Source organism: Trichosurus vulpecula, chromosome 4, assembly GCF_011100635.1.
Source record: "Trichosurus vulpecula isolate mTriVul1 chromosome 4, mTriVul1.pri, whole genome shotgun sequence".
NCBI lineage: Eukaryota > Metazoa > Chordata > Mammalia > Diprotodontia > Phalangeridae > Trichosurus > Trichosurus vulpecula.
In genome coordinates, this window is record NC_050576.1 from 402,769,485 (window position 1) to 402,895,329 (window position 125,845).

Below are 125,845 nucleotides of genomic sequence, written 5' to 3' on the forward strand. Positions count from 1 at the left end.
TATCTTCATGAATTCAAATCCAGCCTCAGACACTTCCTAGCCATGTGATTCTGGGCAAGCCACTTAACCCTATTTGTCTCCATTTCCTCATCCGTAAAAATGAACTGGAGAAGAAAATGGCAGACTACTCCAGTATCTTTGCCAAGAAAACCCCAAAACGGGGTCACAGAGAGTTGGGCACAACTGAAACAACCCAACAACAACATAACCCGTTCCCCCTACTTTTCCAGTCCTTTTATACTTTATTCATCCCCACGTACTTTATGATTCAGTAACATTAGAGTCCTTGCGGTTTTTCATCTAAGACTCTCCATCTCTCAACTCACGGTATTTTTACTGTCTACATCCGCATCATTTCCAACTCCTGCCGTCCTTCATGTCTTACCTCCTATAGGAAGCCTCTCTCTATCCTCTTCAATGCTAATGCCTGCCCTCTGTTGATTTATCTCCCATTTAACCTGAACATGTCTTGTTTGTATATAGTTGTTTACATGTCTTCTCTGCCCTTAGAATGTGAACTCCCTGAGAGGACAGACAGAGTTTGGCCTTCTTTGTATCTCCAGTCTTTAGGGCAGTGTCTAGCACATAGGAGGTGTTTGGTAAATATTCATCGAGTGATTGCCTTTGAAGGTCACCCGTGTGATAGGTAACAGAACTTCTGTCCAAACCAAGACCTCAAATTCTCCCTGCACTGCACTGTGAGTCCACCTAAAGATAAGCTTTTGAGTGCCAGATAAAGTGTAGTCTATAGCACTGATATGACACTTCCTTAGGCTCTTTCACTCACCACTGTCAAGTGCGTCACTCTGTGACACTGGTTAAAGTGGGAAGTGGTGAAGAAAATTCCACAGGTACAAAGACTTTTGCCTTCTATTTTTAGGTCCCTGTGTTGATTTTTAACCTCTCTTCTTATGTGAGACTGACTTCCTTGGAGAGAAGAAGAGAGAGAGACAAACAGAGAGACAGAGAAGGGAGAGAGAGAGAGAGAGAGAGATATAGAGAATGAGAGAGAAGGAGGGAGAGAGAGAGAGAGAGAAAGAGAGAGAGAGAGAGAGAGAGAGAGAGAGAGAGAGAGGAGCTCTTTCATCTCCAAAACAAGAGCAAAAGTAATTAATTGGTGTTACATGTGAATATTTTTAGAAACCAGAAAATGCATAGAAATTGAGTACAAAGTGAGCAGAACATTGAAGAATTTTTTTTTCTCCAATTAGGTAGATATTTTAGGTGACCATGGGTCATTTTTTTTCAGTTATTTGGGATTCCAAATTTAGTCTTTAAATTTGCATATGTAAAAATTATAATTTGTAACCTGCTGATGGGTCCAAAGCCCTGGGGTGCTGTGCCCTCTCCACCAAGAGAAATCTCTGCTCTGGACCAAAGCATGTACTATATGGGTTTAGTGCTGCAGAAACTTGGCCCCTAAGGAGAGATGTTAGGTCCCTTTTGTTACACTTATTACACACCACTGAAAAACTCCGAGGGGCTGTTTACTTAAAACTTAGGTTTGACTCATGTCTATTACCTCCTCAAAGTGTGGGAGGGGTGCGGGGTGGGGGGCAGGGGTGGGGAAGAGGGAGGAGAGTAAGCAGGTAGAAGCTTATTTGATTTATAATGTAAATCAGTTGTAGGACAGATATTTATTTTCTCCACCCTAAAGGAGAGGTAAACACAAAAGGTTCCCACAAGCATGCTATTCTAGGCCAAGTATAAATGAGGCTTGGTCCAACAACTCAGGTTTGAAGTTTTATTAGGCAATAAACACTTGTGAACCATAAAATACAATCAAAAATCAGTTTGCTAATTAGAAGATAAAAGAATATACTATAAGAAGATCCTATAAAAATACTATTCATCTCTTCCTGAAGAATCAGTATTGCAAACAACCTGGAAAACAGTCTCAGGAGGATAACAATAAGCAAAATAAAGCTTCTGATCCCCAAATTCCCAATGCTCCTCAGGCAGCAAGTAAGCAAAATGGCCTCACTGCCCCCTTAAAGTACCAACCCAGGCTATGCAAAATGAACATTGTTCTTATCGCAGTCCACTTTTCCAGGGTGAAATTTCTAAAATTTTCCAGGAGCTTTTCTACAATTAAATAATCTTAAATACAACCCTAGTACAAGCAGCACCGGAGGAGGAGCTTAATGAAAATATAAAAATATAAAGCAATAAAACAACAAGTTTTCATAAACAGTAGGGGAATGATGTCAAAGATGGTTTCTAAAAGTCATTGGGGATAAAACTATACTGATGGTCAGGAAGGAGCAGCACCAGCAGATCACCTTCACCAAATAGATCAGGGCTGTCCAAAATGCCGCAGCAGTGTAATTTATGGGGCCCGCCTACAAGCATAGAAATGTACATAATTGCTTTAGTAAATGAAACTGAGCTACTGGAGAGCTCTCACTAAAATGGTAAATCAAAATTTATTGTCTATTCTTTCAATAAAAAGCTAAGGTTGGACAGCCCTGATAATAGATAATGATACTTTTGACACTATAAGTAGTTCCCATCACATGTCTGTATCATTTTATTTAAAATAGTTAAGTGGTGATACCTCCCTTAAATACACCTTTTCCAATGTTGGTATAGGAATTCCCAGTTGAAGAAATTGTACCAAAGCATGTTGACACTTACAATCTTAAAGAATTACTGAGACCATTGAAAGGTTAAGTATAGGGTCACTCAGCCAATATGTATCAGAAGCAGGACTTGAAGTTGGGTCTTCCCAGCTTCAAAGCCAGTAATTGGTAGTTTTCAGAGGAGAAATTCAAGTTATCAGTAGCCTTACAAAAAAAAGTTCTAAATCACTAAAAATTAGAGAAATGCATATTAAAAAAACTCTGAGGCAGTTGCTTCTGGCCCCAGGCCCACCTGCTAGGAGGAATTAAATGGCTGATTAGAGCAGGAGTGCAAATCCTGCTTTGCCCTGCCTGGATCTGAGCTGCAATCCTGGTTGGCAGTTCTTGGGGGAGAAGGAGCGCTGGTGTGGCAGAGCTTGCTGTGTAGAAGTAGCTTTGTAAAAGCAGTGCAGCCCCTCAAGCTTGGGACAAAGTGCTCTCTACTCTACAAGCAGTCATACCCCAACAAAAAGCTCAAGGGTCAAGTAGTTGGCTGGGAACATGAACAGGCAGTGAAAATGGTCTCAGATTCAGACTCAGACTTTGGAATCTTTTTTTGGCAACAAAGAAGACCAAAACATACAGCCAGAAGAAGTCAACAAAGTCAAAGAGCCTACATCAAAAGCCTCCAAGAAAAATATGAATTGGTCTCAGGCCATGGAAGAGCTCAAAAAGGATTTGGAAAAGCAAGTTAGAGAAGTAGAGGAAAAATTGGGAAGAGAAAGGAGAGTGATGTGAGAAAACCATGAAAAGAAAATCAATGACTTGCTAAAGGAGACCCAAAAAATACTGAAGAAAATAACACTTTAAAAAATAGACTAACTCAAATGGCAAAAGAGTTCCAAAAAGCCAATGAGGAGAAGAATGCCTTGAAAGGCAGAATTAGTCAAATGGAAAAGGAGGTCCAAAGGACTACTGAAGAAAGTACAACCTTAAAAATTAGATTGGAACAAGTGGAAGCTAGTGACTTTATGAGAAATCAAGATATTATAAAACAGAACCAAAGGAATGAAACAGTGGAAGACAATGTGAAATATCTCATTGGAAAAACCATTGACCTGGGAAATAGATCCAGGAGAGATAATTTAAAATTTATTGGACTACCTGAAAGCCATGATCAAAAAAAAGAGCCTAGATATATCTTTTAAGAAATTATCAAGGAGAACTGCCCTGATATTCTAGAGCTACAGAGCAAAATAGAAATTGAAAGAATCCATTGATTGCCTCCTGAAAAAGATCCCCAAAGGAAAACTCCTAGGAATATTGTTGCCAAATTCCAGTGCTCCCACATGAAGGAGGAAATATTGCAAGCAGCCAGAAAGAAAAAATTTGAGTATTGTGGAAACACAATCAGGATAATACAAGATCTAGCAGCTTCTACATTAAGGGATCAAAGGGCTTGGAATATGATATTCCAGAGGTCAATGGAGCTAGGATTAAAACCAAGAATCACTTACCCAGCAAAACTGAATATCATGCTCCAAGGCAAAATATGGATTTTCAATAAAATAGAGGACTTTCAAGCTTTCTCAGTGAAAAGACCAGAGCTGAATACAAAATTTGACTTTCAAACACAAGAATCAAGAGAAGCATGAAAAGGTAATCAAGAAAGAGATCTTATAAGGGACTTACTAAAGTTGAACTGTTTTGTTTACATTCCTACATGGAAAGATGATGTGTGTAATTCATGAGACCTCAGTATTAGGGTAGCTGAAGGGAATATATATATATAGACAGAGGGCACCGGGTGAGTTCAATAAGAAGGGATGATATCTAAAAAAATAAAATCAAGTTAAGGGATGAGAGAGGAATATATCAACAGAGGGAGAAAGGGAGAGATAGAATGGGGTAAATTATCTCACATGAGTGGCAAGAAAAAGCAGTTCTGTTGGAACGGAAGAGGGGGCAGGTGAGGGGAAATGAGTGAATCTTGCTCTCATCGGATTCAGCTGGAGGAGGGAATAACATACACACTCAAATGGCTATCTTAACCCACAGGAAAGGAGGAAGGAGATACAAAAGGGGGGATGATAGAAGGGAGGGCAGATAGGGGGAGGATGTAATCAAAAGCAAACACTTTCAAAAAAGGACAGGGTCAAGGGATAAAATTGAATAAAGGGGGACTGGATAGGAGGGAGCAAAATATAGTTAGTCTTTCACAACATGAGTATTGCGGAAGGGTTTTGCATAATGATACACATGTGGCCTATGTTGAATTGCTTGCCTTCTTAGGGATGGTAGGTGGGAAGGAAAGAGGGGAGAGAATTTGGATCTCAAAGTTTTAAAAGCAGATGTTCAGAAAAAAGTTGTTTCTACATGCAACTGGGAAATAAGATATACAGGCAATGGGGCATAGAAATCTATCTTGCCCTATGAGGAAGTAAGGGAAAAGGGGATGGGGGGAGTGGGGTGATAGAAAGGAGGGCTGACTGGGGAATGGGGCAATCAGAATATATGCCATTTTGGAGTGAAGGGAAGGTAGAAATGGGGAGAAAATTTGTAATTCAAAATCTTGTGGAAATCAATGCTGAAAACAAAAAAAAATTAAATAAAAAAAGAAAAAGAAAAAAAATAAAGTTGGGGTGGCAAGTCATAAGCAAAACAAACTTTACCAGTGCATATCATCAAAGTCAGGATTTAAAAAAGAGAAAGAACATATAACAATTAGTGATTAGTCTCTGGCCTGGGTAAAGACAGACGAGGCAGAAAAGAGGATTGAAACATTTCAGTTCTATATTAGTAGTATTGATTCCATTGCATTTCTTCACTCTCTCCCCATATTCTTTTTATCCATAATTGTGGAATTGTGGCCCACAAAAAGGAAACATTTTGCAAGGATATGATGGGTGAAAAAAAAATTCACAATCACAACCATAACTGTGAATATGATTAATTAAACCATAAAAGAAAGAGGGATTGCAGAATGGATTGGAAAGCACAATACAATATGTTGTTAACAAGAAACACACTTGAAACATAAAGATTCACACTGATTTAAAATGAGGGACTGGAGCAGAATATATTATTCCTTAATTGAAACTCCCCCCCACCCCAAAAAAGCAGTAGCAACCATAATGTCTGGCAAAACATTGTCTAAAGAGATAGGCAGGAAGACTATATTATGCTTAATGATATTGTAGATAATGAATGACACTAATAACATTTATATAGCACTTTGCTTCACATATGTTATTTAAATTCATGCTCACAACAATCCTGTATGCTAGGTGCTAGTATTTTCCCCATTTATAAGTATCAAATAGGATAGCATCTAACTGCTTAAGGGAAAAGCTAACTGAAAGAAATAGAGAAATAGACAACAAAATTATAACAGATAGAGATCTCAGTATAATCTTTTCAGACTTAGGGAAATCTAGTAATAAGGTAAACCAGAAAGGAATTAAGGATCTAAATAGAATTTTAGAAGGAGTAGATATAATGGGTCTCTTCAAATAACAATAGGAAATGAAAGGAGTATACATATTTTCAGCTTTCTTTGGCACTTTTACAAAAAGTGGCCATATACTTGGGTTTTAAAAAAATTCCACATAAAAAAATTCAACAAAGCAAGACTATTAAACATATTCTTTACTGATCACAATGCAATATAATCAATAAAGGGAATTTGAAGACAAAATTCAAATTTAAATGGAGACTAAACAGCATGATCTTAAGAATGTGTGACTTGAGGAACAAATCATAGAAAACCAAATTATTTTATCAGAGAAAATAACAATGAGACAACATATCAAGACTTTTGTTACACAGCCAAATCAGTCATTTGAGGAAGAATTAAATCTCTAAAACCTTTCAGCAACAAAAGAAAGAAGGGATTGATGAATTGAGTATACAATTTTTTTTAAAAAAAGAACCTAGAAATTAAATAAGTCAAATGTGATAAGAATGTTTTCAATTCCATTGATCAACATCCAAAAAAGATATTAGATAGAACATATACTAAAATAGAGATTAAATTCCTACATTTTTTTTAGAATTTGACACAGGATTGTTCCCTGGTAACTAGGCTACCATAGGGAGAAAGAAACCACATGCAACTTTATTAGGGAAGTACAAAAGACTGAGTAGATCTCCCTAGTCAAAACCTGATAGCCTTACTTAAAATAATAACTAATATTGTTATTTGCTACTTAATGATTTCTTTAACTTTAAAATTAATGTTTTAGTCCCTGCTCCATTAGAAATCACAACGTATTGGGATATAGTTTATAGAAAACTTTTCTCACAGTCCTGTGATTGTAGGTCTTTCAAAGATTGTTACCCAAGAAAATATAAGCTCCTTAAGTTCAAGAAAACTTTTTGTTTTGTTTTATCTTTGAATTTCTAGCAACTAGAACTATGCCTAGCAATAGAATCTGCTTAGTAAATGCTTGAATGAATGAATCCCCATTTTGATGTGAAGAAACTGAGGTTCACAGAGGTGATTTGCCCATAGCTACACAAACAGCGAATACATGCATCTGGTGATCAAATCCTGGTCTTCTGATTCCAAATCCAGCATTCTTCCTACTGTAAAGCCCTCCCCTCTGGAAAATATTCGACTAAGCCATATTCATTGATTTTGATGAGTTTCTAGTATAGTACCACTTTATGGGATTTAGAACTATGTCTACATAATGATCTTTTGAAAGCTGAGTGAACTTATCCTTACGTGACAAGCAAATCATAATCCTGAGAACTCTGCCCCACTCAAACAAGAAGAATGATGCCATTCAAAGAAAGCAAGTCCTGGAATTAGGAGAAATCTGAGTTCAAATCCCAGCTCTATTACTCACTAGTTGTACGACTCTAGGCAAGTCACTTCATCTTACTGAATCTCGGTTTCATCATATGCAACATGGAGATAATAATTCCCTCTTAGAGCTACTACAGGGTAAACACTTAATGAAACCAAAAGGGTTTAATAAAGTTGGATTGTTTCTTCGCCTATCTGGTTTCATTGCAAAGACAATTCCTAGAAGGACAGGGACAACACACAGACACAACCACACAGAAACAGACACACACACACACACACATACACACACACACACACACACACACACACACATACACACACACACCTGTCCTGAATTTGCTAGACATGCCCATCCATGATGCTACCAAAACCTTTTCTTTTAGTCCTTTATTTGATCATCCTCAATCCCCACCCTTTGATGAACACATTCTTGTAATGCTTCTTTAAAGTCTCTAAGTCTGTGTTGCTATTTTCATCACTTGGCCATAAGAAACTCCTTGTGGTTGTAGAGTGAAACTTCAGAAATTCCAGCTGTATTGTCTGACTTCAAAAGTTAGCAGTCATCTCTCAGGAAGTAGGCTGGAATAGCACACCGTGTTGCTAAACCCCATGTACATTGAAACTGCCAGGCTTTGTACTGCCCCACTTTGCATGTTGTACCCTGTGGGAGTATCCTGGATCCTGGATCTCTCTTTTCATTCCTTTCTTTTGTGACTAACCTCCTTTTCACAGTACTGTATATCCCCCTCCCCCTTTCCTGTAAAAGCTTAGCCTGAGAGGTAGTCTCTTTTACTTTAGATTTTTTTAAAGACTTTTTCAGGTCCCTTTTTGAAGATAGTACAGTTAGATAACGCAGGAGCAACCTGAAACATTTCCAGTAGAAGAAACACACTAAACACAAGGGCAACCTTGACTGTGGAAACAGTATACCAGTGAAACCACAAGTCAGAGTTTCACTGGCTATTAATTACTCAGGAAAGATTCTTATAAATAAACAAAATAAATGAAGCACTGTGGTGTTTCCTTCCTTTTAACTGGTCCAAGACCATGCTGATGATGGACACCTGTCATTTTTCTGAGTTTGTAAAGCAATGCCAAACATTTTTGGTATCTCCATTAGTCTAAGCAAAAAATTAAGGCTAAAATGGGATTCAGTATATAGACAAAAGGACCAGACCCAAACATGATTTGATCCATCATAACAGATGTAGTTCACTGTGAGATTGGCTTGGTAAAAGCCATGACCATCACTCAGACGTTAGAAGTGTCCTTGCAGTCATCACTTGATTATCTTTTTTTGACTAGTCAATTTATTTATTTTTAGTTTTCAACATTCACTTCCGTAAGTTTCAAATTTTCTTCCCTTTTCTCCCCACTCCCTCCCTAAGACAGCCTGCAGTCTGATATAGGCTCTACATATACTTTCCTATTAAACATATTTTCACATTAGTTGTGTTGTGTAGAAGAATTATTTATTATCTTTTAATACGTGGTTGGCATCCCAGGTATTTAAGGGAGGTAGGAGAGAAGCACCAATCTAAATCAATCCAACAAACATTGTCAAGCATATTTATTCTGTGTAAGGCACTCTGCTAGGCAATAGGGATACAAAGACAGCAGTGGGTATAGTGTAGAGAGTCCTAGACTCAAAGGCAGAATAATCTGAATTTGAATTTTGTCTCAGACACTTACTAGCTCTATGATCTCAAGCGAGTCACTTAACTTCTGAACCTCCATTTCTTTATCTACAAAATTGGAAAAAGGAATATTTGTAACATTAACTCACATTGTTCTTGTGAGCACTAATTATATATACTACAAACACACATAATGTTTGTGCGTATATATATATATATATATATGCATATTTTGATGGGCAGCTTGGTGGCATAGTGGATATTCTGCCAGCCCTGGATTCAGGAAGACCTGAATTCAAATCTGGCCTCAAACATTTACTAGCTGTATGATCCTGGGTAAGTCACTTAAACTGCTTTACCTCTGTTTCTTCTTCAGTAAAATGAGCTGGAGAAGGAAATGGTAAACTATTCCAGTATCTTTGCCAAGAAAATCCCAAATGGGGTCACAAAGACTGAACAATAAAAAAAATATTATATACATATATATGCATGTGTGGATATGTATATATATGTTATATACACATATAGAAACTCATACATGTACATAGGTGACAAACCTATACACACATGTGTATACATATATGTGTATATATCTCAATCTTTATACCTATATCTATAGTCTATTTCTATCTGTCTTTATACATACATATATATTTTCTCATTAGGTCCTCACAAAATCCTGTGAGTTGTGCTACAATTAATATTCCCCTAATTTGTTCTTTACTATATGTCGGTCACAATACTAAGGAGTGTGGATATAAATGTAAGCAAAAAAAAAAAAAAGACAATTCCAGACTATAAAAAGCTTATATTCCAACAAGGGAGGACAATATACAAAAGGGAACTGAAGGGGGTAGGGGTGGGGAATAGAGATGAAAGGCATTGTGCTGAAGTCTAGAAAGTCAGAATCATAGCTGGGAGAGGAATGAAGGGTGACTGACTTAGGCCTCTCTCAACAATGCAGAGAGACTGACCCTGAGAGAAACTCACCAGTAGGAGAAAGGAACTGGAATAGCAAATGGAAGTTGTAGGGTGAAGAAGTCCTAAGCGCAGAGGGAGATTCCGGTGCCAGGTAAGACTACAATAGAATCGTATAAACAATATGTGTGGAAAAACACTCATGCATACATGATATGTGCATATGGATGTATGCATATATGTATATGTGTGTACATGTATGTAGATATACAAATATGTATGCGCAGAATCTAAATATATGCATGTGCATGTGATCTAAATATGTGCATATGATCATATTCATACATGGAGTGTATATATAGAGGTACATGTGATTATGTGAATACACATGCATACACACATATAAAGCACTTTGCAAACCTTTAAGACGAATATAAATGTCAGATTTTTTAAAAGGCAAAAATGCAACAATCCTTGCTCTCAAATAGCATACCTCTGAGAAATAGCCTGATGCAGAGCAAAAGGTCAAACAAAAGGGATATTTGTGTAGTGTGATTTGGATGTCTTTCTGCATGGTGAAAAGCAGGCTTCCTCTAGTCTCAGCTAATCCTAGTCCTTGAGGTACAGCAATAGTCCTCTCAACTAGAATGTTGATGGGCACATTGGCATGGGATGCAGAGAAGTATGATCTAACCCTGTGCTCCTCCCCACCCCCACCCTCACACACACCAACAAGTTTTAAGGAGGAGCTGGAGAACAAGTACAGGTGTACAGGTCTTAAGAGGAGTGGAAAAATACCTTTGGCTTTGTGTTTGTGACCTTGGACACAGAGCACAGCTTTTGAAAAAGAAGAAAGACTAAAAGCCAAAGTCAGCTTGCTTCTTTCATTTTTCTTCACTTCTGTCGGTCTGAGGTGAAGGCCCCTTTCAGCTGGGGTTGGACACACCCCAGAGGTGGGGGTGTGTGTGATGTAACCTTGATTTCAGAGAGCCTACAATCTGAACAGTAGGACTAGGTGGGGTGGGGGTGGGGAGCGTAACTATAATTTGCTTTCATCCTCCCTGTGTATGTGAATATATAGAAAATCGATTTTAGATTTCATATGAGAGAGGGAAAAAAATCTTCCCCCTTTCCCTAGAGTAAACAGACATTTTAGTAATGTGCTTGATCAGATAACCCTGGCTTTCAAAGTTATCTCTCTGTGTATGTGTGTGATTTATAGAGTGGGCAGGGAGGGTCGGAGGGATATTACCACTGCCCAGATTCCAGGATTTAGAAGATAAGTTCTATAGGGATATTTGAGAAGAAAATCAGAGCCACTACTCAGAGTCAGTATAGTCTTCATAGAAAAAACAATGGAAGGAATAAATTTACCTGAGGTGCCTGTCACTCACCTAGACTCCTCCCAGGCAGCAGTGGTGATTTATTAGTTTTATCCTTAGGGCAAGGGGGGAAAAGCCTCCCAGAAGCAGCTTTTCTCTGCTTTGCAGATTTTATCAAATTTTAGTGAATCAAATTATTCATATCATTTAGTTCAAGCTCCCAGCCAGAATAAAGCCTGGCCATTTGGACAGAGGTTCACACCTCCATACTCTCTTTTACTTCTGTATACTATAGGACACGCAGGCAGTGGCTCTCTTTTGAAGCCCTCCATTTGCAAACAAGGCAACATAGATCAAAAGAACTTGTGATTTTTTTTTTCTCTATAGTGAGCAGGCTTTAAAGTAGTAATTTAATCAGAAATTGTGAATAATATTAAAGAAGAGAAGAACTTCGGATTAACTCTCTGCCATCTTGGCAGAAGAGGAAATAGGAAGGGGGATTAAAGCATGTCACCATCTTTCTTAGATCTCTTGAGGAGAAACATTTGGGCAAGCTTCTCTTCAGGGTCCTGGAAGGTGGAAGCAGTGACTGATGGATCCAACCTGCCCTCAACACTCAGTCTCTCTTCTGTTGATTCAATTTCCTTACTCCCACTCATTTAACTCCATTTAAATCAGGTATCCAGCTTCTTTTTCTCTCTTCCCTAAACGGCAAATCAACCAGTTCTAACCCTTGTTTCTTGTTCTACAGGCTCAGAGATAGTTTTAGCTTCTCTTATGATGAGAATAAAGAACACTGTTCATCTGGACTATATTTCCCAAAAGCTCACAGTGGTAGTCTCTGAAAACTTCTCGATCTACTGAGGTCTGTCTTCAAAAGCCTGCTGCTATGAATAACAAGCAAGAACGTCCTAATACAAGTAGGACAATTTGAGAGACTTAGTGATATAAAAAACAGTAATTTATGATATGGCTCTGGAAAGGTATACTGCCCAAAGCAGAGTAGCTAATAATTCCTTAATATGCCTTAATAATTTCATTCTCCAAAAGGTAGAGAAACTATACAAAGAAATTTTATGTTATCAGTCAACCAATACATATTTATTAAGTGCCTATGTTCCAAACACTGTGCTAAACAGTAGAAATACAAAAAGAGGAGAAAGACAGTCCGCGTTCTCAAGGACTTTACAACCTAATGGAAGAGACAATAAGAAAATATGTAGAAACAAGCTATCTATAGGATAAATTTGGAAATAATAAGGAGAGAGCAGACCTAGAATTAAGGGAGGTTGGGAAAGGTTGAAGCTTTAAAAAAAAGCCAGGGAAGCCAGTAGGTAGAGATGAGGAGAGAGAGCATTCCAGGCATGGGGGACAACCAGAGAAAAGGCCTGGAGCCAAGAGATAGAGTGTCTTGTTTACTGAGCATCAACTAGACCAGTACAAAGAGTATATAGCAAGAGGCAGAGTATAAGAAGACAGCAAAGGTAGGAGGAGGCTATGTTTTGAAGGGCTTTGAATATGATCCCAAAGGTGATAGAGAGCCACTGGAATTTATTGAATAGGGAGATGACATGATCAGACTGGAGCTTCAGGAAAATCACTTTGGTGGCTGAACAGAGGGTGAATTATAGGGGAGAAAAATTGAGAGAGGCAGATTCACCAGCAGGCTGTAGCAGTATTCCAGGCATGAGGTGATGATGGTGCAGCAATTGGTGACAATTTCAAAGGAGAGAAGGAAAAATATTTGAGAAATATTGCAAAGGGGAAAGTAATAGGCCTGGGCAACAGATAGAATATGGGTGGTGAGAGATAGTGAAGAGTCTAGGATGACACTAGGTTTTGAGCCTGAGGGAATGGGAGGATGGTTGCTTTCTATAGTAATAGAGCAGGTTAGGGGAAAAGATAGTAAGTCCCATTTTGGACTTGTTGAATTTGAAATGTCTATTCGACGTCCAGCTTGAGATTTCCGAAAGGCAGCCAGAGGTAGAAGATTGAAGGTCAGTGGAGAGGTTGGGGCAGGATATGTAGATTTGAGAATCATGAAGAAAGAGATGATAATTAAGTGAGATGATCAAGTAAAGTAGTATAAAGGAGAAGAGAACAGGAAACAGAACAGAACACTGTGGGACACCTATGGTACGTAGGTATGACCTTGATGAGGATCTAGTAAAGGGCACTGGGAAGGAGCAGTTGGATAAGTAGGAGGAAAACCAGGAGAGTAGGGTCCTGAAACCTAGAGAGAAGAAAGTTTCAAGGAGGAGAGAGTGATCAACAGTGTCAACGGCTTCAGAGAGCTCAAGGAGAATGAAAACTGAGAAAAGGTCGTTGGATTTGGTTAAAAACAGAGTAAGAGAAGAGAAATAGAGGCACCTATTGTAGCTGACTTTTTCAAGGACTTCATCCACAAATAACATTCTGGGTCAGATTTTCATTGACAAGGAAAAATTGGTTGTTGGTGGAGATGGGGGCAGTTAGTATAAATAATGGAAACTATGCAGGGAAACTGACCAATCCATCTTGAATTTGTGGTGGAAAATGAGAGAAAAGCTCAAGTTGTTTTACAATGTACCCTAGATGCTTGGAGAGAAAATTTCAAAGGGTTCAAAGAGAAGACAAAATGGGTCTAATGGACTGAAGTTTTACGGAGAAAGCTGGCCCAAGAGGATAGGAAACTCTGAAGAATTAAATTCTGAAGATCTGAAGAGAAACAGTTTTGGTGAGGAGAGAAAATGGGTGTTATCTAAAAAGATGCATATGCATGTATAAGAAGCTATGCATATATTTGTATATATGTGTGATACATATACACATACATACAAACACACGTATGTATACACACATATAAATATATTAAAATAAACATACATTACATTAAATATATAATGCTAAATATTGTCTAATATTTGACATATAAAATGTAATATATGATGGATGATATTTCTGTATAGACACTTATATAAACATAGATATAGATATGTACAGGAAATGAAAGCAAGGTCAGACAATGGAATATGGATAGAAAGTGAAGCACAATACCATAGCAATAGTTTCAGGGGCACTAAAACTCAGGATGAGCTGAGGCTGGCCTTGGGATGCTAAAGATTCCAAAAATAGCTTTTAAACCTATATTGGGGGAACGAGGTGGATCAACAAAGGAATCCAACTGCTAGATGGTGAGAGTGGGACATTGATAATAGCTGATGGAAAGAATAGATGCTGAACTGCTGCATTCTTACTTCACTTTTTTTTTTCCCTGCCAACAATGATCTTTGAACAGGAAAGGACAAAACAAAACTAATTGTTTAATAGTTAATATCCGAGATGAGTAAGGAGAGACTGAGAGAGCACCTAGGTGCTATTGCTGAGTCCAAGTCACTTAACCCATGTAAATAACATCCTACAATGCTAAAAGTGCTAGCAGATGTGATCCCTGAATCACTGTTAGGGACCTTTGAAGGGAGACAGAGAATGAGATAGATTGGAAAAAGGCAGGTGTACCAAAAAGGAAATGAATGCAATCTGCTAAATATAAGCCATGAAGTTCGACTTCAATTCCTGGCAATATTCTAGAACATGTTATTAAAAGATAGTAAATATCTAGACAAGGAAGTGGTGAACATGAAGAGCCAGCATTACTTCATCAAGAACAAGTCACGCTAGACTAACTTCATTTTCTTTTTTGACAGGTTTAAAAGGCTGGTAAAACAGAGGAATGTTACAAATGTAATTTACTTAGATTTTAATGGTATTCGTTAAAGTATTTCATGTTATTTCTTTTGGAAAAGACGGGAAAAAATATAGGCTAAATACCAGTTCAATTGTGGTGATTTGGAACTGGTAGAATGACCAAATCCAATATGTAATTATTAATGTCTTCATGTAACCTTGGAAGGAGGCCTTCAGTCAAATGATCCAGGGATCTATGCTTGTCCCTATGCTATATGATTTTTTTTATTAATGATTTGGGTGAAGGCATAGAAAATCTGTTATCACCAAGCAGTGTGGAATAATGAATAGAGAACTGGAGTCAGAGTCAGGAAGACATAAGTTCCAGTCCTATCTCAGACAGTATGAGTTGTGTGACCTGGTAAAGTCATTTTATTTCTATGGGCCTCAGTTTCCTTCTGCAAAGTGCAAGGATTTGGCTCAGTGGCCTTTATGGCCCTTTCAAATGAGATATTTGTAAAGTGCTTAATACAGTGGCACATAGTAGTAGGTGCTTAATAAATGCTTATTCACTTTTCTTATTTCTTTTCCAGCTTTCAAACTATCATTCTTTGAAATTTGTCAATGATATGACATTCAATCAGGATCAATGTAAAATCTTATAAAGCAGCTGAATGAATCCGTGACACAATAAGATAATAGATTGAAAAATCTTTGGGGGTTTATTAGACTACAAACATTAATCTGTCATTCATTAATGTGGTGTGGCATCTAAAAGAAATAATCAAATCTTCCACTCTAATGAGGAGAGGCACAACTTCCGCATCAGGAGTGTTGCTTCCAGTTCTGAGTGGATGATAACAGTTTAGGAAGAGCATTGGTAAGTTGGGCAATGTCCAGACAAGGGTAACTAGAATGGTAAAGGGCTTTGAGTCCAATCCATATGAGCTCTAGCATGATGGAGAGAAAACTCAGGGAGAAGAGGATAATTGCCTTCAAGTATTTGAAGGGCTTTTATTTGCAAGTCGTAACCCCAAAAGGCCACATTAGGAATAAAGGGTGGTAGTTGAAAAGAGGAAAAAGTAGGTTCGATGTTAGATAAAATCTCTCTAACAACTGATGTTATCCAAAAATGGAATAAGCACCCCTGTGGAGTAGTAGATACTACCTCACTGGAATCTTCAAGCAAGGTCTGGGAGACCACTCGTTGGGTTTATTGTAGGGGTGAATGTTGTTAGGACATGGGTTTGAAATAGGTGGCATTTGGGGCTTTTTTCCTTTCTGAGTTTCCATGCCTCTTTCATTAATGAGATGATACCCCAGTAATTTGAGATGCTGGTCCCAGTGAACAAGTTTATTCACTTCCAAACAACCACATAATTTTCATTCAATTTATTTTCATAATACTTTAATTTAAAGTCAGGGTCACACCCCCTGCCTCTTCCTCATCTGTTCACTGAGGATTGGCTAATTAAAAAGAACAAAACCCACAGAGCAATTACCATTCAAAAGAAAATCCAATTCAAAAAACATACAGTACCTTCCTTGCTTACATGAGTCATCAGAGAAATAATTTTAGTAGTTCCAATGAATGGACTAGTTGTGCTCTCATCCACTTTCTATATCTCCCACATATTTTGTGAAAACAGAACTTCCAAATCTCCACTGCTCCCAAGGAAGATCATTTAGTCATTTTTAAAAAGAGATCCTATGCGGAAGTATGAATATATTGTGACAGGTTGGAGTCCCTCTGTTGCCTGCTACTAGGTCTTCCACATTAGAGAAAGGGACATGGATGTAAAAGCACTTAGTTAAGTTCTTCGCTCTTTGAGACTGATTTCAGAAAATGTGGAGTAAACATTGAGACTTCGTACTTTGACTTGCATTTTGTGCCACCTTGTACTAGAACTGGAGATCATAGTCCTCTTATTTTATAATTAACTTACGTTTACATGGTGTTTTAGAGTTTGCAAGGTATGTTCTTCCCAATACTTCTGCATGGTAGGCACTGCCAATATTATTAGCCCTATTACAGAATAAGGAAACCAAGGCTTTGAGAGTTTGTGATTTGCCAAGGATTACACAGCTAGTATTTGCAGCAATATTCTACCCCAAGTGTAGTCCTTTATCCACTTTATCACATCATCCCCCATTCCACCTGCCTAGCAGAGCTTTGATGGCTTTGCTAAGTGCCTGGCATCTTGAATGGAAGCCTGGACAATGGAAAATTTGATTTCTCCTCCATCACACTTGCTGAGGCACCCACAGAACTAGAGCTCATTAAGGTCTCAGTGTGAAAGATGAAAATTTATTAAGTCAATTACCAGGTACAGATGAAACAACAAAACACTTTATAATTGCAAGATTGGCTGGCATCGATACAAGCATCTTTGAGTTTCTCTTGGATTTTTACCCAATTAGCAATTAGCAGTGACTGATGGCCCCAGAAAAAGCTTTCTATTCGCAATGTTGTCTTTTCTCAGAGGAAATTAGAAATAAGATAATTGACAGAGTAGAGTTAGGAGGAAAAAAAAACCTCAACTCTTTTATTTGTATATGAAATACAATTGCAAAATCCTTGAAGAATGTGAATATATTTTATGGCCTTTTAAAAGGAAAGAAGTACATTACCCTTTCTAATATTGGGTAGGTACGAAGGCAACATTTGCCCATATTTAAAATCTTATAATTTCTCACAGGTTTTCTTCTCTAATGTTAAAGAATAATTTTAAGAGGAAAATTAGCGCTGCCTTGGCCTAGGAACCAGACCACCCACTCCAGTCTTTTCCCTCTAGGTTCTTTTCAGATGATCCCAAGTCAATCCAGATCCAGGTCATCTGCCTCTGACCTCTGTGTTTCTGAGCTTTCTGCAGTTCTCCAGAGGCCAGTCACCAGACCAGACCCAACTCCCACTGATACTTCTTGACCACACTTTCCCCTATTCCTGCCTGCCTGCTGTAAGGCTTCCCAGGATACAACATCAATCTACCATGACTTTGGACCTCAAGGAAGAGTTGACCTAATTACCTGCCTCCCTCACCAGACTGCTCCCCAACCATTCATGTTCTGCCTGAACTCATTCCTCAGTGGTTAGCATACTTCTACCCCCTCAAACTCTACCCATCCCAGTGATTCTGAACCCCTGGTTACTGACATACTCTGTTTCCCCTCCCAATTGCCTTCTTCTTTACTCCCATCTCCCTCAATATTAATCCCCAAAGTCTCACTCCAAATCTATCCAACTCTCCACTGGACTCTCTGGATACCTGCTCTATAGTTAAGCATGTAAATACATACATACATATATATATATGTATACATATATATGCACACACACATATATGTTTCATCTTAATTCTGTACTTTTCTCATTCCTTCCATCTTCTGGCTCTCAATGACTTCCTCCTGATGACACTGAATCCCTGGACACCCTTTCTAGTAATGGGTGAATTTTCATACCTCCCTGACTCACTGGTCATGGTGGGGAGTTGGTGTATTCCTTGATCACCATTTCAAATTCCAGATTCTTCCTCTACCAGTAACAGTCTCTCCTTTGAGGTTCAAGCTATTCAAATTTATCATCCAGTCTAGATTCTGGTGGTCTCTCCACCCTCAGGTCATTCTCTTACTTGATAATCTCAGTATAGGACCAAGAGCCTTTCTCTCCATTCCAACTCTTGTCTTCTTACCAGAGAAATTTAATATACATATTGATACTTTCAAGAACCTAACTTCCTAGTTCTCATTCTTCTCAATTCCCATTGCCTGCTCCTCTGCTCCACCTCAGCTACACAGTTGCTTATAGCTTTGATCTTGCCAACACTGACCAATGTTCTACTTCCATGTTAAATTCCTTGATCTAATCACAATTATTATTCCTTCTAACCTTCAGCCTTACAACTCCTAACCCTATTCTACATCCTCACTTTTTCTTCTAATGCCTCCACTTCTCAGTTCTTTCTCAGGCCATCACCTTTTTACTGTCTACACTTTCTGCTTGGACGTTCCCATTCCTTGGTAAACCAAATTGACTATACTATCCTCTATCCTCAAGTCCCTTGGTCCCTGGTCCTATGTTGCCAATCTTACCTTGCAAACCACAGTGTTGGGTTATTCCCTCCATATGTTGCTTTTGCTCCTACTCCCATGCTGCCAAATGGAGATGGAGAAATAACAAAATCATGCTGACTGGATCTACTACAAATTTATTCTACACAATCTCACCTGCCTCTCCCAGCAGAAAGGTGATATTTTTACACCCACCTAACTGATTTACTAAACCACATACCATAGTGACTGTTCCAAACACTTTCACTTCTCCTTGAGCCTGGCACACCTCTTTCCATTCTCTCAGCTGAGGATGTTGCCTCATACTTCATTGAGAAAATCTAGGCTGTTCACTGAGGGCTTCCTCTCCCCCCCTCCTCTTCATCTCACATCACTCAGATATCTTCCCCTACTATCTCCTCCATCACCCTTGTCTCACATGAAGAATTGAACCTTCATCTTGAAAGGTAAACACGTACATGTACCTTTGATCCCACAGATTATTCCTACTATCCTTATTCTCTTTCATCTTTAATTTCTCTCTGTCTGTTGGCTCCTTTCCTGCTGCCCACAAATATGCCAATGTCTCATCCTTTAAAAAAATAACACCTCATCTGATACTACCATCCTGGCTAGATACTATCATATATTCTTCCTTCTCTTCCTGGCTAAGTTCCTTGAGAAAATGACCTATACTCATTGCCTCCACTTCCTACAATCTGGCTTCAAGCATCATCATTCAACTGAAACTACTCTCTCCAACGTTATCAGTGACCTCTTAACTGCTAAGTATAATGAATTTTTCCCAATCCTCATCCTTCTTGACCTCTCTTGTAACCTGACACTATTGATTGTACCCTTCTTCTCCTAGATACTCTCTCCTCTCAGATTTTTATGACACTGCTTCTACCTGGTTCTTCTCAAAGTCTCATTTATTGGTTCTTCATCCATGTCACACCCATTAATCATGGCTGTACCCCACAGCTCTGCCCTGTGTTCTGTTTTTGTTCTATGCTCTCCTACTTTGTGATTTCATCAGCTCTCATAGGTTCAATTGTCTCTATGTAGATGATTCTCAGCTATCCAGCCCTAACCTCTCTCCCAACCTCCTTTTGGATATGTTGTGCTAGATGTTCTATAACTATTTCAAACTCAACATGTCCAAAATAGATACGATTTTCTCTCCCACCACCACCACCCCAAGGCTCTCCTTTTCTGAACTCCCTTATTACTGTTTAGGTACCACCATTGTGAGTCACCCAGATTCACAACCTTAGTCTCTTGAACTCACTTCACATATGCCAATCTGTTGTCAAGTCTTGTCATTTTTACCTTCACAACATTTCTTGTATACATCTCCTTCTCTCCACTCACTCTGCTTCTATGCTGGTCCAAACTCTCATTCCACTTCATGCCTGGACTATTGCAATATCCTTTTAGTTGCCCCCTGCCCAGATTCAAGTCTCTCTTCACTTCAATCCATCCTCCACTCAGTTGCCCAAGGTGATTTTTTTCTAAAGTGTAGATTATGTCATTTTACCCACCCCTGTTCAATAAACTCCAGTGGCTCCTTATTATCTTCAGAATCAAATACAAAATCCTCTGACTTTTAAAGCCCTTCATAATCTGGCCCCCTTCCTAAGACCTTTCTCGTCTTCTTAAACTTTGCTTACTTCCATGTACTCTATGGTGCAGGGATGTTGGGCTTCTTATTCTTTGTTATACATGACACTCTATTTCCTGACTCCATGTCTTTCATATCTATAATGCTCTCCTTCCTCATCTCTGCCTCCTGGCTCCTCTGGATTCTTTTAAGACTCATCTCATATCCCACTGTCTGCAGAAGACCTTCCTTCCCTCTACTGCTCAAGTCTTTCCTCTGACATTATCTCCCCCATTTGAATGTGAGCCCCTTGAAAGGGAACACTGTTTTTGTTGTTGTTTCTGTTGTTCTGTTCTGTTTTGTTTTTTTACCTTTCTTTGCATCATTAGAGATTAGCACAGAGTCTGGCATAAAGCCCATAACAAATGCTCATTGACTGACAGTAGGATTATCTAAAGCATTATATTTGAAAGCCCTCTGAATCCCTCTTGCCCCAATATGGAGATCGCCCCCTCTGGACCAGGTATAATTTTCTCCCAGTCTAGGTCCCATCAGAATGAAGATCAGCTGCATCTTGCCAAGTGGAAGGCCTAGGTCCTTTATGCAAAAATGCCTGTGTTGGAATTAGACCATGATTAAAGTTGTTAATTAGGTTAATTGGCTCATGCATAGGGAAAACCATATCCATTTCTGGTTAGCAATACTAAAGTCCCTGACATGAGATCAGAAATATTAACTCAGACCTGTCTGTTCAGTCACCCAAACCTTGCAGAGGGAAGGATTGGACAGCAAGGGATGTTTGTTTTCAGTGCTCCTAGCTCATTTTTCTGTACCCAACCCCTCCACTCATAGCCACTTAGCTCATAGAAATAGTCCTAAACGGGATGGAGATCATTTATCCCACCCTCATTATTTACATCAGAAGAAAATGAACATTCCTTAGAAGATCTATTTCTGGGGGCGGGGCTTTAGCCTTATTGATATTTTTACAGGATCTTGTATTTTTCCTCATTGCCTACTTCTAACTCAGGAACATACTTCGTCTAGCTTGGTAGCTCGGTTTAGTCCCTCACTTTCAAAGCACCCCCCCCACCTCCCATCTACAGGTGTTTCACTCCCATGCTTCTTATTATTATCATATGCTCATAAAATATGTAATATTATGCTGTATGCCTTAGTAAGTCAATTTAGAGTTTATATGTTGCCATGTTTTTTTGTTTGGCTTTGTTTTGCATTTTAAACTGTATTCTAATCATATTGGGAAAGAGTTTGTTCCGGTTAAAGAAAAGTCAAGTATGGGAAGGAGAGTGAACTTTCCTGTTCATATGAAATCATACCAGTACCTATGATGGGTAGAAACCTCTTCTGGGTGGGTATGAATTATATCAGTGAGGCCAATATTTTTTTAACCCTATCTGACATAGCCATTAGCCTTTCCCCTAGCCCTTTCCCAGAAGTCTAGTATGAATGAAGTTCCCTTCCTACTTTCTGAGAAAGAAAATCCTGAAGAAAGGGCAATAAAAAGGTCATAAATCTAATTCCTGAATTTATTCCTTGAAAGTGCCTAAGGTATGGCAACATGGCATAGTAGAAAGTTAGAGCAGGAGTTTGGAAGATCTGGGTTCAAGTCCTGGCTCTGATACATACTGGTTGTGTGACCCTGGGCAAGTTACTCTTACTATTCTAAGTAATTCTTTAAGACTCTAAATTGCAAGGTCACAACCTGCATTAACAGAAAGAGTTCCAGAATTCCCTATATCAATGAAACCACAGTCCACTCCATATTCCTATTCACTTTTTCCAGAAAAAAAAAATAGAAATGTGAAGTAATTCTGAAATGGAGTGAGAGAGAGAGAGAGAGAGAGAGAGAGAGAGGGAGAGGAAGGAAGGAAGGAAGGAAGAAAGGAAAGAAAGAGGCTAAAAATGTAAACAGGTTTGAAAAACTTTAGATAAATTCACATATGGTAAATCTGTAAGCTACTAAGTGAAATTATGGCTCTTGCTACCATTTTGAGTTTGACAGCAAAAAGTCAACCCACTCTCCCACAATAGGCCCCTTGGTGTCACTGGCAAAGACAAACTACAGGGTGGTATAACAGTACTTCTGCTCTTTTGTTTCCTTTCCCGAGGGAAGGAAGAAAAAAAAGAGCAAGTCCTTTATTATCTAGCCAAGAGGGAAACTATGCTGTTGACACTGCAGATTCACAATTGAGAGCTGGGCTCTTGATGCCTGTTGGAAAGCACATTATGTAAAACTGATACTGAGGAGAATTACAGGAGTGCCCATTACATACTCGACCAATCCCCAGACTGCACTGCCAACAAGGAAAGCATGCAATGGTGATTGCATTGTAGACTGAGACAATATTGGGTGATTAAACAAAGAGGCTTTTATCATTTTTTAATTTTGATTTGAATGGGTGCCATTTTTTTTTCCTTCTGTGAACTCTTCAAGTCAACTGCAGCAATCAGGATCTCTAAAGGGGCCCTCTCTATTTCTTGTGCTTCCTTCAATCAGCAGCTAATGCTAAAAACTGCTCTGTTAAGAGGTACCTTTATCCCTTTTTTCATCAGATTTCTTAGAGCTGCCAGGGCTGAGACAGCTTTTCTAGATGGCCAAATGCCACTACAGCAAATGTCTAAAAATGATAAAGGTCTCAGTTCTGGGTGTATCCCATACCTTGATGAGATATCATTTCCAGTTTCTTGAAACTACCTGAAAAAAGATACTGATATTTAAGAGTAAAAGGTCCCATATAATCAAGTGGCACAGTGGCTATAGCACTGAGCCAGAGGTCAGAAAGACTTGCATTCAAATCCAGCCTCAGATATTTAGCAGCTGTGTGAACCATGGCATGAACCTAACCCTTACCTGCCTCAGTTTCTTCAGTTGTAAAATGAGGAAGATAATAGCACCTGCCTTTCAGGGTTGTTGTGAGGATCACATGAGATACACATATGCAAAGTTCTTTGAGAGCTTAAAGCACTATATAAATACTACTATTATTATTATTAGATGATGAAATCGATTCCCCTCGAGTTAATCCCTGCTTGCTATTTTGTGCCAATTAATACATATACACATTTGAAGACTGGCTTTCTGTGTAGTTTTGAGAGAGTATGAGAAACTTATAAATAAGTGAGACAAGTCATGCTCTCATCAGTTTGTCCCACCAAGTTTCTATGTGATGCTGGACAGCTCATTTTGGATATCTTCTCTCTCTTAGGTTATTAGGCCTATTATCTGATAATGTTTTACTACTGTCCTGTTATGGTACTGTAAAGTTCATGTTTGTAAAAACGTTTTGAGAACTCTGGACTCAGTGTGCAACTCAACATAGAAAGAGATCATTATTATTTAGCATTTATAAAAATCAAGTAGAGTTTTATAGAGATTTTTTTAATAAAGCATTTCTTTTCAGAACCAGTATTCAAGACACGATTAATGGACTTCTTAATTTTTTTTTTAATGAAGCGCTGTACTGCTGTGACTGGAACATTGCCCTGAGTTGGATGCTTTCTATAAGGCTAAATAAGAAGTACTAGTGGGGCAAAAAAAAGATAAATCATATTTTGTTATCCACTGATTGAATGATGACTGACATATATGTCTAATATCAGATTATCAGCTCCTTGGGGACAGTGACTGCTTTGTAAGAGCACTGGACAAGAATTCAGGACATCTGGACTTTAGTTTTGGTTTTGCTACTAACTAGTCATTTGATCTTGGGTAAATAGCTTCACTTTTCCAGGCCTCAGTTTCCTCATCTGTAAAATATGGTCGTTGGACTAGATGATCTTCAGTCATGCCAATGCCTAGCTGAGTATACTACACAAAGGTAACACTCAGTCAATACTTTTGTTTGGATGATGATATTCAAACATTCAGCTGGAACGATGATGATGTGGAAACTTCTGTTTGTTTTGGTCACACCGTATATTACAAATTCACTTCACAGAGACTAATCCTATGGCCTATGTATTACCTGTTAGGAGTAGTGAGTAAATGTTAAAAAATAATTACAACTTTTATAACTTTGATTCTATGGATTTATCTACCCCGGAAATAGGAGACTGTATAATGAATGTCCAAGTGGGAAATACACCAGAGTACACAGTTAAAAGCTACACATTCATAGGGTACAGCACGCACCACTGATTTACCTGAATTATCTAGCATGGATTGGAGTCTCATGCTATACCACTTCATGGTAATTCTTAGTAGTTAATTGCCTTCAGAATAATTATCTTTCATCACTCATTAGGAGTTCTCCCACAACATTGTGTCAGCTAAGAATGTGGTTCAACTTGCTTAGTTAATAGTTAGAGTTCCAAAACATGACTCGGCTGACCTTTCCACAGATGGTTTTTCTTCTGCCTTCACAGATACCTATCTAATCTTTTCCTTAGCTTGGGAAAGCAAACCCAACCTAATTGTCCTCTTCAAAACTCTGAAAACTCCTCTTTCAAAGCGACAAGTAAAATGCAGAAGACTAACTTGCTGGAGAGAAAGGCAATGTCTTATGGAGAATAATATTATTTTCTTGGGAGCAGAGGACTATGGGATTGGTGGTATTCTTTCCCATTTCTGGGTTCTGCTGTCCATCTAGACCCCACCACTCTTGCGCCTTCCTCTTCTTCTTCTCCCGATTCATACTCCTCATCCACTGCATGAAACTGTGGCTTTGGTATTAAAGGTGGCCTCACTCTGCTCATTTGGTCTCCTCGGGCAGCACTTCTTTGACCACCCAAGTTTAAAGATCTCCCCCCTCTACGCAACCTCTCCATTGGAATCATCTCTGGCTGCTGTCGTCTTTCTTGAAGTGACCCTGTTCGAGCATGTGGTTTAAATGTAACATGAGGGAAGACTGAATCACTGCTGTCATCATCTAAAGGACAAAAACAAACAAACAAAATTTGAAAGGAGTAAGGAACAAAGGGCAAAGTATTCATCTCAGAAGGTCAACATGTCCTGATAGAATACTGAATGGAGAAGTACTCCATTCCTGGTTATAACATTTACGATAGGCAAGTTCCTTGTGCTTTTCATCTCCCACAACCTTCTCTTCTGTATAATTATCTTCTTTCCAGTTCTTAAAAAGTAAAATCTAACACATTTGCAATATTTTAAATAAATACCTCAAAATTTCCAGCCCTTTTTCTACCAGCCTACTTTCTCCTTTATTGGTACATTTCTCCTACAGAAATTCTTACTTCCCTGGATTAGTAGATGAAGGACTGTTTTCATTACCAGATTAATGTTTAGAAAGTACTTTGTTTCTAAAAACCAATGCAAACATCAGTGACATCATAGTGTTAGGAAATGATTTACAACTCACTAAAAAGCATGCTTGAAACCTGAAAAATTAAATGTGACTGTGAACAGAAAACTATTAATATTCTGATAACATTTGTTTTTGAAAGCTTTCAATTGTTTTTCAGTCATGTCCAACTCTTTGAGACCTCATTTGGGATTTTCTTGGTAAAGGTACTGAAGTGGTTTGCCGTTTCCCTTTCCAGTTCATTTTACAGATGAGGAAACTGAGACAAACAGTATTAAGTGACTTGTCCAGGGTCACACAGCTAGGAAGTATCTGAGGCAGGATTTGAATTCAGGAAGAGGAGTCTTCCTGACTCCAATCCTGACACTCTATCCACTATGCCACATAGCAATAAATAATTTTAAGCACAATTCTATGAATTTCACCACTCTTAGCTTATAAAGACAAGTGGTGCAGTGGATGGAACAATGGACCTTGATGCACAAAGACTTGAGTTTAAATCTAACCTCAGAGCCTTACTAGCTGTGTGACCCTAGGAAAGTCACTTACCCTCTTTCTCCTCACAGTTGATGATAACAGCTACCTGCCAGGATTTTATAGGATAAAATGAAATGATATATATAAAGTGCTTTATGAACCTTGTTGTTATTGTGCTGATGCAATAGTTAGCCTGTTTGCAAACAAAAATGGGAGATAATAACCAAGAAGTTATTCTTTTTGGAGGGGAGGGCAGGGTTGTGACTTGCCCAAGGTCACACAGCTAGTAAGTGTGTCAAGCATCTGAGGCTAGATTTGAATTCAGGTCCTCCTGACTGGTGCTCTACTCACTGTGCCACCTAGCTGCCCCATAACCAAGAAGTTATTGAGGAGTATAACATAAATCTTTCTATTGAAAAATACCATCCACATGTTTTCAGCATCCAGTTTTCAAGGTAATAAGTGGAAATAGATTACTTCATTATGAAATGAAGTGGGTGACATCACTCAGGTTTCATATTCTACTTACATTGTACTTTTCAAATACCTAGACATACATGTGATATAGCTTGTTTCTCTATTTGCCAATTCAGGTACATTTTGAAGGAAGTATCATTTAAATATCTTTTTAATAGTCATCTTTTTAATATCAATCTTCTATTAGTGTTGTAGGTTTCCAAGACATGGAACACAATACATTCCAATGAAATGAGAATGAGTGTCATGCAGAGAGCATATAGAGAAGTGTATGGTGGGTGAAAGCAAGCCACCACTTGTGAAACAACGGAAGAATTTAGCAAAAGAGCAGGTCTAAAAGATGTCATCAGGAATATGTGATAGAAAAAGATGAATGATTATTATGTGCCAAGGAAGATAGTTTGAGTGTTGATTCAAATGACAGAGGAAAGGAATAGAAGCTTTCCATTATGATGAGTGGACTCCCTGTGTTGAACTTATGGGAGGACATGGACCAGAGGTCAGCAAGGATAAGATATAGTCTGTATCATCAGAGGGAGTATCCAAGTCGGTGACGTTATGGGTCCACTTGAGCATCATTACAGATGGTAACATTCATATATTCTTAAGGTGCTACCTGAAGAAACAAATTCTAATCCAAAAATTCTGCTGAGGAGTTTGGATCATTTGAGCTATCTATATTTGAGTGATATTTTACCAGATAGAAACAAGTACATGCTTCCCAAAGAGGTAATACTAAACTATGTTGAAATGCTTTAAAAATCAGTTTCTTATGTTCTTTGAAATCTTAAAATTAAAAAAATAAACAAATTGAAAAGAAACCAAGTCACAAAAACATGAAGAGTACAAAGCAATTTTACCTTCAACTGTCTCTAAGAATTAAAAAAAAAATGCTTTTCTACGAACTTTAGATGGGGGGGGGGGAGGTTTTTGTTGTTTTTTTATTAGAAGAGTATCTATTGAAATTTGTAACTTTAAGAGACTAAAAAAATCAAAAGAGAAAAACAGTTGCTACAATATTGTGGTTGGAAACCCGTGAATTATTTTCATAAAAGTAAAACAACTTTAAAAAATTCCAGTAGTTTGAAATGGGCAAAATTCCAGAGACCCATCAGATGGGTCTTTTTCATTCTTTGGAGGAAGAAAAGCAAACAGACAAATTACCTGTAAAAACACCAGTCCTTGTTTCTCTGTTTCCTGAATGAGGGTTGCTATAAGGGAAGGAGAGGTAGCGTATATTTTTGATGCCACTCTACATGCAACAAGAGAAAATTAAACAATAGGTTAGTTGGTAGAGATGGAGCTTCAGAAGGTAAATGAAATTAGACAACACACACACACACACATACACACTCACACACATTATAATGACTCTAATCCACTGGCTTTTAGCCATTTTAAGTAATTCAATTTATATATTTATTGAGCACCTATTTCATTCAAGGGCACCATGGTAGGTGCTAAAGGAGATTCAAATATGAATGAAAGAAACAAGCATTTATTCTGTGTTAGGCACTGTGCTAAGCACTTAACAAATATTATCTCATTTGATCTTCATAACAATTCTAAGAGATAGATGCTATTGTTATCCTCATTTTACTATTGAGTGAACTGAGGCAAAGAGGTTAAGTGACTTGCCTAGAGCCGCACAGATAGTTTGTCGGATTTGAAGTCCGATCTTCCTGATTCCAGACTCAGAGCCTAGATTTAAAACAAAGAACCTGGGTTCAAACTCTGTGTGGTATTGAACAAGGGATTAACCTCTCAGGACTCTAATTTCCTGTCTTTAAAATGAGGAGGTTGACCTAGATAGCATCTGTGGATCCTTCCAGATATAAATTGGTGATTTCATGGGTGCTCAGAAGAGGGAGGGATCACATCTTGTTAGGGAATTAAAAAAGGTTTCATGAAAAGAATAAATTTTGTATGGGCCTTGAAAGATTGATTGAGATTTTGATATAATTCCAAATGAAGGGAGCAAAATGGCAAAAAAGCATGGAAGCAGAAAAAAGGGGGCATACTTGAAGAATATCAAATAATTGATTCTGGATGGATTTTCATATGTATGTAGGGCAATAGTGAGAGATAGAACAGAAAAAAGTATTTGGAGACATATCAGAGCCTTAAGTGCCAGAGTCGGGAGTCTCCTTTTAAACCAACAAGCAGTAGGTAGCCATTGAACACTTGGAATCATGGAAATGATTGATTAAAGTTGTGCTTTGTTTAAGAAAGGAAAAATGCTTGAATCTTTAATTGTACCCATCCCTAGTTTACCTGGCCACTCTAGCTTATGATGAATGTTCAAAGACGGTTTACTTAAATGCCAAGAGCCCTGGAACCAAACTCAAAGCTCTCTGAAGCCCTTCTAGATGTATGGTAGTAGAATAGGGTCTACACCAGATCATAATTCCACTCTATGGTACAGGAATAGGATCTATACCAGATTAGACCTTGACCTTCTCTGGGAGAGACACTAAGGAAATTGGCTTAGGTATAATTTTATATAAAGAATTCAGATTTACTATAAGAGAAGCAGCTCGTGTATAAAACTAATTCTAATCCATTCTAACTTGGGATGAGTCTAAGCCTCTGAGACTCATGCCCTCATGTTGTATCTACTGTGTAGAGGGAGCCAAAGGCAGCCTCCTACTTCCAAGGCATGATGGTTAAAGTAAAACCAGTTTTTGTCTAATTAGTTAGTACATGTACCTAATAGGGCCTAATCTTCTGCCTTATAGATGACTCTAGCCCAGTTTTATGCTAACAGCTTAAATCATTAGTAATTTTAATGGATATTAAATGTAGTAAATGAAAAAAACGTAGAATAATTCATATAGTCCTCAAGTAGAAAAACTTGCCTGTGCCTATGCTAAGGGGTCACTAGAACCAACCTAGCCCAGTAGGTTGGTTGGACTTTAATAAGGTCTCTTAGAAAACTGACTCAATCCTGGAATGCCTCCCAGAAGGATCCTGACTTGGAATGTGCTGGTTATTGGTACCTCAGTCCAAACATATGGTGGAAAGATCACATCACACTCAGAAATTTTTTGGCAAATGCAATATTAGGTCTGGGTCAACATACTCCTGAAGCCTAGAGGAAGGGAGAGGAGGCTATCATGACCTGCAGCACCCTATTTTTTATTTTTAGAAGTTCCAGACAAAAGAAATTAAAATCGATGATTTATGTGAAGGTAAAAATTAATTTCAAGGGACCTAAGTTTTATAATTTACAGAAACAGGTATATAATAATAAGTGCTCAATAAATATTGGTGAATAAATGAATGAATATATGAATGAATTTTTCTGCTCCAAGTAAGTAAATGTCAACTTGTACCGGCTTTCCCCAAGGAAGGCTGTTGCCTTTCCTTAGACTCTCCCTGAAGGTATGTTGGCGACGAATTAGAATTTCCTTTGCTTGTTTCTCACTTGTTTCTGTTCTCAGGTTATACTTATTGTAGGACAGGGTCTGAAATGAGAATGGAATTATAGACACATGCTGCTCATTTTGCAAGCGTTTTCAGTATAGCTTTCAACTATAAGTAAAATCATGAATTTGACTAAGTTCATATTTCTTGGCTCTCCTTTTCCTCTTTTCAATAAACTCACCCAGATGTCTGGTGCATATGTTGCCTCTTGGCTACCTAAGATCTTGTCTAAATATGCTTTCTTTAAATAGAGACCCATATACTTGAGATCTTTTCTTCCCCCTTCAAACCTAATCTACCGTATGTCTCAGTTCTTCAGAGATTTTCTGGTGACCATGCAACTAAACTAATAAACAGCTTGGTATTGATATGATCTTAGGTGACAGTGGCTTAACGCACTATCATTCCTAGCATAACTTCATTGCGTTGCATTTTAACAGATGCTATCAAAGCCTCAAACTAAAAGAAAACTTGTTGTTTAGTCATTTTCAATTGTGTCTGACTCTTTGTGACTCCATTTGGGATTTTCTTGGAGAGATACTGGAATGGTTTGCCATTTCCTGCTTATTTTACAGATGAGAAAACTGAGGCAAATAGTGTTAAGTGACCTGCCCAGGGTTATACAGCTAGTAAGTGTCTGACACCTGATTTGAACCCAGGAAGACAAGTCTTCCTGACTCCAGGCTTGATTCTCTATCCACCATGCCATCTAGCTGTCATAAAACAAAACTGCTGTTTGGAATTTCTGGTCCTAGGGTCTTCTGGGAGAGATAATTGGGTGAGGGTGGGGAGAAGGGCAGAAATGCCTTTCTCTGATCCATCTCATACAACCTTGGCTATTTCTCACTTCCTGTACTGATACACAGGAAATATATTTCTTCCTGCTTTCTGGCCTCATAAATTTATAGTGTGCACCCAAAGTTTTGGAATTGACATCATATGATGTTTCAGAGACATGAGCCATTTTGACTAAACCAAATATCTACATTTCAGTCACGTACTATGAATTTTTTTAGCACTGTCTTTGAAGTATAGCAAAATGTATCTATCACACCGAAGTCATATTGGCCCATAAGCCAAAAGAAACATTTGGGACATGCATCATCTACAGCAGTCTAAGCGTTCAGCATATTGAGGGATAAGACTTTTTTTTTAAACTAAGACTTTCTCTTTCTCTGGTTCTAGCCTTTTAAAACTGAAAAATTCATCTGAAGACAATACTACGAAAATGCTGGGAGTGACCTGAGTATTCGAGATCACACCAGTGATTGAACAAGTCGGCCACTGATTCGTATCTAAAGGCTCAACTAATGTCTGAGGCCAGTGGCTCCACCTGGAGGACAAGATACTGCATGTAAACATAGTACTATTCAGAGCTGCCATGTTGCTTAAAGCAGTGTGGCATCACTCTAATCTGATCTCTCCTGAGACCCAGAAGGACTTCCCCTATTCCACACAGAAACAAAATCAAAAAGAGAGATAGTAATGCCTTCTCATCCTCCAGAGGCTAGTTGTGTTCCAGTCCATCCCTTGCAGTTCCCCATCACATTGAAAACATAGAATAGGATAGGCCAAGGGAGAATTTATCCCAAAATTCCTAGATAGAGCAAGTCTGATTGTAGTTCTCCCTGGTTCAGCAAACTTTGGGAGGAGAGTGCAATTGCAGGAATGATCCATAGTGCTAAATTCCAGTAGAATGGCCCTCAGCGATTTAATGAGAACCCTGAGCTCACCTCAGATCTGCATGGGATAGCTCCAAACTCTTAAACTAAACCAGCTACTCCTTAGCTAAGAACTCTTTGGATCCTGGGAATTCCTTTTTCTTTGAAGATAATACGGGGCTAAGATAGACCTCCAGGACTTGGAGCTAGACAAGAATAGACCATTCTTTGGCCATCCTCTCTACGGACTTTTACCCATTGATTTGGCCCAAAACTGAACCACCCTCCACATATGGAAAGAAATCAAGAGATATTACTATGACTACAACTACATCTACTATTATTAGCATTTATATAGTGCTTCAAGGTTTAAAAAATGCTTTACAAATATTTTCTCATTTTATTCTCCACAAAATTAGCAGACTGTCATCTGACCAGAGAGCACTTATCTACTCATTTGAAATTAATTATGAAATTATTTTTCTATTTTGCTTGGCTCTGCCTACCTACTATCAATTATTCTATGTAAACAATACAAACAGGGGCCAGACAGAATGCCTGGCACATTGGACTGGACCTCTGATTTCCAGCACTTAGCACAGTGCCTAGCAGATAGTAGACATTTAATTCATTGATTAATGACTGATTTCATTGGTGAAGGGAACTTTCAATGAGGAATTTTTTCTATTAATGCAGATTAGCACTTTCCCTCCAACTTAGAGCCTTAAAGGGTTGCTTGGAGGGAATTAATATGACTTACTTAGGGGAGAATGTAGCCTAGGGAGGATTTGAACTCATGTTTTCCTGACCGTGAGGCCAGCTCTCTAGTCACTATATCATGCTGATTCTCACATGGTAGTGCTAATACATGTTTACTGACTGATTTATTAATTATAGACATAGAGTAAAGACTGGGGCTGCGATTTCATTGGTATAAGGAATTCACTGGAGAAGAAACTCCCTCTGCCAATGCAGGTCAGCCCCTTCTATGCACCTTATAGCCTTAGAGGCACTGAAAACTTAACTGACTTGTTCAGGGTCACACAGCCGGAGGGGTGCCTGGAACCAAGGCCTTCCCAGTTCTGAGGTTATCTCACTATCCTTATGGCCACAGCATAGTAAAAAACAAAACAAAACAAAAAAGCCCATTTATTCTTTAAATAGGTACAGACTCCATAGGCATATACCCCTTACTGAGCTATTTTTGTGGAGGATTACTACTCTTCATTTGAGCATTTATCCTGATATAATTAGGAAAAAAATAGTACCAGAAAAGTGAAGAACAGAATTCTAGGCCCAGCTCTGCTACTAAAGAGCTATGAGATCTTGGTGAAGTCATTTAAACTCTTTTGACCTCAGTAAATGCATCTGTGAAATGAGAGGGATGGACCAGAGCATCTTTCAGATTCTGTCCAGAAGTAGGAACTTAGGCCCAAATAGCCAAGTGGCAAATACTGAATCAGCCTGAAGTCAATCCCACAGAAGACAAGGAGAATCAGCGATGAGAAAAGACAGAAAGTTTCTAAACTATACTTAGGCTAACCAAAAGAACAGTTTCTTAGTCTTCAGCATCTTTTTTTTTTTTTTTTTTTTGTGGGGCCGTGGATATAAGTGTGAGGAAGGCCTGATAGCTCCTTACAGGGGGAATGGGGCTCTCAGACTAGGGTAGCCTGACCTCTAGAGTAAGATATTGGAGCTGCCTTTTCTTTTATGTTGTAGAGTTCATCTCCCTGGCAAAACAAACAAACCGAAAAAAAAAGCACCCCAAATTTCTAGCTATAGGCACTACCCTTTCCTCTGTAGATCTCACTTTCTTACCTAAGAGGAATGAAATGGTTTAGCTGAGGTTAGATGAAGAGGAAATAAGCCAACCAAATGCAATGATTCATTGACAAGTCTGAAGCCTTGTCACAAGAGCCCAGAAGGACTGGTACACACCCTTTGTCGAACTTGGTACATGTTGTGTGTCAGAATGTCCCGCATAGATTCCACATCCTCAGGGGAAAGTCTTTTGGTTCCTTGAATTCTCTGTGCCCTGTATGTATCAGGGGAGGAAAGGCAGGCATTATTCTGCTAAGTAAAAACAACAGCTGGAAAAATGGTTCACCGCTTTACCAAGATTGGTATCTCCAAAAAAGTCATGTAGGAAAAACCGCTGAAATACCCTAGATTTATACAGTATTAGAACAATGCTGGCATTCTCCCAAGCTTAAAGCTGACCACTTAAGAAGGAGCCAGATTTAATTCAATTCAATTTATCTTGATGGCTTGAGGAGTATTACAGTAACTCCTGAGTTGCCTGCTCTCATGCCTAATAAGATGTGTCTGATGCTACACACAGGAAAGATGATCTGGAACAAAATTTGAATGAAATGAAAACTAGTAATGAAAAAACTAACATGTCTAGTGCAACTTAACTAAATGACAATTTATGTTAGTAAAGATAAGAACAAAACAGTTAACTGGGAGTTTTAGCAAAGCTGTTACTCTAACATGCACTTCTTATCCAAAAGGGAATTATACCTATCTTAAGCAGGTCCTGAATATTATTTAAATTCAATGCATGCATTGGAAGAATCTGGCTCAATGAGACGCATCAGTAGGAAAGGTTTATATATTGCTTTCTTTGCTTCTTTTCATTTATACCCCAAACTTATAATAGAAAGTTATTCTATTTCTAATGACATCTACATACAAATTTACTTCCAAATTAATTTTGGTTTGACCTGCAGTTTTATTGGTGTAGAGACCTGTAAGAGTGACAACTCCCTCACCAATGCACATCAGCAACAATTCAGCAGCCTATAGTCTTGGAGATGGCCTAGGGCCTTAAGAGATCAAGTGACTTGCCCATAGCCAGTAGGTGACAAAGTCCAGACCTGAACCCGAAATCTTCCTGACTCAAAGGCCACCTCTTTTTCCCCTACACCACTTTTTCTACTCACCACTAATTTTACTATTTGGACTATTCATTTGTCACATGGGTATTCTATAAAATAGTATGTGTGGTATTTTATTTTTAAGTACGATTTATTTCTATGTGATCAGGGAGCAGAGTTTTGATCGCTGATTCACAGGGGAGATTTCTTGTTCTACTTTCAGACAAAGAACTCAGTGGGAGTCCTATAGAAAGAATGGATACTAAACACACCATACAACAGAGGGAATGCTAGTGCCTAACAGATATACAGTGGGGTGGGGTGGGTAGGAAGGACATTTTGCTCAGTATCTATTGAAAAAGGTCATGCTAGTGAGCAGCCATGTAGAACAAATAAAAAAGTTGGTGGTATGCTTGGTGCTGGCCCTGTCTTTGCTCATATCACACTGTCTCCCCACTTTAATGGGAAAATTACACTGGCACCATATGATTTGTTTCTAATTTTTGGAATTTTGTCAGAATGAGAGATATTGGGGGGAAGGAAACAGTTATTCTATACTGATTATGGCTAGATATACAATCAATTCTAAGTAAGTTTCCCCTGAAATTGATTATTGATCTCATTTATATAAAATGGTTCAATTACTAGGGGTTTAAAGGATATAATATTTTAACATTTCAGACAGTTAAAACATATTTTTCATAGTCTTTCAATATTAATAATAATATGAAAATAAAAAGGAAAAAAATTTGTCAATATGGTCCTTACTACTTCTGAGATTCATTTAGGACCCTGAGCTCCACACTAACTAATACCCAGCACTAATATATACACCAAATCCTTGCCCAAAGAATCAAACTAAGTAACTTCCTCATTTTTACCTCCAACATACAATAATTTTAAAACTGTGGCTAAAAACCCTACAAATGTTGGTACTAACAATACAGAAAAAGCCACATCCACCAATTACTAATCCTTTTAGTTCGAAGGAGTCTCTTAGCCCCTTCAGCTTCTTCATTTGAAAATGGAAATGAGAATTCCTAACCTGTTTATCTCATAGAGTTATCAGGTTAGAATGAGACAATAGTAGAGGTTCGCAAAGTGCTTCATATGCATCTCATTTGATGCATGTGAAAAGTGCATTGAAAACTGTAGCACACTACAGAAACACAAGGAATTATTTATTGTTAGTATCATAATTATTATTATTCTCTGACGTCTCTAGGCATTGAACTCTTACTAAGAGTATTGGAAACTAGAGCACCAAACAAATTCTTGGGGAAAAATACCGCTCTGAACAAAACTTAAGGGAAGAGCGGTGTATGCAAGTTAGTATTTGGCATTGTAAGTCCATAGAGTGTTAGCATTTAAGAAGAGGCTTCAGTCCACATGCTTCTTTCCTAACATTGTATAAAGGTTTGTTTGTTCAGAGGTCAGCTGCCTTGATCTCAACAGAGGAATTCCTTTTCACTAGGCTTCTTAGGAGTTTCCATAAGATCAAACAGTTGCCATCTAAATACAGAAGCTGTCATCATAGGGTAATTTCTACTTATTCTATTTTTCTATTACATCTAAATTTTGTTTTTTAAGTTCCACGGGTAGATTAGAAAAGAAAGTGGAAAAAAAAGCAAAAAGAAAAAGATAATCTTTACCTGGGAGGCTCTTGCTAACCCTGAATCATTGCCTAAGGGAGTTGTAACAGAAATAACTGATTCCATCAGTTAGGTCTTTTGAACACAAAGGAAGTTTATATTTTGCCTTGAGGAAAGTTAGGGGATTGAGAGCTATGCCTTTAAATAGTCAAGCTCCAAAATATTTTAACCACGTGACAGGCTGATTTTCATTGAGATAAGTGAGACTCACATACCCAAAACAAGTTCTGAGGGAGTAATGAGGAAAGCCAAGGAAATTCCTCACTTTCTATCTCAAACAGACTTCCATTAAGCATTTCCAAAACTGATTAAAAGCCATATAACTGCTGGCAGTAATAATTCAGACTAATCCACACACATGTTTATACACAAAGCGATGATGTCTTCCATAGCCTTGTTGAAGACTATGGAAGACTCACCTTCCCTAAAACCTTATTCCTCTATTTCCTGGTGCTTGGTCATGGTGTGGGGGTGCCTGGGTTCCTTAAAGTTAATAATACAGTAAAGCCTAACCTTTAGTTGGCTCTACCAAGATGGAAATGCCTTGACAATAGGTCCAACGACAAACTATTTATTTGTCATCCGAGGACTGGCTTAAGTTTGGAGTGGTTCATCACCAGAGGTTTAGCCTTCAGTTCATCATCAATCAATGTGCTGTGGTGGATAGAGAGCTGTTCTCAAAATTAGGAAGTCCCGGGTTCAAATCTTCCCTCTGACCTGAACTTGCTGCGGGACTCTGGGCAAAGTCACTTAATGTCTCAGTGCCCAGGACAGTTCTTTGATGAGACTATGAATCACAGAGCAGGAGCTGATCTACATTGGTAAAGGGACTTTCCTTCCTGAAGTTCCTTATACCAGTGAAATCACAGATACAGTCCAAAAACAAACAAAAAAAAAACCAACCCCCTCCCACCCCAAACCCAAACTCATAAAACCACTGAAGGTGTAAAAGGATGGAATTATTCACACTGATGAAATGATATTATTTCAAAATAATAAAAAAAAACCTCATAGGATCATTGACTGGATTTTAAAGCTGGAAAGGACCTAAAGTTTTAGCTAATTCAACCCCTTCATTTTCCAAATGAGTAACTTGAGGCTTCCAAGATGTAAAGGAATTTGCTTAAAGTCACCTAAGAAATAAGTGGTGCATGATATATTCAAACCCAGATCTTCTGAATCCAAATCCAGTCCTATCTCCATTGCACAAAACATGCAAGAATGGTCTTGGTGATATCATTTTATCTAAAGAGAAGGGAGTTATCCTGGAGTTAACTAATATAGACTTCAGTGTCATTTCTTTTAATTTTCATTGGTAATTTTTCTCTCAAGTGGCTTTCTTAATCTAATGGTCATCTCTAGCTTCCAAAGAAGCCATGATGAGGAGGGATGTTTTTAATCCTACCCTTCCAGCTTCATCTATCACTATTTCTCACCACTCCATGCACCAGACTAACTGGACTACCTCTGTGGCCTGCAGTGGACCTATGCTTTCTCATTTCTGCACTTTGGCAGCTACTATTCACCATTCCTGGAGTGCCTTTACCTTTCATCTCCTTCATCTTTGATCATTGAAATCTAATTCATCTTTCCAGGCACCCTGCAAAGGGAACATCTCCCAAAAATTCTTTCTTGATCTCTTTATTTTGGACTTCCAGGTCAGAAATTATCTTTTCTTACTTGGAAACATCATTACATTTTATTCCTATTTCCTTCATGTACCTTTCATGCTCTGTTTTATACTCTAGTTATTTATGTATGTCATATCATCACTACTAAATTATCAACTCCAAATGGGGCAGAGATACATGCTTTATATCTCCTCCCAGGGAGAACCTAGAAGAGCACTATGCACAAAGCAGGTACTTAATCAAGAATGCTGAATTAAATGGACCCATAAATAATTGTTATATCAACCTAAGTAATCTCTGAGTACATAAGCCAGTAAGTAAATCAAGCACCTTTGGGAGTTTCATTATCTCTTACAGGAATTGATGCAGTAATTTATTAATTGGTAAGATAATGGCCCAAAATAAAAGTTAATGTCACTTTCAAATCTTTTTAGCTCACTCTTAATGAGTCACATACACTGGGAAAATCAGATTTAAGAAGCCCTATAGGAAAAGGTTTTTCTTTCATGAGGAATTGGGGTGGGCAAGGAAAGCTTACATTGATTTGCTTCACATTCCCATATTCTTTTTTATCCACATTCCAGTCTTCACTTATGATACTATGGAAAATAACACTGGATTTGGAATCAGAGAATCTGGTTCCAAACTCACCTCTGACACTTAGTACCTGTGTAACCTTGGGCAAATCAGGTAAACTCAGTGGGGTGAAAGGGAGAACTTTTTCCCCATCTGAGAGCGTTAGACTAGATGGCTTCTGAGGTCCCTGCCATCACTAAATTGGTTATCTTGTGGTCTTTAACTTCCCCTTACCATACTTCCTCAATAATTTATACTCACCAGAAAAACTGCACGTGGCCTCAAACCTTCCTATAGACTCATACAGAATTTGCCTTTAAACACGATTCTAAATGTACTTGGAACCACATGACCTTTCATATATGACCCACCAAGCATTTTATCTTTCCCACTTCCCCATTGTTTTACCCTTCTAACCCCATAAGGGGACTCCATCTGTTCATTTCATAACACCTTGGTCAGCACAGGTGAAAGACGGTCAATGGGGGGGATACAATAGAGGCGAAGAAGCATTGAGCAGGAACTACAGGAGCACCAAGCCTAAGATGGGGCTTGAGGTGCTTTCAGAGAACACAGATTGATAGGCAGGGGAACACAGATAACTGTGTAAAATCTAGACTGTAATTTTACTGAGATGCCATGAATCTTTACTTAACTTTAACTTTTGTTTAACAGGTGTTTGCAGAAACAAGATAAAACGTGATATGCATGGGTGAACTTCTAAAGGGAAAGGCTAATATAACACATAGGAAGTTTGTTCCTCATGCTTCTATCTCAAGAAATAGCATAGCACAATGGATCACTACTGACTTTGGAATCCAGAAGACCTGGATTCAATTCCTGCTTCCAACACTTATTACTTGTACTACCCCCAGGCATGTAACACCCTCTCTGTGCTTGTTTCCGGCAGGCTTTGGTCTCTAAGGTCCCTTCTAGCTCCAAAGCTATGGAATTATCATTATCATTATTATTACTACTGATAAATTATTATCCTTGAAATTCAGTGATTCAGTTGCCATTGAATCCTGGCATACAGTTCCTAGATTGAGAAATGGAATTGACTTACTGGAGGGGAATCATAAGGGCCGTGGTACTTAGAATGCCAGTCTCCACCATCTCAATAGCCTGTTTCATTTCCAGCTTCTTATACAATGAAACAATGCTTGATTTGGGCTGGTTCTCTCGGATCAAAATTTTCCGTAAGTATTTATGGTCAAACTTCTTAAACCTGAAAATGAAAAATAACTTCAGAAACCAGTGATGTAAATGTGTGCATGCGTGCGTGCGTGCGTGAGTGTGTGTGTATGTGTGTGTGTGTGTGTGTGTGTGAGAGAGAGAGAGAGAGAGAGAGAGAGAGAGAGAGAGAGAGAGAGAGAAGGCATCAGCAGCATCACTTATCCCTACTTTTTAAAACGCTGGGAACAGACCTGGAATCATAGCTGTCTTTGCCTTTTAACAACAATCCCTTCCTATCCCCCCAAATGGTGCATTTTTAAATGAAGAGAAGAAAGAAGGAAATGATGGCCCACTGGCCTGCATATATTGGAAATCAACTAGACAAAGGGAAGGGACAAGCTGCAATCAGGGCAAAAAGTAGGAGTGAGTGGGGAATGGGGGAGGCACAGCATAGCTCAGCTCCAATTGTAAGAAAAGAAATGAGGGTGGGTTGAAGCTTTTGAACAAATGTTCTATTCTAATAGTACATAACAGCAGCAGCTGCACTTACAGTAATACTGGCCTATTCAGCCAGACACCAATAAGTTTAAATGGCCCGGTAGTTACAGTAGTTTTGCCCCATTATGTTGCAGATAATTTTGAATCCTGCCAATTAAGAAAAAAAACAAAACAAAACAAAAATTCCAAAAACATATGTCCTGACAGTCTGAATGACAGAGAGATTGAATAGGCTGCACACTGATTTGGTGCTGATTATTATACTGCACCCCTTACCCATTACAGCCTGAGCCTCACGTCAAGCATGTGGTCCAGTTTCCACCCCGGTATGTTTTAAGTGGTGGTTATCAATCCTTCTGATAATTTTCTATTCAAAGGGCAGCTTATATGCCTCCTTTCTTTTCCAGAAGAGAGTCCAACTTTATGTGATTATAGGGTTACAGAATTAAAACTAGAAGGGACCTCAGATACCATCTGCTATCCCCCACCACCATCATTTTACAAATGAGGAAACTGAGACCCAGAAAGATTAAATGATTAGTCAAGGTCATACAGGCAGTAATAGATAGGATTTCAGCCCAGATCTCTGACTTCAGAACCAGTCTTCTTGAAGATTTCTAATGCAGATGGACCCATTACCCACTGAGGCAGCTCATTCTATCTCTGAAGAGTCTAATCATTAGGAAGTTTTTTCCTGACATCAAGTTTAAATTTCCCTTTTTGCAATTTCTACCCATTGCTCCTAGGTTCCACTCTCTGGGACCAAATACCAGATTAATCATCCTAAATCTGTGACCTACAAAAAAAGGTTTTCATCCAGAAATCCCTAGGAGGCCTACCACAATCAACCCCAAAACATTACCCACCCAACAGCCTAGAGTTTGCCATACATGTGCCACCACCACATCATAGTTATTCATAGCTAAAGTTGTGGTCTCCCTCTTGGCGTCCCAGGAGGGAAAGAGGTCACAGGAAAGGCCTGAAAAGTTGACAAAGTGACTTACTCCATTCATTTGAGCCCACATTTTGCTACAGCCACCACTAAATGGCTATTTTTTAAAACTCCATAACTCTAAATTTCATCCTGTCCTCTAGGAAATTGTATTCTGAAATGAGTATATTCAAATAATGAAGTCTTAAAATGGGATAGTGTGAAGAAAGGAGAATTTGAAATTATGCACCTCAGAGGTTATCTAGTCCAGCACTCCAGCCAGTAAAAAAATCTCTTCTATTATTCCTGGCAGATGGCCAACTTGCTTCTGGTCCCTCACAGTATGACTGGTTCTTTTTAATCAAATTGAGCCTTTTAATCAAAAATTCCTTATGTTTTCCTTTTCCCTTTCTTTTTTTTTTGGGTGGGGGGAGCCTGGATCTGTTATTTCCCCAGAGAACCTGAACAGCAAAAACTCCTTCCATGGTGAAGATCAGCAACAGTTTTGTAACTTCTATTCTTAGAGAGTGACCAGGGACATTGATAGTTTAATTGACTGGCCCATGGTCACAGAGTAGTTCTTGAAAATTGCTCTACCCAGCTCTAAATATTTATCCATCTACTATACTATGCTTCATTCTTTTCCCTCCTGATTATGTTAGGTTAAACTCAATTAGGATTTGGCAAGAAGGTGGTTCCCAACTCCTCTCTACCAGTTCATCCCACTAAGCCCCTAAGTTCATTTGCAGTTCACCAACAAGACACAATTAATGAACTGAGCCATGTGAATTTCCTTGGGAGTACAGATGACCCAGAACTAGAACGCATGAGAAATTTCAAGAAATTTCTCCTGCTTTACAATCTTGTAAACTTTATCAAAGACAGGGTCTATAAATCAAGCATGTGCCCTTTAACACCAGCCCTAATGAAATAGACAAAATTCCTGAAAGAGAGATAAAATAAGATTATAAAGCAGGCCTCTTCCACACCATACTGAACCGATATGAGGGCATGTGGACTAACAGCTCAAAACACAATCACAAAGAAAATGGAAGCAGCCAGGGAAAACTGAGTGAGACGAGAATGGAAATCATAGAGGTGTGTGATAAGACCCTCTACATGTGTCCCCTAAAATGACCTCCACAGAGCACATTCAGAGCTAACAGTATTGAAGAGATTCTGCTCCCTTGGTTGAAGTCAATGTAGACAAGGAAGAGGAAGAAGGAGAAAATAAGGGAGAAGAGGAAAAAAAGGAGAGGAATAAAACCCTCTATTTTAAAACAGAAAAAGAAGAAAGTAGAGTGATGAAGTCATCTGTCTTGAACCCACAGAGAGAAAAAGATATCGGAGAAGGGTGTGTTCTACTTTAGACATCTTCCTAGGAAGAAGGAGGAAAGCCTGCATGAATGTGACCTATATTCTTCCCACTATTTTCTGGTCTAGCCAGAGGCATGTTGACAAAGAAAGACACTTGTCTCCTTGTCCCAGGACTCCCAGGAAATGTATAGTTTCATCCAACTGTTTTTCTTAGTTTGCTCATCAGTACCCTTTTGGGCCAGTGCTGAGAAAACGCACCTTCCAATTTCAAATCAGGACAAAATTGATTAGAGTAGAGAATCAACCTACAAGCATTTATTAAACACCTACTATGCCAATTGTTGTGCTAATGACTAATACAAAGACAAAAGTGAAAATAACCCATGCCTTTGAGAAGCTTACATTTTAACAAAGGAGACATGTACATGTATATAAGTATATATCTATACGTATATGTGTATACACACATGTATATCTATAGAAGACATATACAAGTTAAGAAAGAAGGCATGGTGTAGTGAGTAGAGGGCCGGCCTCAAAACCCAAAAGATCTGTTTGTTTGTTTTTGTCAAGTGTTAAACATTTAAATTATATTGATGTATACACATTGTGCATGAGGAGAAAAGTCAGTTTGGTGGACAAATTGTATCTAGGAAATGTAGGACAATAGAAAGGAGAAAAAAATCCCCAGTCCTTCCACGCAAGGATGATAACAAGTATAAAGAGTATTTGGAGTTGATGTAAAAGGATTTGGGTTCAAAATCCACCAAAATCCACTTTGGTAGCTGTGTGACATGGGGATAATCACTCCAAATCTTTGTGCCTTATTTTTCTCACTGATAATACAACAGGGTTGAATGTGATGACTTTTAAGTTTCTGTCTAGCTCTAAACCTTTCAACTAGAAATAAAAATATGCACTGAAGTGTAGGTTTTGATATGTCCTCCTCTTAGTGTGACTCGATCAATAACATCTGATTCTGTTCCATTCCAATAGGAATGAATCCCAGAAGTGTAGGTATGACATAGTGTTTGGCAAGGTGATCTCAGAGTCAGGAAAAACTAGCTTTATGTCCTGTGTCTGATGCATACTGGCTGTGTGACCCTAGTCTAGGCAACTTTTTATGATGTTAAGTTGCAGAGAAGGTGCTGAACAATGCAGGTGAAGAGGGTTTCCTCACTTGGGAGTCCCCTATACTAATGAAATCATAGGTTCAATCTCTATCTCTATACAAATTGAATACAAGGTAACCTTGGAGTAAAAGGTACTAGCCATTAATGGGATCAGGAAAAGTTTGATTTACAAAGTGGCATTCAAGTTATTTTTGGTGGGGAGGGGGGGGTCAAGGTAATCAGGGTTAAGTGACTTGCCTTGGATAACACAGCGAGTAAGGGTCAAGAGTCTAAGGGTAGATTTGAATTCAGGTCTTCCTGAGTCCATGGCCAGTGCTCTATTCACTGCACCACCTACCTAACCCTCAAATTAAATCTTTAAAGACAACAGGGATTCCAGGAGGAAAGGGTAGAGAAAGAGCATTTGAGGCATGGAGGACCAAGTGCAAAGGTCTGAACAGGGGAGATAAAGTGTCATGTGTGAGTCATAGAAGGAAGACCAATGTGGCTAGACTATAGAGACTGGAAAAGAGTGCACCACTAGGTTGTGGATGAATTTGTGAATAATGAATCCAGCAAAAAAAAAGTTGCATTATTCAAATTCTCACTGCATATTTCCACTGGGATAGAACCAATTGCTACATTTTGTATACTTTGAATCATGTGAACTGGAAAGCTGGGAATGGACCAGTTTGTGAAGGGCATTAAATATGAAACAGAAGAGTTTATATTTGATCCCAGACATAATAGAGAGCCACTGGAATTTATTGAGTTGGAGAGGGGGTCACATGATCAGACCTGCACTTTAGCAAAATCAATTTGGCAATTGTGTAGAGGAAGGACTGGAAAGGTAGGAAGTTGAAATAAGATCAAAAAGAAAGCTAATGCAATAGTGCCAGCAAGAGGTGATGAGGATCTGAACTGGGATGGCACCTGCGTGAGCGGAGAGAAGATGGCATGTGCCAGAGATGTTATATGGAGATAGAAGCAAAAACATTTGGCCACTGATTGAATATGTGGGATGAATGAGGCAGTGATACCACGGATGATATCAAGGTTTTGAACTTGGATGACTGGAAGGATAGCAGGGAAGTTCAGGAGAAGGATGTGTTCCTTAGGAAATTTATTTATTAATTACTACATCAGTGTCATTCAGCCTCCCAATGGCGCTTGATTTCTTTGCTAGTTTATGTCCTGGGAGATTATACATATTGGTATAATGCATTCTTAGGAATATTATAAATTTGCTTGCACATATTGAGCCTGAAATGTCTATGGGACATGCAGTTTGAAGTATCTGATTAATGATCCAGGACTAAAGTTCAAAAAGAATGACTAGGGTTGGATATAAAGAACTGGGAAGTCACCTGCATAGAGAGGACTATGTGATCTTTGGTTGGGGGGAGGGGGGAGAGTATATAGAGACTAGAAAATATTTGGAAAGATCCTGGCCTAGCTTTCAACTAAGAACTTAGCTCCATAATTCTAACCTGTAAAGAGCCCTCTTGACTTAGATCTGTTGTTCTAATGAAAGCTTACACAGGTACACTGATAATTAGCAGGAGAGTAAGGAGATGTGGTATATCTGTGTTTTGGGGCACTAAAACAGACAATCATACAGATTTCTAAAAGATATCATTTCCCTTTGACTCCCATCCAGTGGTCTTAGTTCTGCCCATTGGAATGGGAACTCCTTGAGGGCTGGGACTTTATATCTACAATGCATGAAACATGGTAAGTGTCCAATTTTTTTGACTAGATTGTTGACTGACTCTGGAGCAACACAGAACAAGTTGAATCTCTGTTCCTTCCACCAACTTTTCAAACATTTGAAAAATAGCTGTCATATATTCCCATAGTCTTCTCCTGGTAAAAAATTCATAGTCCCTTTGACTACTTCCCATACAGGATGACTTTTAGATTTCCTGATCACTTCCCCCAGATACTCTTTATTTTTCTGTCTATATTTCTTCCTAACTTAATTTCTTCATTAGGATATTTTCTTTCCCAGGTTTCATCTGTCCACAAAATGCCCAGGTTCCTTACTTGTCTCTCACTTGGTAGTGGCTCCACTGTCCACACACGTCTTCAATTCCAGCTTTCAAATGGTCCATCAGCTACCAAAATTGAACACAAGGACACGATAATCTGTAAGATATTAATTCTGACAAATACAGAAACAAAGGGCATGCATGGAGAAAATGAGGCACCTGGCAGAATGGGCTTTTAATATCCTGGAACTCTCAACATGCTCACCTATCTTTCTAAGTACTTTACCTCCATAACACCCAAAGCCGTCTTATCACTTATTTTTGTGGATTCAGAGACTATACGTTAATTTTCTGATGATGACCAGAATTTCTAACGATAAATACAGGTTATCTGTAAAATGCTTTGTGTAATAACCTACTTGAAATCTCACTGGAAATAGAGAAGGCAGTTAGTGAAACTTAACTTATATACATCCTAATAATTAATAGCAACCTTTGATCTCTCTAAAAAGAAAGAACAAACACCACCATGGCTAGATTTAGCTTGTTTCCTCTATAGTAAGTAGAGTCAGCTACGTGATATAGTGGTTAGCGTTCTGGACAAGGAGTCTGATTTCAAATCTTGCCTGTTACTTACTAGCTGTATGACTGTGGACAAGTTGCTTAAATTCTCACAGCCTTAGTTTTCTCATCTCACCTTATGAAGATTGTTGTGAGGACCAAACGAGAAAATATATAGGAAGTGCTTTGCAAACCTTAAAATGCTGTATAAACATTAGCTATTGTTATAACTGCCACATAGTGCAAATACTATTGTAGGCAATTTTAAAATTCTATCCATAGCCACTTTCATTCTATCATTAGGTTTATGATATATTGTATGTGTTTATCTAAAGCTGTTTAGGGAAAACAAAGTTGGAAGTCTGGATCTGTGATTTCATTGTAGTCGTAAGGAAGGAAATATTCACTAGCAATAAAAATAAATGATATCTCTGAAATTTAGAGTCTTAAAGTCTGCTTTGGCCACTAAGGAGGGAAATGGATTGCCCAGGGTCATCTGAACAATGAGGCAGAGGCAGAAATTTAAAATCCAGGTGTTTCTGACCTCAAAGCCAGCTCTCTATACTACAGGACTTCTTTTTTAGGAATTTAACAACAGCACATTAGTCTGAAGGAAATACAGATCAGCCTCCAAATGGATTTAAGGCAGGAAACTTCAGAGTGTTAGATTCTGACCTTTTCACTAAATAAAATTACAGAATGAATTTAGACCTAAATACTATATCAATTCACTGACTTCTGCCATGAACTAATTATTCTCTCTCAGAGAGGAAAAAAAAGGACAAAAAATTTAATATCCCAGTTCCTTTGCTATATACCTAACCTTTGGTTTCTTGTAACAAATAATGCTTTTCAATTGTTCCTCTCCGCCTTCACTGGATATTCCCACATTTCCATCAGCTTCCAAATGGATTGGGATTTTTTTGAGCTTCTGCTGCTCTGCTTCTCTCTCTCTCTCTCCCTCTCTCTCTCTCTCTCTCCACCCCCCAAAATATTTCTAGTCTTTCATCAAAATCCTACTCCCTTGTCTTATTGTACCTTAGGTTCTCAAAGGCCATCCTACGGCTGGTTGTACCAAGCTTAAAAGGCTTAATACGGGCTTGATGATGGAGTGTGCTGTTGTGTGAGGATTAGCCCTGGATGACGGCCAGGGCAGCCTAAGTACATCTAAGCACAGCAATGTTTATCACAAGATGGCCAGATACCAGGTCATAAAATTTTTTGTCCATAACAATTATGAAACACTAAGATGAGGCAGCAACTTACTTTGATAGAGAGCATGCCTACATCATTGAAACCACTGTCTTTTTAAAGTAAAAAGTTGCTGATGCTAGAGAAGAACCTTAAAAAAGAGGGGGCTTTGGTCAAGCTGATTTTAACTTTGGAGAGGGCCAGTATGACTTTCAAACCACTACCACTATCTCTTCTCAGATTCCAATGGAAGCTGCCCAGAATCTTGTGCTCAAAAACCATGGAAATAGCAACTCCCTCCAGGCCACTGGCTCTACTTTCAGACCCACCCTCTGCAAACATCATCCAGGAGCAAAACCCCTGTGGGAAAGGGACCTATCATTCCTGCCTCCACTGATATGACTATTACCAGCCAGCTATCAATTAACACCAATGGATGGCAGTCCATATAGCCAAAGAGCAAGAATGTGACCTGGAAATTGCCAATATAGGTGATATATCCTCCACCTCTTCAGCAGCTGTAGCTACTGAAGACTTTTAAACAGAAGTCTTTACCATGGTGATGTCAAATGGTTCACCATTAGAAACTGATGTGATCTTATTAATGTAAGCGACATTCAACAAGATATATTATTGTCTACCTTGCTACCCCTAAGGAGTACAGATTGTCACCATCTGCCTTGTGGCCAAATCCTATGTATATTGTCTCCTTCTCCTTGAGAGCGGGGACTATCTTACTTTTTGATATGCATCCCTGGCACTTAGTGCTTTGTGTATAGTAATTGCTTAATAAATGATTTCTCATCCATTCAACAAGGCTAGAAAAATTCATATCATAGGAGGCCATTGGACAGTAACTGTTTAACATCATCCTACCAAAAGTTTGAAAAGAGAACACAAGGTCAATGATTGATTGACCTGAGGCCTGAAGTCCGACTTCCTTAGTCATTCTGGCATAGTATTCTAATGACAATTGCATGACATATGATAGTGTCCCACTCTTACCACAGGTGGATGCAATTAACTCTATTTGAGAAGGTTTTGCAGTTTCTACTGAATCATTTCTCTAATTCTCTTTCTTAGTTAAATAGACATCTTACACGGGTATGAAGCTCTTCATTGATGGATTCCTTTTTGTTGGTCTTTTTCACATCTAGGTATCTGACCAAAGGACCAATGGTGATTCCCTGGATTGGAAAGAACAGCAATTTTTTTCACTTTAGTATTCCTTTTTAAAACTCAGAGGTTAAAGTTAGAAGGTAAATGAGATCATACAATTTAGAGTGGAAAAGGACATTAGAGATCATCTAGTCTGATCTCCTTTTACAGACAAAGAAACTGAGGCATAGAGAGAAGTGAAATTTTCCAGGTCATGTTACCAATAAGTGGTAGCATTGGGACTTGAGCCCAAGTCATCTGTAATGACTTCACTAACTTCCCCACTGTGCTTAATGAAGAAGCCCCAGGGGAGCTCAAAGCACCCGAATAACCCTGCCAAATTATGGTCAGCAATGATGGACAGAAGCCCTCTTTCCCTTTTCCTTTTTATGAACTAGATGCCATTCCCTAGCAGTCTTCCAATTCCCTTCCTCCTCCACCCTCCCAGTATGAATCAGCACCAGTCCCCAGCTCTAGGCTTCCTGTTCTGGTTCCCCAACATGTGGTTCTGCTCCACACTAAGGACCCTATGAAGCCCCACAAGACTTTACAGTTTTGAGATGCCCCATTCCATCTGAGGCCCTAAAAGGGTATTCAGTTCTACTTGGGTCCTAGCAGACCTGACCTCTATCCACCATTCTTCTTTTTCGTCCTTTATGTTGCAAGTGTGTCCCCCCAGAAAAAGGCTACTTGTTTTTTTTTTCCCTTACTGCAATGTTTCATGTTTCCTTGCACTAAACTACTGTTACTCCAAATCTTCCAAAACCAGTATAGAGACTTCACCAAATCTATGGATTTACTTAATACCGTAGTTTTCTTGGACTGGACTCTCATCTGGAAAACTGTTCTCATGTTATAAAATAAAAGGACAGGGAAGGACTGAAGAAGTCATTTGAGTCCAACCCCTCCTTTTATAGGTGAGGAAACTAAGACCTGGGACAAGGAAAGACCCAGAGTCTGAAAACTATTTAGCAGCAAAACCAGAATGGGAATTTGGAACTCCAAAGTCCTTATTGAGCAAATTATCTGGTTATTATTATTAATTATGATACTTTATCATAATCAAGTATTTTGTTGTTAAATATCATAATTAATCATTCTTTTATCATTAATTATATTATTTTACACATTGTTAGAATTATGAATAACAACAAAATAATTAACTAGTGCACTCAGTGGGGATTAAAGAGACCAAAATTCTAGTCTTGGTTCTATCATCAGCTACTTTTAATAATAATATACATTCTGAGCAAGGTAACCGATTTTTTATCTTTATTTTATTTTATAAAGAAGGGATATAATTTTTTAAATTAATTTTATGATGATTATTTCTAAGTGAAACACAAACTAGCAAGGTACTGGCAACTCTCTTTTCTAGTATTAACTGGGATCTTAATATTAGAGGAGGTGGAAGTCACTATGATCCCCTAGTTTTTAGTACTTTCTCCCTTCTCAAGTTATCTCAGGTATGTGTATATGTATATATATATATATATATATATATATATATATGTATACACACACACACATATATATGTATGTATTTCATTATTGCTATATATTCTACTACTACATATTCTATGGTTGCAGAGAAGATGCCCACCTGCATTGGTAGAGGGAATTTCCTCATCCGGGAATTTCCCATATCAAAGAAATCACAGGCCCAGTTCCTATCCCTATCCATGACTGTGTCCATGTTGTGTGTCCCCTTTCAGAGTATAAGCTCCTTATAGGAAGGTGCTCTTTGTAGTCACAATGCCTTAGATATATAGTACAAGCTTAATAAATTTGTTGAATTTGAATTTTCTTATACAGGGTGTCCCTGAAGTCTGGACACATAGGAAATCTCATTAACATCTCATTAACTTTTTCACCGAAGACGCTGTTGTTCAGCGACATCTTTTTCTGGGGTATGCCAAAGGAGAAGGTTTACTCAATGAAAATCACAGATGCAACACACTTGATTGAATGCATAGACACCTAAAGAGTGAATGTGCTAAAATTGACAGCAATGTGTATGTGTAGTTATTCCATCGAGATCATGTGAATCATATTGGAGATGTTGTTTGTTAATATTTCAATTAAATAAAATGTGGTTGAAAATTTCATTCATTTCATTTCTTGAAAATATGTATTTTTTGCCTATGTGTCCAGACTTTGGGAACACCTTGTAGTGGGGCTGGCTTAATATAAATTAAAGCTGCAATATGGTTAAAAGTTGACTTAAAACCAAGACTTTTCAGGAGACTTTGAAGCCTCTATTCTGATCTAGCTTTCCCTTGAGTTATTAAAACCAAATGCTGAAAATTAAGTAGTGCTTTTAAAAAACTTATACCCTACATTTTGAAGGGAGGGGAGGAGGAATGTTGGAAATATGATAAAAGTTATTTTCTGTATTCAAAAGAAACTCACCAACCTGAATGAATACAGTAAAATATATAATAACAAGAGTGGCTGTCACAAACATTTTCTTCCTAGGAAATAGAGACAAAGGCAGCAAAAATGCAAGTGAAAAACTGCCAGCTCCTCTGAGCCCACTGTAGAAGATAATACACTGGTCCTTGATGGTGAAGGGAAAAGTCCGGAACTGGTTACTCACGTAGAAGAGAGCAAATACACCTACCAAGGGAAAAGGAAATGTTAGAGAATCCAATCCAATAAACATTTATTAAGCCCCTATAATGTGTAAGGCTAAGTGCTGAGGATACAATTAATAAAAAGAAAGACAACCCCTGCTCTCAAGGAGCTTACAATGTAAAAGGGAAGCAAGTACATAAAAGGAGGCCTAGAAAAGATTCATAGCAACATAGGGATCAAGGTCTAATGAATGTGGTTCTAACAATGGGACTTTTCTACATAGACTAATCAAATTCAGTATCTAAATAAAGGAGTGGGATCTATTTAGTCAAACAGATAAGTTTACGGCTGGGTTTGGTCTACAACAAGCAAAGAAAACCAGTGTCACTGAACTGTTTCCTTTGCATTCAGCTGCCTTGGAACCATATTTATGGCTGAACCAGTGGTGGGATTCAGCTAGCTCACACCAGTTCAGTAGAACCTGTACCTAATTTTAGGTTGGTTTTCCCAAACTGGTTTATAGCAGGGGCAGGGCCTGCGCCAGCCACATCAGCCAGAAGGGTGACAGGGGTGGCCCCTCAGCTCCATTCAGGGGAAAGCAGGTGGTTAATTCACTTGAATCCCACTAGTGGCTGAACTAACCATGGCGAACCAATATGAATTTTGCATTTTGGAAGAGACAAAACATCTTATGCCAGAGAGTGTTCTTTGATTCAGATATATTCATTCATTTAACAAAAACTTTTAAAGCATCTTCTAGAAGCATGACATTGTGATACGCATAGTATACAGACCTCCAAGAAGAAGTATGCTCTGGTAGATAGAGGATAGCCATTGGAGTCAAGCCTTGATGAAGCCTTGTCTGACACATACTAACTGGGTAACCATATCACTTAACCTTTCTGGGCCTCAGACACCAACTTAAAGCTGTGAGATTTGATTGAATTTCCTACAGAAATGAAACCACAGGTTGTACTTCCTTCATTTTCCCTCCTTCCACCCCCCCAAAATAAAAGTACACTAAAAATCTAAGTTTACAAATTGGCGGCAAGATGTGGGAAAATTTTTTAAAAGGTCTTCTTAATGTTATATAATGTATAATACATAATTAATATGTACTATTTCTATATAACAATATAATAATTAACATAATAATAGGCTCTTAATATATTTATGGATAATTTAGAAGAGGATCTTATTATCATTGATTTACAGTTGAAAGGGATCTCAGAGACCAAATAGTTCAACCCTTTCATTTTATAGTTGAGGAGACTGAGGCCAGTGAGGTCAAGTGATTGTCCAAAGTCATATAGTCTGCATCAGAGACAGTATTTGAAGGCAGACTTTCTGAATGAAGAGCCAAAGCTCCTTTCCCTTTAATACCCAGCCAGGAAAGATTTTTAGTTTTCTGCTTGTTTTATTTTTAAACACAGTATAATACCAAAACTTTGCTTATTGCAGAAAAAAACTATACATACTTTTAAACCCATAGTTCATGAATATTGCTTTTTAAAAATTGTCTATTCTGACCACCAAGATAAAAGTGTCACCAGCCAGAATGGATGCCTAGGAGCCGTAATCTCACCAAGCAATCAAAACGATAGACCATATGGAAGTCTTTCCTGGGAGAGATAGGCCTAATCAGCAGAAGATGTCAGCCCACTAGAAGTATTTATCAAAAAGACACCTGAGAGATATATTCCACGAATGGAGGGTATGTTGTAGCAGAGGAGAGCAGGGCAACATATTTCCTGTTTATTATAGGGCAAATAGAAAAGTCCTGAATTATGGTGAGGCATGCCAAAGTATCAGGGACATCCAACTGCTTGAGAATGGAAGAAGCATGAAACATAGAGTCAAAGTCAAACAACCAAGATAGGAGCAGAATGCTTGCGTGTGTGAATCGGACAAGTGGAACTGCTTAGCTGACTGGTAATGACCTCTGTGTTTAATGTTCAATCAGCCCCATTCCTTTTGTGAAGACCTGGAGATTCAATGTCAAAAACCACTTTATCTTCTATTGTAGTTATAAGTTCACTTTATTGACATACATCCTTACTACCTGCTGGCATTTTCAGTGCCTGAAAAATTTTATATCTTTCTTTCTAATTCTTCATGGAGGTGAGGCTTATGAAGATAAATCAGGACCTCTAAGAAATGAGGGAATCATGCAATCAATAGATCCTAAGAATCACCAGGAACAAAGGGTAAGCTGATAATTTCAGAAGGGAGTGTTAGGCTTTGTTTCTCCAGGTGAACTGATGGAAAGCTGGTCCTCTGGGTGTCTGAATCTGTCTGAAGATGTCAGCTTCTCTTTGATTTTACCTGCACTATAATAGCCTGTGGAGCAGCTAGATGGTGCAGTGTATAGAGTGCTGGGCCTAAAGTCAGAAAGACTCATCTTCCTTCCTAAGTTAGGTGTCAGACTCTTACTAGCTATGTGATCCTGGGCAAGTCACTAAATCTTGTTTGCCTCAGCTTCTCAACTGCAAAATGAGCTGGAGAAGGAAATGGCAAATGACTCCATTATCTTTGTCAAGAAAACCCCAAATGGGGTCACAAAGTGCTTGAAATGACTGAAAGACGATGTCCTGTGCCTATAAAAGCATGAGGCTGTCTAAGAAGACTTTATTTCCCCCACTGAATTAAATCACAGTCCATAAAGCTGCTACCAGCCTTAGGATCCATGAGGGCCCAACCCCAGAGGATCCAGTTATTTGTGCTTTCCAGTACCAGCGGCAAGGAGCCAAATGGGCAGCCATGCCTCTGCTAGGGGAGGCCAGGGATGTGAAGCTTTTCACATGTGGATGAAGCAGCCTCCCTACTGTGGGAACATTTTTATAACTTACTTTCTTGCATCTTAGGAACTTTTGGCTAGGCGACCTGCAATCAAATTCTGGGGCTGGCCACAATATAGGACAAGGTTATCAGTAAAAAATCAGGAACAATCTCTTAAGGGCCAATTGTGGCTGCCTTCTTCCATTCCTTTATGGATTCCTTGATAGTCAGAACCGCTCCTTGCAGCCTAAGTAGAATAGTAGCATGACCCCAGGTCTAGACTACAGACCTTTTTTTCTATAAAGAGGCAAGGAAGGTGATGTTTGGTTGTATCCTTGAAAAAATAAAACAACCCTCCACAAGTTGACAATGACCACTGCTTCATTCTAGGGAAATCACAGGATAATAAATTTAAAGTCAGAAGAGATCTTAGAGTACCATTAAGTCTAATCATGTAGCTTTACAGATGTGGAAACTGATGCTCAAAGAAGGTGTTACTGGATCAGCATACCACAGCTGGTAAGTATCTAAGGCAGGATTTGAACCCAAGTCTTCTTGACACTAGTTCAATGAATACCCTATCGATTATGCTTTTTTTCCACTCCAAGGCCTTGGATGGACATGCAGAAGATGTAAATAGTAATTATTTCTCTTTTGGGTAGCAACCCTGAGGGTCTTCCCCTCCAAGTTTGATTTTTTTTTAATTAAAGGGGCCATCCTTGAACTCACTTCTTAAAGAGGCCTAATCACAGAATGTGTATCACCTCACTCAAAGTGAGAACTCAGAAGACATTAGCTTAAAAAGGCCAAGGCCTCCCACTGCATCCTAGGCCATCTTCAGTTGCCCTGATCTATATCTGATCACTGGACTCAAACGGCTCTGGAGGAGAAAGTGTGGCTGGTAACTTTGCACAGCCCTCCCTCACTTAAATCCATTAAATTGCAAGTCATGGCATCATCTTCCTAATGTCATGGTCGTCTTCAAAAACAAAGGACAAACCACACAATATCTTCCATAGATGATAAATTTCTGATCTTATTGAAAGTCTCCTGTTTTGCTGGTTCACAGTTTTAGCCTGGAGTAGATCATCAAAATCCTCAAAGTAAGCCAGTAGCAAGCTGTTTTCATTAACATATAGTGGAAAATTCCTATTCCAATGCTTCACCATGTCATGAATGTGGTTAGGTTCTCAAAGTCTATTCTAGAGGAGCATACATAAGCTCTGGCAAATCATACCAATCTGGCAAGATTCTCTCTCTCTCTCTCTCTCTCTCTCTCGCTCTCTGTCTCTGTCTCTCGCTGTCGCTCTCGCGCTCTCGCTCTCTCTCTGTCTCTCTCCGTCTCTCTGTCTCTCTCTGTCTCTGTCTCTTTCTCTCTCTGTGTCTCTCCATCTCTCTGTCTCTCTCTCTGTCTCTCTCTCTCTTCCTCCCCCCTCTCTTTCTTTCTCTGCCTTCTCCTTTCTCTCTCTGCATGTATATGTATACAATAAATGACATACACACACATGAGGAAGTGACCCGGACTAACAGCTTTGTATTGATTAACTTCTAGTATTTCTGGGTGCTGGAAGCCCCAAGGCTAACTTCCTTATTAGACTATTAAGCACTGGAAATTAGGGTCTCTAAACCTGAAGAGGTGGTTTAGAAGTTAGTGAGAGAAATGTGATATTTGTTACCCCATAGGACTGTAATCTTTGCTTTGGAAAAAATCACTGAAGGCAGTGAAGGGAGTATAAAGACAGAGAGGGGAGGAGTGGGAGCCAGGAATCTTTCTGAATCCTGAAGGCAGCTCTCTGAAGCTGGAAGTTCTCCCAGGGATCTCAGTGAGCTATTCATACTTTTTCTGCAGCTGCAGTCTTTGGGTCTGAGGGCTTTCAGATCCTGATGGGGTTCTTTTCATTCTCTTCTCTTTCCTTCATGGGGCTTTGGGATAAAACTGCTTCACATATTCTCAGATTCTTGGTGGGACTCTTTTTCCTAAAGATATTCTTAAAGAGTGTATTTAGTTGCCTTGCAAAGATTCTTTTTTTCAGCTCTGAATCAGAGTTGAAAAGGCTTTATTGAGCTTCGAGGGTAAAGAATTTCAAACCACATCTCCCAATCTAAGGGGAAAAAATGCATCAGGATGTACAAAAGAGTGCTGATCTCTGAGTCATGGATTCTAGGTCTTGGTTTGTCACTAACTAGCTATGCAACCTTGGCCAAGGCACTTGTTCTCTGAGCCTGATTTCTACAGATGTAAAAATAGGGAAGATGATATATTATAGCAGATGATCTCTAAGGTTCCTTCTTGCTCTGAAATTCCATGTATCTCCTATTTGGAAAAATACAACCCCCTTCCTTTTCTTTTCCAATATGCACGAGTATGGGCAGCTAGATGGCAAAGTGGATGGAGCACTGGGCATCATATCAGGAAGATTCATCTTCACGAGTTCAAATCCATCCTCAGACAAATTACTAGTTACGTGACCCTGAGCAAGTCACTTAACTCTGTTTTGCCTCACTTCATCTGTAAAATGACCTCGAGAAGGAAATGGCAAACCACTCCAATATCTTTGCCAAGAAAGCCCCAAATGTAGTAACAAAGAGTTGGACACAACTGAAATGATCCAACAACAACAAATAGGAACAAAATACATGAATATTTATCAATTTTACATTATAGAGATAATGAAGTACCAGGAATTGGCATCAGGAAAAACCAAGTTCAACTCCTGGATTGGATACTTGTTAGATGTATGATAGTGGGTAAGACATTTGACTTCTCTCAGCCTCAGTTTCCTCATCTGTAAAACAGGGATAATAATAGCACTTACCTCACAAGGTTGTTGTTGGGAATCAAGTGAATTATGTTTGCAATGGTCTTGATCAACCTCAAAGACTATGTATGTATGTGAACAATTCTAATAAATCTAAAATTACCCATTCAATCAACAAGTATTTACTAAGTATTGTACTAGAGCTAGAGATACAAATCAAAAAATGAGACAGTCCCTGGATGCAAATACTTACATTCCATTGGGAGGCTACAATATGTTTCACAAAGAATCTATGTGGGAGGTGGACATATTTATATTTGAGCTAAAATTTTCCCAGAGATATCAATGTGTATTTTAGTGTTCTAGGTCTGATAAAGCTATATCCGTGTTCTCAAGAAAGGAAGTTGTTCATTTATTGGGCACCATTTGCACCATTATCAAAATATCTCTAGACTTGCAGTTCTAGTTCTGGAGAATTTGGGGAGCAGCCTTATTAACAGTTTTGGCTGAAACCTTAGCACACGCATCCCCTCACCTTCCACCTTTCCTGTCTCCTGCCTCTCTGGCAGAATTTGAGCAACTGTGGAAACAGGTTCTATGCTTCTACTCTTATCACATTTATAGTTGAGGAGAGTGGGCCCAGAGAACTAGTGACTTGCCCTAAGTCACATGTCTAGCTAGTTTCTGTAGTTTAGGTTATGGATCCATCATCAATACCATGATTTAATGTCAGCTTCCCACCCTTGCTGAAATTATTTAGAATTGTGTTCAGCTAGGTGGCAAAATGGATAGAGCATGGGACTTGGTAATGAGAAAACCCAAGTTCAGATCTACCCTCCACCACTTCCTAGCTATGTGACACTGGTCAAGTCCCTTAAGTTCAGTCTGCCTCAGTTTTCTCATCTGTAAAATAGAGATAATGATAGCATCTACATCCCAGGGTTGTTGCGAGGATCAAATGAGATATAATAATTGTAACGTGCTTAGTATAATGCCTGCCATAGTAAGTGCTAAATGAATGATAGATATTATTATTATTATTATCATCATCATCATCTTCATTATTGTGTTAGAACTGGAAGATCCCTTCTAGGTCATCTTATTTAATCCACACATGCCACAGTTAGGGAAACATCCCAAGAGTGGTTAAACCCAACTTTGGTCTTCTGAATCTTAGTTCAGTGTTCTTTCCACTATGCCACATTTCCTATGTTTTACCTTCTTCCCTGATCATCTCTGATATATACTCATATTGAGTATAATGTTCACTAGTATACTCCTGAATTCTTGATGCTCTTTCCCAAGTGGTAAAAGCAGAACGTGTACTAAGGGAACTTTATAGCTGAACATTACAAGGCAGTTTTCCCAACTACTCCAGATTTTTTTTTCTTTAATCCCTCAGTATCTCAGAGTTGGAAAGAGCCCTGAGGGCCCATCTAGTCCAATGCATATTAGAAAAAGAATCCTCTCTAAAAACAACCCCAAGAGGGGATCATCCAACTACTGCTTAAAGACCTCTAGTGGGGGTGGAGCCAAGATGACAGAGAGAAGCCAGGAAGTTCCCTGAGCTCTCTCTAGTTTTTCTTGGAAACAACAATAAACCAAGCCTCCAGATTCTATAGTGACAGAACCCACAAAAAGACAGAGTGAAACACTTTTCCGTCTTAAGATAACTTAGAAGGACTTCAGGAAAGGTCTGTCTCACTTAGGTAAAAGGGGAGCAAAACCGGTCCCAGATGGTGACTGGGCAAACCAACAGGAGGCTCTTAGCCATAGTACATATCAGCAAGTGGGGCCCCTCAGTCCTGGCTCAGCAGCCCAGTGTCACAGGAAGCCAGCTGTGAGGCCTCCAGCCTTATGCAGAAGACAAATTGCCAGCCCCAGGACTTCTGCACAACAGACACAACTCAGTTGTGCCACCCCAGCTCTGTGGAGAAGCTGACAATACCCGAGGCCCTGGGGCAGAAAGCCAATGACTAGGCCCCTGGCCCCTAGCACAAGAAGCTCAGAGTAGTGCTCCCTGTGCCACAGGAACAGAGCTCAACTTTTAAAAATGAGCAAACCCCCCCCCCCAAACCAAAAATAGCCCTGACCATACAAACTTATTATTGAGACAGGGAAGATCAAAACAAACTCAGAAGAGAACAACAATGTCAAAATGCTACATGTGAAGCCTCAAAGAGGAATGTGAATTGGTCTCAAGCCCAAAAGTCCCCTTGGAAGAACTCAAAAAGGATTTTAAAAATCAAGTAAGAGAGGTAGAAGGAAAACTGGGGAAAGAAATGAGAGTTATGTAGCAGAGTTATGAAAAAAGAGCCAACAACTTGGAAAAGGAAGCACAAAAACTGAATGAAGAAAACAACTTCTTAAAAAATAGAATTGGCCAAATTGGAAAAAATCCACTGAAGAATCCTACTCCTTTAAAAGTAGAATTGGCCAAATAGAAAAGGAGGTACAAAAGCTAACTGAAGAAAATAATTCCTTAAAAATTAGAACTGGGCAACTAAAAGCTAATGACTCTATGGGACATCTGGAATCAGTCAAACAAATTCAAAAGAATGAAAAAAATAGAAGAAAATGTAAAATACCTCTTTGGAAAAACAATTGACCTGGAAAATAGATCCAAGAGAAATAATTTAAGGATTATTGGACTGCCTGAAAGCCATGATTAAAAAAAAGGAGCCTAGACAGCATCTTTCAAGAAATTATTGAGGAAAACTGCCTTGAGGTCCTAGAACCAGAGGATTAACTGGTCATTGAAAGAATACACTCATCACTCCTGAAAGAGATCTGAAAATGCAAACCTGGGAATATTGTAGCCAAATTCCAGAATTAACAGGTCAAGGAGGAAATACCCCAAGGAGCCAGAAAGAAACAATTCAAATATCAAGAAGTCACAATCAGGATTACTCAGGATTACTCAGGATTACATCTACATTAAATAATAGGAGGGCTTGGAATATGATATTCTGGAAGGCAAAGAAGCTTGGATTACAACCAAGAATCAACTACCCAGAAAAATTGAGCATAATGTTTCAGGGGAAAAGATGGATATTCAATGAAATAGGGGACTTTCAAACTTTCCTAATGAAAAGACCAGAGCTGAACAAAAAAATTGATCATCAAATACTAGATTCAAGGGAAGCATAAAAACATAAACAGGAAAGAAAAAAACAAAACATGTTATTCAATAAGGTTAAACTGTTTACATCCCTACATGGGAAGATGATACTTGTAAATCCTGAGAATTATATCTCTGTTAGGGTAGTCAGAAGGAGTATACATAGACAGAGGGTGTGGGCATAAGATGACTTTGATGAGATGATATAAAAATTAAGAGGTGATAAAAAGGATTGTAATGGGAGAAGAGGAAAGGGGGAGGCAAAAAGGGTAAATCACATCACATGAAGAGGTACAAAAGACCTATTACAGTAGAGAGAAAGGAGGTAATGGGTGAGCATTGTTTGAATCTTATTCTTATTGGATTAGATTCAAAGAAGGAATAACATACACACTCAGTTGGAGTGTGTTCCCTTATAGGGAAGTAGTAGGGGGGAAGGGAAAAGAAAAGGGAAGAGGTAGGGCTGATAGAAGGAAAGACAGAGGGAGTTGGTGGTCAGAAGCAAAACCCTGATGAGGAGGGAAATGCTGAAAGAAAAGAGAAAAGTATAAATGGGGAAAAAATAGAATGGAAGGAAATACACTGTTAGTAATCATAACTGTAAATGTGAATGGGATGAACTCTCCCTTAAAATGGAAGCAGATAGCAGAGTGGATTAAAAACCAGAATCCTACAGTATCCAAACAAATTTGAAGCAGAGAGATACATGCAGAGTAAAGGTAAAAGACTGGAGCAGAGCATGCTTCAAGTAAAGGAAAAAAGCAGGGGTAGCAATCCTGATCTCAGATAAAGCAAAAGCAAAAATAGACTTGAAGATAAAGAAGGAAACTACATCTTGCTAAGACAATGAAGTAGTATCAAAACAAAGAATATATGCACCAAATGGTATACTATCCAAATTCTTAAAGGAGAAGGTGAGTTACAGAAAGAAATAGAGAGCAAAACTATACTAGTGGGGTACCTCAACCTCCATCTTTCAGAACTAGTTAAATCTAACCACAAAATAAACAAGAAAGAAGCTAAGGAGGTGCAACAACAATTTGGCTAGCAGCTACTATGACTGTATAAGGCCAACAACAACCAGCACACAGAAGGGCTGCTACACAGGTTTTTTGATCTACTTTTGTAAGGAAAGCAACTTTAAGGGGTTAACAATCTCACTTTAATCAAACATACATATATCATTCACTTAGTTCAGGGGGAAAAACCAGCACTCTGAACTTCAGAGCAAATACAAACAAACTACAAACAGAAAATATCAACAGATCAAATAACAATATTCAACAGATAGGCTTTGTTTAATCAAGATATCACATACATAGTTACCAAAAAGAGAAGCACCAATGGATCTGTGTTAGTAAAGTTGGGGGGCAGTTACAATGGCTTGCCCAGAGTCTCAACACTTCTTCCATGGGTGAGCCCCAAAAGTCAAACACCAACTTACATATCCCTCTCAAGGCCCTGGGGCACTTGATTAACTTAGTACTGAGAAGCATTCAAACAAAGAACAGTGAAAAGTCCCATTTAGGATGTGGGAAAGTTAGTTAATCCCTAGTACCACCATATACAGGGTTTCCAATCAATGACTCCCAATTGTCTTAATGCTGAGAAACATTCCAAGACAAGATCCCACTTTACCAGCCCCGTTAAAACAAAGGCCAGAGTTATTAAAGGCACTTAAGAGAAGAACAGCAAAAAGCCAAGCCCTGATTACCACTACAGGACGTGAATAGAATTATAGAAAAATTAGATAAGGTAGACCCCTGGAAAAAACCCCGAACAGAGATAGAAAAGAATATTCATTTTCTCAGTGGTACATGGCATCTACACAAAAATTGACCATGTATTAGGGCATAAAAACCTCATGATCAAATGCAGAAAGGCTGAAATAACAAATTTATCTCTTTCAGATCATGATGCAATAAAAATTATGTGTAATAAAGGGGCATGGAAAGATAGATTAAAATTAATTGGAAACTAATCCAATCCTAAAGAATGAGTGGGTCAAACAATAAATCATAGAAACAATCAACAACTTCTTTAAAGAGAATGGCAATTATGAAACAATATACCAAAAACTTATAGGATGCAGCCAAAGCAGTTCTTAGGGGAAATTTTATGTCTTTCAATGCTTACATGAATAAAATGGAGAAAGAGGAGATCGATGAATTGGGCATGCAATGAAAAAAGCAAGAAAAAGAAAAAAAATTTAAAATCTCCAATTAAATATCAAATTAGAAATCCTGAGCATTAGAGGAGAGATTAATAATTAAATGAAATTAAGAAAACTATTGAACTAATAAATAAAATTAAAAGTTAGTTTTCTGAAAAAAAATAAACCTTTGGTTAATTTGATTTTTAAAAAAAGAAAGAAGAAAATCAAATTACCAGTATCAAAAATGAAAATGGTGAATTCACCACCAATGAAGTGGAAATTAAAGCAATAATTAAGAGCTGTTTTGCCCAACTATATGCCAATACATCTGATAATCTAAGTGAAAGGGATGTATATTTACAAAAACATAAATTGCTCAGATGAACAGAAGAGGAAATAAAATACTTAAATCACCACATTAAGAAAAATAAATGGACCAAGCCATCAATGAACGCACTAAGAAAAACCTCCAGGACCAGATGGATTTACAAGTGGATTCTATCAGACACGTAAAGAACATTTAATTCCAATATTATATAAACTATTTGGAAAAATAAGCAAAGAAGGAATTCTACCAAATTCCTTTTATGACACAAATATTGCGCTGATACCTAAACCAGAAAGAGCCAAAACAGAAAAATAAAATTATAGACCAATTTTCCTAATGAATATTGATACAAAAATTTTAGATAAACAATTAGCAAGGAAATTATAGCAATTTATCACCAAGATAATAAACTATGACCACGTGGGATTTATACCAGGAATGCAGGTCTAATTCAAAATGAGGAAAACTATCACCATAATTGACCATATCAATAACCAAACTAACAGAAATCATATGATTATCTCAACAGATACAGAGAAAGCTTTTGACAAAATATAGCTTCCATTCCTATTAAAAATACCAGAGAGCATAGGAATAAGTGGAGTTTTCCTTAAAATAATAATCCGTATCTATCCAAAACCATCAGCAAGCATTATATGTAATGGGATAAGCTAGAAGCATTCCCAGTAAGATCAGGGGTGAAACAAGGATGCCTATTATCACCATGATTATTCAATATTGTACTAGAAGAAAAAGAAATTGAAGGAATTAGAATAAGCAATGAGGAACAAAACTATGATTCTTTGCAGATGATATGATGGTATAGCTATAATAAACAACTTTTGTAAAGTTTCAGGATACAGAATACATCCACATAAAACACTGACATTTCTATATGTTACCAACAAATCTCAGCAGCAAGAGATAGAAAGAGAAATTCCATTTAAAATAACTGTAGACAACATAAAATATTTGAGTCTACCTGCCAAGACAAACCCAGGAACTAAATGAACCCAATTACAAAACACTTTTCACACTAATAAAGTAAGATCTAAATAATTGGGAAAATATCACTTGCTCATGGGTAAGCCAAACTAATATAATAAAAATGACAATTCTACCTAAATTAATTTACTTATTCAGTGCTATACAAATCGAACTACCAAAAATAATTTTATAGAGCTAGAAAAAATAATAACAAATTTCATCTGGAAGAAAATCAAAGTCAAGAATATCAAGGGAATTGATGAAAAAATGCAAAGGAAGGTAGCCTAGCCATACCAGATCTAAAACTAAATTATAAAGTGGCAATCATCAAAACTATTTGGTACTTGGTGAGAAATAGAGTGGTAGATCAGTGGAATTGGTTAGATATACAAGACATAGTAGTAAATGACTATAGTAATCTACTGTTTGATAGATCCGAAGACTCCAGCTTTTGGGATAAGAACTCACTATTTGACAAAAACTGCTGGGAATACTGGGGGAAAGTATGGTAGAAACCCTATACAAAGATATACAAAGATGTGAAGGTCAAAATGGGTTCATGATTTATAGATAAAGGGTGATACCATAAGCAAAGTAAGAGAGCAAGGAATCACTTACCTGTTAGATCTATGGAGAAGGGAAGAATTTATGACCAAACAAGAGACAGAGGACATTATGAAATGCAAAATGGATAATTTTGATTATACTATATTAAAAAGTGTTCTCGCAAACAAAACCAATGCAACCAAGAGTAGAAGGAAAACAGAAAGCCGGGAAACACTTTTATAGCCAGTATCTGTGATAAAGGCCTCATTTTTCAAATATATAGAGAACTGGGTCAAATTTATAAGAATACAAGTCATTCCCTAATTGATAAATGGTTAAAAGACATAAACAGGCAATTTTCAGATGAAGAAATTAAAGCAATCTATAGTCATATGAAAAAATGCTCTAAATCACTATTGATTAGAGAAATTCAAGTTAAAACTTTGAGGTACATGAAAAAATGCTCTAAATCACTATTGATTAGAGAAATTCAAGTTAAAACTTTGAGGTACTACCTCACACCTATCATATTGGCTAATATTACTGAAAAAGAAAATGTTGGAGAAAATGTAGGAAAATTGGAACACTAATTCATTGTTGGTGGAGTTGTGAACTGATCCAACCATTCTGGAGCGCAATTTGGAACTATGTCCAAAGGGTTATAAAATTCTGCATACCCATTGATCCAACAAATACCACTACTAGGTCTGTATCCCAAAAATATCATGAAAAAGGGAAAAGTACCCACATGTACAAAAATATTTATAACAACTCTTTTGGTAGTGGGCAAGAATTGGAAATTGAGGGGGTGCCCATAATTGGGTAATGGCCGAGCAAATTGTGGTATATGAATGTAATGGAATACTATTATGCTATAAGAAATGATGATCAGATGGATTTCAAAAAAAAAACCTGGAAAAACTTACATGAACTGATGCTGACTGAGGTGAGCAGAACCAGGAGAACACTGTATATAGCAAGAGAAACATTATGCAACTACGATAAACTTAGCTTTTCTCAGCAACATAGTGATCTAAAACAATTCCAAAAGACTCATGATGGAAAATACTATCCCACATATAGAAAAAGAATTATGGAGACTGAACACAGATGGAAACACAGTATTTTTACCTTTTTTGTGTTTTTTCTTTCTCATGTTTTTTCCCTTTTCTGATTCTTCTTTCATAACATGACTAATGTGGAACTTTGTTTTACATGATTGTACATGTATAATCTATATCAGAGTACTTGTTATCTTGGGGAGCCGGAGGAGTAGAGGGAGGGAGAAAAATTAAAAAATGAATGTTGAAAACTATCTCCACATGCAATTAGAAAAAATAGTACTATTAAGTGCAAAAAAGGGGGAAAAAGACCTTTAGTGAATGTGAATCTCTCCTGAGATAGCTTCATCTGCTTTTTCCCATCTCTGTTAACAAATTGCTCCTTACATTAGGCCAAAACTTGCTTCTTCAATGTCCACCCACTGACCCTTCATCCTCAGGCAAAACCAATAGAATGCCTCTGCCGTGAAAAGTCTTTCTGGGCCTGGTGACTGAGCTTTAGGGATGGGCCTATTTTTCATGCTCCCTTCTTTCTAATGGGGCTCCACTTCCTAGAGACAGCTTTTTCCATCTTGGAATACTTTGAGGAGGGAGCTGGTGGCACAGTGGCTAGAGCACTGATCCTGGAGTCTGGAAGATTTGAATTCAATCAAATCTGGCCTCAGGCACATACTAGCTGTGTGATCCTGGAAAAGTTACTTACCCTCTTTTTGCCTCACTTTCCTCAGGATAATAATAGCACTCAGCCCCAGGATTATTATGAGAACAAAATGAGATAATATTGTTGTTCAGTAGTTCAGTCATGTCTAACTCTTTGTGACCCCATAAGGAATTTCCTTGGCAAAGATACTGTAGTGGTTTGTCTGAGGCCAGACTTGAATTTCAGGTCTTTCTAGGCTTTGTATAAATTCTTATTCCTTTCCTCTTCCCTTTCAGCTGCTACTATGCTTTCTTTCTATACTGAAGTACTATAACAAAGTCCTGTAACTGTAATGTGTTCCTTCTACTCCACACTGATCATCAGCCCAGGAACAAAGCCCTTTCTATCTCCTCCCCGCAGTGATTTATCTAACAGCAGAATGAGTCTTGGTGCAGGTTTGAGCTGACCCAACAGGGTAAGTACTTCAGACTGCTCCATGCTGTAAAACCAGCCTGGCCGCCAGAATTCCATGAGCCCTACCTTGACCCTCAAATAGAACCAGAGAGCAGACACCTGTTCTACTGCTCCATCCACCTCCTCTTACTCAAAAACTGATAATCAAATCAACACCATCTTTGCCACTGTGAAAGGTAGGATAGCCTCCTGCCCTGTGGCTCCCCTCAGTATCTCTGTGATTCTGAGTTATTGTCTTGCAAGGCTGAATCTCCCTTCACTGACAACATGCTCCCTCAAATCCATCCATGTTGTATTCTGCTGGCATTCCTGTCCCAATCTCCTCTACTCTTTCATTGTAACCTTCAGAACCTCCGTTCTATTGTTAACAAACCACTCTTCACATTTGACTTTGTGACCACCCCCAGAAGTTATTTTGAACATATTTTATACATTTTGTAAATTTTTTAAAATTGTCCCATCCCCAGCCCTAAGTTCCTTGCGGGAAGAGATGATTCCCTTTTTGATTCTGTAACCCTAGTGCCCAGCACAGTGCCTGGCACATGCTAGATGCTGCTAAATGCACATTGAATTGAAATGAATCAAATTGAACAATTGAACTGACAGCACTGATTAGCCTTAAGGGTGGGGAACCTGTGGTTGTCTAGGTCCTTGGGTGCAGACTTTTGACTGAGTTCAAGTTTTACAGAACAAAGATTTTTATTAAGGAGATTTGTTCGGTGAAGTTCGGATTCAGTCAAAAGGCCCCAGTTGAGGACCTAGAGGGTCACATATGGCCCTGAGGCTGCAGGTTCCCCACTCCTGATAGAGCCTCAAACAGGAACAAGTCATTTTAAGTTATTTTGATTTCAGTTTAAAAGTGTTACAAATGCAATGTAATGGAAGCTTATTAGTTCATAAAATCTTAACTCAGAAGACAGGTAAAGCCACTGCTCCAACATATTTCATTTTTTAAATGATTTGACATGGTATCATACAGCAGTTTTTTACAATAAAGCCTGGTGAGGGGAGAGAATTCTGGGAAGATGGCAGAGTAAGTCAGAAAATTCTAAGCTGTTCAGATTTCCCCCACAAACAAGACAAAATAGTGTCTGTGGGTGAATGTAGAGGAGTCAAAATAAACAAGAGTTGGGGCAGAACAGTGGTCCTCCTGGGACAGACAGGAGAAGATCCAAAGAAAAATCCCAGGACCAGGGTTTGGTACCTGTGAAGAGTAAACACCTCCAGGCTAGTTTTGCTGAAACAGCCAGTGGCTGTGAGCCCTGGGGAGAGCTGGATTGGGAGGTAGCCTTGGCCTTAGTCACAGGAACTTTCACTTCCCAGACAATATCTGGAGTCTGTGCCTCAGCCCAGAAGATTAAGGGAACCTCTTCTTATAGGGAATGTCAGACCCAGCTGTGCTGTGGAGACATAGCCTGGGGAGAGAAGGAACCAGAAGATGCTTGGTGAGTGCAAAAGCAGTGGGGCAGGGATACCATTGGCTGTGGGCACGTCAGGAGGACAGAGTTCTTGGTCTTGGTTCCAGGCCAGAGGGGAAAACAGAAGGAAGATTTGAGGCCAGAGGCACCACCCGCCATGCCCTAGGACTAGAGGGATTACAAAAAATAAGCTATTACAAATTTAAAAAAAATAAAAAGAGCTAGTAAAGGAGAAAGCATCCAACCATAGAAAGTTGTTACGGGAATAGAGAAGACCATGGTTCATCATAACAGGAAGATATTGAAGAGAAAAATGCCTCTCCTGCCCCAAAGAGTAGTATCAAATGGTCATCTATCCAAAAAGAATTCATAGAAGAACTTTAAAAAGACTTTAAAAATCACATGAGAGAGATTGGGGAAAAATTAAAAAAAAAATAAGAACAATTCAAGAAAAGCAAGAAGATTATAAAAAGAAAGTCAACCAATTAGAAAAGGAGATTCAGAATCTTAAGGAAGAAAACAACTCCTTGAAAATTAGAATTGGGCAAGGGGAAGCCAGTGAAGTTGTAAGAGATTAAGAAATAATAAAACAAAATACTAAGAATGAAAAAATAGAAGATATATGAAACATTTCCTAAGAAAAACAGCTGATCTGGAGAACAGATCAAGAAGAGAAAACATAAGGATAATCAGACTACCTGAAAGCTGCCATGAAAAAAAAAGAACCTTGATATAATAATATAAAAATAATTAAAGAAAATTGTCCTGAAGTGTTAGAACAAGAGGAGAAAATAGAAATAAAAAATCCACTAATCTTGCCACATGAAGGAGATCTTACAAGGGAAGCCTACAAGAATATCATAGTCAAATTCCAAAATCCCCAGCTCAAGGAGAAAATACTATGAGCAATAAGAAAAGAATAATTTAAATACAGTGGTGCCACAATTAGAATCACAAAAGACCTAGCAGCAGTGATATTAAAAGACCACAGCTCTTGGAACACTATGTATTGAAGAGCAAAAGGGGTTTCAGCTGAAAATATTACACCCAGCAAAGTTAAGCATAATTCTGAATGAAAAGAATGGACATTTAATGAATTGCCAGACTTTCAGGATTTTCTTTAAAAACAAACAAACAAACTGAACTTAAAAGAAAATTTGACATATAAGAGCCAAGGGAAATATAAGGTACATATCAAAGACTAATTACAAGGAACTCAATAAGGATAGATTGTTTGCTTTTTATATGAGGAACTGTAAAATGTATGTTTAAGATTGCTATTAGTAATCGGGTAGTTCAAAAGAAAGATTGGGGCAGACCTTAGCATGATAGGATTCTAAAAAGTAAAATCATTTAGGAAAAGGTAAAAAGAGTAATTACTTTGTACAAATGAGGTTCAAGAGGAAGAACCAACACAGAGGAATTAGATGGGGGAAGAGAGCTCGTGGTTCTGGAATCCTACTTTCATCAGAAATGGGTTTAAGAGGAAACAATACATATATATTTGGAAGGGTATAAAAGTCTTCTAAATTCAGAAAGAAATAAAAGGCTAAGGGGATAGGGAGGGGGAGAGGATAAAGGAGGGATTTTTAGAGGGAAGGATGAAGGAATAGGATAAAGGGGTGTGTTTAGATTAATCGGAATGGGAGGATAAGGGAGGGATACTTGGAGGGAGGGTAGATTAAGTAATAGGAGCTCAAGGTAGTGGGTAGAAATAAAGTAGAGGAGCCAGGAGGGATAGGAAATAAGAGATACACACAAACCTAAAATAAAGATCAGGAGTAGAATTTATTAGGAAAAAAAACAGGGAGAGTAATCATGATCTTAGACAAAGTTAAAGCTAAAATAGATTTATTTAAATCAGAAAAATAGGGAAATTATACTCTATGTCAACCATATTAATCAATATTGTTTTAGACTATTTAAAATAGCTAGACAGTATAAGGTTGGAATATTCCTGTGGTGTAGGAAATGATGAGTTGATGGACTTAAAAAAAGACAGAAAGACTCAGACTTATGAAGGAATAGGTTATCCACCCTAAGAGAAACAGGACAAATAAGTACAGTATGTTCTTACATAGATGCATATGAATGTATATGTCTATGTATGAGTATGATTATAGATATCTAAGTATATATATTATATATATATGTGTGTATATGCATGTGGGTATGTATGTATATGTATGTGTGTATGTATGTATGTGTGTGTGTGTGTATTCACGCTTAATTACAGCCTTCTTGGGGGGAGGAGAGGAAGGGGTAAAAAAGAACAACATAGAAAGTGCACAGCAGAAAACAAAAGAAAACTTACAAGAGAGCGAAGAAAAGATGGACAGCTCTGAACATGATGTGTAGTATTTATTATACAGGCTTTCTTGAAATGGAAATTAATCGTTGTATATTTTGAATTCTTTCCTATGTTCTGCTGTGCACATGGCGATGCTTTTTTTCTTTTCTTATTTTGTATTCAAGTTTCAATATTTAAGTTTATGTTTCTTTTTCTTTTTTTCTTGTGTATTTAAATTTTAGTATTTAAGTTTAAGATGAAAAATAGTATTTTGAAAAAAAATAAAGCCTGATAAGCTGATCTCCCTTGTGCCAGGTATATTTTCTCAAGATCCTTAACACTCTTTCCAAATCAGGAGCTCTTGCTCTATTTTAGGGGAAAGTCTTCTAACAGTGTTAATATTTGTTTGACCCAGGAAATAATTTGTGAGATCTCATCCTCACCACTCAATAAAGTGCAAATTATAGCTGTTTATAATCTATAGCTGATTTAAAATGCTGGAATGTAGAAGTTGGCAGATAGGTGAGAAGGAAGGGGACAAATTTATCAGGCTAAATATAAACATGTTGATATAAAAGTTCTCTTAACATTTTTTTAAAGCCCATTCACTCTAGACCAGTGATCTGCACATAATTTGACCACATAATGAAGAGACAGGACTCTTTGGAAAAGACCTTGATGTTGGGAAAGATTGAAGGCAAAAGGAAAGGGGATGGCAGAAGATGAGACGGATAGATAGTGTCATGAAAACAATGAACATGAATTTGGAGAGACTTTGAGAGATAATGGACCTGGCATGCTATGGTCGATGGGCTTGTGAAAAGTTGAGCACTCAGTGACTCAACAGCGACAGCAACAACAACAATAACAAGTGATCTGCTAGGTGGGTTCTGTGCCCCTCAGGTAACACTCTGACCTGACTGCATGGAAGACATAGCTTGACCTCAAGGATTATATCAGAGGGTGAATGTCACCCTCAATGGGTTCAATTCCAATATAACTATGGTGATCCTTATCTCCTAACATTCCCTTTCCCTGTGTACAAATTCCCAACCTCCCTCCTTCGGAACTCAGCTTGCCCTTCCCCTCCTTCCCCTGAGACTGTTACAACTGCCACCAGGGCACAGCTACCCTTAAAAAATCCACTTCCTTCCACCTTATTCTCCACCTCCCTCCACCTTATTCTCCACCTCCCTCCACCTTATTCTCCACCTCCCTCCACCTTATTCTCCACCTCCCTCCACCTTATTCTCCATCTCCCTCCACCTTATTCCCCACCTCCCCTCACCTTATTCCCCAGCATCTTCCCAGAGCATCTGTTGGATTCAGAGAATCTCTGTGCTTCAGGGAAGTAATGATGAGTTCATTGCGTGAGTAAAAGGCCTTTCTCATTTAGAGTAGGACAGGATTAGCTGACATGGTGAATTGGGTAACACAGATCTCACTCTATTATCTTTGTCCCCAAACCCAATATTGTTCAAGACTTCTCTCCTACTGTCAAGAGCACCATCACTTCCCAAGATTCCCACTTTGGTGCCATTCTCAGTCCCTCACTCTCTCTTACCACCAATTTAAGCAGTTTCCAAGTATGACTGTCTGTAACTCTAAGGCATCTCCAGTGTTTGTTCCATTCTCTGTACTCACGCATCTACCATCTTAGGTCAAGCCCTCATCATCTCTTCCCTGGTCTATTGTAATAGCCTTTTACCCAGTCCCCTTGCTTCAAGTCCCTCCTCAGTCAATCCATCCTCCACTCAATGGCCAAATTGATTTTCGTAAAGCTCAAGTCTGACCTTGTCACTCTCCTGAATAATCTCCAGCGGCTCCCTATTTAGCCTAGAATAATATTTCACTTCCATCCCTTATTTTAAAAATTACATGCCCCTTATCAATAAACTCCAATGGCTTCCTATTACCTTGAGGGTTAAGTATAAAATCCTCTGACTTTAAAAGTCCTTCACAGCTTTGCCCTTTCTTATCAACACTGGTCTTCTTGCTGCTCCTTGAGCATGGCACTCATTCTTTGGACCCTGTGTATTTCCACTGACTGTCCCCTATACCTTGAATATTCTTTCTCCTTCTACTTCCTGGATTCCTTAGCTTCCTTCAAATCTCAGCACAAATCCTACTTTCTGCAAGAGGCCATTTACGCTGTATGAATCTTGTCTCTACTTAGATTTTATATGTTATCTCTTCCATTAGAATGTGATCTCTTTGAAACAGGAACAGTCTTTTTTTTTTTTGCTTTTCTTTGTATGTTGGTACTTCCCACAGTTCCTGGCATATACCAAGCTCTTTATTAATGCTTGCCCTTAATCGATTGATTTCTGTTTTTATGTAAGTTTTATAATATGGATTATTAATACAGTAGCATGTGTACATAGCATAAATAAATAAATATGTACATATTGGGGTTAATGTTCAATTTTCTTTTTACTAATGAGGTATGTGATAAAAACAGTTTAGAAACCACTGCTTTAAGCAATTACATATTGTCTTATCATGTGAAAAATATTCTGATCTCCATGTGTACGTGAAAAATGTTTCCTGGCTGTATAACATGCCTATTCTTTCCTGACTGGTTAAACCGGTTAGTGTTTAGTTTCGACTTTATTTTTGTATTGAGTCTATTTTTTTCCTTTAAGAAAAAAAGACACAGCATTGCAACTCCTCAGGGTTGTGACATTGAATTCTGGCTTCTTACTTATTGCTCTCCAAATCTGGCAGAAGATCAGGGTGAAGCAGACAAAGGCCCAGTTCCACTCATGGTCTTTTCCTACTGTTGACACTCCCATGAAGATGAAGATCAGGGTCTCACTGACACTGCTCAGCATCTTCATGAAGTACTTGATGGTGGTGTAGGAGGTCTGAGACACATTTTCTTCCACATACTTTTTCATTGTCACGGCACAGGCTGTGATCCTATTGGAGCAACAGAGTGTTAGTCAAAGCTACTGATTCTTCAATGACAACTTCAAAAATCATCTTGCTGACAGGATAGGTATACACTTATCTCATCTTTTAACCCAAATGACTTTCCTTCTTCTTTGTTGCCATACTGTAGACATTTTTTAAAAAAAATTTTTTCTTGCACTGACCATCTCACTAAGGTAAGGGCCTTAGAGATCCCACCTGGGATCTAGTCTTATATGACAAAATATATAAAAGTTTTAACCAGGTATATAAAGGATATAACCATTTTATATAAAAGGCAAGGTTTTTTTTTATTAAGCCTTATCATTATAAATACATATACATATATACACACATACATAGGTACATAAATAAATTATAAATAATAGTTACACACATGTATATATATATGTGTGTGTGTACATACATCTATTTTGATCTAATTTGTTTCCATTGTAATCTTATACATTTTAATTTATTCATTTAAAATATCATTCTAAGAAGAGGTCCATAGTCCTCACAAAACTGCTGAAGAGGTCCATGACACATACAAAAAGAGTTAAGGGTTTCCCCAAAGTTAAGAGGTGGAAGCAACTTAATTCAAAATAGAGTGGTTAATTCAATGCCAAACAATCAATATTTGCTTCTGCTAATTATGATATAATAACTTGGGAAGAGAGGCATGGTATGACCTTTACACAATAAAATGTCAAAAAGTCTGTCTATAAATAGTGGAAAGGATAGCTTGCATCTCCCCCTTCAAGTTACCAGTTAAGTTTCTGCCCTAAATCTCCACATTCCCATTCTTTTCTCTGCACTCCAAAGAGCACTTTCTATGGCACAAATTCAGCATCAATTGCCTGGGAGGCATAACTCAGTCAGGTATGCTACCAGTCTTGTTCTTATCACCTGTAGAGCATTTCTTATGATTGTTTTTATGTATATAGTTCAATTAAAATGTGTGAGTTCCTGGGCACTGGTACAGAAAGGCCCATAGAGAGAACTCAAGAGGTCAGATCAGATTAAAAAACAGAAACAAAACCACTCTTAAGAATAAAAGTATGAGACTTACATTGAAGATGGCAAATTTAAAAATTTTCACTTCAGAAAATATCCAAACATCTCACTTTCTACAGTCACCTGTTCTCTCTCCACACTGAAATAAATGAATGATAATCTTTGCCCTGCCATAGGAGAGTGAGAATGTAGTTGTTTGTGGTGGTAGCCAAGAGTGAGTTATTTCAATGACTACCTTCCCTTACTTGTATAGCTATCTATCTATCTATCTATCTATCCACAAATACATATATATATACACATGTGTATGTATATATATATACATATACATATATAATATTATATATAATCATATATATACTTTTATATAACTAATATATGTAGTTACATATATAATTTTGATTCAAAATAATTGAATTACTATGAAGGCTTCAGACCTTCTTTAATTAATTGTAACCACTGTTACTGTTAATTCAGTATTTTCCCATTACTGGAAGTTAATAATAGGAAATTAACACTGAAATATTTTTTCTGCTTTTTCCTTTAGCATTGCTGAAGATTCCAAACTATTACAAAACCACAACTCTTCCCTAGGCAAATAATGGAGGGAATGCAAATGCAAATGTTGGTGAAACATTTGTGCCATGCAAAGGGACTGAATTAAATTCTGTGAACATTCAAAACTATAAATCCTTAACGCCTTCGAGAGTTATTTTCAAAAGTAATGCTTTTTTTCTGATGTATGCCCTGATAGAATGTAAGCTACTTATGGGCAGGGACTGTTTAATTTTTGTCTTTGTGTCTCCAGAGCCTGGCACATATTAGGTGCCCTGTAAGTGCCTATGGATTGATTGATTAAAAATGATCCCCAGAAGGCTGTTGTGATTTTCTTTTCATTACTGTGAGGGATGATTCTTAATTTGTACTCACGCCAGGATGCCAGAGAGGTAGAGGGTTTCTGCAGCTAAATAAGACAAGTAGCTGAACATGAAGACGATCAGTGGTTCAATTGCAGAAATGTTCTGTGTGAACCGTGTGATAAAAGCAGAGATGAAGCCAAAGATGATGCCAAAAAACACCCCCCCAACCCCTACCACAATGAACCGGGCAAATCCAGCCAAAATGTCAACAGGCTCTATGTCTTCAAATTTATGCATCTTCGTGAAGGCAATTAATATATTGTATAACACCTGGACAAAGAAACAATGAATACTAATTAGAAATATTTTAGACTCTTAAATTTCTAGTTTGGGTTTGAGCTCTAATAATTAATAATAATAATAATAAAAGATAACATTTAAAAAGCACTTACTATGTTCCAGTTGCTAAATGCTTTACAATAATTATCTCATTTGCTCCTCACAACAACCCTGGGAGGTAGGGACTATTATTAGCCCCACTTTACATACAAGAAAACTGAGGCAAACCAAGGTTAAGTGACTTACTCAGGTTCACGCAGCTAGTTAGTGTCTGACACTGGATCTGAATTCAGGTCTTCCTGACTCCGGACCTGGTTTTCTATCCACTGCAGCACCTTTGTTGTTGTTATTGAGTTGTCTGCCTCTTGATGGCCCTATATGGGGTTTTCTTGGCAAGGGTACTGAAGTGGTTTGCCATTTCCTTCTCCAGCTCATTTTACAGAAGAAGAAACTGAGGCAAACAGGGATAAGTGACTTGCCCAGGGTCATACAGCTAGTAACTATCTGAGGCCAGATTTGAACTCAGGTCCTTCTGACTCCAGGCCAGGCACTCTCTCCACTGTGCCACCTAGCTGCCCTCTAGTTCAGGACATAGTTTTTAAAATCTGTTACATAACCTAATTTGTATATGTAGAAATATCAAGGAACCATAGTACAATAGAAAGAGCAGAATTAGATCATCTAATTAGACTATTAATACAAATAATGGTATAGTAAGTTAATAGTATATTATACAATTAATAAAACCTTAAGTAAATAATATTGCCTCTCTGGGCCTCAGTTTCCTCATCTATAAAGTAAGGAGGTTGGACTCAATGGCCTGTAAGCTTCCTTCCACTTCTAAATCTAAGATCTGTAATGGAGTCAGGATCTATCATATAATAGACTGAATGCTAGATTTTGAGTCAGGAAGGTTTGGGTTCAAGTTCCACATTTGATACTGAGTAGCAATGTGACCCTGAACAAAAAATTGCTATCTGTGTGAATCAGGCAAATTTCCCTGGGACTTATCTGTTTAGTAATGGTTGGGATGTAGATAGGTGGAGGGTGTTCCCACAGTGAGGAAAGTCATCGATCTTTCAATTATTCCAATTTGTATGCACCAGCCTAACTTTCCTAGGTAGAATTCCTGCAAGGAGTCATAAGGGACATTCATGAAGGTTGGCCCCCATGCCTCACAACTCTGTCTATTGGAATCCTAGCTTCCTTTAAGGATCAGCTCAAGAGCCACCTTCTACAGGAGATTTTCCTGATTCATCTCAGTGGCAGCATCCTCCTCCCCAACCCCTGAGAATTATTTTGTATTTACTTTGCATATGTTTTACATTTATTTACCTTATTTGTATTCCCTACTTTGTTTTATCAATATAAACTCTGCCTTTGGCTTCATCCTCAGTATTCATGGGGGAACTACATTATCTCCTTTCCACATTAAGTAGTTTTTCAGCTGTAGTTCCCAACCTGCTTCTACTTTGGCCCTTGGTCCCAGAGATGACCGATGTCTATGTAAATTGACTCCCAAATGGGGTGCGTGTGTGTGTGTGTGTGTGTGTGTGTGTGTGTGTGTGTAGGGGAGGAGGGGAAACTTCATCAATTTGCAAGCCTTACAGCAAATCTGGATTCAGTTAGTAGTAAATTCAGTTGGTAGTAGTCTCTTTTATTTAAATAAACTGAGGCCACATTTCTAGCAAACCTTGGCTGAGTTTTGAGAGGAAAAACAGTGATTTATGGTTACAAAAGAAATCCAAGAGAAATCCAGTGGTTTCACTGTTCCGCCCCCTGCATGTCTCTACTCCTAGAGCAACATAGACGAGGCCCTTGGAAATCACTGGGTGTTGCATATTCAAAGTTCAACTCAGATCAAGGAAGTGAGGAGCAAGATAAGAAGCTAGCATCTCCATCCCACAGCAACCAGAAACATTAGCTTTGCATGAGCTTAACTGGGGTTTGGGGAGTGGGGAGGAGGAATGGAGTGCCTGAAGGCAAACTCAAAGAAAACTCCAAGAATATGTTCTAACTTGAAGATTTGCATGCGGCTGCCACAAACTGGAATTGCCTTACATCTGTTTGCCACACTGTTAGAAGCACTGAGTTGGAAAGGATCTTGAGAGGTCACCAAGCTCATACTCATGCTATCTGGTTCATGCCTTCTGGGAGGAAAATGTCACAAACCAGTTTAAGAAATTTAACTCCAAGTATAATTAAGGAGGTTAACTTTATAGAGGCTGCATGGAGTAATGACAGTGGTAGTCAAGACTGGGGTTTAAGTCTTGGCCCTATATGTAATATCTCTGCTACCCTGAGTAAGTCACCTTAACTTTTCAATGCTCTCCAGGCAACCCTCTAAGAATGGAAGTTTAGGAAGAAGCCCCAGGAGTTCCCCACATTGATAAAATCACAAGTCTTCTCCCTCATACCCACTTCAGACCCCCCCAAAAAAACAAACAAAAAAAGAAAATTTAGAAGTATTCCAAATATCTGTATAACTATGGAGTGGCATTCTAGTACATGTTTAACTGGCTCTTGGAGGGGAAAATATATATACAATGCACTTTTAAGCTTAATCTGCATCATTAACTTTTTCTCCATAACTTTCTTAAGTCTAGAAATCAACAAAACAATAAACCAAGCCCCAAATTGTGCTGTTGTTCTTCAGTTGTTTCAGTCATGTCAGCTCTTCATGATCCCATTTGGGTTTTTTTTTTGGCAGAGATACTGGAGCAATTTGTCATTTCTTTTTCCAACTCGTGTTACAGATGAGGAAAACTAAGGTAAAGTGACTTACCCAGGGTCACACAGTAAGTATCTGAGGCTAGATTTAAACTCGGGAAGATGAGTCTTCCTGATGCCAGGCCTAGCACTCTATCCACTGCACCACCCAATTTATAGCATTTGCCAACTTCTTAAGTGTACACGTTCACATTGAAAATTTATCAATCAGATCTCAAAGCCAGATCTCAGAGTTGGCTTGGCTTGGCTTCAGTACACCCATGTAACCATACTCCAACCAAGACTGACGTGTTTTGCAGGATCCTGTACATGTGGAAGCCTTTCCCTGCTTTCTGATGTCAGAAAGATCCAGGGTTGAGACATTTTGGATTGGTTTTTGAATAGCATGGGCTCACCAATGACAAATGGTATGAGTGTGACGTGGTGGGCAGAATCTTTGCTATCTATTGCATACAGGACAAGCTCAGAGAGTATCATCAACAACCATCTTCATTTGTCTTACAAAAGTATCAGATAGTATAATGAAATCACAAATCTGCAGTAATAGATACTGTCACTTTAAACTGTAATGGGGACAGTTCTCAGAGAAGATAGTTGCTAAGGCTGGTTGACTAAAATGATTGAGTTTTTAAGAAACTGAGAAAGGATGAAGGATAATTCAATTAGAGAAGGGAAGAAAAAGCAAAAGGCTTTTCTACTTGATTAGAGAGACATAGGTTTTGATATCTGGAAGTGGAGAGATGCTAGATTTTCTTTCCTTCTGGCTTTCTTCAACAGAAACTGGTAAGATGATTTGACCAAAGGCTAAAGAATATAGCAAAGAAACCTTCAGAGACAGACTTAAGAAACAGACAAGAGGAGAGATCCTTAAAGAAGCCCAGAACATTATTTCAATCAATCAATAAACATTTATTAAGCATCTACTATGTGCCAGACACTATGCTAGGTTCTAGGGATACAAAAAGAAGCAAAAGATAGTCTCTGCCCTCAAGAAGCTTATAGTCTAATAAGGGAGACAATATACAAACAAAGATGTACAAAGGAAGCTATATACCAGATAAATGTTGCTGGGTTGTTTTTCAGTCATGTCTGATTTTTGTGATCCCATTTGAGGTTTTCTTGGCAAAATTACTAGAATTGTCTGCTATTTCCTTCTGTAGCTCATTTTATAGATGAAGAACTGAGGAAAACAGGTTAATTGACTTGTTCAGGGTCGCACCTCTAGTAAGTGTCTGAGGCTAGGTTTGAACTCAGGAGGATGAGTCTTCCTGACTCTAGACTGGGCACTTTGTCCACTGTACCACTTACATGCTACAGGATATATAGGAAATAATCAATAGAGGGAAGGCACTGAAATCAAGATGGGTTAAGAATGGCTTCCTGTAGAAAGTGGGGTTTGATTTAAGCTAGAAGAGGCCTTGGACATCACATAGTCTGATTACCTCATTTTACAGAAGAGAAAACAGGGCAAGAAAGATGAAGTGCTTTTTTTTTTAACCAAAGGTTGCACAATTAGTAAGCACCAAATCTGAGATGAGAATCCCGGTCTCCTGACTTCCAGTGTCAGCTAAAAAGAACAAGTAACCAAGGTCTTTGAAGTTACAAACCAGAAATCTGTGTTTCAACTGCCCAATGATATCAAATTAGGAAATTAATATAAAGAGGCATGGAACTGATAAAAGTTTCAGAAAGTGTGCTTAGAGTCAGATAATTATAATAATAATTACATAGTACGTAAATGTTTGCAGAATGCTTGATTTATAGCAACAGTATGAGGTATAGGTAAGAAAGATATAAATATAAATATTCAGAAGTTTATTTTTTAGCCCAACCATTCTGGAAAACAATTTGGAAACATTCTAAGAAAGTATGTATGGACTTAAATGCCTATACCTGTGACTCAGTGATCTTATAGCTAGAGATCTCAAGTGCAAGAAAGTCAAAAGATTAAAAAAAAAGGGCCAGATGCCAAAATCCTTATGTCAGTACTTTTTATAGTAGCAAAGAACAGGAAATAAGGTAGATGCCCATGAGTTGGGGAATGGCTAAGTTGCAGTAAACTAATGTGATGGAAGAAACAGTGACTATATAGAACACAGAGAAGCATGAGAAAACTTCTATGAACTGATGCAAAGTAAAGTAAACAGAACCAGGAAAAACAACATACATAACAACAATGTAAATGGAAAAAAAACCAAGGACAATGATAATAAAGCAAAAGTGAAGACTGTGTGTAATTAAATAATCAGGTTTGGCCTTCAAGATGAGATATGAGAATTTGGCGCACTCTTTTTCTTAGAGGACTATAAGAGAAGAATATTGCACATATGGTTGGTTAGTCTTACTGAAGCATTTTTTTCTTTCTTTTTTATTCTTTCTTATAGGTATTGGGTCTCTAGGTGACAGGAGAAGGGATGTATATGGAAATGAAGATAGTATTGAAGCAACTCTAAAATGGGCTCTTAAACTAGAGTCTATGAACTTTTTTTTAATATGTTGATTATTGTTTTTGAATGTGATTGATTTCCTTGGTAATCCTATGAATTTTATTTTATGCATTTAAAAACATTATTATGAAAAGGGATGCATAGGCTTTCCTGGACTACCAAAAGGGGCCATGACACAAAGATGAGTGAAAACACTGATTCTAGAGAAAGATCATCTTTTGTATTAGTTAAAACTTACTTAATTTTAGGTATTTAAAAAAAGATATAATTTGATAGTTTGAAAATTGTGTTCTGTATTAAAGGTCCTATTGGTGTGGTACAGTTGAAGTAGCAATGGACTCAGAATCAGAGAACCTGGGTTCAAATCCCAGTTCTTCCAATCATCACCCATGAGACTTTGAGCAAATCACTTGGCCTCATCTGTCCCTAAGGTCCGTTTGACCTATAAACCTGTGATCTTGTGAAAGCCCCCTTGAGGTTGGAAACTTTCTTAGATTCAGGAGAAGTGTGACTTCAAGCTGAGATGAAGAGTGGCTGACTTTGTGTCACCCCTGGCGGTGGCATGCCTAAATTGTGGGGCAAGTAGCAACAACAACAACAACAGCCATTTATCTTCCTGAGTGCTGAAATGAGGGGGACAAAGGCTGAAAAGGGGTGCATTATGATAAATGCTAAGTGGTGCAGGGAAGCTATGTGCTGTGGAGGATAGAGCACGGGGCCTGGAGTCAGGAAATTGTTATTCATCCTTCATTCTCCAGGAGGACCAATGACACCACAAGGATGATGACTTGACTTGTGAATAAATTGGGTTTAAATAAGTCAGGGCTGCACAAAGTCATCAGCCTTGTGTGTCATCAAAGCCCAGTGTCAAGACATAAGTCAAGACAAATGGTGATGGCACAGAACGTACTTGGTCCTTCTAAATAAAGGTCTTTCCCAGGCCTCAGTCTAAAGACTTGAGTTCAAATCTGGCCTCAGACACTTACTGTGTGACCCTGGGCAAATCACTTAATCCTGTTTGCCTTTGTTACTTCATCTGTAACTGGGGAAGCTGGGGAAGCGGATGCTAAACCACTCCAATATTTTTGCCAAGAGAACCCAGAATGGGGTCATGAAGAGTGGGACATGACTGAAACAACTGAACACATGACTGAAATGACTGAACACAAGTCCTGGGCTTGTATAGGCTGCTTAGTAAGCTTTTCTGGCTAAAGAGCTAAACACTGGAGGACTAGGGAGACTAGAGTTCAAACTCTCTCACTAACTCAGGAGAGACTCTGGAAGGAGCCCTAGGTATAAAGTCCAAGGTTTGGCTGGGTCTGCTCATTTCTACTTATGTTGTCTTGGGCACCTCTCTTTACTTCTCTAGTTTCAAGTTGTTTTTCCACTAAAGAGCAACAGGTTATAAGCTCTAAGTTCTCTTCTGACTCTTGATTCAATGATGTTATGATTCTAGCATTGCTAACTTGGGAATATTATTTCACCTCTCAGTCTTCAATTTCTTTATCTATAAAGATGGGGGGGAGGACTAATTGGTGTCTTAAGGTTCCTTCTAGCTCTAAAATCCTATTAATATTATTAAAAGCTAATAGAATGTGAGCTCTTTGAGGGTGAGCACTATTTTAAAATGAGACTATATGTAAAGCACTTTGCAAGCCTTAAAATCCTATATAAATGTTAATTGGTGGTGGTGGTTTTGCTGTTGGTGTTTTTAATTTTTCTCTGGCACTTTGGCAAATAGTATGTACTTAAATGCTCATTGGTTAATTTTAAAAATAGCTAAAGGTTACTCTACTGTGCGGCAGTCTTTTGCTGGAACCATTTAGAAGAGACTCAGAGAGCTCATTCTTATCTTTTCAGTGTGAACTTCAGAAACTGGCAAATAAAAATCAGCACTTGATTTATTGTTTTGTTGACTAGATTTAAGAAAGGGATGGAAAAAAATGTTAATAATATAGCTTTAAACTAAAAGTATGTCCCGCATACTACTTCTTTTTCCTGAAAAGTTGGTTGTTAAACATTTACCAGCATAACCACTGGATCTAAAGTACCACATCCTTACATCAGAATCAGTGGCACACCATCTCACATACTATGAGGCACTAATGTAATGAAGCAGGGATGCATTACTGAGGCTTTTTCAGTTTATTTTATATACCAATGGTTGGAGAAACTACCAACTGTATAAAGGACCACATAGTCCAAGGGAAAAAAGACTGGCTCTAAAATCAGAAAATATGTGTGCAGATCCAATCTCTCTGTCTAAAAACCCCCAAAGGTTTCCTTGTTTCTTCTAGGAGTGCCTACTGATGCTAAATCCACCCTGCCTTTTGGCCCAACCTTCATTCAGGCATTCCTCTCCACCTTGGATCTCTGCCTGCTCATGAATTAAACTGAGATGTCCTATCTAGTTTTAATAGGTGATCCCCAAAGCTTCTAGGTGAAATTGACTAGAAACTACTCTCGATGTGGGCTACCCTGAAATCAAGTTGACCTTCTTGTTGCTCTGGGCAAGATGACCCTACTCTCTATGCCACAGAAACCCTCCTTCTATTACTTATCACCTGAAAGAACCTGGGCATGTCATTGAACCTCTTTGGATCTCCATAAAATCAGAGTTTAAGGTCCATTCCAGCTCTTGAAATACGATCCCATGAACCGATATTAGTCCATGAGAGCAGACCTCTGGGAAACACAAACAATAGCCTACAAGCACCATGGGGGCTAAAGTGCCCTTGAGATAATTGCTCAGGACCTAAGTAGACCACAATCTTGGGCATGTTTTAGACAGACAATGACAGAATTTTTAAGAGTTAGAAGGTACTTGGGAGATCATTTAGCCCAACTGGTTCATTTTACAGATAAGGAAACTACCGTCATGGATATATTTCCAAGAGGGCTATTTTTGCCAAGAACTGAATCAAAGCAAAACAGATTGGTCAGGTTGGATGTGTGGGGATGATAGCAGGGTAATGAAGTGGGTGCTATGCAGTGAGCTGAGCTGAAGAGGGGGTGACTGAAGGCAGCAGGCTAAAAAGAGAAAGGATGACTGCTTATTAATCATGTCTGTTACTGCTTAGATTTAAAAAGGAACTGAAGACATACTGTGACAGGCTCCTAAAGGTCACAGCAGCTTCTCAGACAACATGAAGAAAATCTCCAATTGTGTAGAATTATTCCAGGAAGTAGCATATTTATTTATATATCCACTATTTTCTTTCATTGAATATGTGGATATCAGAAGAATTCCAGTAACTTAAGAGACAGGCATTAAACGATGTAACGCAGTGAGTGGTTTCACTATATTCAAGGACATGTCAAATCATATGGTGTAGTATAGGTCCTGGGTTTGAGTCCTGGGCCTCAGTTCCCTCATCTGTAAAATGAGGATGTTGAACTACGTGGCCTCTGAGATTTGCTCTAAGATAGAGGTTCAGAAAGTTGTGTGTGTGCATGTGTGTGTGTGTTTGTGAATATGATGGGCCCCTTTGTCAGTCCAGTGAAGCCTATAGATCCCTTTTCAGAATAATACTTTTAAATGCATAAAATAAAATGCATAGGAGTACAGAGGAAATAAATTATATTGATATATACTTTATCTATCTGTCTGTCTGTCTCTCTATCTACCTTTAAGTCCAAAGACTCTGGGTGCAAAACACCTGTCCTTGATGCACAATTATAAATACATATTAATTTATGTCCCCAAAGTTTAAAAAAACTACAAATATTTCACAGTTTTAAAATGTCATATTGTATATGTATGTCTGTGTCAGTGTGTATGCTTATGCTGGTTTGACATGTACCCACGGAAAATACCCTGACCATTTGGAATAGAGGCAGCTTTTCTTCACCCAAATTCCCCCTTGTTTCTTCCAGGAGCTCTTACTGGTGCTAAATCTGCCTTGCTTCTTGATCCAACCTTCATTCAGGCATTCCTCTCCTCCTTGGAACTCTGCCTACTAATAAATTGGACTGAGATATACTATCTAGTTTTAATAGGTGATCCTCAAAGCTTCTAGATGAAAATGTCTAGAGACTATTCACAGTGTGGGCTGCCCTGAAATCAAATTGACCTCCTTGTTGCTTTGGGCAAGATGACCCTACTCTCTATGCCCTAGAGACCCTCCTTCTCTGCCTCCCTAGGGACAATCCTATTCACTGGTTTCTCTAAATTCTCACTTCACAGAGCTATTGCGAGGATTTAACCAAACTATATTAAAGTTTTCCTTAAAAACTCCTCTCCTTCTTCCTCTGCCCTCTATCTCTAGAGAGACATTCTATAGGGGAAGAGGAAGAGGAGCTGGAGGAAGAAGCAGAAGCGAGGAAGAAAGAGAAAAAGCCATGGGCTCAACACAGTCTTTGGAAGAGGGTCCCCGTCATCCTACTGTGTTTAGATATCAGATAGTTAGTTACTCAAAGGTAAAAATTGGTAGACAGACTTTTGTTTGGAAACTGCCTTGGTCTTTTCTTCACAAAGTACAACTGGAATTCAGGGAAAGGAGAGTTCAGTGTGGGCTGTAATAATCTCAGAATAATTCACTGAAGAAGTAAGTTACATTTTGCAGGGGAAAAAATAAGATTTTGAAGGAGAGAAGGGAGCAAAGCCATTCCAGACAGTTAGAAAAGCCATGAGCAATGGTATTTACCCAGGAACAAGTATGACTTGTAAAAGAGACACTAAGGAGACAAGCCCAAATGGAAATGAAGTTTGTGAATGTTTGTGTGGGGATGTATGTATATACACACGTATGTATATGTATATCTGTATATACATAAACACACACATATATATAGTTATGGCAGTCATTATATATAATAAATCTCATATTATATTAGATACTTTATATATGTTATTAGATGTTATATGTATATGTGGGCATGTATAGGTATGTATATGTATATATAGTCTATAAACACACAGCAGTCATATGTCAGTAATTATTACTGTCAGAAATTCAGATAAAAATGGTCTTAAGAACAGATGATGATGGTGATGATGATGATGATGAAAGGGAGTGTGACATAGTGGATAGAGAACAGACCTCAGAGCCAGGAAGATCTGGGTTCAAGTCCTGCCTCTGATACATGCTGTCTATATGACCCTGGTCAAGTCACCAAACCTCTGTGGTCTAGACTACTCTGTAACATTATAAGTTGAAGAGAAGGTAGCAATGAATATTGGTGCAAGTAGTTTTCTCATTTCATATAGCAGGGAAATCACAAGTCCAGTCCTTATTCTTATTATTCAATAATAAATAGAGGACTTTGAAAACCAATGAGGGGAATTTGACATGTAGGGCATAGTGATGAGAACACTGGGTCTAGAGTTAGAATAACTGAGTATAAATTCTGTTAACCCCCTTGATGGCCATGGGGCAGGTTGTCTCAACTCTCTGGCTCCATCTCCTTATCTGCAAAATGAGGAGGTTGGATTAGATGATTTAAAAGTATCTTGAGCTCTAAATAGTAGGATTTCAAATTAGTGGAGGCTTTTAAATAGGAGACTGAAAGGATGAAGTCAGTATTTGATTTATTTGGGTTTTTTTAGTTTTATTCTGAAATTAAGCAATGAAAAAGGGCATTTATATATACGTATGTATATATAACATAAAATAAGATTTTTGATGAAACCATGAATCTCTATTTCCTTTACAAAATAAAAAAGGATATAATGTATTCTATATATTACTTTCAAAACTGTCCTGCTCATCCATGCTTCCTTCTGAAATTCCTTCAGTGGTGCTTTGTGTATAGATATGGGTATAGAAATAGATATAAATACACATATATATACAAACATATATACACACATGCATATATATGTGTGTATATGTATATATACATGCGTATACATATTCATACATATATGTATATATTACATAGAGGTATATATATTTACATACATGTATCTATGCGTATACATGTATGTATGTGTGTGTATGTGTGTGTGTGTGTGTGTGTGTGTATAAAACTTCTAAGGAACTAAATGGCACAGTGGATAGAGCGTCAGGCCTGGAGTCAGGAAGTTGTTTTGATGTTCAGTCATTTTCAGTCATGTCAGACTCTCCATGACTTTGCAAAGATCCTGGAGCGGTTTGCCATTTCCTTTTCCAGCTCATTTTACAGACGAGGAAACAGAGGCAAATAAGGTTAGGTTCACACAGCTAGAAAATGTCTGAGAATGGATGTAAATTCTGCTCTTTCTGACTCTAGGTCCAATGATTTATCTACTGCACCACCTAAATGACAAGTAAGAGGTCAAAGACAGAGATATGAATTTAAGACTCTCTAGCAGAAAAGTAACAATTGAAGAAATGAATTTCAGGTATTTCAGGACTTTTTTCCAACACAGGACAGATCTGATTTAGAAGAAAAGCATCCTGACACATCATCATCATCATCATCATCATTGTCATCATCATAAATAGCTGGCATTTATATGGCGCTCTAAGCTTTACAAAGCACTTTATAAATCTTTTCTCACTTGACCCTCACAACTCTGAGAGGTAGTTATCTTATACAGATGAGGAACCTAAAACAGACAGAGGTTTAGTGAATTTCCCAGCTTCACAAAGCTAGTAAGGGTCCGAGGCCAATTTGAATTCAGGACTTCCTGACGCCTGGTCTAGTGTTCTATCCACTGAGATGCCTAGCTGCCACAGAGAGACTTATCTAGTATGCACATAATTTCAAAATGATAAGACTGTAACTGTGATGAAGTTGTAGAAGTTCCTTTTGTAGTTTGCTTAGAAAAATGATCTAAAGATATAAATATTATAAAACCTGGCTAGATATAAGCAAGGCTGTACAGTATCAAATGAATACATATCACTTACAAATATTTACTAAATTACAAGCACTATGCTGAATACTGGTGATACAAATACAAAAGCAAAGTAGTCCTTGCCCTCAAGAAGCTTAGACTCTAATGAAGTAGAAAATATATATGGGGGCTGGGCAGTATATTTTGGTTTGGGAAGTCGCAGTGATGGTGAATAGAATTGATATTCAATTCATATGCCCTTTCCAGAAGCAATGTTAGTGTTGCTTGGATAACTGTTGCCAGAGCCAAGTAATATAAATATATAAAAGTTGGCTGGATTTACATAAACAAAATTGTCCTGTATTTTTAAATTCATTACTTACCAAAAGTGCACAGGTGGACATTACAGAAGGAAGTAGATGTCTCTTCCTAGCAGCTAAGGAGGCAGAATGGTGAACATGCTGTAGGCAGTAAATTAAGGATCACAAGCTTTACATTCTAATCCTGGTCCTGCCATTTACTACCTATGTAATTGTATGCCAGTCACTTCATTTCTCTGGTCTCTAGTTTCCTTATCTTTGAAATGAGGACTGGGATGGATAATCTCCAAATCTATCTATAGCATTCCATGAACAATAGATAGCGTTTGTCTTTTTATCTCTGGTGCCCATCACAGCAATTGGCATATAGTAGGTATTTCATTGTTGAGTGGCAGCAAATCTGAGGCAACTCTAGTGCCGTGTACCACAGTGAATCATTCATCATAGTAAACTTAAGAAGCAACGTAGTGTAGAACCAGGGTACCAAACTCGTTTGGCCTTTTCAGTTATAGGCACAGGTGATAGAGTCCCTGGACCTGGATGCTTAAGCCATGATGACCTTGGAGTCAAGATTTCAGGGTGGATGTTGCTTCCAGCGAGAAGAGAAGATTGGAGAAACCAGAATGCTGAGATATGGATACAAGCCCGGTGGGACTTTGCACTTGGAACTTGGTGGCACCATGCTATATAGTCCCACCAACTAATGCTCCATCCCTTCCTTCCCCCCCGCCCCTGGCCCCAGACACTGAAGTGGTATAAAGGGTTATTACGCCCCTAAGTGTTGGGGAATAATGTGTCTGTGTTTGTTCTTGCTGTACCTTGAAGTAAATATTTCTTTGTAAAATGAATCTGACTGTTGTCACTAAATGGAACGGGGGGACCCCAGTTGGAGGAACACAAACTGGCAGGCTATTAAGTCAATGGCAGAGAGACTAATTAGCAAACTAATTCTATTGATTTAGCTTTAAATTTTAGTGTCATTTATGTTTTATCATTTTTTAAAATTAATTTTGTTTAATGGTTCCCAATTGCATTTTAATTTGCTTCCAGTGGCACTGGGGAATGTCGTGGGCCACATGTGCATGTTTGACACCTCTAGTATCATGAATAGTGAGTTGGATACGGAATCAGGAAAGTCTGGGTTCCAATTCCATTTTGGATATTTAATACTTTGCTTAATACACCTAATACTTTAAGGCAATTAATAGCTATATGATCCCAGAAGGAAGGAGGAAAACAAGCATTTATTAAGCACCTACTGTGTGCCAAGCACTGTGCCAAGTGCTTTACAAATGTTTACTTATTTGATCTTCACAACATTCCTGGGAGGTAAGTGCCATTATCGTTCGTATTCTATAATTGAGGAAACTGAGGCAGTTAACTGGCTCAAGGTCACATAGCACTGGATTTGAATTCAGGTCTTCCTGACTCCAGGCCCAGTGTGCTATCCACTGTGTCTCAATTTCCTCATCTGTAAAATGAGGGGGTGGGTTGATAGCTCTAAGTGTATGACTCTATGAATTTTCAATTACAGTTAGGAGTAGGGAAGAATTTAGCAGAGATATCTGAAATTTACAGATAATCCACAAAGTCCATTTTATTCATTAGTTTCAAATCTCTGCTTTCCCCTCCCCCGACAAGCATATATACACCCAGGGTTGAAACAAACCTATTAATTACTAAACATTTGCCGTGATATAACCTTCGCTTCTGATATCTTCCCTGTGATGGAAGGACTGACAAGCTGTGTAATGATAGAGACGTAGACTGCTGGAGGGTGAAAGGGGAGAGGTCAGAGACCTAGGAATGAGGAGTCTGCACAATGTCAATGTGATAAGATGGCTTTGCTTTTCTCTTTTTTTATATTGTATCAAAAACCGGAATCCTGAGTATCCCTACAATGAGAAGAAACCACATAGGGAAATCAAGGCAGAGCTGAGACCATAGGTAGGAAAGGTAAGCCCAGGGCAAGGAGACAATGAGATGGGGGTGGCAGTGGAGAAATAAGTCACAACAAGGGTCACTTTTTTTAACATACGTTGTTTCTAAATACACATAATTTTAGTGCTGTAGGGTAGCCAAGTGGCACAGTGGATAGAGCACAGGATCTGAAGTCAGGAAGACTCATCTTCTAGAGTTCAAATCTGGCCTCAGACACTAACTAGCTGTGTGACCCTCGGCAAGTCACTTAACCCTGCTTGCCCCAGTTCCTCATCTGTCAAATGAGCTGGAAAAGGACATGACAAGCCACTCCGGAATCTTGCCAAGAAAACCCCAAATGGGGTCACGAAGAGTCAGATGTGACTAAAAAATGACTGAACAACACATTTTAATGCCAAGGAATTCAGTTCTACATGACATTATAGTATTTATTTGGGGATAAATGAAATCACATAGTCAAATGAAATCACAGATCCAGACCAAATCAGGCAACGTGTGTTACACATCAGGTAAAGGCTCACTCCCTCAAATGTACAGTAGAAAGAACACAGGATTTGGAGAGAAGAGATCCAGATGAAAACCCCGGATCTGACACCTATTAGCTGGGTACACACTGCCAAGTCACTCTCTAGGCATCAGATTTGGGGCCAGGGAGTGGGGAGGGGAGAACTGGAAGACTTCTGAGGTTCCTTCCAGCTCTGTCTGTGATTCTAAGAAGCCTTGTGGGCCTTGATCTCTTCAATCCTAGAACAAGAGGTGGGTCTAGATTTATTTATAATGCAACTTTTGAGATGAAGGCATCCATGAGGAAAATGGCAAGAACTTGATTCTGGGAGAAGACATCCTACGATTTTTCCCTACCACATGGAAGCAGAACAGGCTACATTTTTAAAACTACCAGACCCAGATAGTCTCATTCTCTTTTTTTGGCAACATCCAAAAGATGAAGGTCTTGTTCATCTGAAATCTACATACCACGTATTGAGCTGGATGGGGGGGGGGGGGGATGGCTATCTTCCCGCTCTACCTGAGAGAATTAGGCTTAGTCTATCTCATTTGGCCTTTTCAGTTATAGTCACAGGTGTTGGAGTCCCTGGATCTGAATGCTCCAGTCATGGTCATTTTGAAGCAGTATTCTAGGCTAGATATTGTTTCTAACCCAGAAGAGAAGATAGGAGAAGCCAGAATGCTGGGATATGGATACAAGCCAAGTGAGGCTTTGTGCTTGGAACTTGGTGGCACCAAACTATATAGTGCCACCAACTAATGCTCCAGCCCTCCACTTCTTAGACTAAGGTAGTATAAAGGCTTATTATGTCCCTAGATGTTAGGGAATGAGAGGAATGTATATAGGTTTGTTCTTGCTGTTCCTTGAAGTAAATATTCTTTTGTAAAATTAATCTTAATGTTGTCACTAAATAGAACTTGAAGACACCTCAAATTGGAGGAACACAAAATGGTGGGTCTTGAATCAATGGTAGAAAGACTAAATACCCCAGATCCCATTAAGGGTACTGGAGAACTGTGGGGGAAGGGTGAAATATAACATATTTTGCCTTCAAGGAGTAAGGGCAAGGATGGTCACTGTTATATCTCTAAAGTCCTTTTCATTTCTTGAGCCTATGAATTTCTAGACCTTGCCTAGAGCCATAAAATGCCCTTTCCAGTTTGGTAAAAGTTTTCCTTTGTTCTGCTTCAGTGGTTTTGAGCCTGTCTACAGAGTTGCTCCATTTATCATCCCCAAGTGAGAATGCACTGCTTTTTCAATGGCTTTTGCTTTCTCTATTCCAGCCAAAAGAGCAAAAGCAGTTCCTGTGATACTCAAAGAGGCCCTTTGCCTTAATAGATATGACTCTTTGGTATGTTGACTTTTAAAACACAAATAGAGGATTTGATTTAGCCCTGACCACAAGCTGTATTCTAAGCTTGATTCTGGGAGTAAGTTTGGTTTTCTTTAGTCAGGGTAACAGGAGTGGCCCAGTACACAATTAATGGTTTTTCTTCCGTAAATTCACCAGAAAGATAATGTATCAGTGACTCCACAAAAGGCACCATGAAACTATGGTTGGATGCCATAGATACAAATCAGTTCTATGAATTACTGTAACTTTATAGTTATTACTTTATTTATATATATACATACATACATACATACACATCAGTAGTGAGATTCAAATAAATTAATAACCGGTTCTCCATGGAACCCAGTGAAGATGCTGCTGCTACTGACTTGGTTATCGCAGTTCCCACCCCCGATAACAACTGGTTCTCCTGAATATATACATATATACACACACACACACACACACACACACACACACACACACACGTGTGTGTGTGTTTTATATATAAATATTAGCTGGCAATTGCACCTGGTAAGGGACTGCATATTTGTTTTCCGGAGACCAGCTAAGCTTATGTTGGAGAGGCTAACCATCAAGGTGAGCTCAGGGTGATGAATTTTTCAGCCACAGAAATCTGAATTTGCCCAGTTTAGTCATTAAGAAGTTTCTATCTGCATTGGCCTAGATGAAGTAACTGCAGAACTTTGAAGTACTGAAATACAACTCTCCAAAAGATAAAGCACTTATTAAGTGCTTGCTATGGGCTAGCAGGTGGGCAGAGGTGGAGCACTATGGGTGTGGAACATCGCACCTACTATTAGGCTCAGCTGACAGGAGGCTTTTTTTTTTCTTGTTTATTCTTTGTAACAAAGGATGGCTTACTGGGTAGAAAAGGGGGAAGAGATATTTTTGGAAATTAAGGTGATAGAAAAAACAAAAGATGTCAATTTTTTTAAAGAAAAGATATCTAGGCAATACTTAAAGACATTGAATCCAGTTTTTTATTCAAATGGCTTTATGAAAGTGTCAACATATTTACTTATTTTTAGAAATACATTAGAGAAGTCCTGGTTTAGAAGTTGTCTAATCCATACACATAGTTTTCTTTTTTCACTTTCTTCCTTCGTTTCTTTGTTTTCTTTTTCTCTTTCTTTCCTTTCTCTTCCTTCTTTCTCATACTCTCTCCTCATTTCTTCCTTTCTTCCCTTCCTTCCTTTCTTTTCTTCCCTTTCCTCTTTATTTCTCCCTTCCTCCCTCCTTCCCTTCTTTCTTTCCTTTTTTTTTTTCCAGACTGGGTCCTTATATCTCACCCAGCTAGAAGTGCAATGGTCACTCAAGCACCTGATTCCAGTGCCGATCAGTACAGCAGTTTTGACCTCCATTCCAACTTGAGCTAATTTGCCACCCTTTAGTAGGCTTCTGCTAATAGGGACTGACAGTATTGGTGTCAGATGGGTGCCAGTTTGGATATTCAATCAGCTTGAGCCTTACTGCAGCTCAGGACTCCTGAACTCAAGCAGTTCACTAGCCCCAGCCTCCTCAGTAGCAGGGATTACAGACATCTGCCACCACCCCCTGGCCACCTCATTTTACAGATAAGGGAACCAAAGTCTACAGAACTTTCATCATGTGGCCAAGGTCACACAGAACCTTAGTGGCAAAAGCCCCCAAGATTTATCACTCCCAGTCTTGATCTCTTTCCACTGAACCAAACTATCTCCCAGGTACTGCCAAAGCTAATAAAGAGTAAATCTATCTTTGGTGAAATAACTGAGACCAACCACAAGAGAGCTACATGTATCAGGCAATGGGCAAACAGAGTTTCTGAAAGAATTTAAGAATAAAAAAGTATTTGTAAAGTTGTTCCCAAATAGCCTTGGTCACCCGCTAAGAAAGAACAGATGAAATGAATAATAACAAAATGTGTGGGAAAAAAGATCATGCTCAAGTGGTTGCGTATGAACACTATAAATTGCACATGCTACAGGAACATAAATATACCATGGATATTTTGGTGAGTCTGTGAGTTCATCAGTGGCTCCTACCACCAATGCAGACCACAAGGCCTTCATACCATCTCATCCTGTATAATTCTTGCCCAAAGAATACCAAAGATTACAAAAATGAAAACAATAAAGCGAATGATGCCATCAAAATGTTTGCCAGTAGCATTTCTATCTAAATTTTTCTCAGATAAGAAGAAAAGTGTCTATAGCCACTCCTACACAATTATTGAAGGGTTTTATTCCCTAGTCAGATTAGATAATGTAGGCTTATCTAGACGACTCCAAGCTCCCAAGTGGAATTTGAACCATAAATTAATTGCATTGACTTGGCCTTTGAGTTATTTTCCCCTTCTTCTTTACCTAAGTGTAGCTAATATAGAATTATAAGATTTAAAGCTAGAAAAGTACCTGAAAGGTCATCTAGTCTAACCTTACAGATGGAATAAAATGAGGCACAAGAGGTTAGGTGACTTGCTTAAGGTCATACTGGTAAAATACATCAGAATAGGAATTTTAACCCAGGATCTTTTGCTCTTAATCCAATATTCTTTCCCCACCATTAGTTTTTCTCTTATAAAAAGCTATGTTTTTACCCATTCCATGTTGATCACCCAACTGGGAGTGATTTAAAAGCTATTACTTAAAAAAAAAAAACTGCTCCCTAGCCTTCTCCCATCAAAGTAATATTCATTTAACTCAATTCTTTTGGAAACAAGAAAGATAAAACAGGAGGAAAAAACCTTTAACTATTGCTTCTTCCACAGTGTAAAAGCCCAGAAGAGCCCTTAGCAACAATTTCTGCATGCTAAGTGGAAAATTGAATTTAACTACAGAGCTACTTGTTATGTCCGTGTTATTTTTTTTAAAGAAGTGATTAGTCTACCAAGTGGCAAGTAGAATTAGTAGGCTGTTATGTAAATAATGCAGATACTAATTAAAATCACCATAATCTATCATACCCACCATTGAATCTGAAATCTGTCATGCTTCCCATAATGGTCAATCAGGAGCATACTATCACAACTAGCCATACAGATACCCAATTATTGCTAACCTCTCACTCGATTTTCCCATTCTGGGCAACTTACCACACTTATCCCATCATTGAGCAGGGCCTCTCCAAAAATCATCATGTATAGTTGCTCATTCACATGAGCCTCCTCAAATACTGCCAGCACTGCCACAGGGTCCACTGCAGAGATCATGCTCCCAAAGAGCAAGTTCTGAAGCAAGTTGACATCACTCAGGCCAAAAGCCTTGACCTGGCATATCAGGTAGAGGGAGAGACCAATGCCAAAGGCATTCAAAAGGGCCCCCATTCCTGACCACCATAGGATGGAGCCAATGTTCTCAAAAAAGGGCCGGGTGGGCATGAAGTAGCCCCCTTCAAGGACGATGGGTGGAAGGAGGTACAGGAAGTAGATACTTGAATCCATTACAGGTGGAGATTTGTGATCAGTGCCAAAGATGATGCCCCCCACAAGAGCACCAACCATGATCAGGAGGCAGCTCTCTGGCATAAGACCTGGAAGTTTGTGATAGAGATGGAAACCTAGGAAAAAGCAGACAGAGGCAGGGTTTCAATGCATGTATTCAATAAGCATTTAAATATCAAATACTGCATATGACAGGCAGTGTTCTAAGTCCTAAAGTGTATAAGGATAAAAATAAAGCAATATTTTCCCTAAAGGAGTTTACATTCAATTAGGGGGAAACAATATGTACACAGAAAAATAAATGTAAAATATATACAAAGTAATTTTTAAGAGACACGTAGTGGGAAGGGAAGAGACTAGCAATCCCAGAATGAAGTTTTTGTTAAAATGTATTTTATTTTTAATTTATGGAAGAGAACAAGCATTTACATAGCATAGCATAGCATAATAAAAAAAGATTGTGCATGAAACTGCAAATCTATTATGTATGACTTGCTATTCCTTTTAAATATATAATAAAGTTATCATGTACATTTCCTTTTTTTTATTCCTCCCTTGCCCTGGAGATGGCAACCATTAGACACAAAAATGTGTGTATACATACATACATACATACACATATATATGTATATGTATATGTACATATATGTCTGTGCACGTGTGTGTGTCTATATATATGTATGTATACACACACACACACACACACACACACACACACATATATATGAAATCATTCTATATATACTTCTATTTATCAATTCTTTTTCCTGGGTGTAGATAGTATCTTCCTTCATCGTTCCTTTGTAGTTAATTTGGGTATTTATAATAGTCAAAATGACTTAGTCATTCAAAGTTGTTGTTAAGACAATATTGTTCTTACTGTATACAATGTTCTGCTCATTTCCTTTTTCTTTACTTTATGCAAATCCATTCATTTTTTTCTGAGATCATCAAGCTCACCATTTCTTGTAGCACAGCAGTATTCCATCACAATAATATACCATAACTTGTTCAGCCATTCCCCAATTGATAAGCATCCCTGTAATTTCCAGTTCTTTGCCACCACAAAGAGAATTGCTATAAATATTTAAGAATATATAGGTTCTTTTCCTTTTTCCCCAGTCACCTTGGGAAACAGACCTGGGTCAAAGGGTATAAGTAGTTTAATAACTCTTTGAACATAATTCCAGACTGCTCTCCAAAATGGTTGGATCTGTTCACAATTCCACCAACAATGTATCAATGTCTAAATTTTTCCATATACCCTCCAACATTTGTCACTTTCCCATTCAATCATTTTAGTCAATCTCATGGGTATAAAATGATATCTCAAGGTTGTTTTCATTTGCATTTCTCTAATCAGTAATGATTTAGAGCATTTTTATATTACTATAAATTGCTTTGATTTCTTAACTGAAAAACTACCTGTTCGTATCCCTTAATCACTTATCAACTGAGGAATGACTCATATTCTAATGTATTGTGACCTAAATAGACCACAGCTGGAGTACTGGATTAGATTTTAGGTATCATATTTTAGCAAAGACATTGTGTTCATACGAGCATGTCCAGAAGACAGTGATTAGGAATCTTCAAGAATCTGTTTGAGAGACTGAGGATGCTTATCTTGAAGAAGAGAAAAATCAGGACACAAGAGGCATGATAACTGCCTTCAACTCTTCAAGGGGCTATCACATGGAAGATGGCTCCTAAGAGAAAAATTGAGAACAATGTGGAAAAATTGCAGAGAGACACATCTGGGTTCCATCATGAGAAGGAAAATCCTAAGCATTAAAGCCATAGGCAAGTGAAGTGGATGGACTGAGGAAATATTGAGTGTCTTCTTAATGGAGGTCTTCAAGGTAATGTGAAAAGGATCCATGTTGAGAATTAAGAGAGATTGGAATCTGGGGGTGGAGCCAAGATGGTGGCTGGAAAGCAGGGACTTTCATGAGCTCCCCTCCAGGTCCCTACAAAAACCTATACAAATGGCTCTGAACAAATTCTAGAACTGCGGAACCCACAAAATAGCAGAGGGAAGCAGGGATCCAGCCCAGGAAGGCCTGGATGGTCACTGGATGAGGTCTATCACGCACACAGCCCAGGGGAGCAGAGCTCAGCATGGGCGGCAGCAGGATCAACCAGACCAGGAGCCGGGTGGAAGAGGCCCTAGCACCCTGAATCAGGGAGCTGTGGCAGTTACCAGACTTATTAACCCACAAACACCAAAGACAAGAGAGAAGGTTAGTGGGAAAAGCTGTGGGGGACAGAAAGAAAAGAGTTCGCAGTTCGGCCACCGCCCTAGGGGCAGAGGTGGTGGTGCAGTTACAGAACTATAGCTGCAGTTACTTCCGGCCCCAGGCCCACCTGGTGGGAGGAATTAAATGGCAGATCACAGCAAGAGTGCAGAGCCTGCTGAAGATTTGCGTCAGGTCCGGGTTGGTGGTTCTTGGGGAAGGAGGAGTGCTGGTGTGGCAGAGATGGCTGTATAGAAAATAGCTCTGAAATCAATGGCATATCCCCTCAAACTTGGAACAAAGTACTCTTTGCTCTACAAGCAGTCATACCCCGCTGAAAAACTCAAGGGTCAAGTAAGTTGACTGGGAACATGGCCAGGCAGCGAAAACAGACTCAGATTCAGTCTCAGACTTTGGAATCTTTCTTTGGTGACAAAGAAGACCAAAACATACGGCTTGAAGAAGTGAACAAAGTCAAAGAGCCTACATCAAAAGCCTCCAAGAAAAACATGGACTGGTCTCAGGCTATGGAAGAGCTCAAAAAGAATATGGAAAAGCAAGTTAGAGAAGTAGAGGAAAATTGGGAAGAGAAATGAGAAGGATGCGAGAAAACCATGAAAAGCAAGTCAATGACTTGCTAAAGGAGACCCAAAAAAATACTGAAAAAAATACTGAAGAAAACAACACCTTAAAAAATAGACTAACTCAAATGGCAAAAGAGCTCCAAAAAGCCAATGTGGAGAAGAATGCCTTGAAAGGCAGAATTAGCCAAATGAAAAAGGAGGTCCAAAAGACCACTGAAGAAAATACTACTTTACAAATTAGGTTGGAGCAAGTGGAAGCTAGTGACTTTATGAGAAATCAAGATATTATAAAACAGAACCAAAGGAATGAAAAAGTGGAAGACAATGTCAAATATCTCATTGGAAAAACCACTGACCTGGAAAATAGATCCAGGAGAGATAATTTAAAAATTATTGGACTGCCTGAAAGCCATGATCAAAAAAAAGAGCCTAGATATCATCTTTCAAGAAATTATCTAGGAGAACTGCCCTGATATTCTAGAGTCAGAAGGTAAAATAGAAATTGAAAGAATCCATCAATAGCCTCCTCAAAAAGATCCCAAAAAGAAAACTACTAGGAATATTGTTGCCAAATTCCAGAGTTTTCAGGTCAAAGAGAAAATACTGCAAGCAGCCAGAAAGAAACAATTTGAGTACTGTGGAAAAACAATCAGGATAATACAAGATCTAGCAGCTTCCACATTAAGGGACTGAAGGGCTTGGAATACGATATTCTTGAGGTCAATGGAGCTAGGATTAAAACCCAGAATCACCTACCCAGCAAAACTGAGTATCATGCTCCAAGGCAAAATATGGATTTTTAATAAAATAGAGGACTTTCAAGCTTTCTCAGTGAAAAGACCAGAGCTGAATAGAAAATTTGACTTTCAAACACAAGAATCAAGAGAAGCTTGAAAAGGTAAACAAGAAAGAGAAATCATAAGGTACTTACTAAAGTTGAACTGTTTTGTTTACATTCCTACATGGAAAGATGATGTGTATGATTCATGAGACCTCAGTATCATAGTAGCTGAAAGGAATATGCATATATATATGTGTATGTATATATATACATATGTGTGTCTATGTATGTGTATATATATATGTATATATACATATATATATATACACACACATATATATATATGGACAGAGGGCACAGGGTGAGTTGAATATGAAGGGATGATATCTAAAAAAATAAAATCAAATTAAGGGATAAGAGAGGAATATATTGAGAGAAGAAGAAAGGGAGAGATAGAATGGGGTAAATTATCTCTCATGAAAGTGGCAAGAAAAAGTGATTGTGTTGGAAGGGAAGAGGGGGCAGGTGAGCAGGAATGAGTAAATCTTGCTCTCATGGGATTTGACCTGAGGAGGTGTGTTGGTAAGCAAAATGGGCTCCTCAACACTTAGTTCAAGAGGTGCCCTTGAAGAGTTTGGCTTTTGTTTGCTTTGAGTAATTTAGTGTACTTCATTGAGTCTTACTAAGTGCTAAGCCCCAGGCCCAAACCCCTATTAGGTGTAAAACCTATGTGGGTATGGATTAGCAACTAAGGTGGGGCCCAAGGTGGGGTTAATTCCAGGGAGGGCCTAGTTTACATGTCTGGGACAGCAGAGGCTTTTAGACCACATGGGTTTAAGTGGCCTCTTTGTGATGATTCTAGGTCACCTGGGTGAGTCGTATGTGTGACTCACCCCTGACCCTGGAAAAGATACAAAACCAGGTGTTGGCTGTCTCTTCTTTGGAGCTCTTACCCACAGCCATGGTGGCGCGAGTGACTCTGGGCCAGCCTTTGTTCTGAGCCCCCGGGGCTGAACCTAGATGTTGGTAACTATGAATCTGTATTTGGTCTGTCTGTTGATGTTTGTAATTTGTTTGTAATTTGCTCTGAAGTTCAGTATGCTGGTCTCTTCCCTGAACTCAGTGAATGATATTTGTATGCTGAATTAAAGTAAGCTTGTCAACCCCTTCACCTTGCTTTCCTTAGTTAAGCAGATCAAAAGAACCTGTGCTGTTGGCAGCTTTCTGGGTGCTGGCTGTGGGTGGATCTTACATCTCCACAGAAGCTGCTAGCTGGATTGTTGAAACAGGAGGGAATACCGTACACACTCAATTGGATATCTTACCCCACAGGAAAGAAGGAGGAAGAAGATAAAAAAGGGGGGATGATAGAAGGGAGGGCAGATGGGGAGGAGGGACAGGGTCAAGGGAGAAAATTCAATAAAGGGAGATAGGTTAGGAAGGAGCAAAATATAGTTAGTCTTTCACAACATGAGTATTGTGGAAGGGTTATGCATAATGATACACATGTGGCCTATGTTGAATTGCTTGACTTCTTAGGAAGGGTGGGTGGGAAGGGAAGAGGGGAGAGAATTTGGAACTCAAATTTTTAAAAACAGATGTTCAAAAACAAAAAAAAAATATTTTTGCATGCAACTAGGAAATAAGATACACAGGCAGTGGGGCATACAAATTTATCTTGCCCTACAAGAGAAGAAGGGAAAGGGGGATGGGAGGGGAGTGGGGTGACAGATGGGAGGGCTGACTGGGGAATGGGGCCACCAGAATATACACCATCTTGGAGTGTGGGGGAGGGTAGAAATTTGGAGAAAATTCATAATTCAAACTCTTGTGAAAATCAATGCTGAAAACTAAATATATTAAATAAGTTAAATTTAAAAAAAAGGATCCATGTTCACACGCAAGTGGAATTGGATGGCTTCTGAAGTTTCTCCCAACTCATATGAATGCTCAGTACACCTAATACAAGGAGGAAAATGCACGAAAGGTCTGTCTAGTATTCTTTTTTAAATAGTATTTTTTTTTCACCAATCACATATCAAGAAAATTTTATCATTCATTTTTAGAAGATTTAGAGTTCCAAGTTTTTTCTCCCTCCCTTCCTCCTCTCCCATTTTCTGAAAATAGCAGGCAGTTTGATATAGTTTATTCATGTACTATCATGTAAAACATATTTCCTTCCTTATTCATTACAGTTGTGGAAGAAGAAACAGATCAAAAGGAAAAAAAGAACACAAGAAAGAATAAAATAAGTAAAAATATGTGTGTTTCAATTTGCATTCAGAGTCCACCAATTCTTTACCTGAATATGGATAGCAAGTTCCTTTGTGAGTCCTTTGTGCTTGTCTTGGATCATTGTGTTGCTGAGAAGAAGTGTAACAGCAATGCTACTTGCTGCTACTGTGGCTGTGTAAGGCTAATAACACCAGCACATAGGCGGGCTACTAGCATAGGTTCTTTGGTCTGCTTTTCTAAGGAAAGCAACTTTAAGAGGTTTATGATCTCACTTTGATTAAACATACATATATCATTCACTTAGTTCAGGGGGAAAAGCCAGCATCCTGAACTTCAGAGAAAACACAAACAGAAATTACAAGCAGAAATTATATAAACAGAGCAAATAAACACAAATCAGCAGATTCTAACTGTCTGATCGTAACAAGACACATACCAGAGAGAGAAGCACCAACATCTGGGTTTTGCAAGGAGGGTTGGGGTGGGGGGGACTGCTTGGTGGCTACCCAGAGTCTCCACACCAACACTCTTCCAATGAGGGAGCCCCCAAACAAAATGCTAACCTCAGAGTATATATACACTTCTTCAGTGTCAGAATGCTTCATACCTCTGGAGTGTTTCACATCCCTGGAGGGTTTCACACCTCTCTTGACCTAATTAGCAAAAGGGTGTAGGCCTTCCTACAAACAAAGGCAAGACTCAGTCAAAGGCACTTGATTGCCTTAGTGCTGAGAAGCACTCCAAAACAAAAGACAACAAAAAGTCTCACTTCGCTTTCCCTTGCAAGAGGGGAGTCATTTATAGTGGAGCATGATACAATATTGCTGATGCTGTGTACAATATTTTCTTGGTTCTGCTCATTTCACTTTGCATCAGTTTGTACAAATCTCTCTAAGTTTCTGAAGTCTGCCTGCTCATCATTTCTTATTACACAATAGTGTTCCATTACATTCATATACCATAACTTGTTCAACCATTCCCCAATTGACAGGCATACCCTCAATTCCCAATATTTTGCTACCATAAAAACGGCTGCTATAAAATTTTTTGCACATGTATGTCCTTTTTGATTTTTTATCATCTCTTTGGAATATAGACCTTGTAGTGGTATTGCTGGATCAAAGGGTATGCACAGTTTGGTTGCTCTTTGGCCGTATTTCTAAATTGCTCTCCAAAATGTTTGGATCAGTTCACAATTCCATGAACAGTGCATTAGTGTCCCAATTTTCCCACATCTTCTCTAATACTGATCATTGTCTTTTTTTGTCATATTAGTCAATGAGTTACATGGAAGCCTGAGTCACATGGAGTCTGTGGTGGAAGGAGTTTGCCAAATGGGTGGAGCAGGAAGGGGTGGAGCAGGAAGCGGGAGTGACACAGAATTGGAGAGCAGACAGGCAGAGGCAGAGCAGCTAGTGTGAGAGAGGGGGGAATTTTGCTTAAGGGAGTTTGTTTGTGGGGAGGTCCTAAGGGAGGGAAGGCTTGGGGATGGCCATGCTCCCTGCATTGGTAATGTGTCATTGGTAATGACTTCTTTGTCACTATGGTGGATCTGGCTTTCTGGTATATGAATTAATATCTTGGTTTCATCTTTGAGCAAGAGAGTGTGTTGTATTTTGTGATTCAAACCTGGAAATACATTGTCATATTCATAGCAGCTGCTGTGGGTACCACATTGGCGATATAACAATCTGATTGGTGTAAGGTGGTTTTTCAGAGTTGTTTTAATTTACATTTCTCTAATCAAAAGTGATTTAGAGTACTTCTTCTATGCCTATAGATAGCTTTGATTTTTTCATCTGAAAACTGCCTCTTCATATCCTTTGACCATTTATCAATTGGAGAATGGCTTGTATAAATTTGACTCAGTTTTCTCTCTCTCTCTCTCTCTCTCTCTCTCTCTCTCTCTCTCTCTATATCTATATATATATATATATATATATATATATATATATATATATATGTGTGTCTTGTTTAGTCATGAATTCTTCCACTCTCCATTGATCTGACAGGTAGACTATTTCTTGCTCTTCTAATTTGATTGCTTCATTGTCTATGGTACCTTTTATTGATATGGAGATTCCTTCCTTATATCTTTTAATTAGGTCTATTTTTGCTTTTACTTTGCCTAAGATTAGGATTGCTACCCCTGTTTTTTTTTTCTTCTTCAGGTGAAGCATAATAGATTCTGCTCCAGCCCCTTACCTTTAGTCTGTGAGTGTCTCCCTGTTTCAAGTGTGTTTCGTATAAGCAACATATTGTAGGATTCTGGTTTTTGATCCACTCTGCCATCTGTCTTTGTTTTTGTGGGAGAATTCTTCCCATTCACATTCACAGTTATGATTACCAACTGTGTATTTCCATCCATCCTATTTTTCCTCCTGTTTGTCTTACCTCTCCTTTCATCCTTTCCCTCCCCACTTGTGTTTTGCTTCTGTCTACCATCTCCCCCATCTGCCCTCTTTTCTGTCAGTTCCCCCTGCCCTTTATTTTATTTCCTCCCCTCCCACTTCCCTATTGGGTAAAATAGATTTCTATATTCAGCTTATTGTGTATGTTGTTCTCTCTCTAAGCCAATACTGATGAGAGTAAGGTTCAAGCAATGCCCATCAGCACCCTCCCATGTTCCTCTCCCCTCTAATAAGACTGCCTTGCCTCTTCATTTAAGATAATTTACCCTATTCTACTTCTCCCTTCTTTCCATACCCATTGTACTCCTCTTTCTCATCCCTTAATTTTTTTTAATGTCATTCCCTCAAATTCCTCTTATACCCATTCTCTCTATTTATGTATATTTCTTCTATCTGTACTGTTGGTGATACAACTTTTTAAAAGTTACAAGTATCATCTTCCTGTGTAGGGATGTCAACAGTTTAACTCTATTCAATCGTTTACGTTTTCTTTCTCCTTTTTACCTATTTATACTTCTCTTGGGTCTTGATATTGAAGGTTAAATTTTTTATTAAATTCTGGTCTTCTTATGAACTTGAAATCCTTCTATTTCATTGAATGACCATTTTTCCCCTGATGAATTAAGCTTAATTTTGCTGTGCAAGTAACTGGTTATCCTTTATTCTCATAGAGGACCATGACATCAGGGAGGTGATGCCTTGATATACAAGTGAATTGGATTTAGATGAGGTGTGCAAAGTCACTAACCTCACTTTCACCTCTGGAGCCATCTAGGTCCAGTGGCTGGATATATATCAGGACAACTGGGGATGGCCCATAATGCAGTAGGGAACCTTGGCCTTTTCAAGCTAAGGTCTTTAATAGGTCTTTGTTTGACTGAGGCAATGCCTACTCATTGATTAAGGCTTAATAAGAAAGGAGGGAAAGAATGACCTCTGAAAGAAAGAAAAGGAAAGAAAGGAAGGAAGGAGGGAAGAAGGAAAGAAAGAAAGAAAGAAAGAAAGAAAGAAAGAAAGAAAGAAAGAAAGAAAGAAAGAAAGAAAGAAAGGAAGGAAGGAAGAAAGAAAGGAAAGAAGGAAGAAAGGAAGAAAGGAAGAAAGAAAGGAAGAAAGATCTGGGAGGGGAAGACCTTTGGGGTTTTTGGCTAAAATAGAAACAATTGCTATTTACATTCATTCTGACCCTATCAGGGATGAAACATGAAGAAACTGGGAATCACTCTCTCATTGATTGCTGGGTAAGTGATTTTTGGTTGTAGTTCTAGATCCTTTGCCCTCCAGAATACCATGACTTCTGATCTTTTAATGTAGAAGCTGCCAAGTCCTGTTCTGATCCTGATTGTGACTCCTCAGTATTTTAATTATTTCTTTCTGGCCACTTACAGTATTTTTTTCCTTGGCCTGATAGTTCTAAAATTTGGCTATGACACTCCTTGTAGTTTTTATTTTGGGGTCTCTTTCCTGAGGTGATTGGTGGATTCTTTCAAAACCTAATTTGCCCTCTGCTTCCAAAATATCAGGGCAATTTTCCTTGATAATTTTTGAAAGATGCTGTCCAGGTCTTCCTTTTGATTATGGCTTTTAGGTAGTCCAATAATTCTGGCATAATTTCTTCTAGATCTATTTTCCAGGTCAGTTGTTTTTCTTGTGAGTTATTTTATGTTTTCTTCCATTTTAAAAATTCTTTTGAATTTGTTTGATTGACTCATAATGTCTCATAGAGTCATTAGATTCTGCTTGTCCAATTCTAACTTTTCAGGTGTTATTTTCCTCAATTAGCTTTTGTACTTTCTTTTCCACTTGGCCAATTGTACTCTTTAAAGAGCTGTTTGCTTCAGTGGATTTTTGTATCTCCTTTTCTATTTGGCCAATTCTGCTTTTTAAAGCAGTTTTCCAAGCTGTTGAATCTTTTTTCGTAATTCTTTTGTATCACTCTCATTTATTTTCCAAATTTTTCTTCTATCTCTCTTATATGATTTTTGAGCTCTTTTTTTAGCTCTTCCATGAGATCTTTCTGGGCTCGAGACTATTTCCCATTTTTCTTTCAGTTTTTACCCATAGGTGTTTTGACATTCTTGTTGTCTTCTGAGTTTGTTTCTTGGTCTCCCCTGTCCCCATAATAACTTTCTATGGTCAGATTCTTTTTTTGCTGTTGTTTTTTGCTCATCTTTTTTCCCCCAGGCTTTTTCTTTTAAATTTGAGCTCTGCTCCCAGGGTGGAACGGGCACTGTCTCAGGCTTCTTGTGCTAGAAGCTATAGGCTCTGGCTTTTTACCTGGTGCTGCATTGATATTGCCCTGAGACCCACAGGGAACCCTCCTTTCTGGTGCTGCACTGAGTGGGTAGGGGTTGGCTAGTGCTGCTGAAGGCCTTAGGGGTCTAGTAGCTTACCTGATGCTGAGCTGGGATCCTAGAGAAGGTATCTGGCAAGTGCTGAATCCTGGTGGGATGTGTCTGCATTTCTCTATGGCTATGCTGAAGCATATGGCGATCTGGCCTCTGGAGACTACCTGTTTGCCCAGGGCTACACTGAAGCATGTGATGGGTCCTGGAGCTGGAGTCTGCCAATTCCCTTTGCTATGCTAAGGCACATGGTAGGTGGGGAGCCCTGGTGTTGGCATGTGCCTGCTCCAACACACTGGGGCTCAGGATCTCCCTCTGGTTTATTGAAATGAGGCTTGCTGGGACCCTTCCCATCCTGGACTGTGCTTCCCTTTTACCCCAGTGAGACAGACCTTTCTTGTTGATCCTCTGAGATTCTTGGGCTAAAAAACCACTCCACCATATCTTTCCTCTGGTTCTGCTGTTACAGGATTTGTTCTGGGGTATTATTTTATGGTTGTTTGGAGGTGATCATGGAAAAACTACAACAATTTACTGCTTATTCCACCATCTTGGCACCCGGAAGCTCTGCCTAGTATTCTTTCTTGTATCTCCCCACTTTCAGTCCAACAAAGATTACAGCATAGTATACGGAAAGAGTTCTGAATCTGGAGTGAAATTGTTTCAATTCAATAAGCAATGGTTAAGGATCACTGTGTGCCTAGAGCTGTGCTACCTACCATAGGTGCTGAGGATGTAGAAACAAAACAAAAAAATCTCTGAACCTAAGGAGTTTGCATTCTATTTGAGCCAAAATAATGAAGTTCAAATTCCAGCTCCACCTTTTTTTTTAAAGCTGTGTGACCTTAAGCAAAACTAAGCCTTTGGAGGCCTTAGTTTCCATATCTGAAAATGAAGAGGTTGGAATCGTTTATTTTTTACAGTCCCTTCCTGATCTGAAAGCAATGAAAATGCTTGTAGACAAGGAAAAGTAAAGATAAGAGAATGAGAAACAAAGCTTCAATTGGATTTAAATTAAGCCTGAGCTCAAAACCAGATGTTAGGGATAATATAGCTTACTGAGATATCTGACTTAACTTTAATTCAGTTCAATGATATAATGTTTGTCAGGCATTTAGTGTGTGCAGAGCCCTGTGATGGGTGATTGGGAAAGATTTTAGTGTTAGATAATGCCTAGATGGTGTCCTCATGGATCTTGTATTCTCCTAGGAGGATATATATGGTATGCCACAAATAACTGTCATGGAGAGAGATATAAACAAAGTGCTATGTGGTGTCCAAGGTGGGGAAAAGGCTAATCCTTCTACCAGTGCCATTGCTCCAAATCTCTTTTTTTTCCTTTCAAGGAAGACTTACTAGAGGAGGTAGTATTTGATATGGGCTTCTAAGGATGGGTAGGAATTCCATGGGAACAGGTCATTCTAATCTTATCTAATCTAAAAGGGAATCCTTAGTAGGATGATTATCGAAGTAGTTATTGAGGAGGGGGCAGATTTGAAAGGTAGAATCAGTAACTTGGTAATTGACTGAATGAAAAATTACAAAATCAGAATTGGAAGCAATCTTTAGAAGTCCTTTAGCCCAATATTGATTTGAGGCATGAATCTTCTTGACAACATCCTCTAACACATGGTCAATTGTTTAACCAAACAGTCAGTAACAGGGAACTTGCTCCCTCATAAGAAAGCCATTCTATTTTCCAAATTTACGGAAGCCTCTTCCCTATATTGAGCACTAATCTATCAGTCATGTTCCTCTATTAGTCTCAGATTTCTCTTATGGAATTTACAAGACAGTCCTTTAAATGTCTGAAGATAACTATCATACTTCCTTAAGTTTTCTCTTCTCTAGACTAACAATCTCCAATTCCATCAATGTTCTTTGTATCTTAGGGTTCCCATTCCCCTTAGCATTCTCAGGATTCTCCTTCAGACATCAGAATCAAATATAACAGCAATTTGATTCAATATATATTTATTAGATGCTTGTAGGGTGCTAGATCCTGAAATACAAAGGCAAAAATGAAAGCATTCATGCCCTCAAAGAGCTTATATTGTACTGGAGGAATATGTATAAACAGATAAATTAATATCAACTGATTTAGAGAAGAGAAGAATGATATGATAACAACTGGGGGGATGTGTTGGTAAGCAAAATGGGTCCTTATCACTTAGGTCAACCAAGTACACTTGAAGAGTTTGGCTTTTGTTTCCTTTGAGTAATTCAGCGTATTTCATTGAGCCTTACTAGGTTCTAAGCCCCAGGGCCAAACCCCTATTAGGTGTAAAACCTACGTGGGTGTGGATTGGTAACTAAGGTGGGGCCCAACCTGGGGCTAACTCAGGGGAGGGCCTAGTTTACAAATGACTTTGAGTGATAGGTTTGGGACATCAGAGGCTCTTAGACCACATGGGTTTAAGTCGCCCCTTTGTGACGATTTTAGGTCACATGGGTGAGTCGCATGTGTGACTCACCTTTGACCCTGAAAAAATATAAAACCAGGGGTCGGCTTTTTCTTCCTGGGAGCTCTTACCCACAGCAGTTGTGGTGAGAGTGACTCTGGGCCAGCCTCATTATGAGCTCCCGGGCTGAACCTAAATGTTGGTAACTATGAATCTACATTTGGTATGTCTGTTGATGTTTGTAATTTGTTTGCATTTTGTTCTGAAGTTCAGGGTGCTGGATTTTTCCCCTGAACTAAGTGAATGCTGTCTGTATGCTGGATTAAAGTAAGCTTGTCAACCCCTTAACGTAGCTTTCCTTACTAAAGCAGATCAAAAGAACCTGTGCTTTTGCAGTGTGTTGGCAGCTTTCTGGGTGCTGGTTGTTGGTGGATCTTACACCCCCACAGAAGCTGCTAGCCAGATTGTTGAAACAGGGGAGGATCAGGAAAGGAGTCTTTAGGAGATGGTACCTGAGCTACTTTAAAGGAAATTAGGTTGTGGTGGGGGGTGGGGAATATATTCCACATAGTTTGAGGAAAGGCAGCTAGATGGCATGGTGAATAGAAAGAGCACTAGTCTTGGAATCAGGAAGGCTTATCTTCATGAGTACAAATCCAGCCTCAGATACTTACTAGCAATGTGACCCCGGGCAAGTCATGTAACTGTTTGCCTTAGTTTCTTCATCTCTAAAAGGATCTGGAGAAAAAATGGTAAACCACTCCAGTACCTCTATCAAGAAAACCCCAAATGGGGTCATGAAGAGTCAGACATGACTGAAGTGACTGAACTGAATTTGAGGAAAAGTACAGAGGCAAAACAGAATGTTGAATGTTGTGTGTGGGCAAGAGGTAGCTTCTCCCTGTAACTGGATTAGAGAATTCATGAAGGGAAGGAATATGAAATAAGACTGAAAATGTAATTGAAACCAAAGTTTCAAACATGGGACACTAGGTACCTGGTCCCACTGATAGAAGTTGACCAGACACAAGGAAGAGCAGACTTGGAGAAAAAAGATAATAATAATTTCAGTTTAAGACATGTTGAGTTTGAAGTATCAATTGGACGTCAATTTTGATGCCCTGTAGAAAGTTGGAGATGCGATCCTGGAGCTATAAATTGGGAAGTCATGGGTGTAGAAGTGGCATTTGAAGCCATGTGAATGAATAAGGAAGATGAACAAGAAGAAGAAGAAGAAGAAGAGGAGGAGGAGGAGGAGGAGGAGGAAGAAGAAGAAGAAGGAGAAGGAGAAGGAGAAGGAGGAGGAGGAGGAGAAGGAGCAGCAGGAGGAGGAGGAGGAGGAAGAGGAAGAGGAGGATGAGGAGAAGAAAGAGGAGGAGGAGGAGGAAGAGGAGGAGGAGGAAGAAGAAGGAGGAGGAGAAGAGAGGAGAGAAGAGGAGAGGGAGAGAGAGAGAGAGAGAGAGAGAGAGAGAGAGAGAGAGAGAGAGAGAGAACCACAGACAGAACAATGGGAAACACCCACCTGAAGTAGTGGGGATGATGACAAGGGACCGGCAAGTAAGACAGAGAAGAAGCTGTTAAGATGTGAAAAGTGAGCCAGAAAAGTGTTGTGTCTCAAAAATAAAGGGAAAAAATAAGAGAAAAAAAGGAGTGGTCAATAGGGTCAAATTCTGTATATGGAAGATGAGCACTAAAAAAGACAATGAATGAAATTGGATACTACAAGGTCATTAGTGACCTTTCAGAAAGTAGCCTCAGTAAGACAGAGGACAGAAGGCTGATTTCATCAGGTTGAAATGAGAGAGTGATGTGGAAGTGGAGGAATCACATGTAAAAAACTTTTTGAAAAAGCTTGGCAATTAAAAAGTTTAAAAAAATGGAAGGCAAAAAAAGGTGATTTCTTTTCTTTCTTTTTTTCAAGAATTGTGAAAACCAGAGAATATTTGTAGGCATATGAAAAAGAAGCAGTGGAAAGTGAGTGACTGAAGATGAATGAAGGACAAGAGATGACTCCTAGGGCCAGATTCTGGAAGAGGAATGATAGGATGTGATCAAGAGCAGGGAGATGGATTAGCTTCAGCAAGGATGAGAAATATCTCTTTTTCTGAAACATAAAGAAGTTTAAAACATAGATGATGCTGCTGAGAAATTTTGAAGAGTGGAAGAGGGAAGTTGAGGGATTTCTCAGCATATCCTTATCAGTAAAGAGATGTCATCTACTCTGAGTATGGAAATAGGGTTATAGTTGGGAGGCAGGAAGAGAGATGAGAAAGGTTTGAAACAGTTACTATGGTGAATAGGAAAAAGCACCAATAAGAGCAGACAAAAGAATTGCTAAGCAACCGTGAGGGCTTGGCTAAGGTTATAACTCTAAATTTACAGGCAGTGAAATCAGCTCCATTTTTTACTTTCTTCAGATGCCTGGAACAAGAGAGGAGAAAACAGACAGTGGCTGTTACTGAGGATTAACAGATCAGTAATGGCAGAAGGTCCTGGCAGTGAGGAGTTTTAGGGTGGCAGCTAGTGAATCATTAAATAGCAGATCATGGGGTCAGGACTGGCTATGAGGCTGATGAAGAATGAGTGAGATGGATGGGGAGGAGAGGTAGGGGTCAAGAGACTAGAGGTGATGATGAGTTTGAAGAGCAAAGTGAAGGAGTGGAAATGGTAGAAGGAATTAAAGGGGATGTGATCAGAGAGTATAGTTCTGAGCTTTGAGATCTGGAGACATGGAAAGAGGCAGGGAACAAGTATTTATTAAGCACACCTATCCCCTGCCAAGCATTGTGGTACAAGCTTTACAAATATTATTTCATTTGATACTCACAACAACCCTGGAGGGTAGGTACTATTATTAACCACATTTTATAGTTGAAGAAAGATAAAGGTTAAGTGACTTGCTCAGAGTCACATAGTCTGAGGTTGGATTTAAAGTCAAGTCTATCCATTGTGCCATCTACCTGCCTCTGGCTCAGTTCCCTCAGTTCTAAGTTATAGCATGTGCATGACAATGTGTTCCTGAAATGGGAGGGAAAGAGGCCACTGAGTGAGGAGTTTGAGTAATTGAGTGGCTATGGTGTTAGAAAAATTGTTAATATGAATACCAAAGTCTTTGAGGATTATAAGAGAAGAATATCATGGAGAGGAGGGGCAGGGGAGGGGGTATTGGGGAGGGTCAATGCCAAGGATTTTGAAAATCTGATGGGAATGACCTAGAGGTCAATAGATGACTATAACAAAAATAGGGAGAGGGTGGCATATACAACTCCCACGGATCAAAAAGGAGGAAAGGTAACTGAGTGAAAGTAATAGATGACTGGGTAAAAGTAGCTCTGGAAATCAAGAAGTAGGCCAATATCTCCTCCTGACCCTCTTCAGTCGTTTTCAGTTGTGTCTGACTCTTCATGAGCCCATTTGGCATTTTCTTGGCAAAGATATTAGAGTGGTTTGCCATTTCCTACTCTAGCTCATTTGACAGGTGACAAAACTGAGGTAAATAGGGTTAAGTGACTTGCCCAGGATCACACAACTAGTAAGTTCCTGGGGTCAGATTTGAACTCAGAAAGATGAATCTTCATGACTCCAGGCTGGGCTGTCTATCCACTGTACCACTTAGCTGTTGTCTCCTAACACTGCTAAGGAGATTTGGAGAAGCAATCACAGAAAGATTCAGGCATGTGGTGTATTCACAGGGAAAGCCACTTTTCACTTAAAGAAAAGGTAGAAGAGGAAGTAGGGACTGTATGGGGGAGTTTGCTAAGAATGGAGTTGGGATTCTCAATGTCATAGAATCTTAGTTAAAAGGGACCTCAAAGGCCACCTAGTTCAAATCTTACCTGAACAGAAATTCCTTTGACGATATCCTTGACAAGGATTCAGAGCTCCTGTGAATAGCTCAGGAAATTTATATGCATTTTTAAGACTAATTTCCAACATACACAAGTGTCTGTTTTAATTTTCTCCTTCATTTTTTTTGTTTGACAAACAATTAAAAAAACTTTTTGCCAGATAATGAAAAGTTACATTCTTTCCCTCCCACCCCCTCTACCCCCTCATTAAAGCAGAAAAAAACAACCCCTCCATAACAAATTCAAGCAAATAAATTTCTTCATTGGCCATGTCTAATATAAATGCCTATATAAATGAAAGTAGGCCAATATATACTATGCATTATGTGTGTGTATATGACATGGCCAATGCAGAAATTGGTTTTGCTTGACTATTTATATATTACAGGGATATTTTTCTTTTTGTTTTAATGAGGGGGGTGGAGGAGGTGGAAGGAAAATATATGCACATATGTGTATATATGTATATATACTTACGTATACTTGCACCCTGTCAGGAGATGGGCAGAATGTTTCATCATGAAACATGGAGTTGTAGTTGGCCATTGTGTTGATTTCATCAGAGCTTTTGTCTTTCAAAAAAGTTGTTTGTCTTTGCATAGTTGTAATTTTATATATATATATATATTTGTTGTAATTATATATAGAGAGAGATTTCTCCCTGCATCAGTTTCAACAAGTCTTCTTAGATTTCTCTGAAATCTTTTCTTATCTTTTGATATCTCTGAAATCTTTTCCAATATCTTTGATGGCATGTTTGCTAGTGAGGACACAGCCTCAGGGAGATTTGGGAGGTACACAAGGCATATCTTTAACCATGTTTGCTCAGTGGAGCTACATGGAGAGAGAGAGAGAGAGAGAGAGAGAGAGAGAGAGAGAGAGAGAGAGAGAGAGAGAGAGAGAAAGTCTCCCAAATGTACCTTTGGTTCATGAGAGTATAGTAGGACTATCATCCCCTCATTCTGGGCACTCTGCTTATTTGAATGCTACCCAAGACTGAAGTAGCTTTTCTGACTGCCTTGTCACACCATTGACTCATATTGAGCTTGCATTTACAAAGAATTTAGAGTACAACCTTTCAACTTTGCTTTATCTTATTTGTAAAAATAGAAACTATATACTACTATATATTTCTTTTCTTCTAGAATCAAAACAGAAAATTTAAAAAATCAGCATGATTTTTGTTGATATTTTTATTTCTGCATCCAGTATCTAAAGAGAAATTAATGACAAGAAAATAATCTGATGTCAGGGATTTATTCATGATTCATTTAACAAGTTTTTTGTTGAGTATTTTTTATTTGTATGGCAGTGTGGTAGGCCTGTGGAAGATATAAAAAAAGCTTTTAAAAGTCTCTAATTTTGAAAAGCTTACAAACTCATTAGGGGACCAAGAATACATATAGCAAAAGTTAAATAATAGTATGACAGTATGGTTCTAGTCTAATCCAGAATGCATTTATTAAGCTCCTACTATGTGCAACACAGTGTTAGCAGGTCTGAGAGTATAAAGAAAATGAAAAACTTTCTCTGCTCTCAGTTCAGTTCAATAAACCTTTATTAAGTGCCTACTATGAGCCAGGCACTGTGTTAAGCACTAGGGATACAAAAAGAGGCAAAATCAGACCCTGCTTTCAAAGATCTTATAATCCAATGAGAGACAGACAACATGCAAACAAATATATACAAAGCAAGCTATATATAAGATAAAAAGGAAATAATTAAGAGAGGGGAAGCACTGGAACTAAGAGGGTTTGGGGAAAGCTTCTTATAGAAGGTGAGATTTTAGTTAGGACTTAAAGGAAGCTGGAGAGGTCAGTAATTGAAGTGGAGGAGGGAGAGTGTTCCAGGCACATGACATAGCCAGAGAAAAAATGCCTGGAGCAGAGAGATAGAGTGTCTTGTTTGTGGAACAGGTAGAAGGCTGTTGTTACTGGATGGAAGTGTACATGTCAGAGAGTAAGGTTTAAGAAGACTGGAAAGGTAAGAGGGGACTAGGTAATGAAGGGCTTTGAATGTCAAATAGAGCATTTTGTATTTACTCCTAGAGGCTATAGGAAACCACTGGAGTTTATTGAGTAGGGTGTGTGTGTGTGTGTGAGACATGATCAAGCTGTGTTTTAGGCAATTCACTTTAGCAGCTGAATAGAAAATGTAGTAATCAAGGCATGAAGTTATGAGGGACTACACTACAGTAGGGCTCATTTCAGAGGAGAGAAGGGGACATATTTGGGAGATGTAGAGATGAAATCGTCAAGCCTTAGCAACAGCTTGTATATGGCGGGTGAGGAATAGTGAGGAATCCAGAAGGATTCCTCGGTTAAAAGCCTGAGGGACTGGGAAGATGATGTTCCCCTCTCCAATAATAGGGAAGGTAGGAGAGGAGAGTACTTTAAGGGAAAACGAGTTTTGTTTTGTACACATTGAGTTTAAGATGTCTACTGGAATCCAGTTCAAGATGGCTGAAAGGCAATTAGAGATGTGAGGTTGGAGGTCAGCAAAGACATTGGTGCAAGAAAGGTAGATTTGAAAATCATCAGCATGAAGATAGAAATTAAATCCAGGGGAGCTGATGAGATCATCAAGTGAAGTAGCATAGAGGGGGAAAAAAAGAGCAAGGACAGAACACTGAGGGTCACCTATGGTTAGAAGGCATGATTTGAAGGAGGATCTAATAAAAGATATCATGGTCATATAGGTACAAGGAAAATCAGGAGAGAGTGGTATCCCAAAAACCTAAAGAGAAGAAAGTATTCAGGAGGAGAGAGGAGGTAGAAATGACATATAAATTCACTTGATTTGAGAAGATGAGAACTCTGAACATCTAAAGAGTTTAGGAAAAATTTCTCATAGAAAGATATACCTGAGATGGAACTCAAAGTAAAATAAAGATTCTAGGAGGCAAAGGGGAGAAGGAAGCGCATTTCAGGCACGAGGGACAGCCTCACAGAAAGTCATGGAAGCAAGAGGAAGAACAAAGTGTGCAGAAAACAGCAAATAAGCTAGTTTAGCATGAAATCATATGATGTGTGCTGGCAAATAGAGCCCTGGGCAGGTGACTTAACATCTCAGCAGCCCAGGAAACTGTCTAAGACCTGGTAAGCCTTGGTGGAAAGAATCAGTCCTTTATTAGGAATTCCTAACACCATTGAAATCATAGGTCTGTTTAATTTTTTTAAAGTATATTGTGTTCAGGGGAGCAATCTACAATAAATGAGTAATCATGAAGTGCTTTAAAAGTCAAGATGGTGAATTAAAGTTAATAGGGAGCCATTGATAGTTCTTGAAAGGGTAGGGAGGCAGAAATAGTCATAGGGAGAATCAACACGATTTGACAACTGATGAGTTATAGGGGTGAGAGAGAGGGAAGAGTTGAGGATGACATTGAGGTGGTGAACCCAGATCACTGAAAGATAGTGACAATTAAAATGGGGAAGTGTGGAGGAGGTGTAGGTTAAAGGAGGAATATAATGAATTCTGTTTTGAACATGATGAGTTTGAGATACACAACAAAGAAGTGGTCTCAAACAGGTAGCTGGAGATGTAGCACTGAACTCAGGACAGACTAGGACCGGATATATAGAACACTCATATATACACACATATGTACACATATACAAACACATACACATATATACATATGCACATACATACATATATACATATATATATGTATGTGCATAGGCATAGAAATGATTGTTGAACCCATAAGATCACCAAAAAAAAAGATACTGTAAAGAGGAAAGGCTATAAGGACAATATGTTATAGAAGACAGGGCACTGGATTTGGAGCTAGGAAAACCGGGATTCAACTCCTGCCTCAAATACTAGCTGTGTGACTTTAAGTAAGTCACTTAACCTCTCTGTGCCTCAGTTTTAGAAAAATTAATTAGCAGAGTGGATTTGAGAGCAGGGAGAGAAGAAGCAGGGAGATGTGTGAGTAGGTTGGTGCAATAGTCCAAGTGAGAGGTAGTGAGAATTGTCCTAGGACAGTGGCAGTGGGAGTGGAAAGGAGGCACTGGATGTGAAAGATAAACCAAAGCCTCGATAATTGTTCTTATTCCCTGAGCACTTCACCTGTTCTCAAATGGAAGAGTGGCAGCGTCTAACCTGATTTGTTTACCACAGTATTTGGTACACAGTAGGTGCCTAACAAATGCTTGTCCTCTTCCCTTTCCCTTATCTTATTGGGCAAGAACTTGATTAGAACTTATGGCTAGCAACAGGTTACTAGTCAATTTTGTGATGTGAGTAGGATGGAAGTGGAATTTTTAGCTCAATTGCAAGGTCAGTAATAACAAAATACTTACATTTACAAAGTCGGATCTACTTAGCCACTTTCCGCAAACTTTTAACAAGATGGAGAAACGTTAAAACTTTCCTCTAACCATTTTGAGTTGAGTATCATGTTTTCACAGTTCTAGAGCTCTAAGGGCCCTCAGAGATCAATCTACACTACTTATCCATAAGATCCATGTTGTGGGATGTAGGTATAGGTTTCAATTAAAGACATCTAGTCAGAGTTGTCCCGAGCTAAGGAAAATGACCCTATGTATCAATAGAAAGAGGGGAAGGAATCACAGAATTATATAATTTGAGGGTCAGAAAAGATCTCACTTGTTATCTAGTCCAATTCATACCTTAAATGAGAGGTTCTTAATATGGGGTTCATTAACTGATTTAAAAATATTTTTATATCTGTATTTCAATATAATTGGTTTCCTTTGTAATCCTCTGTGTTTTATTTTATGGGTCTAAAAACATTTTCCTGAGAAGAGATCCCTAAGTCTCACCAGATAGCAAAAATGGTCTGCAACATAAGAAAAGTTAAGGATCTTTGCTAATGGTATCCCCATTACAACAATAAGAAGATCACTGAGTTTATCAAGAAATAATGGGATTAAATGGCCTCTAAAATTGCTTTGTATCCCCTCCCTGAACCAACTACCACTGCCATTGTCCTTTTTCCATTCATCTGTAAATGCTCCCTGAAGATTAAGACTGTCTTATTTTTCCCTTTGTAACCCTAGTGTCCAACACAGTACATGATACATAGCAACTAATAAATAACTGTAGACTGATTGATTGATTCCATTCCCTCCCTACTTTCATACATATAACCACCCTCTTCCAGTGCTTTCTTGTCTCCATTCCATCTATACTTTCTCATCTCAGCAATGCCATTATTTGTTTTGCCTAGATTCACATGGTCCTGCTTCCAATAATAAAGATCCCCACATAAGGTCCAGAATGAATCCATGTCACACTAAATTCTGCTGCATGGAAGACAGCTCTGTAATATGGCTACAAAATCATTAGTGGATCACTGTAAAAACATACACACAAAGCTGATGATAATACCATCTGCTATATGTCACCACAGGGAAAAGATATTAAATTATTTCCCATTTTAAAACTATGCCCTTGATACACACATTGTGAAGGTTACTCCTTTGTGTTGTGTATCTGATTCTGACTTAACATTTTTACAGGTCTAGAGTTTCTATGAAAAGCTCAGCAGTCAAACATCAGACCTGTATAAAATCTAAAACGGTACTGGGCAACCATCAATGAGCTGAAACAACATGAAACGGGTGATTAAATTAAACATCTGGCTTGCTCTCATTTGCTTTTCCTGGTAAAATTTAAATGTGGGATTTTACACTCCAGATTTTTTCCTGCAATTAATTTGCCTGTGACATTAAAAAAGTGGGGGAGGAAGCTGCAGAGGAAAAAATGGAATTTGAACTAAACCATAATGAACATATTGTAAGTTACTGTGCTCATCAAATCCTAGATCTGAGATGGATTGGGAGGAGTGGGAAAGGAGAGAAGAGGTAGATCCCACACAGAGGATAAAGTCTAGTTACAAATGCCCTAAAGGTAAATATTTCAATAAGCATAAATAAAATGGCCTAATAGGGTAAGAAAGAGGATTTGTTTTGTTTCTTCCCCACATCCTAATGTGTTGGAAATATTATTGTCATGCTCATTTTAGAAATGATGAAATAAAGCTTCGGAGAAGCCAAATCCCCTTAACTTTAGAGAAGTTAAGTAATTTACCTACCATCACATAACAAGGAAGTGTTACAGCCAGGAATTGAACCTATGTCTGTCCACTCCAGGTCTTGCTTTCTTTCTGTAATAAGACGATGCCTCTCATTTAGCCCAATGATTCAACAAATATGTTTATAATTCTACAATATTAAGATGTGGGGCAGCTAAGTGGCGCAGTGGATAGAATTAGGAAGACTCAACTTCCTGAGTTCAAATTTAACCTCAGACACTTACTAGCTGTGTGTCCTTGAGTAAATCACTTAAATCTGTTTGCCTCAGTTTCCTCATCTGTCAAATGAGCTGAATAAGAAAATGGCACATCACTTCGGTATCTCTGCCAAGAAAGCCCCAAATGGGGTCATGAAGACTCAGACATGACTGAAAAATGACTGATCACCAAATATTAAGTTGTAATAGACATGAGTTACATAGATTGAAAATTCAAAAAAGAGAGTTAGAGTTAACTTGTTCTGTAAAGTGTCATGCCTAGTGGTAAACTCCTTTTATTTCTCTTGGATGGAGATAATGACTAAGAAGAAATAATGACTGCCATTTATATAGTGCTTCAAGGTTTGCTAGGTGATTGGCATATATTGCATCATTTTAATACTCAACACAATCCTAGGAGATAAATGTTACAAGTCCCATTTTATGGATAAAGAAACTGAGGTTGGAAAAGGTTAATGTCTACAGAAAGACTTGAACCCTAATATCAAGCCTACAATTCTATGTAGTATGACAGTGTAAGAGACAGTTTTTATAATACAGAATATTTCAGAAGTAGTATATGGGCTCTGTGCATTTGAAGTCTTTAAAGCCATCATTTTCCTTCCCTTCAGATACAAAACTTGGCTAAATTCATTTAACACAATACAAATGAATGTTCTTTTATTTTTATTCAATCATTTTAGTTGTGTTCAACTCTTTGTGAAAGCATAATTGTAATTGCTACAAAATTTCCCTAAAAACAGTCCCTTTGCCTAAAAGCATCTCTTCACTTCTCTAGGTCTCAGTTTCTACATCTGTAACATAAGGAAATCTTTATTTTAAAGCCCATTTAGCTTTGAAATCCAATGATTCTATACTATTGACACATCACAGACTTAACAATGAGAATTCAGGAAGCTGTAATTAAGAAGTTCCAATTTGCAATTATGTTCCTATGTACCTGTTGTAATTAGTATTCAAATCATTCCTCAGAGCTATAAATTATGAATGAAGATAAGGTATGACCATGATGAAATACAAAATTTCTGCCCTAACATGCTTCTTAATATATTTCTGATTTTTTTTTCCCAGAAGAATATGTACATTTATATGTACTATCCCCAAATAGCTGCTGGATAAAGAGATAAGTTGATCATAAGTGATGAGCTTATGATACAACTAGGTTTTAAAATTACCTGTCAGGTTTTCTAATGAAATAAAGTTTTATAAAGTGAACACAAGCATTGGAGAGTGAATATCTAGAACTTTGTCATTTCAGAATTTAAGCAAGAGCTTCCAGGTGACTTGTATTCAGCAAATCGCCCAAGAGGCCCAGAATCTCACAATTCTTGGTCATCCTCCATTCTTTAGTAGGCCCAAAGCAGTAGAAGAAATAAATTATTCCTGTAATATATGATAAGATAAACATCTCTACAATCCCTAAAGATAGCTAGATGTTGACAAAGTCCCCTCCCCCAATAGCAACAAAATATGATTGAGTGCCAGTTTTCATCACAATATTCCATTCCAATATTTCCAATATTTCAATCCACTACTAAAGAAAAGAATTAGCCATATCCATATACAATGACTCAGAGAGCCCATTGCTTGGCATATGCTTCAAGAAGTTCAATGATAATAAGAAAGGTCCCACAGATACCAAAATAGTTACAGCAGCGTGTCTTATAGTTAGTAAAGAACTGGAAACAATGTGGATGTCCACTGATTGAGGAATGGCTGAACAAATGGTAGCATATGAACGTAATGGAATATTACTATATGATAAGAAATATGATGAAGACAGAGAAGCACAGGAAGATTTCTATGAGCTGATAACAAAGTGAAGCAGCTCGAACTTGGTAAACGATATACCAATGATTACAACCATGCAAAATGAAAGAACAGCAAAAAAACAACAGAAACAGAATGCTTTCAAATTATAAGGACAAAGTTTGTTCCCAAAGAAGAGATTTCAAAATTCACCTCCTTCCCTTTGCTGAAGTGGGAGACTATTATGCAATTAATACAGGACTTGGTTGATATGTCGATTAGTTTTGCAGAACTGTCCTTTTCTTCCTCTTTTTAATTCTTTCTTTTAAGTTGTGGCTGTCTGGGAGAGCAAAGGTTAAGGGTATATTGGAAAGTATAGCTTATATGTTTTTAAAAAGATAGCAATAAAAATTATATAAAGAGTTGAACAGAGGGAAAAAAGAAAGATAAATCATTGCCAAAGTCGTTTGGTCCACAAACTCAGTTAGGGGATCTACCTATGAGATCCAAATTGAGAAATGATAATTGAGGCAAATGGTGATTCAGGGCTTCGGATATCTGGATATACAACTTAATTCCTTACTTTCCTTCATATGTGTTCATACAGTGCTTCATTAGCAAGAGCACAGTCTCTGAAGTCAGAGGAAGTACGTTCAGATTCCATCTATGATCCTTAATACCTCTGTAACTTTGGTCAAATCCCTGATCCTTCCTGGGCCTCTGTTTCCTCATGGATAAAATCGGGGAGGAGGTGACCCATATGCCTTCTGAGGTTCTCTCTACTGTAAATCTATCCCCCCAAGGACCTTTTAGGGTTATTTAAACCACTTGAAACAACATATCAGCATGGATATTCTCACAGAGGCCTCTTCCACTAGAATTTAGGCCTCGAGCCCAGATTGGCATCCTTTCATAAAAAGAAAGTGGAGACCAACTGTGCCCACGAATTCCCTTCCCTTTTGACTTAGCATTGAACCAGTAATTTAGAGATTAACATCCTACAGTCTCTTAAAACAAAACTGTGATGCTCAAGTGATATGTAAGTTGCCTTTTAAAAGAAGTCCCTCTTCCTGCAAATCAATAGTAGCTACTGCCAGCATCTGAAATTATAGGTGCCCATGAGAGAAGGCGGCTTTATACAAGTGGAGTTGGACCCTGACTTACATTTCTGGCATGAAGCAAACATATTGCGATATGTGACTGGTACTGCTCATGCTCATCACTAGAGAACCTGATTTTTTTTCCCATGGCAAATAGTCACATGGCATCACCCCCAAACTAGGAAGGAAGCAGCCACCCCAGAGGCTAAAATAGCCATCTGTGCAAAAGTGGGCTCTCTGATACCAGAGCATGATTCAGGAGTGCTAATGTTTCTCCTTTAAATGGTTTGAGACCTACGGAGGAGCTTATAAATTTCCTCTTATCTTTGTTGAGTAGAACAAAATTTCAGAAAATACAAAAAACCACAAATAGGCATGCACATCTGAGGGTATGTGCATTCATACACACACACACACACACACACACACACACACACAAACACATACATACCACAATATGCTTTTTACCCACCTATTTTTGCAAGGGATGCAAGAAGTATCCAAAGGGTCACTTCATATGGAATTTGCACATAATCATAATCCAGAGAGAAAACAGGCAGCCTCTCATCCTGCTCTGAGCTAGCAGTGGTAGCAACAGCCGAAGCAGCAGCAGCAAAACGAGCCTTGGGTTCAGAGTGAGAAGTGGAGTTGCTAGATACATTCAGATCACAAGCAGCCCCAGGAAACTTGAAGACCACCAGCAGCAGCAGCAGCAGCAGCAGCAACGGCAACTGGTTCCAAGCATTAGGAGGCACAAAGAGATGAGAAGCCATGGTGTGGGCTTCAGCCTCCCACCTATGTCCCAGTATGCTCAATTATGCAACCCTCCAAACGGCTTCTATAGTCTCCCAGGAAGCCACTGCATGCACCTTTGCCACAGGTAGCCCCCCTCTTGAGGCCAGCCTCGTAGGTCATTCCCAGCGGCCAGCTGTCATGTCAGCAAGTTCCCAATCCTGGTGTTCTCAGACCTTCTCTGACGCCCCAGCATCCAGACAGCTTAGCTTCTGTGTCAAATGAAGGTAGGGGGCAGGCTGAGTGAAATCCAGGTAAGATTCTTCATCATCTTCAGTTTGGCCATGATCTGAAATGGAACAGATGTAGGGGGAAAATAACCAGCCACTTCTCTCAAATCTGATGCCAAGCTTCACAGCACAAGGATTTTCCTTTATGTGGGAAAATTAAGGAGGATGCAAAGCCCATTCCAGAACCAACTGAAGTTCCTTCTAAAAAGAAGAAAATAAACCTTTTCCTCTTGACTCAGAGCCCAGAGAATGTCGTGTTTTGTTGTGATTTTTTTTTCAGGTGCTCTCCTCCTCCTCCTTTTCTCCTCCCCCTGTTCCTTCATTTATTCTGTATGGCCAAGAGAGCAGGTAGCTTCTGAACCATTCTTAATTAAGTGCACTCCTTTGACTTTTGTAATGAAATGCTTCCCCCGAGTAAGCCCTCCAGAGCTTACACTGGTGGCACCTAGTGGGCAACCACTACAACTACACCTTTGCATCACTACACCTGGGGCATTTTTATTGATGAGACATTTGCCAAGTACCTAGCCAAGTACTATGCTATCTACTGTGCTTAATACACACAAGAAGAAAACACAATCCTTACTCTCAAGGAGCTTACACAGGCACAAAGGAGAGATTATGTGGCAGAATGAGCACTGTATAGGATGTCAGAAAAACTGCATTTTAATCCATCCTTTACTAGATGACTAACCCTGACAAGTTTCTTCCTCTTTTGGGGTCTTAATATCTTAAAATGAAAGGGGCATATTAGATTTCTAAAGTCATTTCAAGCTCTAAACTTCATATGATTCTAGGAGTTTATATGACCACAAAAATCAAATACAATTTGGTTTAACAAACATTTCTTAAGCACCTACTATACGCAAGGCACAGATTATTTTTTACCTACAAGTGCTTTAGGCCAGAGCTTGAATGTTCTGATAGAAATCAATTGCATCAATCTTGGCCATAGATACCCCTGACTTAGTCTTAGGCTTAGAGGATACAGAGCCAAAATAAAAGAATCCCTGCCCTCAAGGAGCTTACATTCTACTAAATATAAGCAAGGTATATACAAATGTTTGGTAATCAGAAGTCAGGCAATATAACCAGTACTGACAGAAAGGGCAGCTGGGAAATGTAGTTTTTTTGGCTTTTGTTTTACTAACTAGAAAGAGAGACTGAAGGATTATGAAAGGGTACAAAGGTAACTCCAAAGTTTCTAAGTTTTCTTTCTTCTCATAATCCTTCAGTTTCATGTTCATCTAGTAAAAACTACTGTTGCCAACAGTCCTTGCTAATAGTTTAGAGTTATCATAGCAGAAGAGTTGAATTTCAGCTTGTAAGGCCTTGCTACGTCAATGGGAGCTAAGTGGGAGTCCTAAAGATATTCAGACATTCAGGTAAGGTCTGAAGGAAGAGAGGGAGAGAACATTGATTTCAATCAGTCTTTTTTTTAATTTAAATTTATTTATTTAACATATTTAGTTTTCAGCATTGATTTTCACAAGAGTTTGAATTACAAATTTTCTCCCCATTTCTACCCTTCCCCCCACTCCAAGATGGCATATATTCTGGTTGCCCTGTTCCCCAGTCAGCCCTCCCCTCTATCACCCCAGTCCCCTCCCATCCCCTTTTCCCTTCCTTTCTTGTAGGGCAAGATAAATTTCTACGCCCCATTGCCTGTGTATCTTATTTTCTAGTTGAATGCAAAAAATTTTTTTTTGTTTTTGAACATCTGTTTTTAAAACTTTGAATTCCAAATTCTCTCCCCTCTTCCATTCTCACCCACCCTCCCTAAGAAGTCAAGCAATTCAACATAGGCCACATGTGTATCATTATGTATAACCCTTCCACAATACTCATGGAAGGAGCAAAATATAGTTAGTCTTTCACAACATCAATCAGTCTTTTTAACAAGTATTTACTGAACAACTAGATGTTCAAAGAATTGTGCTAAGGGATATTGGAACTGAAAAGATTAATAAGATATAATCCCTGCCCTCAAGAAGACTATTTTATGTATGAAGGAGAAACCTTAAGTTGGGAAGGATATGACTCTTTTTGTGAATGGAGTAGAGATCAGGGTATGATGAGGAGTAAGGCCAGTTAAAGAAGGTAGGTGCTATTGATAGAGATCCTTAAAGAATAAGCAAACTTAAAAAATATTTAGACTACAGAATTAGAGTTCTATCCTTAGTGACAAGAAGAGTGTTGGACTTCAAATTAGGAAGACTTGAGTTCAAATCCTGCCTGATACATTGACTAACTTTGTGATCCTAAACAAATCACTGTAGTAGTAGTAGTAGCAGTAGTAGTAGTAGTGGTGGTGGTGGTGGTGGTGGTGGTGGTGGTGGTAGTAATTAGGACATATAATGCTTTAAGATTTACAAAGAACTTCACAAATATCACATTTTATCCTCACAATAACCCTGGGAGATAAGTAGTGTTATTATAAACATTCTTACAAAGGAAGAAACTGAGACTAAGAGTAATGAAGTGACTTGTTCAGGGTCACACAACTAAGTGTCTAAGGCTGGATTTGAACTCAGGTCTTCCTGACTCCAGGTCCAATGGTCATCCATTGTACTAAAATAAGGCACATTGTGTCTGTGCCTGTGCCTTATTTTCTTAGCTATCAAATAGGGGCAGTGGGTGTGTACGAGATGGTTTCTAAGGTTCTTTCTAACCCTAAAGTTAAGATCCTATGATCTGAGTGAGTACTTATATTAATGTGAGAGAGAGAGAGAGAGAGAGACAGAGACAGAGACAGAGAGACAGAGAAAGATGCAGAGACACAGAGACACAGACACAGAGATGGAGAGACAGAGACAGAGAGACACAGAGAGAGACAGAGACAGAGAAACAGAGATACTGAGAGACAGAGGCAAAGAGAGACACATGCACACATTCAGAGAGAGGCAGAGACAGGAGAGAGAGAGAGACAGAGAGAGAGACAGAGAAAGAGACAAAGAGACAGAGAGACAGCGATAGAGACAGAGACAAAGAGACAGAAACAGAGACAGAGAGACAGAGACAGAAAGAGACATGTGCACACAGTCAGAAAGAGGCAGAGAGGAGAAAGAGAGAGAGAGATGAGAATGGAAAAAGCATTGGGGTATACATACATATACTTACATATGCAGATATATGATACACATTCATTTATATATATTCATGTATGCATATATACATGAAGCAATGAACTAGATTTTGCATATTTTTATTTTGGTTGAGACCTATGATTTTATCAATGTAGGAAACTCCAAGATACAGATTAGCCTTGTTCTGAAATTTATTGTAATAAAGAATAGAATTGTTGCCTGAGGCACTAAAAGGTTGAGTGACTTGCCCAGAGTATCAGAGGTAGGGCTTAAACTCAGGTCTTTCTGTCTCTCTTTCCACTCACTATACCATGTCTCAGATTTGTAGTATGATGCGCGTGTGTATGTGTATGTGTGTATGTGCATACAGAAAGAGCCCAAAGTGAAAATAAGAAATATGAAAAGCAAAGTTTATTCTCTATTAATAATTAACTACAGAAAATTAAGGTAAATATCCAGACATTTTCAGCCAACAGGAACCAACTGAACTATCTGTAGATCTTTTCAATCTAGGTAACTGCCTCATTTGGATAAAAGTCTCAAGTTAGCAGTGAAAACCCGACCCAAAGGCCCTGGAAGTTCCTATGCCTGTCCTGGTCCCATAACTAAAGAGTCCTCCTCTATCTCTACCCAAGTGAATCACTAGCCATTAAAGTGACAGTACTAGATCCACCCTCAGCAACAAATCAAGGATGGTATTCTCTGTGGCAGCGACACTGGCAGCACAGCCTGCAACTGTACACATCTGGAAACATGGCCCTTTAGGGTTTTCTTACCCTTCTACTTCTAGATTCCTAGAAACTGGCTTTGTTTTAGACATTCCCACAATAGTTAATGCAAAGGGAACCCCAGAGGGAAAGTTAACCAAGTAACCAATCCTTCAGCTGTATGTGGTCAACCAATAGTCCAACCTCTCCATGCTCACGCATTAAAATGTTTAAAAAATTAAAAGTTGCCAATGTTATGTTTCTTCCCATAGCCTGTGGAAGAGTTTGACTTTGGCCAGAGTTCCCTCACTCTAGCTTGCTCAGCCCTTTGGGGGCGAATATCTGCTGCATGTCCTGCTATTCTGACAGGGCTCAAATTTTCTCTTCTTTTTTTAGGAAATGAACAGAGATACAGAATTGCTCCCAGGTTGTTCAGAAAGCGACTTGCTTTCCAAGTTTGTAGCTACTAATTAAGCTGGGATGGTCTTGAATCTCATCTTGGCACTTCCAAACCTTGAATTGAGGGCCCGCATCCTGAGCTGGAGGACGCTCAAAAGTTTTGACCCGGACTTGGGGACACAGACCTGGCCTTGTCCCTACCTCCCAAAGCCAAACATTCCCACAGTCTTTGACATATATGACCGACAAAGAGATTCTTGGAGCAGCTCGGAACTGGGATAGGAGAAAAGAAAAAAAAAGATTGTTTGCCCTATGAAGGCAATCAAAACCTCTCTGAGCCT

At 38.6% G+C, this 125,845-nt stretch overlaps 1 protein-coding gene across 1 annotated transcript; it reads right to left on the reverse strand.

Moving 5' to 3' along the window:
• Nucleotides 1–24,378: 24,378 nt before the first annotated feature.
• SLC9A4 (solute carrier family 9 member A4) lies at nt 24,379–121,063 on the reverse strand. Its single transcript, XM_036756559.1, has 12 exons — nt 120,763–121,063; nt 93,969–94,432; nt 74,561–74,820; nt 72,405–72,622; nt 50,983–51,185; nt 48,509–48,595; nt 45,712–45,782; nt 39,698–39,859; nt 33,832–33,928; nt 30,142–30,273; nt 27,971–28,058; nt 24,379–25,459 (listed from the first exon to the last, which is right to left on the reverse strand). Exons 1-12 carry the CDS (start codon nt 121,061–121,063, stop codon nt 25,107–25,109), a joined length of 2,436 nt encoding a protein of 811 aa, XP_036612454.1. The 3' UTR covers nt 24,379–25,106.
• Between the last annotated feature and the right edge of the window lie 4,782 nt (nt 121,064–125,845).

What these genes read in the sequence shown, in the direction of transcription:
- SLC9A4 (XM_036756559.1), bottom strand. Translation starts at nt 121,063, where the DNA reads ATGGCTTCTCATCTCTTTGTGCCTCCTAATGCTTGGAACCAGTTGCCG. An exon ending in ATGAAGAGCTTCATACCCGT is followed by an intron (nt 45,783 to 48,508) that starts GTAAGATGTCTA and finishes CAATTTTGGTAG; the next exon opens with CTGATGGACCATTTGAAAGC. An exon ending in CACTACCAAGTGAGAGACAA is followed by an intron (nt 39,860 to 45,711) that starts GTAAGGAACCTG and finishes TTTCATTTTCAG; the next exon opens with GTTTAAGAAGTTTGACCATA.